Consider the following 144179-nt stretch of genomic DNA (forward strand, 5'->3'; position numbering starts at 1 on the left):
AGGTAGAATGAAAAAACTGATAAAAAGGACAAGATGAAAAGAGCTCCACTAGGGGTGACTAAGGGGGTAGACGTGCTATCAATATCTGATAAAGAGTGACTAGGTAAGAACCTCAAGGTTTGCATAGAAGTTTAGGCATTCCCAGGACTACTGTCAAATGCCTTAGAGACATTAAGTGTAGCAACAAGGCCCACAGAGAAGTTGACCTAACATCAGTGAAATAAGAAAGAAGGCAGCCATTAGTTTTGCCTTATGGAAACTAGTCAGGCAATCCAAAAGAAGAGAACTGGATGTAAAATGCATGAGAAAGCACGAGTTTAGTAATCATTGTCATCATTGCAACCAATAATGTGCAATGGAAAGGGCCTTCGTGAAGTTCTGCCATGCATGTTTTCCACAAGTCTGTTCATCTTTACTACCGTTTCATAGTTCTCATCCAAATAAGTCTTGGTCTTATAACCCCTCTTGTGACTCGAAGAGCCCATCTGACATCATTTGCTATGGAATTGTGTGAAGGACATGAAACCATCTCCACCTTCCGTCCATTATTTCATTTACATTGGAACTTGTGTAATTTCATAGTATAGTTATACACTTTACCCTGCCATCTCCCACCTGACTTTTCTTCTTGAAGCTTTATTCTTAAAGAGAACAAGTCTTTTATAATTTGGTGAAGTTGTAAATATATAGTGAAGGCAGAAGTTAAAACAGAAAAACATGAATTTGGAGGAATTAAAATGGTCACCCTTCTCTGGGATGGACTGAACCAGTGATTCTCCCTTTGAGGAAGGATAAATGCAGTGTATGAAGATTATTTGAAAATGTTGGCAACATATACAAACCAGTTTGTTAGCAATCTCCCCGAGAAATCCTGCAGAATTACACTTCAGTTCAGATGCTTTATCAGTTTTTGAAGATGCAAGATCCAAATATTCCATACATTAAATATTGGAGAGGGAATTCAAACAGTTGAGTCAAGGAAGATCAAGAGACTACAGCATTGAGGAAAGAGTGAGCAGAAAAGTGAAGGCCAAAGAGTGTAGCACTTTCACTAGGATAGCAAGGATGGAAAAAGTAGAAAATGAGGACTCGCAAGCTGTTAAGCTTTTTGGGGGAAAAGGGGGAATTCTTTGAGGAGAGTAGAATGTGGATATTTTATTTATTTAGTAGCATGGATTAGTGATATTACAATCTTTAGCTGTACATCGGCTACATGTAGTGTGGAGATCAATTTCAACCGATGCCAAAAAAATGAGAGCAAGGATAGCCATCAACACCAGGGCATTTCCTCTGATGCTTGGAAGGACTGGCAGAAACTGGAAACATATGGTTCTTGGGGTTGCATGATTAGACACAGAAGCACAAAGCACACACAAACACAGAATCACTCGAAAGCACAAGCAAAGAAGAAAGAACATCGGCTTCGGAGAGATGAGCTAAGCACGTCTTCCTACGAGGGCAGTAAGAAGAAAACTGAGGTGTTATTTCGTAAGAGTTGCCACCTAGGCCTATCAGCCTACCTTGTTGCCACCAATTCCACTTGTATTTTCTTTTTCCCGGTTTCCAGCTGGCACTAGATGAATTACCCGTAAGTTAGACCGCAGGTTTGTTAAACATGAAAAATACAAATTGATTAAAAAATTTGTCATGTTAAGTATAAACTTCAGAAGACTAATTTCTTCGAGATCTAAAAGCATCCCAGATAGCAGCAGGAGAGGATAACAATATCTCATTTGCCCACTTTTAACCTGAGATAAGTGATCAGAAGATGCAAGTGGAGGAGTACAATTAGCTAACCAAATTTGAGGTACAAAACAAAAATGTTGGATGCATGGTCAGGACAACTTGAACATGGTAAGTGTGTAATTTGTTCCTTTGCTTATGGGTGTGAGTTAAGATCCTTCAGTACTGTCCTAAAATGGTTTCCTGTTTGGTACATCAATATTTTTTTTTTTTTGTGCATCCAATATTACAACAATTCATATTTTTTGTATATTATCCAAAAAGTCTACACTTTTCATACTTTTGTAACCTGATAAACCCTAGTCTCTTTCCATTAACTAAGGAATTTGGTCATTAGTTACTTGGTAGTTAGCAAAATCAGAATTACTATACATAAAAAAATTGTTGTTCATTGCATTATTGCAGAGATACATGCGGATTGCAAATACTGAATATTTTGTCCACAGATGTCATCAGTTCTTGGAAGTAAGTGTGCATTGACACGTCAATACATATTTAGTATCTTATTAATATTTAAACAGTTCAGTTAAATTTTTTTCTTCATTCATTAAACTTTTTTTTTTATCCAAATTGGTTTCTTCACTCATTAAACTGGTTTTGTTTTCAAAATTTACCATACCTGTATGAAAATGATTAGACAGGGTACACAATGTTTGCACAATGTTTGTAGTGGTTCTCATTCCATGTGTTTGTTTTTTTATGGTAATGTCTTACACTTATTGTTTTGTGAGTCCCTATGATTTTTTTTATAGCAAACTGCAGAAATTCCGAGTATATGATTTTTAATATTATTGCAGACTACTGTAGTGATTTCCATTTTATGATTTTTAATATTGCAGTGTAGTGATTCCCATTTCATGATTTTTAATGTTACAGACCTTATTATTTTTAACATTTTATTTCCATTTTATTATTTTTAAATGTTAGAGACTATTATTTTGAAATTTGTATTCCTATTTTATTATTTTTAACACTATTGCAGACTGCAGTGATTCCCATTTTATAAATTTTAATATTATTGCAGAAGTGGTGCTCATTACCTGTGCTTGTGGTTTGTGGTAATTTTTACAATTTTATTGTTGTTTGTGTGTACATATGATTTTAAATATTGCAACTAGTGAGTCCTATTTCCTGTACTTTTGTTGCAGTGGCAGTTTTTCATAGTACATTTATTATAGTATACTGTATGCATTATTCCTCAGCATACCTTTATGGTGCTAGATGGGCTGGTGTGCAGCTCCTTATTTTCTCACTAGATATGAACTTGCATTTACAGTGCCTTTGTTATTGGATGCAGTAATGTTCTCTCCAGAATCTTGCCAAGTGTGTGCTGATAGGTCAAGCATTGCACTTCTAAGAGTGCTGTGGGTGCCGCTTTAGATTCATTATGGTCCATTACCCCTGCTGTCAGCACCCCACAGAAACTCTAAATGTAACGGTTTCCCCTCAACCCAGGAACAGTAAGAGTAATAAAACCAAGTTCTCTTCATATGTCTTGACTGCCACTTTTTTTTTTTTTTTTTTTCCTCCTCCTGTTGAGGGTGCACCTTACTGGGAGTTCCATCTTCCAGGAGATCTATGCCACCCATAGGAAGGATTTTCCTACCCTTCAGCTGCTGTGCTCTAGGTTTTTTATTTTATCCTGCTTACTTAAAAGCTTCCCCAGTGCCCAAGTCTTCAGTTCTTGCTTCTCGCATTTAGAGTTTCTGTGGGGTATGTATTTGGCATTTGTGAGCCGTTTAAAGAGGGTTGGTTTGATGTTTCAAGATCAGTTCATTGCTGTAGTTAGTTCATCTGTGGGTGACTAGGCTATAACCGCATCTGCCTCTGTTGGCCCACCAGTGCTGACTTCCCCACCTTCAGGTATGTTTGCAGCTCTACTTTTTCCATCATTATGTCTTCAAGAGTCTTAATATGGTGGCTGTGATGTCGACTAAAGTTTCAGCTTCCTCATCAGCCAAAATCCCTTCCCTTGGGGATTTTGTTGACAGTGATCTGGATGAATTACTACTTTGGCCCATCAAGGCGCTGCGTAGTTATCTAAAACGGACTCGTCACCTCGGGCTTGTGTCAAAGACTTTTTGTGAGCACAGGCCAGAACAAGAAAGAAGTGTCCAAGAATACCATCTCCTTTTGGCTAAGTGAAGTAATTAGGCATGCCTACAGTTCTTCTTCAGCCTCTAATGCCGACACAGTGCATGAAAGAGCGTGTGATGTTAGGGGATTAGGCCCCTCCTTGGCATTCAAAAAGAATTTGTTGTTCAGAGGGTTTGAAGGCTAGTACTTGGCTTCATCAAACCATCACGTCCTTCTATCTAAGGGACGATGTAGTTCATCCAGTGCCCTTAGCAGGACAGTTTGTATTTTACCTAAGATGATGGTATGAAAGTGAGAATGATTGAGATGACTGGTCTTTTTCATTTTCCCTTTCACCTTTCTTCTCTACCAGCCGGCAATGAGAAGATTGATCCGTCATATGCCAGAACTGGTTGGATACAGGTGAGTGAGTAGCCTTACTATTTGAGTATACTGTATTCTACATGAATATAACCTTTCAGTAGCAAGACCTTCCTCACTTTAGCAAGGAGAGAGGAATGATAACAAACAAGTCTGGTGGCTATGGTGGTTTGTTAACTTCCACCTATGCAGTGAACCTTCACATTGTATATTAGCTCAGTAGTCTGACTGGTTGATATCCATTTATGTAATAAGTCAGAAGCTTGAGTCTCCTTCCTTTGCTTTCACTTATCCAGGAAGTGAGACCAGGTGTGCTGAACCTCCAGTCAGTTCAAGACTTTCTTTCCTCCCACCAAAAGTGAGTTTATCCTTACGTTAAGACCCAGGTTTGTTTTGCATATGAACAAGTGTCAGATTTTTTATTTGTTTGTATTTTTCATAGCTAACAAGCCTGCAGTCATAACGTATACTGCCAACCCCTCCTTGTGATTACTGGGCTGGAAGAAACTGAATGTGTCACGGGGTTAGAACAGGTTGGCGGTTGCCTCCTCGTTCATCCCGATGACTAATTCCCGATGCCACTAATTCCTTGCAATTTTAATTGTTTTTTAATGGTTTCCAGCTGGCGCTCTTAGATTTATCCTTACGTTAAGACCGCAAGTTTTGTTCGCTATGAAAAATATAAATTAAAATTTTTTCATTTTTCAAGTGGCATGCCTCTGCTGGCTGCCTAGCATGTCTACCCATCTGCATTTCCCACTATGCCTACTGTTTTCAATGACCTACTCTACTTTGATTGCTTCTGTACCTTTTTGCCCATTGTCAGTGCTGTTTCTTACATGTCTGATCCCTTCCATTCTAGCCATGGATGCTCTAGTGTTGAGGAGTTGCTTCACACAAATAAAGATCATTTTTGCTCCATATCAGGAGTGAGTCAATACCATCTTCAACAAGTCACTGCCTCAAGCGTGTCCTTCCTGTGACTGCCTGCTGTGTGTGCTGCATGTATCTCTTGCTATGTTTTGTTAGGCTGCTACTGCTGCTTCTTCTGCCTGAGATCTTGAGAGCATATAGAGATGTATGAGATCACAAGGTGAGAGGGAGTGTCAACAAGATTAGGGACCTCTTTTATTTCAGTTCTTTAAACATAATTTGGAGATACCTGTAATTTTGAATGCAAGGGCCTGGTAGTGCAGGTCCACTCATTCGGGATTTTATCCGAGATGTTACATAAAGTTCTTTGTTAGGACTGGATATCATGGATGGGCAGGTTTACTTTTAAAACTTCCTCCTCATCTGTTCATTCATGGCATGCAAGACATAGTCTTCTGGGTTAATAGCATCCATGTCTAATATGGATGATAAGTTGATGCTTACCCTACTTGGAACTGACCAGTGCAAGAGCTCTGCTTTCCAGTCTGTGGGTTCTCTACTCTTCTGAGCAGCTCTGTGGGTTACATGAACCTTGGTATCTAAATTTGCAAATTCCCCTGTGATTCTGGATCCTTCACACTCAAAAAGAACATGAGTACAATTGCTATTAAGGATATATTATGATTGATGGAGTTGTGATGAAAAAGATGTCAATTTTTAACGTACTGAAAATTGGTGGTTGGTTCTTATGTGTGAATCCAGGTAGCGCAGGTGTGAAATGTGAAGTTGTTTTTTACTCATTTGAGTTAAAAGGCTGTTGTTGAGTACATAGCCTGATGTTTCAGTTATTAATGTTAATTTTTGGAAGGTTACTTTATTGCACTTGCAATGATTTTTTAGATTTCTAGAAATACTATTAAACTAATGGCATTTTGGGTGTGTGTCCAATCAGCAATGAATCAGCTTAAATAACATAAAAGGTTTGTATTTATGGAATATAAGCACTTTGAATTCCTCATATTTTCAACAGTTATAGTCGAGATAAAACACACACACTACAATGCCAAGATTAGGATGATTGAAAATACTGTTTCTACTTCAATCTATAAATATATTGAAGATTTACATTAACCATCATCTAAACAATTATTTCTAATATAGAATACCCAACAAGTAAGACTGCAATCTTCAACTGCTGATGTTTATATTTTAATAATAAAACTTCTTGTCATGTGGTATAGAGGATAAGAACATCATGTAATTTTTATTTATACTGACTGAATATTCGTTCTCAATACTTACCATGACTTGATGCACTCTCATTGTTGGGCATTTTACAAGGAAATATCAGTACCTGGTATGCAATACTGATCAGAGTACCTATTATAAATATCTCTTCATGAGATCATCTTAATTATGAAATAGCTTAAAACCAAAAATGTTCTGACCAAATAAAATGTTTTAAGTTGGCCAGGCTTAGTACAATATATTACACTTCAGTCTGCATTCAACACATTGATGTACCTAATTTACATACTATTGCAATGTCAACTGCACGTTTTAACAACTTGTACACTCAACACTTCTTAACAACATAGGAAGACCCATTGAGCTTGATTTGTCACATGGAATATTTTGTGCACAATCAGCTTCTTTTATTTTCCTTTTTTTATTAGGAATAACAATCAGTTACAGTACAATGCACTGATCTCTACAGGGTACAACATTAATCATCATGCAATCTATACCTACAGCATGCATTTGCCAAGGTTCTTATGTGCTGTGTCAAGTGCCATGGGTTACAGAAGTGCAAGGCTGTGAAAACATCAAGTATCACATTGCATCTTCGATACAATTGTTAAGTAAGAAAATATCTGTATAATATTCATAAATCTTTTTAATATTTTATTCATAAACATCTGAAAGCTTTGGCACTGTGAAGATAGTGATGTTATGTAGTTTGTGTATATGGTTAGTGGACGGTTTCAAATTAATATGTTGAGCAGATCATGCTTCTGCAATTATTTAAAAGTAAAGAAAGTAGGGATTATACATATTAGAAGAATTATTTCTTTACTAGTACCTTAATTTCATACTTTATAGATTTTATCACTCCCAACAAAAATTAAACATGTACACTTTGTATATCAAAGTGTCCACTATAAATCCAGTTACTGTATACACTTTAAATTGCAAGTTTACTTTTTTAGGAACTGAGTGATTTGAGGGAAAGCAATTGGTTACAAACTTGTACCTGGAAAGTTTTTCTGATTGGTCATAAAACAAAGGTGACAACCAGGTGCCCCAATCTTAGTATGAAATTTGGGAACCTGTGTGTGACAGACTCCTTATGGGAAATACTGACCTGGCCTGACATTCATTCCCTTGCACATTCTTCTCCAATACCACAATCTATAGAAGTTCCTATGCATTTACTGTATAACTCTGACATTCCTATACAAAGGCCAACCCTGTTCCCACTTTTCTTTATTGTTAAGACATCACTGATTTTTACGTTGACAGTTTCAGATGTGATACAGTATTTAAGTTTCTGGTAGCCTCTGTATGGTTGTGATTATTATAGACTGTGCTCATAGTATTTTTGTGGTTGACAGACTTCCACTGTGCATGTCTTTTACCTTGTGCTGAGGCTATCAAGAAATAGTCACTTTGGATTTGTTAATCTGTCATACTACAGTACTCTCACTTACGCCCATTAAAGTTAGTATTTTGTGTTGTGAGTGAGAGTTAGACTGATTCTCTGAGGACTTTACTCAAGAAACCAATAAACAAACAAAGATTACCACTTGGTTTCTCAATCCAATTTCATTATTCTATTTGTATACAACTCATTGTCTGCTTAGATAAGGAAATAACGTGACTGTTTCCCTTTATTCTTTCAAATACTTCCTATACCCTGCTTTTAGCACCTGTGGTCCCTTATGCTTCCCAATGATAATTCTTTGCCTGGCAGTACCTAGTGCTGTGATAACATACTGATTGATGATTTTTAGTGAGAACACAGTTTTAGATTTTTTAGAAATGGGTGATTCAATACAAATTTATGTGACCTAGGAATGATATTAAAAATAGTAGGGTCATAAACTGCACTCATCATGAAAAGCGATTTTCCCTCCCTAAGGGCTTTCATTTTAAAGTTTTAATAAATCCTACATTTATATTTATTTGACATTGACCACTTCTGGATACAGATTAAACAAATAAACGTCCCTACTTCATCCCTGTTTTTAGTCAAAGCTCCAATATTTTTAGATGATGAAAAAAAGATGGAGATGGCTTGGACTTGTCCTTCACAACCACTGGATGTACATGATCATGGGTTGGGCATACAACTACTGGATGAAAAGTACATGATAGTCAGTGGGCACCTAAAGAGCTGGAAGACCAACACCTACATGGATGAAAACACTGAGAAAGAAGGCTGGGGATGAGTAGATATTTGTGGAAGACAGACAGAAAACACAACTGAATTTCCCAAAGGCCTTTTGCATCACTCAGCACTGGAGGAGGGTGATGATGATGATGATACTACTCGATGCCATGGATGGCTTTGAAAGTCCTGCAACAGGAATTTTGTCTGCTAACATAACTCAGGAAGACTACAGAGTGCATCACTCTTTTAAATGCTACACCCATCCCCTATTTTCTGGAACCAATTTGCCCAGTAATGGCTACTCTTTCAATAAGCAATCTTTCAAGGTAATCTTGACCTTGATATTGATATCTAACTGTACTAAAGAGAAGGGGAATCAACCTAAATTGACCCATAAAATAGTACAGGTCAATAAGCTTCATATTTGGTCTTCAAGGATTTCATTGATGCCACTGACAGTCATTCAAAAACACATAGGTAATTCTGTGATTTCCTGCTGATACACTATCCTAGTCTTTCTCTGTCTCATGTACCATATGTTATCGATACTCTGATTTTAATCTTATTTCATATATTTTACAGCAATACTATTCCAGGTATAGCATGGTACATGAAAATTTCCTCACTCATCACATCCATGGTTCAGGGACAATGATTACACCATCTAAAACACATTGTAAGATATATGAATTTACATAATCATACTACAGAACATGTGTCCACCTAATGTAGAATCTTTTATCCTTAGGTTTTATTCTTTTCAGATCCTGTAATTTTTTACTTTACTGACTTTCACAGCCACAAAAACTTGATTCCTATGATGAATATGTCTATTCATAATGCTGTAAAGAATAAGAAAACAGGAGGAGGACTATTCTATCAGTAACTCAGGCTAAGACAAAACTAAACTGTTTTTGTGCATGCACTGGGGACCAAGGGATTTAGTATGAAGAAATGATAACCAACATGTATTGCTACCTTATATAATTGTTACTGATAATCTTGGTATCTATACTGAATCTATTTTACTGTGAGGGTTGAGGTGTGGTCACAGCCAAAAGCATGCACTGCCATATTTTCAAGTCACTTGCTGTACTAACCCAAAATTCACAAGGACCCTGAAAATCTTTTTAAGCTTGCTCACGAGAAGTACTGTATAATGTTTTTGTTCACTTTGAATGCCTGTCCCATATATCTGTTGTATCCACAGTAATTTTTTATTAAATTCATATAATTAAAATTATAATTTTCCTCACATATTTGGTCACCAATAGCTCTAGTTTTAAATAAGCAATAAATAATGTAAGGACAGTTTTAGGGTTTATTATTGATATTTGAGTATTTTAATAATGAAATATGCTAACAGTTTATTTTTGTATTTTAGTAGTCATTAGAGAAAAATCCTAGATTTCTTGGCCAAGCAAGAGTATTTTTTTGTCACTTGTTTATTTACAATGAAGGAGAGTATAAACATTTCATATCTAAGCTGGGAAATTTAAACAATCTCAAAATAGGGCAAATAATCTCCGTTGTTTGAATGACTCTCAGTGGGGAGCCTTGGTCATCAATACTGATAAATTGGTTACTGTTCCTCAGTGACAGATGTACTTTAATACTACTCATCCTTAACCTGAGATATGTGACTGAAGATGTTCCATATTTCATTGTAACAAGAATGATTAAACACAATAACAATTGAAAATTGTGTACATAATAATTAAGAATTGGTTGCTTATTTAATCTATTTACTGCTTATTTATTTATTGGTTGCTTTACTTAATCTATAGTCAATAGTTCCTTTCTCAATACAATCCACAAGAACAATGATTTTGCTATTGAAAATTGCGCTACTTCCACTTCAACCCTCTCAGTAATGTAAGCAAGATAATAAATCAATTGAAAGTTTTCTGAATTCATTTTGCCAGCACCATTAGCTGCTAATAACCAAGCCTAATCTAGCCTACTGGCTGATCAAATCCTTCATTTTTGAGAACTAAAAATTATTTACATATTTTTTATTTCCAGGGAGGACAGCACCCTAAGCCCTTGTGAATTTGGAGGGACAACTGTACAATGTACCTTCAATGGTGCACTCCACATAGTACTAAAAGGCTCTGCATCAACCTTTCAATCCCAGTTTCATTGCTTTCTTCCTTTTACTCTTCATCCTTTCCTTACCTAGCTTTCCAACTCTTTAACTTTATTTTGCTCCAGCTTTCACTTCTCAATTAGAATAATTCTTTAGGGGAGCGCTATAGGAGAAATCTAGAAATATGAAATCAATGGTCTAATTTACAATAACAATAATTTTCATCTCTTCTCTAATGAAACTGCTTTTTGTGTTTACACTTGTTTCATAGATTAATCTAATTCAATATTTTCAAACTTCCAAAACCTGACAGAAATGTGGATTCTGGGAACTGTGGAATCTGGGGAAGGCCTTTGATTAAAACTGTGGAAAAGGACATCTATCAAAGGTCAAATGTAGGACCATTACTCATTGTTCTCAATACAGTACTTTGTGATACGGATAACAATCTGCCATGTAAAAGCCATTATGGGCTTCATCGACTCCCTTTTATCCACACTAATTTTTGCTTTTCTCCATAATGACAAAGTAAATTCCAAATTCCCAATATGGCCATGATACCTTGGTCAGTTAAAAACACATTACTGAAATGTCCTATCTTTTCTGTTTAAGGACTGTAATGTTGAAGAACTTCCCAGTAGCTGGAAACACAGACTATCTTTAGAGTGAGGTGATGTACATATTTTACAGTTTTTCCATTGCTTTTTGAAGGTGGTTTAGAAAGCATTCTGACCGATACTTTGTGCCAAAAGTGCACTTTTCCTAGAACAAAGTTCAATTTATGACCATCAAGCACTAAACCCTAACTTATTTCACAATACAAATACTGTATACAGAATCAAAATGAACTTCTGAAGAAATTTTTTGCCGCGGATCACTTGCATTAAATTCAGTACATTACATCACACATCTTCACAATGTCAAATTCCTCCTGATGACAACATAAGCTGTGTATGTTTTCATACACTTCAGGCACTACAAACAGCACTGATTTACACCACAGGAAAGGCTGTTACATTACAATAATATAACATGTAAGAAACCTCTGTTATAACAAAACTGACGGGTAAAAATGAACTCACAACTGATGCATAAAAGTACTACCGATACTTCATTTTAAATATTATAACATAAAATCTGACAAACACCAAAGTATTATGAAGTATCTTTTTCTTTAACTTACTTTTTAAATATAACCTTTTTGAATCTGGTATCTTTAACTTTAATTCTCACTGTTCACTCTCTAATTTAGTCTCAAATTTTTAATCTCAAATTATTCTAAAAAATGAATCTTCCAGGAACATGTACCTACCCTTCTATATCCAGGCTTTAAATGTTAAGGGAACTTTACAACCAGCATGTGAAGACTAGTCCCAATACTGGTTCATTATATCAGGGGTTTACTTGTAGTTTTGTCATTAGTTGCTATGGCATCTGTTAAGTTTACATAAATTTTGTGATACTGTACAGGTTTTATATTAATACTCAACAGATACAACATCCTTTTTCACATATTACAAACATTTCTATATACTGTAGCATTATGCTTTTTAAAATTCCATATAATAATTTTTTTCAGTGGCAGTTACCATACATTTCATAAATTTTTTTTTTCCAATGGCAGTTACCATACATTTCACATAACAATTATACAACAGAGAACTCTACAAATCTTGCAGAACTGACTTTTATGGGAAGACACTGTCATGCTGAATAAATAATTCATGTTGAATAAATAAATCTTTTTATTCAGTTTAAAATTTTCTTATTTAAGTACTCCATTTAACTTTATACAGTTGAGAGAGAGTACTTAAGATCAAAACACTTGAAAAAAGTAGTACTGCAACCCTTAATCCTTAGATCTAAGAATGTTTTAATCACAGTGAACATTTACTTCAATATTGAAAACTCCTGTGTAATTATAATTTCCACTATCAGGAAACAACTCTGAGTGGCTGCAACATTAGTATAGCTTTGAATATGAGGAGCAATTGTTAAATAGTCTCAGTGCTACTGAATCAATCAGATAACACTCCTTCAAATTCTCTGAATACTCTGAATACTTTGAGTTATTCTACCAGAGAAAAAATGTACTTGATTCTTTCATACTGACCTCATCCTCCAAGCAACACAAAAAAAAAACCATAAAAGATATAAATTATCAGTGTACACTTTAGTTTTAAGCTGGATAGAAATTTTTAAGCAAACAATTAAAAGCAACAAATTTTTAAAAAACTGCCTATGAATGTTACAGAACTACACGTACAGTCACCTATAAAAGGATTACTTGAACAGGTATTTTACACAAGCAAATCATTGAAAATCTACACTAATTATTTATTGCTATGTATAGAGCTCTACAAATATACGAAAATATTAGTAATACTATCCATACAAAAATATTGCTACACTAAGCAAAAATAAATTTTGTTTCCTTAAGCCTGCTAACATAGCTGAAGGTAAAGGGATATGCTACATAACCCGACTACCTATCCATATCCAGAAAACATGCAAAGCAGACTAAAGAAAAATGGATGTACTTGGAGGGAATAAATTTACTTTAATGTTAATACCTAATGAAAACTTACATAGGAATTATACTGGAAGCAAATGGTAAGAAGAAAACTGTTATTTAAGGTAAAGTGCAATTATCTTAACCAGTGGTACATGCTGAACTGCCATGAAAATGCAATAGAGGCATATACAGTACTATATTCCCAGCACATTAACAGCATTTGGGCAAAGGAGGAACACCCAATTCCTACTATTGATTCCCTAAAGAACAGCATGCTGTATTTCCCTCATTCTCTCCTAGAACTACAAGTACTACAAGCCACAAGCTTTTAGTATATGTTGTGTAAACAGAGAGATCTTTGTCATGTACTTAATGACTTCACAACCAAGGATAATATCTTTTATAAGAACAGTCCCTGCTATTTATGAACACTACAAACAATTCACCAGCCTAACCTTTCTAACAGGGCACTTGATGTATTATATAAAATGGAAGTTCTTGTCTTTATGATGACTTCACCTGGTTATTCACTTGTTGTATCCAAGAATTGCTTCACCAACTCCAAAATAGTATACCATCTGTGCTATGCCAAACAGTGGAGCTATGACTATCATCCTGCAAGCGCCACCTTTGAAGAATGCTCGTGGTCCCTCAATCTTTATTATTTTACTGCAAAGACAAAAACATTCATAGTGAAGAAAAGTGTTATTTTAAAAAATTGACCCAAGTTTTAAAACTTTAAAATGCAAAGTACAAATAAAAGTACTAATTATAAAAAACCAAAATAATTAATGATGCAGATGGCAGTATTACCTTGTTTAATGAGGTACAACAATTTAAAATAAAAAGGGGTACAATTGCTAGGTCATGCCCTGAAAGAAATACATTAATATTAAGTATATGAACATAAAATTTCAAGTATATTAAAATCAAAATTTTCCTTGAAGTGTACTGGTGTACAGAAAGTTTATGGTGACCATTTCAGTGTCCAAGACAGAGAAAGACAAATTTTTTAAGGGGAGTTTATTATATATTTACTATACTGGTTTTCTTTGTAGATGTTACATACTGTGTACATGATCCTTTCTCTTTGGAGGATTCAAAATTACACCATCTACCTATGGATAAGCTGTACTCTGCAAATGTATCATTGATAAGAGCCCATGAAAAATCACATTCAAGCTTGTTATATAAACAATTTCACATAATGGTAATATATACAAAACTGATCATAACCTATGACAGCTCCTGCATCATCTTTAATGTCCTCGTGGTATCACAAGGGCACTTTAAACACTATAACAGGAGCTACTGTAAGCTACGATAAGTGTTGTGCATATTGTCCATATGTAAAAATATGTATGGGAAAAAAATTAGAAATGGAAATGTCACTTAATGTATATGTTTCTCCCAAAGTATCACTGATCATGGACTCAGTATATACACTTTTACTGCACTGTGGTCGCTGTTGCCTTTCTAAGAGTCTCGTACTATAGTTACAAGTCATAATTCCATCCAATCTTTTTCCCACTCTCTTTGCAATAACCTAAATTTACATATTTCTGAGTGTTCTGTCTGTCTTTCACCTTTTATAATGCTCTAATATGTGAGATACCATATATTCTTCCAGTTCACTTCCATCCTATCCTGAATAGTGTATCGTGTTAACCAACAAGGAAACTGAAAATATGATGCAAGTCTCAGTTATCATACACCCTCTGAAAATTCTTAAAACTTTCCAAGGATAGCTCTAGCAATGAGAAAGGCTGTTCTGAGATACTGTGTTTCATCAAGGTGTATTATTAGGTTAGGTCAGCATAACTTTACTTTAGGGTTGCAAGTTGTTTACATTTGTCAATGGTCAAAGTGACAGTTGATGGAGAATCATATTAAAGTAAATACCATGATTTTTTTTCCTATAATAAACTTGTTTCTTTGTAACTTATTGTAATATTAAACAACATAAGGTAAAGAGGTGGCAGAACTGTATTTCACAGGCAGTAGAAATCACAGTTAAACCTTTGTAAAATTGCCAACATCATAATGATGTACATGTAATATGTACCACTTTCCAAAAATATGGTTCAGTTTGATGACATTTTCATAAGTTTCAATTGATTAAAAGGCTGATGCTATCAAATAGGAATCCAGCATAAAAAACAGCAACTGCAATACTACCAATACAATAAAAGCCTACTGCTTTAGTACCTGTAATAAAAAAAAATGCTGTCTTGAACCAGATTTTCTTACTGAAGTATTCAGATTGCCCTAGAAATAATATTTTAGATGCTTTCCAGAAAAGAAAGCAAAATTTACTACAAGGAGATGTGTATGCATTAACAAATTACACAAAGTGGATGGAATGAAAGTTACACACAACAAACAATATTCACCTAATAAGATTTTTCACAAATAGTACATACAATACAGTACATGTCTTATTCACAATTCCAACTTTTGATTAAAATCTTCTGAATGGCTTAAAACTGAGATACTGTAACACAAATGCAACTTAGAACTTGGAACAAGGAAATGCCATTCAGTTGTACATATAAATAAGCCAAGTTTGTAACCTTCCAACAATGGTGTCTTTTCTATAAGAAACAAAATGGTGAATGTTGCAACAAATCATACTGTGGATGCAAACCATCACAGGTTTGACGCAGGACTTTCAGGGCTAATAATGTTGCAATAAGCCCCAGACAACAGAAATTGTCATGAGGTATCAGTCAGCCTCCATAGGGCAAGCAATTAGACATTTATCTACCAAATGGCCAATTTCACTCAAGAAATAACAAAGAAACTCTTGTTACATGATTTTTTTATTTAGCATGTGACTTGGACTCCAATAGACCACTTGTGTGAGCTATAAAGTCCTGAGTAACATCAAAATTAGGTACACCTGGAAGAACATTAGCTAGCATTACCTTGATTTTGATTGTAATCTAGAAGCTTTTTTTTTTTTTGTAAAAGGGAGGTTTGCTTTTTTGGATATTAAGAATTGTTCTGGCTTTGCATTTTTTTTTGTTAAGAACAGACTGCAGCCATGAATTGGATCAAATGGGCCTCAAAAAATGTCTCAAAAATCTACACAAAGTGTGTGACACCAACAAACAACTACTGAGCTCATTATTAGTGGGTAAAAAGATACATAGTTCCCTTCCACTCCAGCTATGAAGAACCTTCAAAATCAGGGGACAAGGAGCAGATTCATTGTTCCCCATAATTTCTCTTCCAGACAAAACACCATATATACCTGTGTATTATGATTTTTTTAGGCCTAATTTTAAGCCAAGTTTTTAGGGGGTCTCGTCATACACTTTGGTACAAAAGGTGTGTGGCAGAGCAGGCTAGTCTAGGCCAAATGACAATTTGCATCAAAACTTCAGGCTACTCTTCATACATCAAGTGATTTTTAAAATATGCTTCTAACAAAAAAATATGATAATTAAAATATTTATGCATTAGAAAATCAATAACAACAACAAAATAGTAATGATGAGTAATAAACACTGAAGAAATGGTAGGGTAAATTTAGGGTTTATGAGACTACTAAAAAAAAAACCTGTTAACACTTAATAAAATTTACTGTCAAGGCTGAAAGGGGGTAAATTACGATATGGTAGCAAACGGCTAACACGGTGTACCTCTGTTGGCAATCTTCTGGCTAAGATTAAAATGACCAAGGATGAGAACAAAAATTATTCAGCAATAATGTACCTGTGTTTCACGACAGGCGCCACAAATAAACACAAAACAGGCAATGGTTAGGTCCAGTGGGACAAACAAAAACTTGTTCCATCCCCTGATGGAGATAATCCCAAAAACATGTTGCTGAGCCAAAGTACGAAATGGAACTTTGATGGAAGAGGCGAAGATACCATCTGAGAAAGTCTATAACAGAAAATAAGAAAGAACCAAGTACCTAGCCACTACAAGACTGATTAGAGAAAACCATTACAGTTAGACCAACAATCCAAGAATACATGGAAAATCTAATGCAAAGAGAAAGCCTTAAGTTGACCTTTCTTCAAACCTGTGATGAAAAAGGAATATTTGGTGGGTAAAATCTCCATCGGTACTTAGCTGGAAAGGAAAAAAAAACACTAAATACTTTCAAAATGATAACCAATTGCAAAAACAGTGATATAACAATTGAAAACAAGGAACATCCAGGAAGTACTCAGCCAGTGTAACTGTTGCAAGTAAAAGACTAAATTCAGATTAACCCTTAAAGCCCTGTAGATCAAAACATCAAAAAATTTGTGACAGCCCAGCTCTAGAAGTTTACATACAACTAACTGGAATCTGGAACATGGATTATAAAAACAAAACTTTGCCTAAAAATCAACCATCAATAACTTTGATGACTTGGGTGGATATTATAATCAACCTTCTAGTTCAATGTCCTGATATTTCATTATTTCATGTAAGGTAGATGCAATAGTCAAATACTATCCAAACAACAGCCCAGTAAAACTGCTCTCCTAGTCTTGCCAAATTTGAGGGCATGTACATAAAAGTGTAAATGGAAAGTTTATTCTCAAAAGTGCAACAGTGACAACAAGCACCAAATTCAGGTGGTTACTCAAATATTCTCAGCCTAAGCCCTTTGACTGCTCCATGGCTCTGTAGGTTTTTGGCTCTTATGCATCACAAGTTTCACATTAGTTTCCAAATATCACACATGTATACTTCTGGGTCATAGGAGTGAAGCCATGACAAGTAGTTTCCTGCAGTAGCTCCTGAAAGGAACACCACCAGTCCAACACTGGTCAATTCCACCAAGAGAGTCACTGAAAGAAATTTAAACCACCATGTTCAGGCATTACTGAGTGAAATGGGCCTTCTGACAGGCATCTGCTCTAACTGCTTTTTACCTCAAAGGCTGACTGATTAAGTGCCAGAAACAGTGGCAATATACTGGTGTAGGTGGGTACCAACTGATTCTTGATGCAATGCTTTGGTGCTATCACTGCATGCTCACTAAAAGTTATTAGATATTGCACAAGTGTATCTCTTGATTGTCCCAAGTGCAGCTGCATTTTCATATGAATACCATGTGTACCTAAATGAATACCACAAGGTGCACTTTAGTTTTCTTTAAAAATTTTGCATATTACCATAATTGCTTATTGCATAAAACCTTTCATATAATGAGGAATGAAAAATTAAGTGTATGAGAATAATCTTTTTCTCTCTAATAATTCCAGCAGTCTTGTTCACCTTCACCTCTCTATTTAGGCACTGAAATAACTTGCAATGAAATACAAATAATACTGTACTGTAGATTTTACAATTAATTATGTAAAGGATGTATCACAAATCTGATTGCTCATAAACTTTTCTTCCAGAATATCACTCCCTTTAATCAAGACAAAATAAGCCTAATCCAATAAAATATAGGAAAACTGAAGGGTCACCTAGTCAAATATCTATATGACAATTATTCATCTCCAAATCAAGACCTGATTAGCTATCTCATAATCTATAAAAACTTGACTACTCACCTCCCAATCTATTCAAGAATTGATTACCCATGCAGAAAATATTCTAAGACTTGATTATGAATATCCAAATTTTCTAAGAGCTTATCACTAATATCCAACATCTTTATTTCCTGAACATGAAAATACTACTTTAGGAGTAAAATGAAAAGAAACAAAGGGAGAGAGATAAATCAACTCTTATTAAAAAAAATGCCATAAGAATTATGTTTGAAGGGGATGAAGCTAAGGTAAGGGAATAAATAAGTTTAATATTTTCAGGGATATAAAGAGCAGCGTTATTATTAATGTAAAATTTAAGAGGCCCATTTAATAAAATTTTACACTACCACATAGCTGTCCTATTATTTGAAATTAAATACACATGAAAGTATCAGGTCCTAACTTATTCCACATTTTAGTTCATTTTGAGAACAAGAGCCTAGCTATAACTTTAACACATGTATTATGGGTTCATAACACAAGTTTTTTTTATATACACCCATTATTCATATACTGTATATGCCTATATTCATGTCCTGAATGTTCCCAGGATCACTGGATTTTTGTCTGTCAGACTAACGAAGTAGTTGGTCTTATTGCAGCACCCTCAGATATGTATTAACCAACAACCTCACTCCATGTATTCTTTTTGGGTACAACTAGGATGAGTTCTACATAGGCAAAGGCATTTTTATCAACAGGTTGTAACAAACAAATTACTTTTAAGAATAATCTGACAAAAAACTTATACTATTATCCAATTAAACAAACCTCTGTGTATCTGATGACAATTATGGTTGTCATCCATATTTTTAAAATAAATTTGCCATTAATTGTAAAAAAGCATCACAACAAACAAAATTTGAAAAGACATGTATGAATGCTTGTTGCTGTCATGGAGACTGACATATACTCTAATTTATGGGAAATTAAAAAAAAAGGTTATATAAATCATTATTCTACAAAGCAAACTTACACCATTGAAGTGAATTTTACATTTTTTTTAATGTACTTTGTCAGATCATACATGGCTCAAATATTAATGTAAGGCAATTTTTGCTTTGCCAGATCATACTTGTCTCAAATAGTAATGTATTTCACGTTACTGGAAAGGCAATTTATCCTACTTGTACACTGTGTAAAAAGAAACTGGCCATCTCTATTCTTCGATTTATTTTTAATTTTAAAAATTGTAACAAATTTTTCATTACAGATAACTTTTACTCATGATATTGATGTTTTTTTTGTATTTTTGAACATATGATAAAGTTCAACTGTAGCTTTAAAATGACACAAAATTCACTAACATAGCTTGAAGTATAATGTTACACAGAGCGATCAAAGAAAATGATTGCCTACCATTTTTGATCGGTCAGTGAAAGGTCAGTGTTCTGGTGAAGACAGATTTTGACCCCTTCCCCAAAATCTTCAAAGGGTTAATATGCAGCTGGAATAAAGCAAAATTTAATCGGAACAAAATTCACTATTTACAGTTTGAACAAAGACGGCTAAAATTATGATGGAAATTACTTCCCAATAATGTAAAAAAAAAAAACCTTAAATTGTAAGATTCTCACACTATTCTGGACAACTGGAAGCTGAGTAAACATTAATACCATGAACCAAGGAAGGTATATCACTCAATGAAGCCCTTTCCAAAAGAAGACAAAGATTGGGTACAGTACTTATGACATAAATAAACAGTAACATGAATGAGTCTGAAATAGTTACTGTTTAACATGTTAAGACTTGGTGCCAAATGACGATATTTGTCTCAGAACATAAGCTCTAATTTTATGATGATGCCTTTTTAATTAAAGTACCTTAACAATAAAAAATAATAATAATACTGTAATATTATAATAATAATAATAATAATAATAATACATGATAATGATGATGCTGATATCTGAATAAATATCCCATATTCGCGGGGGATGCGTACCACACCCCCCTGTGAATAGCTAAAATCTGCGAATACTTAAAACCCATCTAAAAACACTTAGAACTGCCTATATTGATAGTTCAAACACAAGAAAAACCCTGTAAAAATGCTTATACCTGTGTATTTTAATAGTTTTATCACAAAAAATGCATTTATTCATGAAAATTATGTGAAAACACAGTAATTAGTGAATATTTCTCAGTGAAAAATACCGCGAATGGGCGACTTTTCAGCGAATAATGGGTAGATATGTTCCACAGAGAAACCCGCGAATGCGTGAGCCCGCAAATCGAGAGAACGCAAATACGGGGGGTTTACTGTATTATCACAGTACTATGGAGTCTGGCTACTTCTAAATACTGGTAGTTTATGGAATCTGTGTACCACATACCTCAACTTTGGAAAAACACAGGGGAGTCCTAATGCCATCAAAGATGGTAATTAGTATCAAAATAAAAAATGAACTTTCCTTAAAACAACTAGACTGTATTATATCAATACAGTAATAACTAACTGATAACTAACACATACAATGCCAGAGAACAATAGAGTAATAGCAAATGAACAAATTTAATTAATGTACAATTCACCTTTATATCATTTATGTGAAGAACTTAAGTACAAAATGCCTTCAATAAATTGTTAATGAAAAGGAACAGAAACTAAATTTTTATCATGTGCTTAAAAAGTGATCTTCAGCAAAACAAATATCTGGAAAACAAAAGTACAGCTGTTCACAGTACATTACGATTACAAGTGAGGTTACTGGCTGATATGTAACTAAGGGTCTAGAGTCGGTGTGCGTATTAAAGACTACCTCTTCTTCTGTCAAACAAGCAAAAGGCTAATGGTCCTGAGAACATACAGAACATGAATATAGGCACATATAATTAATGGGATTGTGATAAATTTAAATAATGGCAAATGCAAAAAACACACACAGTAAATACTAAATTTGGAAGGATAATTAGGAAATGAGAAATATGGCAGATTTCAATGCAAATGTTCTAACACTCCGTGACCCACCTATGTTTTACCTAGTATATAATAACCTTCAATAAAGAAGTTCTATATAACCTAATCTGTTTATCAGTTCTCTGTCAAAACATTCTTGATTTCTCACAAAATCATATTCACAAAGTATAATGAAAATGTACTGAAATGCCAATGTTCTTGTGATGAATAAAAAATTAGCATTAAGCAATTATGACTATGAGTATTTTTATGTAAAACACTAGTTCCCAGCTTGTAGTTGTGATGTGGACTCACTCAAGTTCTTTAAAAGTAAATTGTGATTCAATCCATTAACTTACAAATCACTACTAGATGACAATCCATATGATAGATAATATCCTGCAAAGGAGAGACACTGTGAGACTCGAAAATTTTCCAAACTGCACGTGAAAATGAGGACAGTCTGCATCTCAAGAAAGCTATCAGATCATTTTTTAAAATAAAACTACCAATACCTGAGGTAGAGCACATAAGAATGGATTATTCAGGATTTGAGAATCCACTGAATTTGATTTCTTTTTACTTATATACATCTTTTATGCCACATGCATATTCTACATACACAGCCTCTAATATCTTTCCATGAGTGTAAAATGTTGTTGTCCTTTACCTAATAAACAAATATACAGAAAACTTACCACAGTGAACATCTGATCAAACAATGAACATCTGGAATGCTGGACAGTACATGTGGACTACTAAGCAAGGCAAGTCATTGTAGCATTAAACTTCCTCCAAAAGAACTGGTCCTAGATAGCCAATCATCTAAATACGGTATAAGAGCAAAAATAAACTGATTACCAAAGCCCTCAAAGTACACATGATGGTTACTTTATGATTACCAGATGTAACAGTTAGACAGGTAAGAAGGCCCCAAATTGGAACCTAAACATTTCAGTTGAAATTTGTCATTTTTCAATTTTGTTAAGAGGGTGTACAAGATGTCTCCCATCTGCCATAATCAAGAAAAGTCTTGTATTTACTTGGAGGAGAAGTAACAATGGTAATAGAAATATACTTTGGAATAACTTTGAACACATATACTGTATTACAGTAGATTGTACAGGAAAAAATTATGAGACTAATCAAAAGCAAATACCTCAGTGAAATGCAAAAATGTTAAATGATTATCAAATATATAAACTCCAGAGTCCAAAAAGGTGTGAACTACAAAGTGATGAGTTTTCAGAACAGCTGAAAGAATTCCTGAGCTACCTTCTCAAAGGTAAGTGCTTTCTCCATCATTTGCAGACAGAGGGCTCCTCCATCTTAAAGTTTTTATAATTCACTGGATGTTTATGGCAATCATCATAATCTGCTAACTGAAGCAATTGTCAAACAAAAGGTCTGCATTTGTGCACTTGTGAAGCCTGTCCATACAATAGATAAACCTCTTATTTCACTTATACTTACTTGCTACTTACATTGAAGGTGGTATATTGGCTCTTACAGTATTCTTTCCCTGATTGTATTCAATAAGGTTGGCAATTAATAAGTATAATCTGTATTTCTCTGGTATCAAACAATATCAGTGAACAACTTGGCCGATATACTATCTTGGAAAATAAGTTAATGGGCTGTATTTGAAAGAAAACTTATTCCATTTGTTAATCACACTGAACATATAAAATAGTGATAGAGAGAAAAGTGGCTGAAATTAAACTAGTTAACCACCAGCCTGCTTCAAACTACTGACCCTACTGAGGACATTCCAAGAGCCAGGGAGTGAAATTCCCCATATAAAATGCACTGAAAGCTGACCAATGTCTCCAGCACATAGCATCAATAACTTTAGCAAAAAATACATTCATCTGTTATTTTTCTTACATCCAAACTGAACATTCAGTGGTGAAAGCTAAGAGATAATCCTAGCCTGAGACCAGTATTTTTGCTTAGTAAGAAGTTTGCTGTAAAGAAACCAACTGATAGTCAACTTAATATGCATGCCATCTCAGCTGACTGATCACACAGTGTGGTGACCTTTCTAATAATGTGAGCATTGCACTAAGAAAAAGTCTTTATAGTGACATTCCTGAGCAACCACTTAGTTGAAGTCTTAGTATGGCTTAATAATCTAGCTCATAAACACAACTGCATCTTATTTTGGTGATCTTCCTGCCACTCACGGTACCTTTCTCTTAAAATTGACAAATATCTTTGAGTCTGAGCAACACCTATTTTATTTGCATATCCTAATGACTCTTAATGGGGCTGACCATAACTCAAAGTAACTTCCATCCATCAAGAAAATTAAGGACCAAATACTTTAAGTATGTCATAAAGAAATGAAATTGTCCATTCTCTACAAAAACTACAAAGTCTGGCCCATGGACTGGCAGAGGTTGACTTTAAATGGTCTACAGAGTTTTGCATTTCCCTGTAATGACTGCTAGATAACCTCCACTGATAAAAGATTTATGACTGGAAAATTGTGATAAGAATTCTTACAGTGCAGCTGGCAGATAAGACTCTGCCACGGTGGAAGCTCTTTGAGGAGGTCTGATATTAGTTCCAGATGTGGAGATCATAACTTATTAGCCACAATGGTGTTTCTTTGAGTACTATGAGTTCTCCAGACAATAATACCTTACAGCAGAAGTCTCATGATGATGACTGTGAGAAGGATATGCCTGGGAATTGTCCCATTTGGGAACCAAAATATCTATTTTCTATACACATGAGTCTAACAATGAGAAAAATTATGTGGTGAGCCTTTTTGAGAACCTGTGCAAACAGATGGTGGACACTAAGGACATACACAGCACAGTATGGAGAATGTTGATGGCTCGTTTTGAAATCACTGTGCTTTGTGAAAGAGTCAGAAAAGTGTTGCAGCCACATTTTACTACAGGCTTGCACCTGACAAAATTTTATTTGTATTCCTCCGCTTTCAAAAATATGGGGCCAACAGATTGCATATTCATGAATTATCACTCTTCTATCCGGAAGACAAAAGACAATCTGTCTGGAGGAGTCCAACACATTAAATGTGGGTATGATAAGAGTGACAGAGTTGTGATGAAGCAAATAAAATTTCACTTTTAGCAACTTCACTGGTCTCTCTTCTAAAACTAAAGAAAGACTTCGTTGTGGAAAAGAGTAAGAATTTTCCCACCTTCATAGTTAGCTGCATTAAAATTACAAAAATCACTCACCACTACCTTGTCACTACTGCATGTCTGTGTGCAGTTTTTCTTGAATAGCAACATAAACTGTAACTCTAACATTCATTTCCAGGTACTCTGTACCTTTTAACTGTTAATCTCTACCAAATAGCTATACAATATTCACTGAAATGAAAGTCCAGATCTTCATGCAAATACAAATTACTGTAGTTCTAGAAACAGACAAATATTTAAGAGAAAGACACAAGTAAAATGGAAAGGAAAAATAACACTTACAGGATAGCATCTACAATGCCTTTATATTGAGTTTCATTTGCTCCTTTGGTTATTAACTGTAATCTTGTTTTCACTACATCAAATGGATTAACTGCTAAAGCTGCTAAAGATCCAGATGCACAGCCAGCTAAGAAAGAGCACCAAAAGACTGCTTCTCCTGAAAAAACAAATAAAATTTCTTTTATAACAAAACACAGGGAAAAGCTATTCACAAAACTCACAGACAAATAATGAATGAAAGTGGACTGAATCAGGAAATGATGGATCTGTATGAACAGTACAAGCATGTCTGTTCTTCTTGTTCGAAGAACCTTTGCATTCGTGACCAATGAAATTGGCACGATACGTTATGGGTTTCTTGTACTACAAATATCCATTATGAACACTAATAAAATAGCAACATACCTGATCCATCACTCTTGCGTGGACCAAGAGAGTTTAGATGAGCAAATAATGGGAAATAGACAACTGAGAACGAGACGTCTCGCAACATGGTGGCAGCTGTCCCCTTGTATAAACCAAGAATTCCTTTTTCCCTTAATAGCTGAAGTGTAATTGATGTTGCAGAAATCTTTGGAATACTAGCAGTCTGTCCACCTGCAAATGAGAAGAAATAGATATTCATCTAATGAGCCAAGTTATTTCTTTACATTAGTGTAAAATTAGACTACTTTTCCTGCAAATCTTTATACACAGTAACAAATGACAACCTTCATCTTGCCTTCGTAACAACAAGTATGCATGGAATCAACTTCGTTATTCATTGGATAAATGGTAGCCCTAACTTAGGCATATATTTTGAAAGCACAGTGTTGAAAAGTACTTTACCTGTAGGTCATGCTGACAAATACAACTCTTCAGCAGACAAATGAAATGGTCATTTCTGTTTTCTGCTATAGGGTTTATTTGGCAGTTTACATGACCTACAACTGAATTACTTTACAGTAATATGCTTTTGAAATCTATGCCTTAGTTAAGGATGCCCCTTATCCAATGAATACCAAGTAATTTCATGCAAACTTCTTGTTAGGAAAGCAATATGAAGGTTGTTACTGGTTATTGTATACAGATTTGCCTGGAAAAATTGCTTAATTTGATGTCTTCAACCAATTATTAAACAGAGAAATCCTGTATCAACAAGAAAAAATGATCAATGGTTAATCAATACCATTCTAGGGTTTAAGGAATGTTTCATATACTCTGAAGGGCTTGCATAATACCATATTTACAATCAATGAAGATGCTATAACTTTGAAAATGCACACCAATTTCATCTAGAAAAATAAAATTAAAATAAGGTTGTACCATCACAAGTTGATGGCTTTGGTTTAGCTGGTGTGCTCAGTATACCAGACTATCTCAGTGCATTAAGTATTGTGGCTTTGGCAAGTACAACATATTGGTTATTGTAGTTTTTTAGCCCATTCATTTGAAAAATACCTGGTTCTATGATTTATTCACTTTCATTGACTTTACTATTTAATCAACTTTTCTGAAGTTGACATACCAGCAAACTGAAAATTTGAACATATTAACAAGCAATGTAAAGAGTATATACTACCCAGCTGTGTTTCTTAAGAAGATTTCTTGGCCAACAATGTCAAAGATTTTGAAGCAATTTTTGTAATCCAGAAATACTAACCACATTATGAACAATTATTGTCCTAATTACCCAACTCAAAAACAATAATTCATTATTACAATTATAAAAAAGAAGTACAGTACCTGAATTCCATCTTATACCCAAGGAAGATTTTGGCAAGACAACTAATAATCTCAGAAGTATCCTAAATATCAGCTACAAGAAAAAACTTTCGATTGAATAAAATATAAAAAATTACCTTTTCATAATAAAACAAAATGTTATCAAGACAAGAAAGCTGAAATGGAGTACGAGATATGAGGAATATTAAGTTACTCACACCCTTCATCATACTTTGTAAAAAGATTGACATTTGCTCTACTTACTGGCCATTGCTTGAGCAGCTACTCGACCAGCATCTTGCAGCTGAATCTTTAAAAGTTCCATTGGAGTTGTTACCACAATTTGACAAAGTCCAGCTAAGCCTCCAGCAGCCATTTCTCGGAAAATAGGGAGTTTCCTAGAATTAAATTGAAAAATAAAATGAATAAGCTGACATCACCTTCACCTTCAATGTCATGTGATGCAAGGGGCTACTGCAAAATACCACCATCCATGCCTTTCCTGTGCCTTGATATATCCCAAAACTTGCAACAAAACTTTCAACACAAACCAATGAAACATACAAGCTTGATATATGAAAGATGATTAACTTCAACTCTCAATTTATTACTATTATTATTTTTTTGTCTATCTCAGTCATCCTATTCGACTGGGTGGTATTTATAGTGTGGGGTTCCAGGTTGCATCCTGCCTCCTTAGAAGTCCACCACTTTTCTCACTGTGTGTGCTGTTTCTAATGGCATGCTCTTATTGTTATTAGTATTATTATTATTACTGGGAAGGGAACTTTCTTCTATGTAAGTTTCAATCAAGATAACTGCCACTTCAATACTACCAAGTTTATATGGAGCTTTACAATATTTTAATTATTCCCATTTTTGGGGACAAAGATTGAATATAAGCTCATTATAAAAGCAATAAAGAGACTATCATAGGGTGTTAATATTTCATTCGATCTTGGCAGGATACGATTACAGTCAACATACTGGAAGTTCCCTATATATTGGATCTGAAAGTAGATTTAGGCCAACTTTAAGTACCAATAGTTGGTACTTCATTTGCTTGACCTTGGTTGGTCATCTGCTTGGCACTGATTGGTCAGTGATCTGTCACCACAAACCACTATGGATTACTTGATGGTTGGGTTTGCAAGCATGATGACCTCCTGAGGGGTGGCTAAGTATTTCAAGGGCTCAGCTCTCGGGTGGTGGCCTGCATCTGAGGCGTAGTCATATTCAGATTTGTTACTCTCGGTAGGTGTGGTCAATCATGAAATGGGTTTCCAAATGCTTTCATTAATAGAAATGCCTCTTGAATTGCATTACGGAAGGATTCAAGCCTCAGCTTAAGCTTCTAAGATGCAGAGGTGGTGCTTCACAGGGGCAATACCTCTGATTCTCAAGGCTGATAAAAGGCTTTGCCTGGTTGGAGTAATATGAACTTCCTTAGTGTCTTGACATCTCCTAGGACTTGCAAGCATATTAACTTGGTTGGAGTTGGAAGGTCTGATAAGTTTAGTTATTATTTCATGGGATGCATTCATCTTCCCAATACTTATTACTCAAGTACAGACAACAGAGTATAATAAAGGATGCTGTACCCAGTGGAAGAGGATAGTTTATATCACTGTTTAAACCTTAATCTTTTTTAATGTCCTTAGTGGAATACCCCTTATTAACATGAAACTGGGTTGCCCAGTCAAGTTCCTTACAAGAAACATGCTCTAAAAGAAACAAGGGCGATAGAACTCCAAACATATGCACTGATGATGCTGCAATTACAGCATCCAGGACACAATTCCTTCATTCAACCAGCGCCCAGGTTGGAATTCTTTGTACTATATAGACTTCTTTTTTTAGATTTTTTGTTAGCCAGCAAAACCAGGACAACAAAATACAAGAAATTTTCCTTCAGCATCAAATTTACAGGTGAAACAGAGGGTGTTCAGTACTTAAAATGTTTATCACCCACCCTTATAACCGTACTTAACGTTGATGGTAAAGATATTTTGTAAAAATGCAAATTCCTTGATAACACCCATATAAAAATCATGAAACAAACCTTAAAGTTGAATGAAACTGCTAAACCACTACTACTGTGGGTGTTCATGTGACTCCTGTGAGTGGTAAAGGAGGGTTCTTTAAGAATATCTCATAAGAGGAATTAAGAGGAATGTTCAGGTATCTCTGGTCTAAGTGTTTTGTCATCTCAGTGGACAATGAGGATGAGGCATTTAACCTACACACAAACACCAGTAAATACAAAATGCCTGGGGAATGTGATTACACCTTTGGCTGGTCACTAAGAACTTAGTTGAAGAGTTGAGGCTGTGTTTATTAGAAATGCAACATGTTCTCAGGTTACATCGTACTTGACCTACATCGTTTTGTGGTTGCATCCTGACCATCTCCCATGAATTTATTAAAAAATTCTTGTTCCGTCATTCTCTCTCTCTCTCTCTCTCTCTCTCAGTATACATATCCTTTAATGAAAAAACAGCAAAATATCAATAAAATGTTATTTCACTTACAAAATCCATTTATAATGTATATTGATCTAATCACCGAAAAATATTCAAAATCTGAATTTCATACGTAGGCAATACAAAACCGCCAATAGCAAGTTCTCCAACGACAGAATCTCAGTTCTCTCTCTCTCTCTCTCTCTCTCTATCTACCTTATAAGTATCGGTACTGTATGGTACATATCCTTTACTGAAATATCAATTACCGTACATAAACTTAAAAACACGAAACTAAACAAACCCAGGAGGTTCACTAAAACATCGAGTGTGTGCATGTATATGTAAGTACGTGTTGCCATATTTTCTGCTTTGTCTAATTTACTGTACCGTATTTCATTGCAAGTTTAGTTGACAATAATTATCACACACATTATAACAGTACACAAGAGAATATTTTATCACTGTTGATGTTTCATCTCTAATCACTATAAAAATTTTTTAAATTCGAATTTCAAACATAGGCAGCACAAAACCAACCGTATTAAGTTCAACAACATAGAATCTCAGTTCTCTCTCTCTCTCTCTCTCTCTCTACCATATATCAGTACTGTACTGTACATATCCTTTAATGAAATATCAATTACTGTACATAAACTTTAAAGCACGAAACGAAAAAAACCCAGGAAGTTCACTACAACCGGGTGTGCGCATGCATACATAGGTATGTGTTGCCATATTTTCTGCTGTCTGGTTTACTGTGCCGCACCTCATTACGAGTTTAGTTGACAATGATTATCACACATATCATAATAGTACACAAGAGAATATTTTATCATTTGTGATGTTTCATCTCTAATCACCATAAAAATATTTAAAATCTGAATTTCATATGTAGGCAACACAAAACCAAGTCTTACTCTCCTCCCCAGCTATAATTTAACCGTGCCTGTCAAGTCTCCTCCCCAGCTAGTTACTGTGCTTAGACTTTGATGTAAATGTTCTAACCTCAGTTCTCTCTCTCTCTCTCTCAGTATACATACCCTTTAATGAAAGAACACAGCAAAATATCAATAAAATGTTATTTCACTTACAATCCATTTATACTGTGCTTAGACTTTGATGTAAATACCTCAGTTCTCTCTCTCTCTCAGTATACATATCCTTTAATGAAAAAACACAGCAAAAAATCAATAAAGCATTATTTCACTTACAGCATCCATTTATACTGTGCTTAGACTTTTGTGTAAACATCTCAGTTCTCTCTCTCTCTCTCTCTCTCTCTCTCTCTCTCTCTTTGCAATACCCAGTATGCAAGCCAACCACAGGAGTAAAGGTAAGGAATTGTTTTTTATTTACTGTACAGTACTTTAATTCATCACAGAAGTAAATATAAGGATAATATTTACCCTTGTATGTGCCCAAGAATTGTTTTCTTTTTTATTCATTTTTTATTTCTACTGATTCACTTCATTACGTATGCTTAAGTTCTGACATATGGACAAAATCGGGTTACATCCTGGACGTAGGAATGGATCTTGGACATAAACCGAGGACCTACTGTATGTATATGCTGCAGTATCTGGTTGAGCCTTTTTGCTAAGAAATATGGGGTGGGTGTTTTACTAATACAAAATATAACTCAAAATCCCATGCGATAGGGAGGTACCTCTTACAGCATTTCCACTTTCCATAATATGGCTCTCTGCACCTTATGTCATTCATGGAGCTTTGTGTGCAACACTGGAATTTAGTATTAACAGGGTTTTGTGTGCAGACCACCCTGAAGCACTCTTCTCAACCTCTTGACACAGAAATGTACCTTGGTTACGCTGTTACTTCTTAGCAGCCATGTCCAGCTCCCTTCCTTTATCAGAATGGGCACAACCAAGAGGTTTTTGGCATGTTCCTTGCTGATGATCAAGTGGTATGTGTAAGCATTGGAATATCCAGTAATTCTTTTTATGAAACAGGGATTAGGGGGGTTTCTTGAGACCAACACTTAGCTTGTTTACATGAGGATATTAGGGTTATGTCTAAAGACCTTCAACAAAACTGAGGATCTTTGTATGACTGTTTGTTTGGATTCACACATGCTGTATAAGGATGACTTTCAAGACCTAGGGCTTTGCCCCCCAATTTGAAAAAATTAATGATTTTTCCAGCACTCCGCTCAGTCCCCTTGCCATGAGCTGCCAAAAGCAAAGGTTCTAGGACAGTGGAAATGGATTGTTCAGCCAAATTCCTTTGAATTCTTTATCTTCAAAGAGCACCAGTTGCCTTTTTATCTGAGGAAAGGACAAACTAGTGTTTGGATCCCCGCCAGAGGCAGGCAATGTTTTTGTTCACCCTCCTCTTTATCTAAGCCTTCTTTTGTCTTATGGCCAATGCTAAATCATAAGCTACAGCATCACTTTAAAGTCCACCTGAAATCCAAGAAATATATTAGGTTCTTTTGTGGAGAGATAAGAGTGCCAGTTCCTAGCATTCATCTTCAGATTACCTACAGCCCCACAGGTCTCTCAGACCACATACACACCAGTACTATGACTGGATGGGTTTACACACAAAATCTGCTGCTACAGTTACATACAAAACTGGCCTGTGATGGCTGCTTCAGTGTTGGACCTCTGTCTACACCTCTGGATGCTCGTACAGCTTTATCAAGATCAAAGCCTTCCAATCAACCAGAGTGTGTTCAGTTCCTCCCTAGATATGGCAATTTCTGTATGACCATCTGTTGGTGACAACAGGTGGAAGTGTAAGGGGGAGAATTTTGTTGTACGGGAAAATGGTGCATGTGCTCCATGAGCAGCAATAGTCAGTGAAGCCACAGCAGTGCTACACTTTATGGTGAATTGAACTACTCTTCAACTACCAGCATATTACAGCTAATAAAATACAAAAACGTTTGAATTGTACAATAATCAAGGAACAGATATGAACACTTAAAAATTTACTTGTTCATTTAAGAAATTAGCAAACACTGTAAATATATACACATATATCAGTTACCAACAAAAAGGAATATATATTAGATGTATATGATATGAATTTGAAATGCTTACCCATCTTTAGTTGTGAGTTTATGACGGAAGAAATCGTTCGCCGTAAGTTTAATAGCCTTTTCAGGAGTAATGAGCAAGATATTAACACCAGACCCACGATACATCCCAAAGTAACCTTCGACACGATATGTTTTCTTAAAGCAGTCAAACCTAAAGTAAAAAATAAGAATAATGTAACTATCTACACATTTCTGACATGAAGTACACATGAGCTTACATAACAATTTAAACAGAAATCATCACAACTGATTCATCCTGTTTTCACCAAAAATGAAACTTTCAAGTTTTACATTTAATGTATATCTAAACCTTTTACTTTATCAATGCCTTACTGCCACTCTAGGGAAGGAAACCACTAATTCACAACATAAAAAGGCAAAATAGCCATTCAACACCATAAAGACATCTCCTTTTCATGGGATCTCCCTATACCACCTGTATTCAACTCTTCCACTTCTTTGCTCAATATTCAGGTACAATTGTAGCCATAAAATGATCCCATGTGTAACATCACAAATTTTTTTGCCAAAAGATGATAACTAATTCTAAAGTTCTTCTGTCTCTGAGTCATAACACTGGCCGACAATATTTGTCAAGCTTATACTTGTTTTCTACAAGGTTATATTATAATAATGTAGCTATCACAGTAGTGCTCCTGTTTGCAGCTAAAACAACCTGTTTCCACCTAACAAATATCCATACAACTCCATTTTCACAATAGGTGTAGAAGCACAACTTATAATGAATATATTCCTACACTCTTTGTGCATTTTCAAAGACATTTGGGATCTAAAGAATATGCCACACAGAATCTTAGGAGAAGGTGTCCTTCAGGCAAAAGGAAATTTGGAAAATAATTTTTGGATGGAGAACAAGTATGTTATCTTGACACTCTAAACAATCATTAACAAGGCAGTGACTGAAAACCTGAAGTGTTGTTCAGACATCTAAAAACAATTGACCTTTTTCTTGTAAAAAGAAGTCTGACAGCTTATGAGTATGAGCTTCTTGAGAGAACTTACTCAAGAGTACTGGAGTAAAACAATCCTCAATGTAGAATGATGTAATATGGTTCAGGCCAGTAAACCAGTGCCAGGTAAGGGAATTTATCTTGTACCAAACTGGCCATTGCTGCATTCGGTCGCAGTCACCCTTGATGTTTGTGGCTGAAACTGTCATTAGTTTTTTTCCCTGTTAACGAGGTCCAGTAAGGATGTTACCATTGGCCACTGCATCCTCCTGTGTTTTTCTAAGCACAGACATTAATTCAATTCTTATTCAGGTCTTGGTCTGCAAAAGGACTTCTCCAGGCCATGAGAGAGCCTGATACAAAAACATCCTAGGAGAAGCTAAGGGCTTTATGGCGTGCTGCTGAGTGAAGCAACAAGCAAGAACACAGCTGTCACTGCTGTTTAGACATGGAAATTTGTTAAACTGTAAACTAGACAAGAACACTAATGACAACAAACACTTGTGACATGAAAGTGGTGGTGGTGCATCATTTTACTAGAAACTCCCTGCAAAGAAAGTTTCACTGGGCACGTGGCCATCTTGAAGGCAAACAACTCAACAGGTTATATCCTTGAGTTATGGCTGAGAGTTCCCAAAGTCTGAAGAAAGAATCATCCATGAATCTGTTGCAATCCTTCTGACCGGAGTCGAGAAGTGCAGTCTCCACCAGAAGTTCTGCCTGACATCTATTCAATTATGAGCAAGTATGTCCTTGGTAGTGATAACTACTAAGGATCAACAAAAAATAAAGAGTTCATCACAAATCATTCTGCTCTTTCTCCAACTCAAAGATGTTAAAGAACAATCTGCCCTGAAGGATATCCTCTCTCAAAGAGGAATGTTCCTAGCAATCAAACATCCCAGCATTGACCACAATCAATGGTGTGTTGACTTTGCTGATCAGAACAAGAGCAGTGTTTTTAGCAAGGTAGGGCCTTGGACTAATTTACACTTCAACTTCAAGCTGGGGCATGCCATTCCACTGTAGCAGTGCATTGTCAACAAACTTATTGTCAGTTTAGAAGGGATGCTTGTCTCTCCTGATCCAAAGCTCCTTTCTTTGAAAATATCCAGCCAATACTGGGTGCTGTGTGACTTTTGACCTCACAGAGGATAATTAAATTAAAGATGGTGAAGTATTTAACATTTCTTGAAAGAAACCTCCTACTCTATCCATCAGCAAGCAGGGGGTGGAAGGAGGCCACAGTTTACTGTAAATGTTCTTAAGTTTGGCACTAAAACTTCTCAGAACAAATCTGGTTAAGTACTCTTTTCTCCCACAGTGCAGTCTAGTCACCTCTGATAACTTATGCTATTCCAGTATGCTCATACACCTGCTGGTGCCAAGGTCTGAGCAAAGACTTAAAGGGCAGTTACTAGGCAAAAAAATAAAAACTGAAATACCTTCCACACCCATACAAAGCGAAAGTAATGTATTTCATGATAGTAGCGTCCTTTAACTCCAAGAATACCATGATGTCCTTCCTGCTGGATCACCATACAAACTGCTCAAAACCCATCCTGAAGATGGTTTGATACACTTAATTGTTTGGTAGGCAAAGGTTAATAGTCAGTTGCATTAATCTGTAGAATACAGGAGACAGGAGCACCATCTAATGTCCCACTGATCATCAGCTTCAGCTATCCTGACCTCCCCTAACAGTTGGATGTCTGAAACCCATCAGCACTGCAGCTGTACTACTAAGGCTTTTGGCTGCTATGTGGAGGAGGGGAGGGATTTCTCAAAAAAGGGATGACTTATAACATCCACAACAATGCTCCTACCTACTAACTTGATCTCCAGAATTTCTTGATATAAACTCTCACTTGCAGGGGAACTGGGGAAATAACCCACTCACTTCTTAAAGATTTTCTTACTAGGGAACTTTGCCATATGTTATCTGCCTTTCTGGGGCAGCAAGGCTCACTGCTGCCTCCTCACTGAAGTTGATCTAATGGGGTTAGAAAGGTATGAATGCCTGGAAAGTGTACAAGACATTTTCTGCTGCCTGTTCTCACTATGTGGAGACAATCATTGGCCACTGACTCCTTCTTTCAGGTGTGGACTACTTCCTGGAGCTTGATATGTTACCTACAATGGTGATAACTGTCCTGGCTGATATAGAGGCCAACTTGCCCAGGAGCTCCTTCACCACGTTCTCCAAAAACAAGAATAAATCTTGAAGAACTGATACTTTCAGGTTCTGACTGATTGAGTGAGACAGGAGGGTGGAGAGTTCTATCTGCAACATTCAGTTTTCTCAAAACCATATTAGCCAGAAGTTATATCACCATCCTAATATGTAGGAAGGATGTGTGGCTGAGAAACAACATTCTCTTTGGCTCAAGCAGACCTTTATTGACTTGGCCTTTAATAAACATGAACTGACAGCTCCCAATACCATTTTCTGCCAGCTGGACATGGGTAGGAATTCTTGAAGAAAGTGCTTTGTCCTGTTGATCTTCATCAATGTGAATGTGACTAAAGGTGGAGTGATCGAAGATGGATCTGCTTTGATAGCCTCTTCCAAATAGAAGAGGGGTGATGTGCCTGTGGCAAACAACCCTGGCTACAAGAGCACCTCAAATTCTCAGATCAGACAGCAAAAAATGGTTTTGAGTGGCATTTGGTCTACTGCATCCCTCTACTACTCCATCCTCAGCTTGATATCCACATCAACATCTGACATTTGCACTGGATGGCAGAAGGTAAAAAATATGGCTGGCCAGGTCACTACATTGTGCACTGATTCAAAGTTCTGCAACTGACATCCCTTCTTGGGTTTCTACTATGTCTGGAGAACAAACATGAAGACTTTTAGAAGGAAGCCTCAAATTGCAGCCATGGTAACTCTGGTCCATCTTTTTCCTTGTGCTTCCCAAGCATCATAAGGCCCCTGAACCTATCAGTGCACATCCATTTTGCATCTTCAATGTGCTGGTCAGGACTAGCAGGCTTACAGGCTCAAAAATTGAGTCACTCTTCCTTGGAGCATTCCTGTCACAACTACTACCACCTGGCTTCCTTGAGTCATCTTAGAGGCTGAAGAATGCTGGATATTCCAATCACTACTAGCCCTTACTTCTTTTGGGTGAGTACCCAAGAGTTTGCAGTGTGTCATCCTTCCTAGAGTATTTACAGCTGGCATCCTTCCTGAAGCGGTTATCTAGTTGGTTGCTCTGTCAAGTCTCATACACTGTGTCAAATTCCTGGATCTGCTACTCTCATTCAATTTCTCAGGATGAGGGAACAGCTATTAGTCTCCTTAAACAAGGAGGATGGTCAAGATCACTACACATTTTACAATTACTGTCTTAATCACTATCATGACAGTGGGCACTGTCATAATTTGAAGTTAACAGTCCTGGAATGGCCCAGATGTTCACTATAATGGCTATCACTGTCACAACAATGCTGGGATCTCAGCTGGCATTCCTTTTGCTTGAAGATGCCACCTCTAAAGTAGTAGTCTCTGGAGAAGCACATTCTTCCTTTAGGATTCCACAAAGTGGCAGGCTGAGGATTTGTCTGGATCATGATTAGTGTCAAACCATCAAGCAAAGGCAAACATCAACAGCTGAGTCCTGGGAAGGAAACATCAAGTCTGGGCTACAGTACTGTTGCTGTAATGGATGCAGTCACTGTTGAGGTGCATACAAAAATGTCAATGCTGTTACTGTTGGAGGTAAGGTCATTGTGGGTGGTGGCACAGCAACTGCTGTCAATTTGATCATCTTCCTTAACTCCTGCTTTATCAGGTGTTTCATGAATGAAAAAGTCTCCGCTGTTATCATAGGTCATGGGCACTTTAGTTGGAGGGGTGGCACAGCAAGTGCTGAATGGGCAAGTCAGTGGGAAAGGCAGATGGCAATCAGGCAGGTTGATTAGGAGGCAGAAAAGGAGCTGACAGAGTGAGACGTGCACAGGTTGACTGGGCTGACAACTAGACAAAGCTACTGCAACATCATCTCAAGACTGGCACTCCTTCACACACTACTAGGGTATTAGAAACTCTATTGCTATCCTGGAAACAAAAAATTCAGAGGCAGACAAAGTAGACTCATCTATGGACACAATCATGGACTGTCCTGGCTCATTCATCTTCTTCTTGAAGATACAAGACCATTGATGAGACACCAAGAACAGCATATCTCACCTGTGAGGCTGGGCAAGAACAACTACAATACAAGTGGTGCATGTCCAGTCAAATGCTGCCATAAAAGCATGACTGCCATAACATCGAAGACCTCTACACATTTGCTGAGGCATAGCAACAAAAAATGTACAGTGACAGTACAGACAATATTATATTCAAAAGGCAAAACACTAAAGAACACAAAGTGGTTAGAGGCTACTTCCAAAATCAAAATACACTAGGGTACCATAATGATAAATTGCTTATAACCCTGTAAAAGATAAAGGTAAAGAAACTAGTAAACAATAACTATTTGCAAAATACATAAGAGTAAAGGCAGTAAACAGACATAACTAATATATTAACATAATGAATTACACATAAAAAAATCTAATGTCCTACCTAGCAAGAATGAAAGACTTAATAATAAGGAATTCTCAGAGCAATAAAACATTATAAATAACAACACCATTGCAAAAATATGGTATGACAAAAAAAAAAGGACAGCCAACTTACTCCTTAGTAATGGCAGACACTTAACATTACAATACTGACACCAAAAGTCAAGAAAAATGTAGCACTATGGACTGCCAAAAAGTTAAACCATAACAAGAAGCAAGCAATCTAGAGGTAGACACTGGCAATTGAAAAGTACCTGCTAGGATGCAAAAATGTCACTTTTAACATTTAATGAAAAGAAAGAAATGAAAAAGGCTGAAAAAGAAACAAGAAATAACTAAGGAATAATGCTAAAAATTTAGGAAAGTCATTGATCGGCACCTGAAGTTCCAGATGGTACAAGCCACAGAAGACCACTTTTCTTCTTTTGTCTGTTAAAAAATAAGAATGTTGAGCCTGGGGATATGTGAAGAATGTAAATGTTGGTATATACACAACTGATGGGGTTGTATTGAAGCAAACAACACCAAAGACAATTATTCCACAGCCAACAGATTTTCCCTACCAGGAAGGTCTTACTCAACATCTAATAAGTATTTTCCTTGTTTATACAGTGTTGAGCTTGGCCTTACCACCTCAACTGGAAGAGTCATTTCTAATGTAACAGGTTTGTCGGACAAACTATTAACCTTCTGAGGTTTCAATGACATCACATGACAACACTGTATACTTAACCTGTGAGATGTTGATGTCATTCAAAGAAAATTTTTGGCCAACTTTGCCTTATCATTTCAACATTTAATTTCCACAATTATCAATTTATGAATATGCTACAATAAATGACACCTAACTAGTACTTCATCATGGAAAATAAATTCATGGTATGCAATAAAAGTATTTACTGCCACAGATGAGATTTGGAACCCTTGGAATCTCAGAGGGTTAAGAACATACTTACATGGAATTGTACATGCGCTCTCCATTTGGTCCAATTTGCTGATTCTGAAGTCTGGTTTTCACTAAATCTAACGGAAATACGCAAGTCACACCAACTATTCCTGCAATACCACCATTCATAATTTTTGGCAGCAACCTGAAATAAAATCAAAACAAATCTATGAAATGTGATATATATTCTGAAGGTCACACAATATGCAACACTGAAAATTTCTTTAAATAACATTATCACTAATATATATATATAAACATAACTAAAATCTGAACAATAAATTTCAGGCAATATGAGACCAAAGATAATCTTGTGTATAGAACCCACCTAATTTCTGGGGTGGAGATTCTAGGAAATCCTGGAATACCATGTAATTCCCTACCCTCTGGATTACATGAATACACTGTAGCCTACATAACTGAAATCCCCTACCTATCAGCAATGGTTATTTAACTGTGATGCCAGACAGTGAATCTGAATTTAAATATGTTTTTCAGATAGTGATTCTGAACATATATATCTTTTTAAACACATTATTTTTTTCATACAAACCCATGCATCACATAGGTATACAGTATCCCTATACTGGGGTCTCAAAGAAGAACAAGAAGGCATTCTCACTACAAACATTCATCCTGGAACCCCAAGACATACGTCAACCAATAATCTCACTTTTAGTAGAAACTTTATGTGAGGCATCAAGATTCCAAAGGCCAAGAGGAGTGCACTCATTCCATTTAGAGATTTGTGTGAAAAAGTTACAATCCTAGCAATTATATATGCAAAATTCACAACAAAAAGGAAAGGTTGTTAAGGACATAGGCAGCTTGCAAAACACTTAAAGAATACACAACTGACCTATCATAAATACACTCAAGTGCAGACGACCACAATGTACCATATACCATGAACTACCATTTAGAGACTGCAAAACCTCTGGCAGGGAAACTGCATTAAAGCACAACCATTTATGTTTAAAATTTTTCAACAACTGCAATACAGAATACATACAGAATATAGTGACACTATTTGCTTCACAGTTTTGATATTACAGTACTAGGTAATGTTAGCACCTACATTGGTAACCATAATACAGAAATAATATTAATACCAACCCCTGTGAGCACATATTCACTTTTACCCATGTCTCTTTGTATGCATTCTACCAAAATTTGCATTATATCTCTGAAACATATATCATATCATTTTTAATGAAATCTAAATACATATCATTGGTGTCATCAATAATAAACTTTTGGTAGACATCAATCAAGATTTAAAGGGACTCCCTAAGTGAAAGTCGCATTTTCATTGATACACTTGAATTTCTTTCAAATTCTCGTATTAGTTTCCACAAAGTCTTCCTGACAAAGAGAGAGAGAGACAAACGCAACTAAAGCCATAACCTCCTAGGTACTGGAAAGTATTATAATTGTATACAGCAATTCAATCTATTCACTGAGTTTGAATTTTCAACTCTCAAATTATTGGCCCACAAAAAGGTTTCCAAATACCTAGGTAAAGGCACACTTCAATGGAACGATGAATATGTAGAGAAGAATGAATTAAGTTACATTGACCTAACTTTTGAAATATCAAAATACCTTGATATAATTTACGATCTTAATGTCAATTACTTCTTCCAAAATACAATAGAAATACTGTTGTGTACTCTAATATAACAACAACATAAAGTAAAAGAAGCATAAAAAAAAGGACTGTGTATCAGTACAGGAAGGATATAGTTTGAGGCACAAGTTCAATAAATCATTATGAGGCACCTGATAGAATATTGTGACTTAGCCACTAGAGCTGACACTTTGATGTACTCCATTCATGAATATTGTGGTTAATGATGAATGTACACTCTCTGCCCGCAAAAAGACATATAAATACTAGTCTGACAGTAAAATATTTATCCACAATTTAGCTACTGACACAGATCAAATTTATCCACAATTCAGTTACTGACACAGTTCAACTGGTGCAAGTTAAACCCAAATTGTGTATGTTAAATAGGTACATCAAGCAATATGACTAAACTACTGTATAGTACTAAATTCTTCCTCTACATACGTAAGCAGAGTCTTGATGCAAGGTAAATTTTGTTACTAGGATTAAACAGCACTGAATTTATTAGAGTATTTAACTTTAATCAGTAGTAACCTGAGCTTAAAGTGACCTATTTTATTCATTCCTATTTCTTCCTAAGTACCAACAAATAAGAGAAGTTAACAAATGAGAAAAGGAACACTATATAATGAACAAGATCTGCAAATATGCCTCAGTATCACATCACTAACCCACTGAAAAAAGTTGCTCCTACCATTGTAAAACCAAAATACATTACAGTGAGTTACAATTTCTATAAATAACATGGATGGCTATGCATTAATACTACTCAACAGTACCCTACAGTGGTTAGAAATATAAAATAGGAAAGCATAAAAAATCATCAAATGTACAGTATGCCTGACACAAAGCACTGACACCGAAGTCACTGTATGAAAATTAAGAGTAAAGTAATCTCATTATGAAAACAGAAAACAGAGTATAGGTAAAAACTGTTACTTACTTAAATTTTGGTTGGTCCCCCATTTTTACTGCGTAATGATATGCACAATATACGTGGCAGTCTTATGTTAATTCAGGCTTCTGAAATTGAAATTTCAAGTCATAAAATTTACCAACTTATATGCAATGCACTAAATTTAAATATTTTGTAACAGAATAACTATATGCAACTGCAATAAAAATATATGTATACAGTTCCATCATTTTAAATTAATACAGCATAACATCAAATAATAAGCCATAATTTAAAAGCTTCTTCGAAATACTTTCTCGATAATGGACACTTTATATCAGGCAATTACAGAACACATGAAGAAAACCTGAAAAGGTGTGACAACAAAATGCACAGATTCACAGCCTGACAATGCTGGGATGATTTCCTCATGAAATAATGGCTTGTAAAGGAATTAAATATATTGAGAGCCATAAGACAGCAATAAAATGGGGTGAGGAGCAATCTGTTAGCTAAATGGTGATTCTTGAAGTGCCAATATACTGACCAGAGCGAAGGCCCAGAATAAAAAAGAAAAAGGGTAAACCTGACAAAAAAGTAGTGTCATCCTACCTGACAAAATGGTAGTGTCATTCTACCTATGTCATATTTGCAGTTACCATACCATTGGATACAAAGAACAGTGGATACCGGAAAATAATGATAAAAAAAAAATATACATTTTTAGAAGGACAGTTATACAATGCAATTATACAGTGCATTTCTACTGTAATGGTTGGCAATGAGAGATTCAATAGTGCAAACTCAAGGAAACAAAAAAACAAGGTATAAACCAAGACTAAGTTTGATCTCATTCATGTTAGTGCATAAAACTTCCTCTGACATTCAATTGCAATGATAGTAAACATTTACCATCAAGTAACTGGTTACTACTGTAGTAATAGAAGCAAAAAAATTGAACTGTACTATTTTTATGTCAATTATGTACGTAAACATCACTCAGTGCTGAAGAATTTTATAAGCACCATCATCAAGTACAGATACTCAATGTGATGTACTTAATATAAATTTCTTGGAATCTAACAACCCTTTGTGTAATTATATACTTTTCAAACAATGAATTAAACTTTCAGCATCCTGCCTAAACAAACCACGGACAGACTACACAGTCTTTGCTGTAAATAGAAACACCTCTTTTCTCCTAACAAAGCTCAAGTTCTGTTTGAAAAAGATATCAAAATAACTTGAAATTTTGCCAACCAAAGGTGTCGAATCATCAGGCTGATCTATGCTGAGTTGTGCAACCTCAGGACAACTGCCAATGCAAGGAAATGAAATGCTATAGTTCACTGCCACCCTTCTTCACTACACACCATTTAAGAAATATCAAATCTCTAAAAAACTGTGGCAAACATATATGCAAAGGAAAAATCATACCAAGGCTTATTAAAGCCTACAGTATGTATAATTCATTTTTGGGCTACCAAAGCTATGAAATACATACACACTAAAAATGATCACCTATTTCCGGTGAGGAATAAATTTCACACAAAAAATTTAAAGAAATAATTATGCTAATAATTAACAATTACACAGCATAATGGTCAGCCATCTTTCATTTTCATTCTAGTTTCATATAAGTTCATTCTCTTCTGTGCAAGGCTAGTTCCCTACGACAAGATAATAATAATAATAATAATAATAATAATAATAATAATAATAATAATAATAATAATAATAATTCGTCATTACTTCTGAAATGAATTAAACTTTATATGCCTTTAGTTCCTAAATTTATTTCTAAATTTCAGTTTTGTTGCTTGAATTTGGAAAACCATAGTCCAGTATAAGTGTTTATGAAATACTCTATCACAACAATAAGGTATCTTCAATGTAAAATGATACATGTTCCATTCACGACAATGGAGATAACAATTTAACAAGGACACAAGTTCAACAGTGATTTGATAAACGGTCAACCTCTATCATGAAACTGTACATCTCGAACCAGCCTAAAAATAAAATGAGAGAGAGAGAGAGAGAGAGAGAGAGAGAGAGAGAGAGAGAGAGAGAGAGAGAGAGAGAGAGAGAGAGAGTTCAAATGGTACAAGAGACTAAATGATTGACGACAGATTTCAACGCATAATTACGTCACTGTAGGACTGAATGCGTGATCTCAAAACTGATGGCACTTGTTGTGGGCGTGACAAATTGGCCTCCAAACGAGTTCTGATTGCACAGTTAATACAAAGGACACTGACAAAAGATAAGGCTATTAATGAAGTTCATTTCGAGCTTTCGGGGTCATTCACACACTGCACTGGGATCACTCCCGCGTCACTTTTCCCTTTGCCAAAACAGTCCACCAACCATACATTGGGACCATCAGCTGATCATAAGGCTCACGCACAAACAGTATTTATATATCAGCTGAGAGCACGTCGTCTGCTGTTTCAGCACTTACGTCGAAGAGTGGCCTCTCTTTCCTTTCTCTGAAATTCTACACACCATGCACGAGATAAATTGGCGTTCTTGTGTTCCATAACGGGCTACAACATCACAAACAATCACAGAACATGGGGTAAAACACATACGCATCCCTCGAGAACTTACGACCACCGGCTGAGTTTCGCCTACTGCTGCTGCCTGGCCTGGCTCTTTCAATGATGATGAGTTGACGGCGATGAATGGCTGTCCGACGTACGATTCATTCTTTCCTTGGAGGGCCACGGTTCCTGATGGATTGACGAAGATCACAATACTCCTTCACCTGGTCATTAGCAGGGGGATGTTAATTGAAAATTGGTCTTAAATTGTTTAAATTCTAATTTTACAACAAATGGATCTATGGTGAAAAATGCCTTATTAAAAATGATATTTTCTCGTCCTGAACGTTACCTAGGCCCAAGATTAACTCGTTGCCAGGATGTTGTCACCCTAGTCAATAATCAGAATCCCTAATTACAGTATGTGGTGACTGAAAATTTTGAAGATTTTGTTTTGATGGTTACTGCGTGGTCGAAGTGAAGTCTGGAAACTTACTCTTTATTAGTTTTTGAACGTTTATAATAGTAAGCAATCATATTACCTCGTAATTCTCATGCGTGCATAGCCATAGGTTTTAACGCCAGCATGCAGAAGCCAATCAATCAGTAACTCATTCACCTATTTTAAAACAATAGATTCTGTGCTGAAAGTTAGGTGTCCTATTGACACAGTAAAATAAACTCATAAATTCACCTCTTTCCTCCACGGGCTATCACTGCCCTGAATCCATTATTTGATTGTTATGTAATAGAAGAAAACAAAAAAAAAATTATGTCGAATAATGCTACCGTGAAGCACGAAGGGCAGTAAAAGAGAGAAAGACCCATTATTGCCGAATAACGCTACTGTAAAGTGCGCGAGTACCGTAGATAGTATCGATTAAAGTCACCATGAATTACAATATTTATCGGTAGCTTACGCAATTACATCAAACTGATATTCGACATTAGGCTTACAGTGACCGATGTGTCTATAGGAATGTCGTCCTGGAATCTACCAGAAACAATACTCATATTGTGCTGGCTAATGAACGACCTTCAGATGAGATTCTTTGGTGTTGCTAAGGTCTCCACTGAGAAGGTGAAAAGTAAAACAAATGAATGGTAGCTTTTATAAATACCATACTATATTTCATTTCTACTATTTGTTGCTAGAATACAGTAGATAGTGTATACGTTATTGCTAGGTAAACTAACGACAAGAACTAAAAGATATATATCGATGAAGCACTGATTGCATTTTCAGCAGATTCTTAAAAGTTACTTTTATATTCTATATTTGACTCCCCCATTATTCATTTACACGAGCAAGTTTTATTTCCACGATAGCAGACGTTGTCCAATCGATAGCAAGAGGTGTCTTAGCACGTGTGTCATGCAACTTGTGTAATTTACGTAATCTGACATTTCACTGCAGTGCCCTTCACGGAACCAGTCCATACTACTTACAAACGGCGCATTGGAGAGTCTGAGAGCTAGGTAACCGCATATTTTCCATAATGATACAACGGGTTCGCTGTGACGTTGGTGTTCCAATCAGCAAAGTTCAGCAACCCGAGTCTGGTTAGCTCCTGGATAGGTGCCCACCAAGAAATGCTAGATGCCGTAGGCCATATGTCTAATGAACCTACACTAAGACTAGGAACTTCTTACCGATACGTACACGCTTAGCAACAGAAGGGTAGCTCTTTCTGGAGCCACCCTGACTGAAGGGAAAATGCGCAGTGAGAGAAAGAGAGAGACTGTTTAGTTGTTGTTTTCAGGCTATTTACATTTATACAGCCGAGACGGCAAATTGAGATCAATACTTGATGACCATAACGTCACGAACATGTGCACTGCGGTTATAGTAGAAAAAGTTAGACGAGAGAGAGAGAGAGAGAGAGAGAGAGAGAGAGAGAGAGAGAGAGAGAGAATTATTAAACTCTATAAACTTTATAGATTACCTCTTCATTCATCATAAGATTTTGGGTCCGTTATAAGAATTCTTTACTAAAGATGGACGAAACAAAAGAAACGCAGGAAAGAAAGGACGGCCAAAAGTAAATGGCTGAATAAATAAATCGTTTATAAGAACGAGATCTGGAAAGCCAAACAATCTCCAAGGTCACGTATAGGTCAGGATTATTCTACGTTCGAGTACTGTGTCAACAGATCCTTTGGATTTTCTGGATTGTCTTCTGTTAAGAGAGAGAGAGAGAGAGAGAGAGATTGTCAACTATCGATTTTAACGTTTCATTTTTAAAAAAGACACACACATCCATGTCAACTATGTGTGTGTATATATATATATATATATATATATATATATATATATATATATATATATATATATATATATATATATATGGATGCATATTCTAATATTCCCAAATACCTAATTATGCATTACCCTTCATACGTTGTTCATGCACTTACAACTCTTCTTGGTTCTTAAGACATAAAAAAATTCCTGTCCAAGCTTAGAATTGACAATCCATTGCGTAAAAATAGATTTTAGCTTGATATAATGCACTTTTCACAAATGGGCATACTGTTACGTAGATTAAGGGGAAAAGTATATGCTTCCATTCAAAAGTATGCCTACATACGAAAATAAGTAGGCCTAAAAGTGCATTTATCAAAAAAAAAAAAGATCAGCTGTATTAAAAGAATAATATAACACCAATAAAACTCAACAAAAACTATATTAATTTAAGCATGAACATCAGTCCTAAAACTATAGTTCACTGTAACTGCTATTTGGTCTACCTAGATCACTGTACCGCCCACATTATCTTCCCTTCTTCAAAACCACGTTATCCCGTCTTTTCAATCCTATCCGATCCCCGACTCATTTTATAGTTCTCTGTAGAAGGAAACTATTGTGCCGGCTTTGTCTGTCCGTCCGTACTTTATTCTGCCCGCGCTTTTTACTGTCCGCACTTTTTCTGTCCGCCCTCAGATCTTAAAAACTACTGAGGCTAGAGGGCTGCAAATTGGTATGTTGATCATCCACCCTGCAATCATCAAACATATCAGATTGCAGCCCTCTAGCCTCAGTAGTTTTTATTTTATTTAAGGTTAAAGTTAGCCATAATCATACTTCTGGCACCGCTATAGCTGCCAACAACACAGGTCACCACCGGACCATGGCTGAGTTTCATGGGCCACAGCTAAGAGTTTTAAGGGCCGTGGCTCAGGCCACAACCGGACCGAGGCTGAGTTTCATAGGCCGTAGCTGAAAGTTTCATACAGCATTATACGCTGTTCAGAAAACTCGATTGCGCCGAAGCAACTCCGGCGCATTTTTTACTTGCTTCCCCCGATTACAGCTTACATCAAACGAAACTTCTGTCGACACTACATTAATAACCAAAGAATGCACGATTTTATCAATAAACACTATTACTGCGACGTTAAAATGGCGAGCAGAATGAATGGCTGACCTTGTGTCAATAAGTAACAAGAAACGAAAGTGACTCTACACACGAACGTGCGTGAGTAGTGGTGATCTATGTGAGAAATGTGAGAAAAAAAAAGTTACCAACCGGATGAATCCACTTTTAAGTCGCAACTAATGCCAAAAATAAAGAAACTATTCCAAAAGATTCTTGGAATAAACAGCGCAGGTAATGAGAGCTAAAAGCTCTCAGAGGCAAGCAACGCTGAGTAATAAATTTTGCAAAAAAAGCTGCAAGCACAACAAGCCTTTCACGGTTAAGCAAGAACACATTGCCTAAATCCCTAGCGAATTTACAAGTGCTACTAGGTCTAACTCAATCTTTCTACCTCCTGCTATAATTCTTTATCTCGGACTTCCAGAAGCGTCTAAGAATCCGTGGTACTACACCCTTACCATCCCACCCTACACCTGTCCAGCAACTAACTGCCAATCATCTGCAATTGCTCGATAATTTTCCACGCAATTTGGCAACAGAACGTACACAATATGCGACCATGTGCATCCCCATTTAAACGCTGCTAACCGTATCATGTTACGGGCGGCGTTATTTGCGTGACTTCAGGCTATTAAATTAGACTAGCGAGGGAAATCGTGCCTGCGTTAGGTTCGAGAAATGGTCGCTCTCCGTTACCTCATGATTTGATTGATTTATCGACTCGTTCACCTGTCACGGGGCGAGATACTTCCTTGAGGACTTCAGCTCCCCTTCCTTTGTTTATTTGTTTCTTATTGCTTTTCAGTAGCCCGTGCGCAACAAGTGTTACTTGTTTTGTTTCTAATTCAGGTACAGACTGATAAGGACACTACAGTATGGAATCAATATGAAATTATTATTATTATTATTATTATTATTATTATTATTATTATTGTTGTTGTTGTTGTTGTGCACACATTCACATGGGACCAATCGGATGGCCCATTAATCTGCTAAGCAAACTTCCGCAAACTATAATCCCACATGAGGTAAACAGAAAAGAAAATAGCCAAGAGATTTAATAACGAGGATAAATAATTAAATATCTATACATGTAAATAAATAAACGGTAGATGAATATTAAAAAAAAAGTCACTGCAAAGGACCACGACGATTTAATATTATCACAGAGCCTCTACAAAACATAAACGGCCAAGGTTATGTAAGTAGCCGAGTGCCAGAGCTCATACACGACGTACGATAACTTCAGGAATGGTAAAATTTTCAGGGACATAAGCCTATACCTCAGCGGAATAATCGATATGGATAAACGTCTTCAAGTTTGTCAGTCGACCCGCTAAGCAAGCTTGTAGTTACAGTAACAAGAGAAGAAGACAGGAGAGGAAAAAACGGGATATAACCAAACAAACACGGGATCAACGATACCCACACGCGTTCTTTCGCTCTTTTTTCCCCAGTGCTCGACATTCACGACATGCCTAACATCGTTGAAGTGTCTGTAGCGTAAAACAGAGTGAGGGCCGTTTTAAATTTTGTCCGTCGCGTGAATGGTGCCCAGTAAACACGGCTGCCGGCATTTCTTTGGCGTAATCACTCCGTTAATGTCTCGTCGTTTAATGAAACGCCAGAAATGAGATCGTTCCCTCTTCTTCTCCTTGGCTAAAATGCAGGAATAAGTAGAACTGAAATTACCCTCGGTCTTTTGTCCTAGTCAGTCCTCGACTAATGGGTTTTTTACGATGACTGCTTTAAGGTGACAAATCTGATTTTCTTTGCAGTCACAAAACTATAATCTTCGTTAAACTGATGCTGATTATCTTTAATAGAAATTTTCCAAGGCGAAATTAAGGTAATCAAATTACGGTTGCTGTTATTGTTGTTGTTTAATGAACAGACGAAAATTTAGGTATTAAGTTAGTAAGCAACATTTTACTGAGTAAAATATGTATATTGTTAAAAAGCGCGTTATTAGAGTAAAACACACACCACATAAACAAACGGAACCGGTTTCTTTGTCGCAGATTTATTGGTTAATTGAACTGAATTGAATATAGGATTTAGGCCAAAGGCCAAGCACTGGGAGCTTATGAAGCCATTCAGCGCTGAAACAGAAATTGACAGTAAAAGGTTTGAAAGGCGTAACGGAAGAAAACCTCGCAGCTGCACTATGAATCAATTGTTAGGAAAGGGTGGAAAGTAAGATGGAAGAGAGAGAATATGAAAGAAGGTACAGTAAAAGGAGCGAAAAGGGTTGCAGCTAAGGACGAAGGAACGCTGCAAAGAACCTTAAGTAGTGCCAGCAGATTTATTGGTGGCAATTCCTTTTCCTTTGGACAAAAATACAACAGTAAATACCCGGGTTAATCTATCTAATCCTCATAGCTACAATAAGTCATAAATTATAGTAAATTTCCTTTAGTGATTAAATTGGAATCTGGCAGCTACGGCGGCTGACTAATGCCTTAATAATTCACTTCACTTTTTCTTCCCAGACTGCTGTGACAGACGTACAGACAGACAAAGTGGCGAATTAAAAGGGACATCTAGGTAACGGCGGGTACTGTTTCATATCCCGGGCAGAATAAACATTCCGCCTTACAGCTGGGGTAATCGGAGGACAGATTAAAGCGAGATCGTGTTTGGCGTTTTTTGTTGGCACTCAGTGAGAGCGTCGGTGGCCCGCATCTTGGCACTCTTGAAAGCCATATGGCAAAGCTAGTTAATGCCTTTTAATTGTTAGCTGTGAAGTGGCCAGCGTTAGAGGGATTACGCATCTTTTTATTATTGTTATTCTGCTTAGGAGAAAAATAAATGTTTGAGTGTAGTATATAATTTATCATATAAATATGGTATATTGCCCAAAATAATGAGATATGATATGTTTATGGTATTTTATATATATATATATATATATATATATATATATATACATACATACATACATACATACATATATACATAGATGTATGTATGTATGTGTATGTTCCAGCATAACTGGAATACATTGAGCAATTTCAACCAAACTTGGTATACATGTGACTTACTATTTAGAAAAGAGTACTGTGGGGGTAAGATATCGAGATATCACTAGCACCAAAGGGGGTAGGGTGGGAAGGGCTTCCTTGAAACGGGGCTGATTCTCCCTGTAGACTTAGTAACTAAATAAACTCTATGAATTTATCATACCTCATTTCGGTATACTCATGACTTACTATCTGGAAAAGAATACTGTTGGGGGGGAGACAAGACATCACTGGCACCATAGCTTTTGAGGTCGCTGAGATGAATGGTGACACTCCCGATGCCCTTTAAGTCCAAGTTCAGCCCTGACAGGAATGGGGGATGAGAAGGGGTGAAATATAAGATGTCAAGAATGCTGGGCAACGTAAGTGAAGCAACTATCTTAACGGAAAAGGGAGAGAATGAGAGAGAGTGTGAGCGTAGAGGGGGTCTTAGGGAGGAGAGAGAGAGAGAGAGAGATTTATCAGCTGTCATTCAGAGTTTTTCCGGGCAGTGCCGGTTGGTCAGGTAGAAAAAAAATATATATACAGTATATAATATATATACATATATATATCTATATATACATATATTTTATAATATATACAAAAATATACATATACAACAAGCGCACGCTCGATCACACACAAGTTAGAGAGGGAGCTCTCTCTCTCTTTACTTTCATCACTCGTAAATACGGCTTATGCATACGTAACAGACTATCGAGCATCTATAACCACTTGAAACTGCTTATGAATAAAATGTGACCGAATTGAATTGTTACATTCTCGCTTCTTCCATCCGTCCATGCAATTCACCTGCAGATCAGACCCAGAAGGAAAGAAATACCCCCCTGAATACAAAAGATAAACAACTTAATCTCTTAGTGTGTACCGCATTGATAACGGGTATGACGTAACGGCGTTATCTAGGTTTAGTCAATGTGACCACAGGTGTTGCATAACTGATTTATAGAGTACTAAAAAGTAAAATTGAATTAATGTGATGATAGTGTCCTATCGGCTTTTACTCTTATTGATTTTATATTTTGTAATATCATCCGTGTGAATATCGATCGCTAATATCACTAGACTTTGAAGTTGGTTGTCTGTAGATCTCTGCAGAAGCCGGCAGTTTCCGCTGATCGAAGAGTACGAACGTTTCAAGTGCACATACTTTTACTCATTCATTAGTATGAGTATTTATTGCTATTATTCTTGGCTGCTGTATTTTATATTGTCATCGTGAGTAAATTATACTAAAAACGTGATGTACTGACCAATTTTAAAGCTATGGTGCTGATATAATGTCCAACATTTTTCATATGACTTTCGATATATTCATTCGTATTCACATATTAGAAGAAGAAGAAGAAGAAGAAGAAGAAGAAGAAGAAGAAGAAGAAGAAGAAGAAGAAGAAGGAGAGAGGCAGAGAGAGAGAGAGAGAGATAGAAGGAGAGAGGCAGAGAGAGAGAGATAGAGAGAATCTTCCGCAACTTTCTGCGTCTGTAACCAGAGTACTTAATCCCTCATTCGGCAAATCCCTTTAAATAAAATATATAACTACAGCAAAAAAAAAAAAAAGAACGAAGTCAGGAATGGTTTCACAGACATGGTAAGACTTCTACCGCGGCGGTGACGTTTACCAAGGGCGTAGCCAGGAATTTTCCTCGGAAGGCGGAGTTGCGCAAATAGGACTCATGTGTTCAATGGACATAATGCAAGAGCCTGAAGAAGTGGTAATAAAAATTTTAAATTAATATATAATGAATATAGTAATATACCATGAGAAACAATACACGACGTATGCAATGAAATGATAAATGTAATAATGTATTATGGAGTTTCAGGAAATCCTGTACTTTTTCCAAAGAATTATCCTGTGAAATAGTGGTACACAATCACATACATACAAAATATGTACACACACATATACAAATATAATACACACACACACACACACACACATATATATATATATATATATATATATATATATATATATATATATACATATATATATATATATATATATATATATATATATATATATATATATATATGTTTAAATAATTTTCCTAAACTAACACCATTAAATTTACCCCCTGTCGGTAGGTTCTACAAGAAGGTAGAAATTTACAAGATATATACTAGAGTGACAGTGCAAACGAACATACAGACGTATGGAAAAAATAGTCACACTAATAAAAAAAAAAAAAAGAGGGGGTGGGGGCGTTGGGGAGCAGTAAACTAATTAGCGTTCGTGGTCAGTGGCTTTTTTTTTTTTTAAACAAATTTTTATCTCTGCGGGCGGCATCACAACTCTCATGTCGACCCAGTTAAACTACCTACTTGAAAACTATATTTCTTTTGCAATATATGGATCGATTTTATGCATTCCTTGACTTATGTTCATATTCTTATAATAAAATATTCTTTCTGTTATATGAATGGAAACTATAACATCTAATTTTTGTATTCTGTAGAAATAAACTACCACTGTAGCCGCTATCCAGCTAAGAGTATGTTTATTTTCACTAACGTGAACGAAAATGGCCTTGTTCTGTGTATATCTTATACATTTTTATGCTGTTCTCTCTTTTTATAGATCAGGCCACAAAACCACTCGAAAAGAGATGACAGTATAGTGCAAGAAGATGTGAGTCATGGAATAGCTGAAGCGTGGACGGAAGCAGAATGCAAGATAGAGAAGAAACTTGGAGCGTCTACGGAATCCAAGGTGAGAATATATTTAAGGTTTATTGAGCTTTGTGGAAATGGAGTCTGGATGCTGAATTTAAATGAAAAGAATGACTGATGCAGCTAAGATGAACTGCTTGTGCATTACATGTAGCGTAAGAAAGGACTGGTGCTGGAATATAAAATTTAGGCCACAGGCCAAACGCTCGGATCTATGAGGTCGTTCAGCGCTGAAAATAATGTTGAAACAATTGTTAGGAGAGGGAGGGGAGAGTAAGATGGAAGAACGAGAGCATGAACGGAGGTGCAGTAAAATGAATGAAAGGGGTAGCAGCTAGGGGCCGAACGGACGCTGCAAAGAACCCCAATTGATGCGTACACTGCACCGTGTGAGGTACACTTGACAGCACTCTCCCCCCATGGAGTGTAAGACAGGGTGAGAGATAGACAGAAGAGGAAAAAGGTTATCGTCGATGGTTACATGGATTGAAAGATCAGAGTTTTTAAAGATGGTTTGGTCATACAGAGAGAATGGATGATGATAGGTAGTTGAAAAGAAAGTATAATTCGCAAGCGTCAAGAGGGAGTCGGCGTGACTTAGAAAAGCCCCCATATTTATGTAAGGGGGTTGCAATGTCAACTGTGCCGGTAATCTTGGTGACGAAAAAACCAGATTAAACAGTGAAGGGAACGAGGTGATAAAGTTATCGGATCTCTCTTTGATAGTGGGCAAGGACACGCATAAGCAAATAAGATTATCCCTCGGCATGCTTATTCTGATAGGCATTTTTTTATTCGGGGTGTCATTCCTTAGGAAAGAATGTTGTTGCTCTGTTCTTTTTCTTAATTATGTATATATATATATATATATATATATATATATATATATATATATATATATATATATATATATATATAATAATAATAATAATATATTTATATTTCATTTATATATATAATATTTACAGTCAACATGTTGTAATCAGTCATTTCAAAATGACTGAAATTTCAGCTGATAGCGAAATGCACCAGGGACATGTGATCCCCCAGGAGCTAGTACTAAACACGGCGAATACATTTGACTTCTAGGACTATATAAAACCAGCATAAACAGTGTAGGTGACTCACTGTTTCGAGTACTAGCTCTGAGATCAAATGTCCCAACATTTCAATCTGCCTGAAATTCGTCATTTCATGAAATGATTGATTTCACAATTGACTTGGAGGAACATAAACTAATTCTTTTATCTCTTGTTCTCTTTTACCTTTTGTCAAGTCCTTTTTCAAGGATCATAAAAATCTCCTACTTTTTACATTTTCAGCCTTTGGGCCCTTTCACGTAAGAGGCCCTTCGTAATTGGGTTACGCCATGCAGTGGGCCTAGTGTGGCACACTGTAGGTGTTACTGATATTTCTCTGCAGCCTCTCTTAGTTCCCATACACCCCCGCAAGGTGCTTTGCTTTCTACCTATTTCTTTTCAGTTCTCTTCAGTTCTCATTTAGCATAGGACTCTCCTTTTGTAACTATCTTCAAATTGATTCTATCTTTAGCACAAAACGCACCTGCAAGTTTATTTGTTTCTCAGCCGTTAACTCATTCAAAATTCAGTTCGGACTACAAAAGATCAAATAAAATTTTCACATTTCGGATAAGCTAAATGAATACAAGATTACCAGTTTTCGGGCTCGGCAACAACCGGTAAGACTCCGATAACCGTTTAAACTGCTATTAAGAGTAAAAACAAAAACCTAAGCAAAGCACATTCGTTCCAGGAGCTGAGAATAGCAGTCTATTTTTATCAAACGCCGGAAACTTAGACCGTGCTTAATTTCCTTTCAAGACAGTCTTTGCTCACTTTTACTTTGTTCATTTGTTTTATCTGTTCGTTTGTTGTTAGCTTTCTTAACGCCTGTACTGCTGGTTTTTCTATTATTTGTGCTAATTATATGTCATAGCTTGTTATTTAATGCTTTCGTGTGTTGCTTTAGATTGGTTACATTGTTTGTCCTAGTATGTCGTACTTACCTTTTCTAAGGGTTGAAAATGACTAGCACGCAATCGATTCTTCGCAATAAAATAAACTAGACATATTATGAACTCCGTATACGTAACATTCATCACCTTGAGGGGTACCTCTGCGTCACAGTGATGCCAGCACGCAGTGAATGGCTCAGAGAATGAATAAAGTGAGACTGGATGTTTCTAGAGCTGGGCAACATCCTTCACTGGCTGTACGACCTATTAATCCACTCTGCATTTGTGTCAAGATAGGCAGCTACGTATTTCTTATTAAGAGAGAACATATATCTACAACAAAATTCGCATCCACAGCATCACGTCCATATTGTACAGTATCATCTAATTCTCAAGGCCGACGATTATGTCGTTAGGCCTGATTAAATCAGCAGAGGTCTCAGAACACTAACCCCCAGGACCGCCAAACGTGATATGTCTGGGATATATCTGAGATACCACAAAACACAATTGGAAAGTTCTGGAATCATGCCAATCGTCAAGAATTAAGTAAGCCAATGCATATAGGAAACGACTGGTTCTTACCTCGTTAAGACGCTGACTGGCTGCTAGGAAGCCAATATTTCTTAAGAAAGAAATAAACAAAGATATAATAAGGGGGAGCTTAAAAGTAAACTTTCCTGCAACCATACAGATTTCAAGCCAGGATGAGGAAAGAGGTGGAACGCTGTTTAATTTGCCATCTTACGGTAAACTGCTTGGTCTAGTTGTAATACCGCTATACACGTACTGAGACAACTCTGAGAATTAATGAGAAACCCCACCTAGATATTGATTACCTCAAACTATCATGGTTAATTAAAATTATATAAAATGTTCCTTGACCGTTAATAAAGACACATTTTCGTGACGGGTGGGCTTATGACGACAGATATCAGGAAGTACATTAGTCTTGTTTACACGATTCGTTCCCAGTTTTCCACCAGCAGACCATGACGGAAAGAAAGTGGGTGTATTGACTCCATAGGTGAATATTTCGACATTTTTATCATTTTCACTAGTTTCCATTTGTACGTCAATAAAATATATCTATAAGTTCTGTTTAATTTATTGTTACCCAAAAATCTTTATATGTTGGTCATATGACTGGCTTTTTGAGTCCTACCTGGGCAAAAATGAGTTAATATTCACTTAGCATCTGATTCCGGAGGTATGTGGTAACATATATATATATATATATATATATATATATATATATATATATATATATATATATATATATATATATATATATATAGTGTGTGTATTGCAGGTGTTCTCAGTTCCAGAGGTCTTCTATTCCTCACACCGTTGGACTCTGGAACAGCCTCCCAGAGGATGTCGTGCAATTGGAAGTTCCAATTTGGAACTTCTAGTTCAACCAAGAAGTAATGCACACTACCCTATTACACTTCGATTTGTATTTTAATATTTTACTTACATTTGTATTTATTTATTAATTTATCTGTTTTTCTAATAACTGGGCTCATCTTCTGAATAATAATAATAAAAGAAATTTTCATATATTGACGGGAATGCATATCGCATCCTCCGAGTTTTATATGACCAAATCATATTTCTTTAGCTTGTCGTCACTGTCTCATGCAGTTCCCGCGTCCCCTCACAAGAGCTGCGCGAGTTAATTTATGAAAATAAATGCACATCATGGCTGTGGTGTGATGGGTGTCAGCAAAGAACATGGGCAAGAATTTGTGATGTTCGAATGAGTGAGGGGATGAAGCGCAAAACAGAATTTGAGAGGCATTCGGTGCCCTGCAGAAGTTGGGCACGAGAGATAGGCCTATTATCTGAGAGGGAGCACAACTCTGACTCGGTAATCTCTGTCTCACATCATGCAAAAGATAGTAGAACGTGTATGTTATGTACCTTATATTCTTGTGTCAGTTTAAATCCATTCTTGGCCTAGTTACTTTTAGGGCATAGTTTCTCTCTTATATATTTACAATTTTCGTTCAAAGCAGTTGCTTTAGTGGTATCAGTTAGTTTCTGGCAGGAATCTCCTTAACTGTGTTTTCTCCCGATTCTCGTCCGTCAATGTCTGGTGACAAAGGCTTAGACTTCCTTCTTCCATTCATACGTTTTTGTCACAACAGCTGTTTCACCACTCTGAGACATTTTCAAGTGACTGCTGGCTTATAATCTTTTGTTTTTGACTGAGCTGGCTTTATGCCAGCACGGGCTCTTGCTCATGGAGCAGCCCGTAAACGTACAATCTGGATTTACAATAATTTTGACTCCATGCGGAGGGAAATGTAGACCTAAGAGGTGACTGGTCCAGGGATAAAAAAGATGAACCACTTCTGCGTCGAAAGCTTTAAGTATAACCTATACAGATTGTGATTGTGAATGAATATTCTAATTTCAAAACAAGCAGTTTAGAATCTACCTAAACAGCTGTGGATAAAATTTGCAACTGCGTGTTTGAGAGTTCACAAAAAATGATAATGTATTACAAAGGTTATATTTATAATATTAAGAGAATGCACGCTTGTGTATGAAATACAAATATCTAATTATGTATAATAAATGGTATGAGTGTATACATCATATTCACAAAAACTCTGTGTAATTATACATAGCGCCTTTTGTAGATATCGTCCACTACTTGCCGTTCGTGTTTCGTGTCGGGCGAAGCCTCGGGAACATGCGAGATGGTTACTAATTGTACTTCCCTGCAGGGTCTACACTCTACAGTATAGCTTCCCTGGCTGCTCTTGTATTTCTTGACGGGCGCAGGGTGTCTAGTGCGCACGGGCGCGCTGTCTGGTCTGCGTAAGATCGCGTATTCCTCTTTCTGCTGGAAGGGAGTTCGTGACTCGACTCTAGCTGGATATTAAGAGTAGGTTTTTGGATGGCGATACTAACCACTTCTGCTATTACAAGGCGACCATAGTTGTCCTCTCTGTACATGTACGACCTGGGCGCCTTCGATTAATTCTTGTATAGGGATGGCTTCCTATCGTGGGCGTCTGTATAATGTTGATGAATAGCCCCTTGATTTCTATGATTTCCGTAAGTTATACCAAAAGCTTTCCACCCAAAAGATGGCTCATCCTTTTAATCCCTGGACCAATCCCCGCTTAGATCTACTTTTCCATCCGCATGCAAAGACAAAATTATTGTAAATCCAGCGTAATTCAGTAGTCACTTGAAAATACCACAGAGTGGTGAAACAGCTGTAGTGACAAAAGCAATATATGGAAGAAGAAAGTCTGCGTATTTGTCACAAGAAATTGTCAAAGACAACGAAAAAAAAAAACCTGACTTTATGAAGATTCCTGCAGGAAACTCACTGATGCCACTAAAGCAATTTTTAATGGAAATTATATATATATATATATATATATATATATATATATATACATGTAATATATACATATATATATGTGTGTATACATATATCTGTGTGTGTGTGTGTATAAACATATAATATATTGCCCACACACACCACACACACACACATACATATATATATACATTATATATATATTATATATATATCGGTATAATATATGTTATAATTTGTTCAGCCAAATTTATTCAGATGTTCGCCATCGGAACAAAGAGTTTGCAGTAAGTGCAAGTAAAATAAAGGGCATAAAAGCATTAGAAACTAACTACCTAACCACTCCGAGATAAGAAGGTTTGTAGGTAACCCCTTCTCAATATTTCATCGGAATCCATCGATGACATTTTAAAGCAACCTTGAGGAAAGACAAATAAGCCTAACCGGTAGAATAGACAAGTTCCTCTTGATTATTCATCGGAGTTAACTAGGACCACGGTCTAGGCCACGGTCCAGACGTGGTCTAGTTAAACCTATAGACCGTGACTAGGACTACATTAAAGATTGCCGATCACAGACTATTCGGCTTACACAAGTCGTTTTAGCCAACGATACCAAACCCATTACTGATTAGTGGGTTAATGTATTTTGATGTTGAATGAGAAATTATGATTATGCACGTGGCGGTCGTAAGCTTCATTATTTATCTTTTATCGCACGCGGGAATAAAACCACAATGGGCTTTGTATCTGCAATACTTCACACACACACACACACACACACACACACACACACACATATATATATATATGCATAGTTTATAATATATATATATATATAAAACCATATATATTCCTATATAACATTATCTGTATTTTAAAATTTTTACTAATGTAAACCTAATATTTTTTAAAATCTGTATAAATGTTTTTGAAATCGTGTTTGTTAGACTACACTTAACAAAACACACACTATATATATGTATATACTACTATAATAAATATATATATATGTATATATATATATATATATATATATATATATATATATATATGTATATGTATATATATAACGTCATTGAACGCTGTTAGACTACACTAACAAAACACACACACACTATATGTATATATATATATATATATATATATATATATATATATATATATATATATATATATATATATAAAACATAAACTCTCTTATCAAACATTGAAAAATATGAGTTTCTTTATCCTATAAACCTGTCAGTACCTAGGAGGCAACGTTCTAATAATTAATTATCTAATATGTCTCATCGCAATTTAGTCCATTAATAAGTAGTCTTTCAAGGGGACCAAATCTACGCGTGATAACGGTATCTCCGCTTAGTACTAGAACAGTTACGTAATTATTCATTCTAATTTATCTGATAACATTTTACGTATAAAGTATATATATACCGCATATCGTAACAAGATCCCGTTTTCTGTTCATTTTTCCGTAAAAGAGGGCTTCTATCTCTCAATCTACCCCCCACTGTCGTGTTCCCAACGACTCGTTCAATGTTTGTCACTGGCTAAATTCTAACGACCTAAAAATATACATTTTAAGGTGGTATACAATTCATGAAAGGTTCCGAAAGAAACGCTGACAGTTTCAACAATAAAACGCGAACCGTCATAAACCAATTTTGTAAATGACACATGGTAATTTTGTATAAAAAATTAGGGTTAGGCCTATTTGTTTTAAATTGCAACATATGAAACAAGGTAGAGGGTAATTTGCGAAATACGACTACGACAAGGAAACACTAATGTAGGAATGATGCAGCGCCCGAAGCAAAGAACAGAAACGTAATTGAGTTTTTAATTTACCTGAAATGTAGTTTACCAGTCCACACGATTTACAAAATAAAGCAAATGCAGCCACTTACTCTTTTTTTTTTTTTTTTTTTACTCGGTACTCTCTCTCACTCTCGTCCAACCTGATATTCTATGCGTATTTAAAGATAAGAGGCTGAGCAATTATGAAAACATTAACAGCTGGATTGAAGTAATTTCATAAAATGCTTGATCGTGAATCAGTCATCAAATTGGCATTGCAAAAAAAAATCAATATATCCAGGGATTTATTTCACGTACTTTATTTTCCAGAGATATGAGAGAGAGAGAGAGAGAGAGAGAGAGAGAGAGAGAGAGAGAGAGCACTTACGACCAAGCTCGTACCGGCACGCCACAAAAGCCAATATAACGCATGACCTTAAAATAGAAACCGAAGGTCATGCAAGCATTAAGTTATCACGAACACGTCAGTGAATTACTGCTATTTTTTTTTCATGAATGCGTCAGGCTACGAGAACATTATGGTTAGCAACGTGAGTCGACTACAGCACTGATTTTAACGAAGTACTGTTTCCAATTATATATATATATATATATATATATATATATATATATATATATATATATATATATATATAATTAAAATACCCATTAGATCAAGGGGATATGCACATTTGTACCACAGAAGTAAAAACATATTTTATCAAATGGTCATTTCTACAATTAAAATAACAAAGCGTAAATTAATAACTTACATTTAACAGTTATTCCCAATTCATAATAAATTAATAGGTATACCCACTTTTTTTTTACTAAATTTAGCTCAGCAAGGCTATCTTCATCTAAAACTACCTAACTGCCACATCTCCAAGTAAACAAAATTAGTATATGCATAATTCCAACGCCAAAAACAAATCTAATAAAAGAAAAACAAGAACAATTGTTACTTTCAACGTTAAGCAAATTTTCAGCTAAATACCTTCACTGAAGTCTTTTCAGAAGTCTTGCAGTGCCCCAGTCTGATTAGGGAAGTCATTCCCGTTACTGGCCCCTTCACTGAAAAAAAAAAATGTTATACAGTATCTGCCAACCAAAAGTAACTGGTAATGCGCCAGAGCGCAATGGAAATATACGTTTTAAGCAAGAAGATATCATCAATCAAACTCTAATTGTAACCTGTCAGTCAAAAACTGTTTGCCTTCTAAATTATTCAAGCGAAGCGGGAACTTCTTTCAACATGCGTCCCTTCAGTGTCCTTGGAAGAGAAATGGTACCACCTGCCGTTACTTCTGGCCATTAAATATCCTGATTTTTTACGGCGTTGCTTGCATAGTGTAGTTCGTACATAAACACTTCTTTCCATTTAAGACAAACTCGATTTATATTATTCTAACGAATAATCATCAATTTTCAAGGACTATATCAGGCTAAAAAATGGATTTCTCATTCTTTTAGTCTTTTATCCTCATTTACATTACCGCTATCAATTAAAATAAGCTCATGTAGAAGGAAGGTCATCCTTGGGTTTGGCTAATTTACTTTTTCAATATCTTGATTCAAACGACTAAACAGAAATTATCAGGCTTATGAAAGAAAATAATAATGGCTGGAATTTAAGTCCAAATAGCATTATACAACGTTTTATCATTTCTTATTACTCTATGTCTTAGAGTCAAGTTTGAACAAACGATGGCGTCAAGAGATGCTCTGAATTGCAACGTGAAAAAAAGGCACCGATTTCTGATGCTCGACAGGTTATCTACAATATCAGCTACTGGAGAATGGATGGAGGATGACTAGGTTATACAATGGTTGGAGGAGCATTGAGCTAGATTGTCGGGGAAGGTCTGAAATTTCCTTAAGTGAGCAGAGCAAAACTTCATATGAGCTAAACAAGCAACTTCTCTTTGCTTGGGGATTTTAACATTGGCATCTATAAAGAAAACAGAAATTATGAAGAGGTTAAAACACTGAAACACTTGGTTAGTGTGGAGGACCGTACTGGCAGTTTGAATAAAGGTAAAGAGATGTAGCATTTATGGGTTAAAATATAGAAACTGTGATCCTTGGAGAACTGGAACGGTAGATGTGAAAGTGGCAGGATACGTACCAAATGGTTAGAAGGCACAGGAAGCCATGCAGCAGGGGATATAGACGAAGTCTCCGACCGCTACATTTCCGATCCAACTACTCCTCGTCCGTTCTCATCACGTCCAAACCATCGCATCCTTAGAGATCTGTCTATTTTCTTGCTGCTAAACACCACACGTTATGATCCCACCCTTATCCCCTACATGATTTTCTAACTAGTCATGCATCTTAGCATTCTATAGTCAGCGCCTTTTTAAAAGCTCCCCATCTTTGTCAGTTTCAGCGTCCCTGCAAAACTAAGTAATACAGTCCTTCTATACACATCGTAAGTTCGGGCTCTATTTACAGCTGCTATATTTTTATTTACCAGTAATCACTTACCACTCTGATACTTTTTCCTAGCTGCCCATTCGATACCTGATTCACAGTTTAATGTGGCCACAGTAATATGAATGTTCTTCTTCCTCTAATATCCCCCTTACCCCAACAATAGTACTCCACCTACCTCTCTTCCACGTTTGCATTTCTCATAAATTTCGGGCGTCAACACTCCTACTTCATGAATACATTGCAATCCTGGCCATCTCTTGGGAAACAAGGTTAAGTCCACACAGTTCCCACAACATCCACAAGGGTACTTTCTGGTCACCATAAGCTTTGTTTTAATTTCGTGGATTTTTAATCCTCTCCTATACATCCAAGTCTTCCTTCTTTTCAATCATATCTACAACCTCTTTCTCTACTATTAAGGTTAGGAACTAACGTCCAGGGCTGATCCTGATGGACACCAATGCATCTCTTCGCAAATCAAGTGGAAATTCATTGTATCCACATTGTTGGTCTCAACAGACCAGTTTAAATGAAACGCCCATAATCTAAGACCAGTTTCATGTACAACTTCCATTTACGTGCAGAATATATCTGACAGCTATACTTAGGCTGGAATCTGGTGAATCGAATGACCTCAGCTGCTTCCCAATTAAGACTAGACAACTTTTAAAACATCTAAAATTTCTTAACCTTCAGTTGTTAGACATCAGTGTGAGTTTAGAATCTGCTATATTGCCTAAAATTTTCATTCCTTTTTATAAGGTAAAATCATACTTTCCAAGCTGAAGTAAAGCCTACATACAATTAATCATATGGAGTCTTGGACGTTTAACATTTTAAGCAATGCTCGTTAACCCATTTACCAATGGCGCTGACAGACTTGCAGATTCTTACAGGCTGATGCTGGGAAATAGCTAGTGTAGTAGAATGCCAAGTCATCAAAAATGAGAGACCACTTCACAAAAGGTAACTGTCTTTACAATGTTGTTGATAGCCGCCACAAAACATGTGACACTAAGATTCTTTTTTGTAAAATTCTCCCATCCTAAATAAAATGCCTGAAGAGACTTGATCACTCTTACTTTCATGATTTCATCTGACAACAAGAAGCAATTAATCTAATCATTTTACCATGAATACTCACTTGTATGCTGTATTTGTTCAGTTACGTCACATCACCTTCTCATGCACAAAGAAAACCCCAAAGGTCTGATGTTGCACTGTACTGGTAAAGTTTGCTGAATTTGGTTGGATAAACTAAACAATGGTTCAAGAATCGATTCTTTCGAAAACTAACTGCGATGGAGACAATAGCCTTCAGGTTCCAAGTACCTAACTAACTTGGTCTTAATCTATTAACCCTCTTTTCCATGAACTCACAGGCATCTGTAGCAAGTGGATTCAAAGGCACCCTTCTTGGGTTTCTTACCTGGAATTATAATGACAATTTTCCAGCTCTTGGGTAGAGTAGTATATCAGTCTCCCACATCTCATTTATGATTTACAAAAGAAGGATCATTGCATTTCTTGGGAGATGCTGTAGCATCTACTGTATAATACTGAATCTTCCTAAAGGGCAGTGGCCCAGATGAAAACAGGTTACCTACATTCTGTAAGAGAAAATCCCTAGGTAATCTAATCTGAGACTCGGGAATTCTTTGAAACTTAGATTAATTGTTTTGAATATTATACAGCACTTTCACTATACGGCAAGGGCATGTTTATGAATTTACTTAAGAGCCACTACCTCTATACTGTCAGTAGCATTTTCTAATATCCTTATTGAAAACGTTAAATGATTTGTTGCTCATGGAATTGCATATCTGCGGAGTTTCACCTGTAGTTTTGGTATAGCATCATAGGCACTTTCCAAGGTTGCTTCAATAATAAATTAATGAGCCTCAGTGCAGAGAGATGTGTTCAGTTTATGACAGACTGATACAAAGACTTAAGAACAATAATTATAGAACCTCTAGGAACATGATCACAAATGTGAAAAACTTGCATTATCTAATCACATATTAACAGGATATCTCCCATGGGTTCTTTCCAACACAACCCCTGGGTTATGATTATTGAGTATAGCATTTTATTGTTCCAGTCTAGCACTTGAATCCTTGCTGTTCCTTTACGAAATGTTTGGCTCGTATTTAAAACTTCATTTAGTTTTTGTCAAACTTGCTCTGGAATATGAAGTATGCTGGGGATAATTTTTAACCTCAACTTTAGGAGGAAGATAATATCAAGTTTTTTCATTTGAACAGCAGAGGTATTTTGGGATATCTGGCCTCATGAGATTTACTTAAAAAGCTTGGATTATCATGAGAAAAGGCATTTACATTACTTCTTTCAAATCTCACCTCTACATTTTGATCTTTCATACTTGACCTTTTCAAATCTTTCAGATTTTTCTTCAGCCATCTCCCTATTCTGTATATTTTTCCCCCCTCTCCTGTATTGAGATATTGATTCCATTGCTTTTGACTCCTCTTCCTTCTTGCCACCAGCCTTTAGCCTACCTCTTCACAAGTCTCCTTTTCCTAGTCTGTATTCTGCCAGAGCTTGAAGGGTCTCTTCTCTTCAATTACCTTGAACATCTTCACCACCATGTCTGACTTTCTCAGTGTTACACTGCATGATTCTGATGACTAATGTCTGGATTCTTTCTGCAGTTGTCATAGACTATGTTGCTACATCTGCTGACAAGTTTCTTAGTACTTTTGAAGACACATTTCAGTGCTGTGTTCTTATTCTTTTAACTGCCACTTTCACAATCTTTGTACATCTCATTATTGAATAAGCTAGTAGCAGTTTGTATTGAGCATTCTACATCTCAGTATTGAATAAGCTAATAGCAGTTTGTTATGCATTCTTCGCTTGGTATAAAAATGCAGCATTGTTTATGCCACATGTACTTTCTCATGTTATAAACTTCACTCTGGTCTTCTTTAATTAAATGTTTAGCCACTCTAATCCTAGGCACTGGCAGAACTCCAGTACTGCTCACTCTTGGTTTCTCTACCAGACTGGGTCCCCTACGAAATATAAGTATTGTAACTCAGTAGTCAGGCAAAACCTACTTCATAATCTCTCCCATGCTTTATCTTCCCTTCATATCCTCAAAAACAATGCTGTTAATTACAGTAACTACTTATGTCTCCTCTCACCATTACCCTCTGACTGGCACTTGTCCCAGAATCTGATCACATTTTCCAAAAACTTTGCTTCCCTTCTTCTAGTCTTTCTTATTTGGCGAGTTCATTGAGAACATACATTACTTAATTTCCCAAGGCTTTTAATTATTCCTTCATTATCCCATCCAACGTCTTATCATTTTTTAATAGCATGTCTATTCCATTTGTCTTTTCTTACCAATTCCACGAGAAATTACAGAACTCCATATAACTATTGTTTTAATTTAAAATCATGTCATACTCCACCTCTACACAACAAATGTGTTTCTTCCCGCCAGCATCTCAACTAGTGTTTCCATCATGCTTGTTTTTTCTCAGCTTGTTTTATTTCCATTTTTATCAGGCATTCCTCACATCCCTACTGGAGACCTGGAGCCACTTCATCTTAACATCCTATTTATAATAGGGTATGTCATCTATATTACCTTACTGATAAACTCCCCACAAAACTTTTCCTGGCTGGGGACTGGGTTCTGACAAGTCACTTACTCATTTTGAGCTTTCAACTCCATAGGCTAGGAATTCTGACAAGGACAAACGTATGGTATATTCAGTAATGTCTACTGTGTCAGGAAAGATAACTTATATGGAATATGCCAGACTCTGGTGTACATATGGACATGGGGAAAATCCCACCTGGCCTGTATCTCAACAGGTAGTTGGTGGCATTGCCAGTCTATTTGCAATGAATCTCAGATTTATTTCAACACTAACTTAAGACTCTACCTGATGTCATTAAACTTAAATATCCTTATACACATTTAAGTATGTAAAGAAAGGAACAAATTCCAGATATTGTTTAAGTCATCATGAAACCCTTCTATGGATTCTACTACTCCAGTATCTAATTTCACATGATAATCAGAAGTAAACTGACCTGAGCTTCCAACCTCTCTTTGCAGGGATACCTGTAATATGACAAATCAATATCATGTGTTTAAATTGAAATGTTAAAAATCTTATTCAATTTTGAGTTCATCACTTCACCATGAACAAAAACAAACACTACCAATATAGGCTATTCAACAAGATACAAGATTCTTTTAACACAATCTGAAATCAGGAGTGGAACAGAGAATTGGTTAAATAGAACTTTTGACTGAGGTCATGTAAGAGATTTCATCAAACAAATTATGTGTACATCAAAAAAACACATCATTTATCAAAATGGCCCATATAACTGTTGCTGCTTGTCTTTAGAAGACATATACAACACAGATATAACAACTTTCATGCATATTTAGTATCAAAACACAACTCTGCAATGGCTAATGGATGGCTAAGACAAGGATAAACAAACACAGTTAGGAACTGATCATTGTCAGATAATAATGTCATTTATGTATTTCTTCATCGGTCTGAAATACTTCAGAGAATAAAGAATCTATAAAATAAAGCAAAACTTGTTCATGAAACAAAGCATTCCATAAAATCAGGGAAGGAGAACTGGCAGGTTAAACCTCAGGTTTACTTTCTTCAGATGAATACCAAATGGTACACGGCTCCTTACTGTTATGACTTGAATGAGTAGTTTCACCAGCAGGATACAATTAACTCGCTGATGTTAAATTATTACTCCCTCCTCGATCACTGACAGATCAATGAAACACTGCCACCACACTATTCAGTTAAAATTTCATGGTCTATCTTTTGTTTCATTTATGTTTGGAGATCTTGGTTTTGTTGCACATGAAGATCCATTGTGATTGGTAGTGTCCACTCCTTTCGAGTTTTCACAGACTTCTTTTTTCACTTCATTCTTATTCAATACTACTGCATTTGAACCATGTGAATCTTCAGGTTTTACAGAAGTTTTCTGTTTCTCATCACTACTACCAGGCATACAATCATTCAGACAGCCCTTGTTCTTTACCTTAATGTCAGATCTAGTAGCAGGATTTGTGTGTTGCTTAAGCATCTCTATTTTTGTACACGATTCAGAAACGATAGAAATGTCAGTCTGAGAAGGCAAATGTGATTCAGGAACACACTGATTACTTTCTTATGGTTGCAGGAAATGTCAAAATGCTTATCTACCACCACCTAAAAGTTTTACTTGTATCAGTACTATCACAGACAACATCACTCTCATTTTTAGTGATCAATCTTTGTTCTTTATGAACAAGACTGTTTGATATATGGCCCATGGTTTGTTTATTTTCTTGTTTCTTTGAAACTTTATCATCCTCCATAGAAGGACCATCTGCACTATCTTTGTTTACCTTCTCTGACAAGTTTGTAAACTCATTTGCAGTACTTGCAGCTGTGTCTGTTTCTTTTTGACTTACTTCTTGTGCATCATGCTTATTAACAATACTGACACTATCACATTCCATTTCTGATGAATGACACTGCTGAGGCACACTGACAGGTTTTGTGCTGATATTCCTAGGATAGCTGTCCTCCATATAGTTTGACTTTGTGATATTGCCAGCCTGAAAAACAATTAATGTCCAACAATCATTATATTGCAAAAATATTTGTCACATTAAATCATTTATGAGAAATGAGTGTATACTAAGAAATTTATTATAACTGAATTGTGTCAAATCCTTCAGTAACACTAATCTCTTTACTGGGTTTCATAAACTGATGATATATTCATACCGCACATTACTGTTACCAATATAGTACTCAGAACTCTAAAAACAATTATTTGAAAATTTTTTAATAACACTGAATTTAATCATAATTTGTGTACAGGTATCGTATCTTTATTATACTTTTAAAGCACACATTTTACACCATACAGTACATGAACATTGAATTACGTTCATGCATGTCATAATTAATATTGTAAATTATGGCAGTGTCACGAGACCAAACGCCTAGAGTCTAAAAAGCCTCGCCCAGAGAATTTGCTCTTACAGGTGAAAATCAGAGCAAGCAGTTAAAACAGAAGTCTGCAAAGTAGGAAGAAATTTTCAAGAAAGCAATACAACTGGGGCCAAAGAGATGCTGTTAAGAGATGGTCTAGACTTTCATAGGGCTTATGCAAAGAGTTTGCTTACAAAGATGAAAACATGAAAGACGTCAAGTTACAGTACACCTCTTTCAAAAATAAAGGAAAAAAACCATTATGAACCTGAAATGCTAATTACAAGTCAAACAGAAGAGAGAAAAGGCTTACAGGTTATTCTATATTTCTAGTCTTTAGTAAGATGAAGAAATGCCCAGTTTTGTAAGTTTCATTCAAACTGCCCCCATAGAGCACCTTGCATGGTGCACTCACACAGTCTCAAAGGTCTCATTGCAGATTTCTACTTAGTGGCCTCAGCTGCACTGTACCTCTCTCACTTTTATGTCACCTATGGCCTCTTCCTACCTGACTGCCCAAGTCCCTAAGCTATACCTTGCTCCAAAATTAACCTTATTTAGAGCATACTCTTCAGAGCCTAGAAAAATTATTTACATCTTGTGAGATGATAACAATAATAATAAATAATGCAAACTCATGAATTTGTACAACAAGTGTCAAATGACCTGGCTGTGACAAACAACAAGGAAGGTCTCAGTGCATCAACATACTCAAGGGTGTCCTATAGATGGGGGGGAATAAATAAAACTATCCTACCTTATTAAATCACAAAGTAACTAACATGAAGAACAACTGAAAGCTATGTTAATTCAAAATAATACATGCAAGTGTGGAAAGATAAAGATGATCTCAAGGAAGCCTTAAACATAGTCCTCATGTCAATGTAATTATTTTTGTCGACTTTGCTCTAGTCTAAAACTTATTAACTGCAAGATTAAATCATTATCATATATTACTTTATTCTTCTCCTTCTTAGCTAGATTTCTGTTGACCTTATCTTCTAGTTTTGCTTTGCTTTCTTATGGCTTCTTTACTATTTGGAATAACCAAAGCAAAAACTAATCATGAATATGTGGTGTAATACTTGGTAAGGAAAACCTGAAACCTAGAATTTTGAAACATAATTGGTATATTTCCATGAATAAAGTATACTATGATTACCTTTGTGTAAACAATGATGGGTCTCTGAAACCCACGGGATGTGTGCTGAGGTGTTATCATCTTTTCACTGGTGCTGAAACCAACTTCGTGAAGAAGATAATCGTTGAACTTATCAGGAAACAATCTGATGTTCTTGTAATTCTCAAATATTCGCATCTGAAGGTAAAATAAAAAATATAATGTTATTTACAGACTTAATCTTTCCAACTAATTAAAAAGGCTTCATTAGTGACACATTCACAATGATAAGTATGTTAAAAATGATCTAAAATCCACATTAGCTTCCACAAAAGAAAAACTGATGGTCCCCATAGTATAGTACTGATATGGGAACAACGACATATATTCTTGATACAAAAACTTGAGAGGCTTTTGTTTTAATCTCTGAAAAAATCTAACACAAACACTTAAAAATATAAACTGATAATGAATAAATTATAAGTAAATTACAAAATAATGTCACACAAGGGTTCAAACTGAAACATCAGGCTTGTATCTAAGTCAATCTGGATACTGTACTTCCTAATTTTAATACCCATCTCCAACCCAAACATCATTAACTTTCACATTCACAAATATACTTTGATAAACTTAGTACAGTACATGTACTTCCCAAGCTCTGACATATTGTTTAGGAACAAACAAACTAAGAAATGTATTTTTTGGTACGCCCAAGAAATAACTGGTTTGTTACTAAGGCAGAGCAAATCGCACATGCTATTTCCAGCTTCCTATACACCTCTAATTTACGACGAAATAATAATTACTTCATACTGACAACTTCCAAGTTTCTATCAGCTGGTAAAGAAATCATAGCATTCTATCTGTTATATAAAACAGTGCGGTTTCTATGTGCTTTACGTATATTACAACTGAATTGACTCCCATGGAGAAAAAATCACCATTTGTGTCTCCTATAGTTTCATTTAGTATTTGTTCCTATTATTTTACTTTTCATAATTTTTATTTGACTTATGGTTTTAATCTGCCCTCTTGGAGAATAGTATTTCAACAATTCAGAAGAGAAAGTGGTTCCTGCAAAAGTATTTTACAAAATACTTTCATACTACTGTATAGTGTTTTTAAGATCATTATTGCAAGAGAAAAAAATTCTACAAAAACAAAGACACACCTATTTTAAAGAATATCACCAGCATCACTAACATTTTTACAGATTTTCCCTTCTTGGGTTAAAAGTGAAATGAGCTCTCCACTTGTCCCTGTCCCGTGTTCAATCTGCCTGAATTCCCATCTGGTCTAGGTCTTCATCTATTCTAATTTCCATGATTTCCTAGGCCTTTCTACTGATCTTCAAGCTGCTACTTCTATATCCACTGCTTTTCCTGACCAACTGTTCCTCATCTCTTCTCATCCCATGTCCAAACATCTCATTTCTTTTTCTAGCTTCATGAGGGGTACCACATTTCTCCATCAATTCCCCATTCTTAACATAATCTTCCCACTGTATTCTGTTTATGAATCTTAACATTCTATGGTCATACCTCTTCAGTCCATTTTCCACACCAGTGCCCATGCCTCTGCTGCATGAAGTAGGGCAGGCCTTATGTGACCAATTCAAGTCTTTGCTCTCTTTACTGATAGGACATTTTTAACTACCAGTGGTCTAGCTATCTCACTCTATTTCATTCATGCTGAAGCTACTTCTTTCTTGACTTATGAAAAGTTTCGTCTTACAACCTGACAATCACTAAAACCATTAGGTTATTCAACCCACTCTTTCTAACTGCTCTCTAACACTCTAGTGTCCCAAAGGTAAAAGACATGCTCTACTGCTTAAAATTGCCCCCCATCACAACAGGGTTCTCAATTTCATCTTCCCTTTGTTTTTGTAATGCACTATAGGCATCAACACTCTTACTTTATGTATATTTTCTAGTCCTCTTATGATACCTGTTCCATTCAGCACACAATGACGAGTTCCTCCCCACACCTTTCCCCTAACAACCACATGGCCACTTTCCTGAGTATCCTTGTTGCCATGCTTCCTTTCCAGTCAACATAAGTTTTGCTTTGCTTACATTAAATAAGTAATCATATTTCATTATAGAGCAATCTATGTTTGTGACAAAATAAATAATAAGGTTCCCTTGATTAGTCAGATACTAACCCCAAGACAATGACTCCAATTATTTTAACACAAACAATGACCAGACTCTACAAGAAAGCACTGAAGACCTTCTCTATACAGTATAACATAAGCATAGCATAAATCTGTTTCCTTTTTATTGCTACCAATACTTCAATGACCAAGAATTTTTTCAGATTGAGACAGACAAAATGACAGGTCACCATAAACTCATGACTAGTACAGTCATTTCTAAAACCACAAACAATTTTTTGCAATTTATAAAGACTAAAAAATTGAATATTAAGTCTTCAACACAAAAGACATGTAGATAAACATTACTGCTTCAATTTCAAAGGGCTACTAGTCACTGTGAAAGGGACCAGCTGTTTTAGGAATTAAAATATTAATTTATTTGGATCTGGTTATAATGTTAACACCAAAATATTGTAAACACCATACACTTCAATTTTACCCAAAAACCTATTCTGTATTTCTTTCAAATTTCACAACTTAAAATTTTTTAAAATTCAGAATATACCAATTGCCTATTCCTCCTATACCAACTGATGAACATGAATTAAATTAATGGTACAACTGCCTTAGTGTTCATCTTCAAACAACAAGAAAACTGTAAACATCTACTGCATGTCAGAAAAAAAAAATTTTTCTTTCTGACCACAACCCATAAAAAAGGCCAAATTTTGACCCTTTTCATTTATATTGTATTAAAAAACTTATTACACTAATCAGGCATAATGAAAGTGGTTAAAATATTATTTAAGAGGAAGAGTCTTATGTTCTATAGTATGTTTTGAAATAAAGGCTTCTACTTAAGTTGGAGAATGATCAAGGGCTGATGCATCACGACTGACCAAAGCACAGCTCTTATTCCTTAATTACTAAAGTATAAAGATGTGCCGTCATAGTCCCGTTCGTGAGGATGAATTCTGATGAAATACTGTGTCCAAACAGCTGAATGCCATACATAGTATACGAAAATTGTCATAACTTTGTTTTTCTTAAGAACACACTAGACAAGACTATTTGAAACTGCAAAGTATCTGGGAAGTTCACTGATGTATAACTTACTGTGAGTTTTCTTCTTTTGTTGTATGAAGGCCAAGCCTGGGGTTCCAAAATTAGTCTGCCACCTGGATTGAGATTATAGAAAATACGTCGAAAAAACCTCTTTAGACCAGCATCTCCCCAGTTAAGATGGATCCATTTTGTGATACTGAAGCATATTACAACATCGAATTCTGGTCTAACAGTCTCCAACAATTCATCTGATTCCAAAACATAATTTGCCTGCAAAACATAATAAAAATACGCAGTTAAAAATACATGTGAATCATCCGAATGTAGTATTTGCCAGTCCACTCATTTGAAAGCTCCCTAACATCAAGAAGTTCAAAGATATAAAAAAGTACATGTTCAATAAAAAAAAATCATCTTCACATATATATCAGTGTGGAAATAATGACATCCAAACCTTGTAGCATTCTTTTATCACTAATGTTACTCAAGGACATCACCCTAAAAATGTAACCTGCAACCTACTGTATATCCCTATTAATGTCAAGGAAAAAAATTTAAAAAATAGGGGACCTTTTAAAATAAGGTATCATATAGACATAAGAAACAACAAAGTTCAAGAAACATAATTGCAATATTACAATTAAAAAATACAAATGTACAATAATGTGTTACATAAATACAAATCTCTCATTTTAATTCTATCTTACTGTTGATGGAAGGAGAGCAGAACAGCCAGTCTAAAGACAGGCAAAGTAACACCTGCATCAGAGACTTTCTACACTAGTGTGAAGCTTAATCAATTTTTTGGTTGTTAAATTGGCAAACTGGAAGAGGTACAAATTGAAGAAGCCAATCACAGCTGCCAGATGAAGGAAATTGCCAGTAAACTTGGATGTCTGTACAGTACTTATGAAATATGAAAGCTACTTCAAAGTTTCCAGACGCACATACATGGAACATATTTCACTTAGCCTCAATAGCTACTTACAAGGTGGTGATACTTAGTTCTCCAGCTCTCTTCATCTGACTGGTGATCTACAAAATTGATCATGAGATATAAGTTCTTTAGAACAGTTTTAGTGAAAAAAGAAGAATATTCCACAATAAGTGGCAAGGGACCATCAAAGTTTGTAACAACTGATTACTGTACAAAAAGTGGGATGTAAGTGGGTGATGATATGACTTGATTACATTCTACTGTAGGTCCCACTGACAATTTTCTCATGAAGTGATGAATATCACCCCATAGTTGTAACAAGACCAAATTACAACAAAGCTTAAACGTACAGCATTAACTATTTGAGAAAGCTATTTATTCCTCTTGAACATCATATCTGGTGCACAATAAGCTCAATAATTGACCTGTATGCCCATACAAATATCTTCAACTTGAAAGCATTCTTCAATAGTTCTTGACTTAATAGTCATTAAGTCTCTTATTAATAAATTTTCACAGGCTAAATTTTCTCTGTTATGAAGAGACAGCCTTGAATGGCTCAGCTGATCACAGGTGTCCAAACCGTGGTTGCTTAGTTAGTAATTAAGACTTGAGTTGTCCTTAACCTTCTTTATCGGATATCTATTTTTCCTACAGTCCAAACACCCTTTACCATCTGCATAATTGAGCTCCTTTACACTTCTCTCACTACCATGATAAACAGCAAAAGGCTCATTGCTGAATACCTACATTTTTGTCAAACTTTTCTGAAGCACCTGCCACTGTTTTCAAACTAAATCTAAAGTTGCAGAAGAATAGTACCAATACCTTAATGAGTCTTTCTGGTACCTGTTACCTTCAAAATGCCCAGTTGACTGTCTAAGTAATATGTGACAGATCTTCTCAAGATCTACAAATGCTTAGCATAATCACTATTTTTCCTGTAGTTGCCTCATTATAAAAATTGATTTTGTTGTTGATCTATATGCCCTTATTATAAAAAATGTTTCTGTTGTTGATCTTTACATGTAACCAAACTCACATCCCCTTTCCGTTTATCTCCATTACAGCGAGATAATTGTCCATCTCATCTGGTCTTGCTCTTCCTTCATTAGGTTCTTAAATAATATAGAAAGTTCATGGATGACTGACTCTCCTGCTGCTTTTATTTAGTCCCTTGTTATTCCAAATGGTTCTTGGCCTTTTCCTTTATTCATCTTCCCATGGACCCTTTTAACCTCTTCACCCATTGTCTGTCAGTTTCTTTGATATATAAACATTGCCCCGATCATGTTCCTCTTTTTTATTCAAGTTTTCAAAATTCTGCTTCCATAACATTACTATCTCTGGGCTATTTTTCACCTTCTATCCCTCACTTTTAATTTAGCTAGCAGCAGTTATGTCATCTTAAAAATACTTCATCCAGTCCAACAGCACAATCACTTTCTTTGATGCAGTACATATTGTTCATTACAAATAATCCAATCTGTTTCAGTTTCATTCTAGTACATGACCAACTTCTCTCTGGGGTTTTTCAAGTATACCATAATCCTTGGCTTTGACAGAATTCTACTACTGCTTCTCCCTACAGATTTCTATCTCCTGAGCAATATTTACCCATATCCTCAAAACCAGCTCAGTGTTCCTATATGGCCATTTTATGCAGGCTGCCCAACTTCTGACAATAAATTCACACTTAGAGAGAACCTGTACTAGATATCATTGATTCTAAATATATGCAAGATTCAACCTTGCTAATCCTTTTTCCATCTAGTATTATTAATTTTCATTCATTTGTGCATACTCTGTCCACATTACTGCTGTTTATCTCAGATTTATTTTGAGTTCCATCTCTCTAGATATATGATGCATTTATCAAAATACATTGTGTACATTTGCAGATTCTAAGTTTGTCAAATTTTGGTTACTCCGATCTAAACCTTCCCAACCATCTCTGACCACTCTTATCAACATAAAATCAAAAAAAGCAGCAAACAGTAAAGCTGAAATACCATTCCCTTCTCTTTAATGTGAATTTGCTTGACAAGACCTTATCAACACTAACTTTACATCTCCAGTACTCTGTTCACAGATGATTCAGTTAGCTTTATATATTGTATGGGGATGCCAGAGTGTCACACAGCCTTGTAAGTGAGGGGGAGGGACAGAGATTTTTTATACTAGCCAGGCAGACATTCATATGATTAAATTTGTTTGCTTGTACAATTGTGATAGTTCATGTGCCTATTATATATTTTTTATGTTGTAATGAAATGTTTAAATGCAACACCATATATGTACATATAACAATTATGTTGTAATGTATCTAACAGGCTTAAAATTACAGGCTCATATAAGAACACCAAGAAAGAGAAGAGATAATAAGCTCAGCTTATGCTAACCAAAATACTGGGCAAACCCATTAGAAACATCCAAATTTTGTGAAAGGCAAACCCATAGCATAGGTTCTACAGTTTGAAAGCAATAAACTTCAAAATGACTTGTAGAGAGAAGGAAAATATAAGTGAATGTTATTCTCAATTTTTCCAGAATATGCTCCCCAAAATATGGGTGCATCCTATAAACCCATGCATCTTAGATTTCAGCAAACGTAATGTACCACTGAAAAGGAAATTTGTTGTACTTTCTCACAGTGCAACAAAAAACTGACAAATTTCTTATTTTCATAAAAAAATTTTTCTCAGTGTACAAACATTTCCAATTTCAGCTAACATAAACGCATCACTCGCAATAATTTTGTTCTTAAAACACTTTAACTGTAAGCAATAACAAATCCCTACAATTCAGTAACTGAAATATTAATAACAAGCTAAAATGCTAACAGTCTATACTGACGAGACATATAAAATTAAATATACTTACATGAACAAATTTGATATTGTGAGGAAAACAGCGGGCTTCATCCACTGTTGCAGATGGCTTCAGAGGACCATACAATAATCGCATTGATTTAGGATAATCTGCTTCTTTGGGGTCACCTTGTCTAAGATAATGCTTTATATTTTTCTGAGCAATATTAACAAGTTTTTTGTCAATGTCAATACCAACAACTCTCTTCGGATTAAAGTCACGAGCAATTGTCAATGTAACATGACCAATGTTGCACCCAACATCAAGCACTTGCTTCCCGTCAAACCACTCAGGTTTCAAATAATTCAGACGTAAATCGGGAGACATGTCAGGATTTCGATAACCGTAATATTTATTGTAATTACCATATTGAAACAATTCATTTTTGGGGTTAAATTTCTTTGGCAACTTTAAATTTTGTTGGCTCAAATGCGGCTTCTCTAAATACTGTCTTGAATGGCTTGATGGCCAACTTACGTTTCAACACCAGGGTTGGGATGATTTAAGCTAACAATTTTATTATCAGATTTATTGCGTTGCTTCTTAAATGCAGGTCTCTGAAATCCTCCACTTGTTGAAGGTTTGGTTCCAACTGGAGTTACTGGCCCTCCAGACTCTCTGTAAAATAATACACGAAAAACTGAATAACACCCTTAAAAGAATTCATTTTATTGATTTATGCACAAGTCACATGCTATTTATTTTTTTTTTATTTCTTTTGGTTTAGTTTACCCAAACCATATCTCTACTTTCAATTTTTCATACTAGTTTCCACTGATGTGGGACCCTACGGACAGGAACAACTTTTACTTCCTACAGACAGGCACAACTTTTACTTCCTACAGACAGGCACAACTTTTACTTCCTACAGACAGGCACAACTTTTACTTCCTACGGACAGGCACAACTTTTACTTCCTACGGACAGGCACAACTTTTACTTCCTACAGACAGGCACAACTTTTACTTCCTACGGACAGGCACAACTTTTACTTCCTACGGACAGGCACAACTTTTACTATGTGCCTTGTGTAGCTCAGAGTACATGATATTAAAGGTTCTTTGATGTACCCCTTGAGCTCCAGACACATTAATTTATGCCTATCATTTACTTTTCATTCAACCCCTTCTGTCTCTTCAAACTTAGTAGTCCCATTTCTTTGTTTATCTCGCCACAATTTTCAAGCCTTATTTAAAAAGAAATCCTTCACCCAATCCCAAAGCAGCTCAGAAATATGACTCTGTGACCTAAAGAAATTAGTTTTTAATAGTAATAAAAGAAGCTAATTCTAGAAGATTTAATAATCACAAGGGGTTATTAAATACAGTGCTCACAAATAAAAAATAAAAAGGAGTTATCATGAGAAGAAAGCAGAATTAATGCAATGAGAAGAAAATGGACTTAATACAATGTACAGAGTACACAATAACACACACATGTTTAAATATGGAATGTGTGAAGAGATGTACTGCTTAGCGGCTAAAAAAAAAAAAAAATTTAAAAACTTAAAAGATTTTCAAGATTGAAAGGGTCCAAATGTAAATGATTAGTGGAACTGTGGAAGAGTGGGATGGAAAGAAAAGGACTGAAAATCAACATAAGCACAGCAAAGCAAAGCTTATGGTGACTGGAAAGGAAGCAAACAACCAAATACATGGAGGCAAGTGGTTGTGGTGGGAAAGGTATAGAATGAACTCTGGAGAATGTATTCAATGTAACAGATAGTGTCAAAAGAGGTGTTCAAGATTAAAAAAAAATATAAATGGAGTAGAGATTTTTTATGCCCGAAATGCTTTACTAGAGTAAATGGAAAACAGAGGGAAGCTGAGAATCATACGGTGATAGTTGGCCAAGTTTTACATGAGGTAGCACATTTCTGTTATCTTGGGGACACACTGTAATGTGAAACCGAATTAGAAAGAGCAGTAAGAATGAGTAGCTGCATCATGATGAAATGGAGATAGCTATATGGGAATAGAAATAAAAATATCTCTTTAGTAAATAGTGAAGATTCATGATGGATACTTAAGATACATACAATACAGCAGGAAAATGGGCACTGACAGGAAAATGGAGATAATGAAAAGGTGTGCCACAGAATGTTACGTTTCATGGCCAGAGTACAAAAAGACCCAGGAAATCATGGAGAATGGGGACAGATGAAGACCTCAATATGATGGGAGTTCACAAAGAAGGCACACAGGATAGAAAAGAGTGGAAATTACAGAATCTGTCTCCGTAAGATAATTATGAGAGGGAGATAGAGATGGCTTGGATATGTCCTTATCATAACCTCAGGGAAAATATATGTGATAGTGTAAACTAGGATTCCATGGACACCAACAGATTTGGAAGGCCCAGATCTAAATTGGTGAGTACTATGAGTGGGGCTGGAGATAAGGAGAGCTTTGCAGAAGATGCAGTGGCAGCATTGGCAGTACTGATGAAGACTGATCTGATTTTATGAAATTTAGACTGTCAAGCCAAGCACAATGATGATGATGAGTTTAATGAGGCCAAGTTACATTTTAAAAGTATCAGAGGGTTTTGTTGCTAATTAATCGAAATAGTTATAATGTAAAACTAAAGATGTTGGGCAGCTGGATAAGTAGACATTACATTAACAAATGAAAAGTAGCTGGGGATTATGGATACTCTATATAATATTAGTACTGGCTGCAATGGGGTTTTCAATGCATGCTATACTGTAAGCATGCATTTTTATTATTCAAGGCATCTGATAACCATATATTTAATTTAAACAAAACTTCAGTACTTTAATATATTTCATATGATAACTATATGTTTAACTGAAACAAAGCTACATTTTCAACTATTGTACAGTAGTGCACAATCCCTAACATAACTGTCCACAAGACATTTACAAAAACCAGAAACACTCACCTCAGATCCTCTTCACTTCCACTTGGTGGAGGTAATTCGGTATTTACAGTTAAAGGTTTCAATGTTTCTTGAGAGGTCTTTGCTATTCCTTCTTCTAGAACGGGAGTAATTAGTTGCCGTTCTTCCTGTAAACTCTGACACCTAACAAAGAGTTCTCCATGGGTGGGTTCATACTCATCTCCACTTGGTTCAGATAAACGCCTTTTTCTTTTCTACAAAAGTAAGTTGTAATAATTAGGGTCTTGAAAAACATTTTAAATACTCAGTGTCAAATAATCCAATATAAGAAACAAAGATAATTACACACAAGACAAAGCAAAATCATAGAACAGAATTAAAAGGAGACAGGAAAAATAACAACAGAAGTAAAGTTTTAAGCTTGAGAAGAAATAAGCAATCAAAGTTATAGAAATTTTTTAACACCTTACAGCACAGTATAATGAAATATACTATGCATATAATAAGGCATGGATGATAAAGTGCTTTGAACATGTGAAGACCAGGACCTAGGATAAGGTAGTGGCCAGAAGGCCTTAAATAAGCTCATCTTCACCCTATTCATTATTAAAACAATACTGTCATCCTGTTACAAATAAAAGGAGGGAAAGTGAATGTATTGTAAAATTACAGACAGTGATGAGAAAAGAATGAGCATATGGCAACATTCATTCATGCGCTTTTCCACTGCAGCGTCTGCTTGATTAAAACAAAACAAATAAACATAACATGATACCTTACATAATTACTTTATCATATGCTCCCATTCCAAGTCAAGAATAAATGCATGGACATAATGAGGACAAGGGGTAATAATACAAGAAATGAGCTCTTCTTTTGCCATCTGTTTAAGCAATAAACATTTCTACCCTTTCAGTCAAATCAATATACTGGAACAGACCTAAGAGTTGTTATAGCTTTGAGGGTAAATCATATAAACCGGAAATGGCAATCTTTCTGTCAAAAAATTAAGCCCAAAAATAGTAGTGTATGACTGTCTTTTTCTGAAAAATATCTCCTCCTAACAAGATGGGATTTGAAATTCTTCCAGATTCCCCTTTCTGGTTACTAGGTTTTTGGTGCTTCTGATGTTGGCTTTCAATTAACAAAATTTCTTAACCACTCGCATCTAATTTCAAAAATTCATGGAGCTGACTGTCCTGTTGCTTTTCACTTAGAAAACAGCACTTTTACAAGCAATTCTCTTTATCAAGTAAAAAAAATCAATGGATATAAAATTAAGGAAAACAAAACACATACCCTGCTTCTTCTCCGTCTTCTCATTTGCCTCAGAAGGGCTACACTCAGAGAATCTTCGTTCTCAGAAGAAACATCCAAATTGAGAGGATCATTGATATTTGGTGGGATAATAACTCTAACAGCATCTGATTTCTTGTTTATGGCTCCTGAACCAGCTTCCACAAGGCCAAGTCTGTATGGAATGGAATATAAAATTTAGGCCAAAGACCAAGCGCTGGAAGGGAATTGAGGTAAAGGTTTTAAAAGGTGCAACAGGAGAAAACTCACAGTTCCACCCAGGAAACAGTGGTGGTTAGAGAGGTGAAAGTAAGCTGAAGCAAGAGAAAATGAAGAGGTACAGTAAAAGGAATGATGGGTGCAGTAACCTGAAGTATTCTACAGTGCACCATGAGGTGCACTGATGAGTATCACCCCCTCACAGGGACCAAGTCTGAAAAAATTTAACCAGATGTTTGTATACAATAATGAAGCAAATAAATCAAATAAAATTCAACACAAAGTAAAACTAATTTAAAATTAGTCCCTTTATTCACCCCATGTCATGTTCATTGGTAAAGAATGACTTCAATTTTCCATTAATATTTTATGAAAAAGTAATTAGCAGCACTTGCCAATAAAAGACTTTCAGCAAAGTAAAAACTGTTCACATATTACTCACATAAAAAAATTCTGCAACAATATTTTGTCATTTAAACATTCAACATAAAAAGTGCCAATCCCACACAGATCAGAAGTAATGTGAGTAAATCAGTTGGTTTTATTCACATACTTACTATAAGAGCCCTAGCAATTGGGATAGAGAGCAAATTTTTAAAATAATATATTTTTCCTAACATACAAAACCAGCATAAGATTTAACTTGTGAGTGAGCTGAATGCCATCTAACTTCAGACAAGGTCTCACTTTGCTTTTCGGCCCAGGTACCAGAATGAGGGGTGTTAGGAAAAATACAAATCACTTTAAGAATTTGTTTGTTTCTACATAAGTACAAATCTTCATTCATCACATAGGAGACTTACCCATAGGAGGGTTAGTCTGGGCAAATCTCTGAACAGACTGGTTGGTTCTACCCACCCAGGAATACCTTCCTGGTCTGGAAGAGGTGAATAAGGAATTCCTCACTTCTAGCTTGTTGGACATATGGGATGTAGCAACTGTTAGACTTCTGTGCTCAAAGTAATATATTGCGTCATTACTTTTGAATGAGGCTTGGAGGAACCCAAAAGTGCTGGAGACAATAAAACTTGCTAATAAAACCAATGGTTTTTTTCACTGTCTATCCTTCTCTTGCCTTATCTAGAGAGGGGGGGACAAGCATCCAATCCATATACCAAAATGAAGGACAGGATGTCCCCATTGTGTAGTCATCTGGAAAACTCATCCATCCAGCACCTGATGGCTCGCTACCTGCTTGTCTGTTGTAAGTGAGACAGGTAAAAGAGAAAAGGTAGGAGACCAGTATTCTCTCTTGTTTACTGAACACCTTAAACAAGATGCACCTGTCCCCTAGGGGAGCCAGATGATCCACACAACTTGTTAGGCAGCCACCACAAGCTCCAAGGAAAAATGTGTCCAAGGACTTGGACAACATCCCAAAGGTAGCATAAGTGAAATAATAGATCTGGCATGTGCGTACCTCTTGTATTATCTGCTGAACCAACAGGTTCTTCTGGAATGCAAAGGACGGGGCAATGTCCCTACCTTCGTGATTTCTCATCCGGACTGAACTCTCGTCTACTTTATTAGACGAAGCATAAGCATGTTGCTGTCTCACAAAGATCGAAAGAGATTGCTCTAGAACACCTTTTCCTTGGCCGAGTCGGTACTCATGAAGAAGTGTTGACACTCAGGTGCGAGTTCTCTTGGCGTGGTGCGAGCAACTTTAACTGGACAAAGCAGCGTCTCGTCCCAATCATAACTACAACATCCTTTCAGGAAGGGATCGAAAAGGACTCGAATCCGGCATTAGCCTCACAGTTCTGAGTCTTAGTTACAAATTCAAGGCCAGCTCAAGTGTGCTTGAGTTGGACACTTAACCTGAAGAGTCTCTTCTGGCGTGCCTGCGACAGCTCCATCGAGGTGTGCTTGCCCAATTGTGTACCTGAACTGTCGCCTTAACAGCTGGAAGGGACACCCAGTTCCCCTTACACATGATGTATGCCACTACCGTAGATGTTGTCACTCACCGAGTCAATCAACCCATGGAGCGCCCATCACTCAGTCCCTGAAACTCTGGCATGGTGTCTGTTATTCTGGTCCCACGCACACCTGAAACCAACAATTCTTACAGGTGTGTGGCCCATCCCTTAGTAGATACATCCAAAAAACTGAAGCACCTTGGGAGGGGGAGTGCTCAACAGCACCCCTAAGAAGAGGCTCCTGTTGCCTAACCACCAAGCTAGATCTCTCCTCGCTTCCTCCGACAGAGGAACAGGAGAGAAAGGAGAGTCCCTCACTGGAAACCAACCCTGTGCTACCTCTCTGAACCTGCTGATATGAGAATCCAAAGGGAAGACCCTCGCTGCTGCGGTCTGGTCTACTATGTCCAGACAACACTGCCTGCTTGAGTGTAACAAAAATTCGAGACGCTAGTCTCTGTCCTGGCAACTGCAGCGATGAGCTCGCCAGGACCAGTCAATCACCCAGGTACTTCTGCAAACAAACCTGTGCAAATGAGCTCCAGCCAAGATCAAAATGAACACCAAGTGAGCACTTTTGGAATCATTGAGTTCGAAATAAGCGCCCTGAACTAGAACACCATCCCCCCGAGAGTATAGAGGAGGTACTTATAGGTGGACCGATAGGTAGGTATTGAACATACAGTACACATCCCTCAAACCCACCAAAAAGAATGAAGTCGCCCTCTGATGGAATCAAGAATGGAACGGACCATTTCCTTCTAGGATCTTCCAGGAACACTGCATTCACCTCTTCCCGCAGGCCGAGGTCCTTCTGCGAGCCAGGAACGAAAATTTGGAACTGGATTGGATCAACAGTGAGGGATGATGAAGACTCGAAGGGTAGTCAATACCCTACCTGACGGGCATCCGCTACCCAGGCCTCCACTCCATGCCACTGCCAGTTCCCCAATGGCTTGACAGGCACCACCTCCCATCAAAAGCAAGCTGGGCCTTCTTCTTCCCGTCCCCTCCCTGAAATGGGAGGAGGGCTGAAAGGAGTGCAGCTATGCACCTTACCCTAGCGGGATAGATGCAGCCTTGGTACCTCTACAAGGGGCTAAGGGAGCCTGGGACTTTCTCTGACTGAAGAGGAAGGGCCAGCCTGACCTGAGGGTAGGGCCGCAGTGTCACGCGAAGACCTGAAGGCCTTAGCCACTGCTTGGTGAACAAATTGTTGTTTCAAAGCCTGTCTACAGCAACCTCCCTGTCCCTCTAGCAAAGAGGGAGAAGGATTCAGAACTGTCCTTTTCACAGTGTCAAAGACGACGGAAACCAACAAACTAACAGTTTGCACAGCACGCCCCGCCACCCACACAGGTTTGCTGTCTGGCAGATGAGGTAGATAATAGCCCGACCTCCAACAGTAACGTAGATAATAGCCCGACCTCCAACAGTAACAGTCTCTTGAAGGCTGCATTCTCCTCGGGTGTACAGGAGCCCGAAGAAGGGATCTTGGCCAATAACAGGACCCAAAGATCGATCTACAAGACTGATTGGAATGCTGCCATGACAGTCACTTCCAGTGCCAATGCCTCTACCTGAGAATGGGAAACTCCCTCTGCACTGAGATGCACTAGTGACAGACTGGGAAACTGGATGAATTAGGTCTGGGTCAACCTGCTTCAATGGCAACGAGCTCTCCAAGAGAACATATTTCCTCTGGTGAGCTAGAGGCAGAGGAAGTGCCTTGCATGAACAGCTGGACCAGGGAGAATCCTCTTGCCCGGAACCAAGAGCTTTCACCTGGATCAAAACCTAGACCATGACAGGATTCCCTTTGGGTTCCCAAAGACTCAATGGCACTAGCATGGTGCAAGAAAAGTTAATGTTCCTTCCTCGAGATCATTAAAACAACATATCATTCTAATGATCTCCACAAAAAGCCTCTGCAATTCAGGGTTGTCCGTGTCTTGGGGCACAGGACACAGTCCTCCCGAGTTGATCCCTCTGCGGGAGAGGGACACTCACCAGACCTCTCCGGCTCCCATCTCCCACACCCTTACCCAGCCTGCCAAGGACTGAAGTCCTGGCATGTAAGTGAGGCCATGGGTGATCGTCAAACCACGGTGACCATGTTCACATTGGTCGGGGAGAGGTCCCACCCATGCGAACGTGGGCAAGAGCTGTCCCACGCACTTGCTCCAATCATCTTAGAAGCTGACGCTTCTACTAGAGAAGAAGACTGAGAAGGGGACCTCCTCTTACCTTGCCCGAGTGACTGGGCCAGGTCACTGCTGCGGGACCCCTGGGCCACTCTCTTGAAGAGCAAGAAGCGGGTGAGGGAGCACCTGCATGCTCTCTGCTCACCTTCTCTCGCTGAATCTTCAGTGGTCTTCCACTCACATACTTTATCACGTTTTCTTTGTTTGCTCACACCACCTCTGGTGCTTGGCAATTCTACTTCCTCCTCTGTCATTTCCTCTGAGTCATGATCAAATCTGATAAAACCTGATATTAAAACAATTTTTCTTGGGTAGGATTGACTATATCTACAATATAAAAATATCACATATTAACTACTGTCAATATTAGAACTATCTGATAGTTCAGATCCTTTACTATCATTAGCATTTCCACATGAAAAATTTCTATACTTCTTCATCACAGAGAAAAACCACCTTTTTCCACAGCATTTTGACGGTTACTGCAGGAAACTGTCCCTCTTGCCTGTTCCCTTGTCCTGAAATTATCCAGTAAGCTGGAATTTCATGTGTTGCCATTTGCCACTAGAATATAGACAAAAGCTCCATACAATGACAGGGGAAATGCAATATCTATTATGGGTTCCCTAACTAGAGCCAAAAGAACTATGAATGACGACGTAAGTCTCATGTCATGAATGAGACCTTTTCATGAATGAGATCAGTCCTGCACAGTGAAAGGGTAATAAGTCCCAAACATAAAAAAAAGGGCACTTTTCTTCATTTCCTTTACACACTCTAAAAGGAGGTCAATAGCATCCGCTACATCTATATTATCAGTGTAAAACTTCAATTATTTGTAAAGCTGAAGCTAAGATAAAAAATTAAAATTGAGGATATGGCCTTAGCATAGGCCTGATAGCATCAGCAGATTTAAAGCTAAACAATGACAGAACCAGCATCAAAAATTTTAGGCATCTATAATATAACAAAAATTAACACAATGGTTAAAATAGACTATCTACTTCTGTACTTACTGAGACACCTCTTCTCTGTCCTCCAATGAACCCAGATTCAAAGGATCCGTAATATTACCACCAAGCAAAAACTTTGAAGGTAAAACTCTATATCTCTTGCGCCTCTTATTTCCATGGCGGGCTTCACCAGGCGCTGAAAAACTTGCAGATCTTAAACGTTTAGGTCGAGACTCTGGATCCCTATTAGGGGAAAAAGGGAAACAGAAAAATTACTTATCAATGTCATAGGACAAGTTTCTAAAATATAGTATAGATCAAAACAAATTTCTAAAAATAAAATTGCGATAACAGATTTAGAAAGTATCTTGATAAATTTCTACCAAACTTTTTATTAACAGAAGCTGGCCTATTCTGAATTGGTAAATCCGCACCAAATTATCATACTGCGGTCTAACTCATTACACTTGTAAGCAAAACACTCATGAGTATGGTATCTTTTGTAAAAAAAAAAAAAAAAAAAAAAAAAATGATTCATTTATCTCAAGCTTATATTTACATGCTCCTTTCTGAATTAAAGGTAATGGAGTAAAGATGAGGATTATTATTGTTTTATGGCAAACTGTCACTACTAGTGTTTTGTAATCAGTAAACTCACAGTAGCACAGAAGTAACACCTAATCAGTGATAACAGTAATTATATTCCAGAACCTACTGCACAAAGCAAAAAACACCAAAAATAACAATCATATGCAGACCCTATATGTAACATGATTTGTGTGTACATAAACCTTTGTGTACTGTACATACATCTATACATATACTGTAAAGCATATGAAGAATACTGTATTCTGCATTGCCATACTATAACATAAAACATGTTTTCTTCTCTCTCTCTTCTTTCTAATGAGAAGAATATTTACATTTCAGCCTAATCCTAATGATGATGTATACTGTAGTGATGAAGTAAAATGACTCTTTATAATCTTGAGGCAAATGAACAATGAAAATAAATACTATGCTGTAATACTTTTTACAACAAAATGTATGGTATCAATGGGGCCTCTAAGAAATTAGTCATATTATTTGTTAGTTATCTTAAGACAACTGCATGTTTTGAAAAAATTCTCAGTATTTCATTGCTACTGCAATAATCCATGATAATGGTACATTGATTAATGGTGCAATGGAGTAACCATGTAGGAATTTTGATGATTTTGATGATCATGGTTACATAATGTCAGGAACAGAACTTGATGGCTGGGGATTGCTGAGAGTGGAAACTAGTTATCTACCTTTAACATCATAATGACAGGGAGTTCTTGCTTTTGCCTTTTTAATTCATCAGATATAAGGTGGAGAGGTACATGCTTTTGTTATCATACATGTAACTTTATTAAGTTCCACCATGGAATTATAAGGTATTACCCTACCATTTACACTCCCAGATCAAACACTTAGCCCAAATTTTCAAACACCCACTTTGCAAGTTCATCTTCAGTATCATCTTAATCCCCATCTCCCTCTGCAGATAACCTAAAAAGGCATTCCAATGCCTCATTCTCAAAACTTCACAGTCTGTCACTAAGATCTTCCACATTTTCTGCTATAATGTTGCTGAATCCCATGCCTCCAACTTTTCTTGTGGCCAAGATTACCTTTTATCTCTTTCCTGATCGCTGGGGAGGCTTTAAAATCATGTTCAGCTTCCTTCCCCAAATTCTTCCAGCATGCATTCACCATTTCTAGCTATAATTCATCTATTATTCCTTTGATTAAAGTTGCTACAGCAGCAGAGATGAATGATTCCATCAGTTCATGACTTGGAGATAAAGGGTCAGCATCAATTGCAGCTTGAATCATCTTGAATACCTGCAGTAAGAGGCCTCGACACAGTGATAACTTGGTCAAGCCACGGAAGCAGTAAGGTTCAGCTGTGTGGTGAAATTGCCTGAATAAACCTTCAATGGTAACCCTTCCTTCTCCATGTACTTTCTACTCTAAGGGTAGAGCTTTGGTGGAGCTACTCAGTTAATAATACTAGCATGATAAATGCTTGGAGTTTGTGTTGCCTGAAAAAAGGAAGATGGCTCTTTTTGTTTTTGAGAATGAAAGCATTTTTGCCCATAAAACAATACCAAAATTTATCATCCTGTCCTCTGCATTACCACTTAGCACTGTACAACTGCTAACCTTTCCTCCCAAACTTGATACTCTGTTGCCTGTTTTGCACTTTTGTGGATACAGTACAGGTCTATTCAGCATTTTTTTTTCCAAAGCAGTTATATTTTGTCACAATTAAAATCTTGCTTATAAGGAAGCCTCATTCAACAATTTTCTTCAATCCTGCTTAAAATGTGGCAGAAATTCCTGTGTCAGCAGATGCAGCCTTTCCAACAGTTTCTATATTTTTCAGATTACATCTATTTAAGAACCTATAAGCAACTCTCCCTTGCTTGCTGTGAATATATTGGGTGTCCCTTTCTGTTTGGTGTACTTTTTTTTACAGTCCTGATAAAGGTTTTAGGCCTTTTGCCCAGCTGAGCTACTACCAATGGGCATCCTTTCCTGATTCATATATTTCACACACATGGTTAATGCTTTTTCCACCCTCAATTATTACTTATGTACATTTGACTTCACTTCTGCAGCCTATGTTGCAACAGCAAAAACAGAAGGAGGTTTCTTATAATTTAGCACTTCACATATTGATGATTCACTCTTGCCAAATAGCCTGGCAATATTTGCGTACAATTTTTTAATATTTATATCAAGTCAAGAATGTGAGTTTGATGATACATAAAATGGTATACAATTTTAAATGAATCAGTGTGGTACAAAGCAAAATGAATGGACATTCAGCATGCACAGTACATCAGTTTAAAAAAAATCTTGAACAGCCACTCATGGCATGAAAACACTTACCTTACAAAAGCAGCAGCATGTTTTCTCTCATCAGTAATGAGACATTTGCTCACATTTCCAAAATGAACTCTTCTTTCTTCCTGCGAGTCAGCCAATGGTAAAGTAGTGGGTCGTTCCACACCTAGCTCTGATGACATGCTTAGAAGTCCCCTGAATCAAAAATAATTGTCATCAATTTTCAAAAATTTGCCCATTTCAGAAAATAAAAAGTTACACTTAGATGAGTATAGATAACCTGAAAATTTTTTTACAAGAATTACGAAGCTATAAGACAATGATTTTTTTCTATTCTTTTAAACAAATAAAAATATCACTAGGATTTTCCACACCACTCTAAGTGTAATAATTATTCACACTTTATTTGTAATTACATCTAACAAAAAAACTTAATTATAAAAATATGAATAAACAAAACAGGAAATGTTAAAATCAAACAGATGAAAATGAAAAAAATTGCAAATTCAAATCAATTTGCATCTGTATAGAATACAAACCCTTAAGTCTTTTATAAGGATACACCTCGGGCTAATTCCTTATTGAAGATGGTCAGATTATTACAAATATCTTTTAAACACAAAAATGAAAGAGGGGAGACTGGGAAGGTGGGGAGGGATGAGGGGCTGGGGGTGGGGAGACAAGCTATAGAAGCAAAGGTTATGAGTAAAATGAGGAATGGCAAAGTACCAAGGTGTAAATTGATATGCTGAAGGTACTTGATCTGAAGGGGAGGAGAAGTATGTCTAACGACTGGGAAGAACATCTGATGGTATGTTTTTAATTATATGGAGATATTTAAAGTGCGGTCATTATAGAAGAATCAGGCCAACAGAACATCTGTTGATGGCTTAGAAAGAATACTTAATGAAAGATTACAAGCAACTGCGAAGATTGGTGAATAGCAGTATGGTGGAAAATAGGCTGGAAGAAAATCCAGACCCTAAACACAAGATTAATTCTTGCAAAAGAATTGGTCTTTTAAGATGTCCACATAGTTTCTGTGCAGGAGTTTGCCCAAGTTTAAGTAATATTCTAAAGACAAGAAACCTTCTTAGAGAACACTTTGCCTTGCAGTTCTATGTATTTTATAAGTCTGGCTATTCTACATTTCTTCCAACTGAAACAAATCTAGAAACCATTTGGAGGTATGAAAGACTTGCACTGTAGCTTGTACACAACTGTCCCATGAAAATTTTCAACTTTTTGTTTGTATGTTTTTCTTTCCATTATTGTTTTCCATTAATTCTGTATTCTTTGTCAGTTCTTTGAAAACCACACGGGGAAACCAACACCTTATTTAAGCTCTCCATTTTCAAATTTGATATCCAAGGTTATAGCTTGTAATATGTTGTAAACAGACCAGCAGCAAGGATGAACACAAGCAGGAGAAGTGCAAAAAATCCATGGATTTAAATCATATTTACTGCAAATTATCAGATACTGTCAGTGACAGAGAACCTTGGTAAGATCCATTCAGAAGTTGAGAAGATGGAGTTTATTTGTTAATTTTGCCCTGTATAAACGCTATGCAGTTCACTGAAGAATAAATGTGTAGAACAAATGGCTTGAAGCCAATTGTTAGGAGTGTGTACAGCCTGTAGTATATAGACTGACTGAAGGATTCAGTGATTAAATGTTCACCTGTTATGATGAGGTCTTTTGAACAACCGTACTCATGTGAAACCATTTAGATGCACATTACGCATTTTCAGATTCTGTTACCCGAGGACTGTGTACAAGTACTTTATTTTCTGTCGCTCCTCGGTCTGTATGTCTGAGGTGGTTGAGATGTGCTTAAAATGTGTGTACTGTAGTGCTGCAATGATTTCCCATTAAGATTACAAGAGCATGATTAGTCTTGACGCAGCAGAAAATTTCTGACATATTATAAAGAAAAGTACAGTGAATAGAGATTACAATCGTTATCAGTTACCTATTCTTTCTTTTTTTTTTTTAAACAATGACAGATGGTATTTGTTCATTTTGTAAAGGTTTCGTTGTTGTAGGCAACAGTATTTACTTTATTACCTTTTAGACTTTTAAAGTGTAATGTTCTCGATTAAGTTTAGTGTTGTAGTTGTATTAGGTGCATGTGTGCGGATGTTAGTGATGCATTAAGAGAGTAGTTTTACAAAGTACTTGTAAATATAAAGGAAAAATGTGCAGTATTTATTTTTTCTTACTCCAAGGGACCCCCGGTAATTAAAATACAGTTACCACAACAGTCCCATGAATTAATATGCTTACCAAAAATAAGCAGATGCTATCGCCTAACCTAATATTAAAATACTTCAGTATATCTTATTTGTTAGTACTTGTCTTTTGGACCTGGTTTTAAAGGCAATGCTTCAAGTACATGAGGTCTAATTAGAGTAAGATTACAATCAAGTGAAAGCAGCCTCATTACCATTTTGCTTCATCAATATCTCAAGAATTTTTCAGTTGACTGCAATACCCATCAGTTTTCAAGAACGCAATTCATTAACGTACATCACAGAAGAATACTTCGCTAAACACATTTGGTTCTCTTTAGCAACTAAAAGACACATACAGGTACTGCATTTGGATTATTTAGTTATTAAAATCCTATTCTAAATCAAAATTGCTGGAGGCCAGATTACTTGTAATGCCAGGAGTAAGCCATGGTATCAAAAAGGTTAAAAACCATTATTCTACCCTATACTAACCGACGCAGAGGCTAAGGCTTATATAGATCCCACAAATTTCACACAAAAGATATAAAATATGTACTACACAACAAAATAATACTGATTGTGAGAATATGTAAAACTGCCTACAATTCCCTCACTTCCTGCATTTGCATTAAGCAAAAACATGAAATACCTTCCAAGAAGTAATTCTGTCAGCTTCTATGTACAGCATCTTCATGAATTCCAACAAGAAAGATTAGCAAACAACCACCATCTGAAGGAAATTCACACAGAAAAATGTTCAGTTTCCAAGTGCAGCACAGACAATCACGCCAAGCAAAGTTGGGTTTCACAGCTCTAACATGAAACAAGGTTATTTTATCATATAATGCCACATTGGACATACATATCTCAGGAGGCAAAGACAAAGCATGGGCACAAAACACCAAAGACGACAATCACGTTTCTGCTGAGGCAGGAATGGGGTGAATTATAGTCTCTGCTCAGTCACCTAAATCATTTTACAGTGTTACACCAGTGATAATCTCCTCTCATTTACGATCAAATAAAAAGGCAAGAAGACTATTATCTTTAAAGCCTGGTCTATTACAGGTTCCGCGGTACCTTGGTTATTCCAACTTAATTAGTTCTAGGAAGCTGGCTGAATGCTAATTTATTTGAGTACTGAACTAGTTTTCCCATAAGGAATAGTGTAAAGTTAATTAATCCATTCCTGACCCGGCCCCCAAGCACTCTGACTAAATTTAACTTTAAGTCTCCAACCTTAGCATGCAGAAATACAAACCCCCAAACCCAAATAGATTAATTAAATGCAAATCTATTCTCATCTGTACTTGGAGTTGATGGTTTAAGTGAAAGGTGGCGAGGAAAGTGAAGTGGAGGAGAGATGTAGCATTGAGAAGAAGGAATCCCATTCCATGAAAATGTCTTCTCCTTTCTGTCTTCCTCTACTTTCTTTTGGAGACTACATGAGTTTTTGTCTCAATAAAAACCTGTCCTATAATCTGTTGTTTTTGCCTGCATTTTAAAATGTTTCTAAAATGAGGAAATGTTGTCATTCAACTGGTTCATACCACAGTTTGCTACAGCCTTGTCAAGGTGACGTTTTTCAATGAAACTTTGCATTTACCCCCATCTTGCACACATTTCTTCTCTAAGTACAACTGAGACATCCTCCTTTCCATTCTCCTCCTCCTCAAAGACACTTCCTCAGCTGCTCCCTTATGAAGGTCCTGCAGTTCTGAGGGAGCTCAGCTTTGTGCTCCTCCACTAACTTCACATCACCATCACTACTGACCTTGAAGCCTATGGACTTGCCCAGTGACACAATATCCTCCACAGCAGGCTTAGCATCAAAGCCCGCAAAGTCCGTTTCTGCTACAGCATATTTCCTCCAGAAAGAGTTCTAAGCCCCGTAAAAGATTTCAACCAATGCTCTGTGAATGAGGCTTTTGTAATGAAGGATGGTTAAGTAGTTCTTCCAGAATTCTCGTGAGGTCAACTCTGATATTCATATCAGAGGTCACTTCAAAGCAATTCTGGAATAGTGTTTTGGTGTAGTTTCTTGAAATTTAAGATGACCTGCTGTTCCATGGGATAGATGAGAGGCATCCTGTTACAGTGCAAGAACTTCAATGTATGAAGTTGAGCACCTGAAGCAACTTGGCTTCCAAGCCTGGAGGATGAATTGGAGCACTGTCCAGCACACGAAGAGCCTCACGAGGCAATTTTTTCTCCGAGGTATTTTTTGACACTACAGCCAACCACTTCGTCAACCCACTCAATTAAAAACTGCCTGGTTACCCCAGCTTTACTATTACCCCTCTACATCACACTTACTTCACTTTTCTTGACATTATTTCCTTAAAAACCCTTGGGTTCTCTGAAAGGCAGACAAGCCAGGGTTTCAGTTTCAAATTTCAACTGGCATTCCCACACAACAAAAGAGAAAGTCCTTCACTGGCATGTGTCCTGCAATGATTTTCCCTCATAAGTGATGTAGGTCCTGTTTATTTTTTTTTAATAACAAGCCTCTCATCACAAATATTTGTTAGGACAAAACTCTCAGCCTAACAGGCTAAGCCTATACAGCCTTTAAACTTTCTATCATGTTTCTCAACAATATCACTGTCAGAACTGCCAACCTCCCCATGCCTCACCATACTATTCAGGTCACTTTTCTTAAATTTCTTAAACCACCCATGACTGACTTTGAACACTTTACTACCTGTATCAGCAATTGTTCCTCAGGTGTTTTTCAAGAGATCATCATGCAACTATTTTGCTTTTTCACAAATGACTGTCTCCGAGACACTATCACTAGTTAACTGTTTTTATCTGTCGAAATTAACATCTCAACCTCTCCAACTGTCTGTGATCTTTCTTTCAAAACCACTCCCAAAGCAACATAAGCTCCTTTGATGACCTCTTTATGTTGTAGTATTGTAGAGATTGTAGCGAGATCTGTGACAAACACACCACTTTGAGAATTCTTATTCTCTATTGTTTTTTCCAAGTTGCTTAGGTCTCATAACTTATTTATACAAGGAACATAAACTATCACAAAATAAGAAACACAGAAACACCAGAAAGTTTAGAGGAGTTGTGCACTGAATGACAGCTACAGGTAAACTGACCACTTTCCCTTGTTTCAGGTAATGCACAAACTTGTCATGTCTCATATCATACACATTCTAAGTGGTTGTATTTGCTTCGCCAAACACCCAGAGATTAACAACATAGGGCTCCATGTTGAACCTTCTTGGACACCAAAATTTCTTAAAATTCTTCTTATACACATGCCACCGTCTTCATCCTAATGCTAGTGTTATAAGAGAGTAACAATGATTCTAATGACTTTTTCTAGTACCTCTGTCTTCATGATCCCAATACAATTGTCTTGGTACTTTGTTATATGCCTTTTCAAGATCCACAAATATGTAGTACAATCTCTTCTCTGTGTGTGAGTGTGTGTGTGAGGCATTTCCTGGATTTGCCTTGCTATTGGGGATTGCTTCTGTTATTAATATCTCTGGCATGTATCCAGTCATAGCTGTTGATAGGAAAAATTTTTCTGAGCCTTTCCTCCACCAACTTTTCCAATATTTTCAGAACACGTTCAAGTAATCTTATTCTTCTGTTATTTCCCCACTGGAATGTTTCACCTTTTCTTTTTGGGTCTTTCCCAGCTCTTCAGGCCTCGTCTCTTCCTTTATCAAGTTTTCTTATACTTTACTTGCTCAGTTCTCATCTTTTATATGTAATGTGCCTTTTTACATCTTCTGTCACTATGTACAGCCTGAACGTTTCCTCTTTTCTGCCTACTGTCTAACTTATAACGGCCAATGCACTGGGCATCCTACATATCTACAATCAATGAGCCAAGGCCCCATCTACACATGATCACCATACAACACATCACAGCACTTCCTAAAACCAAGGCAACTCGAACCTTGTTTCTGCTGTTGCTACATTCACAAAAGTAAAACATTTAAGATGGTGACAAAAAATCAAATACAAAAAATTTTCCGCAAAATGTAAGCTAATACTGTATTAGTGAAAACAAAAGAGAAGTTGGTTTAGCTGCAGGCAAGGCATCTACAGTTGAAGATAATGATCAGTACAATGTGACAGATGAATAGCACGTTGAACCACAATAGTGTATACCATAACATAGAACCCAAATGTTTCATACATGCCTTTTTTTTCTTTTAGAACAAAAATGTTTATAAGAAGAGGGGCCACAATTCAAACACATTTTGATATCCTGAAGGTGACTCACGGTTTGTTACTACAGTATTCACCATTTGGTAAGTCATCCTCTGCTGGCTGTGCAACTATCACCACAACCATTCTTGCACCTTCTTCAGTCCAATACAACACTGGTTTCAGGTTATTCAGAGATGGTTTAAGAATACTGTATACAGCAGGTAAAAAAAAAATTAACTTTGAATGTATCATTATAATTATTCTGTCCTCGTCTCCTTCTTTGTATGAACTTATCCCATATTCCTATGGGGTTGGCCACTCGAGTCTTCCTTCTCAGGAGAATTCTATCCTGGGCATCTGCATGTTCTACACCCTACAATTTAATTTCTCTTTCTATATCACACCACCTAATTCTCTGCTTACCTGCGCTTTGTCTATCCTCCATGGCCATGTCATAATGCTTTCTTAACTAGAGACTCCTCACCCCTGAGAACCACATAACATACCACATCCTACTTTCCTTGGTGTTATCTGTTATTTACAAGCACCCACCCTTTTTCTTATTTGTTCACTTCAAATTCTTTCCAGCAATGACACTGAAGATCCATCTCAACATTCTCATCTCTTCAGCGCATTCCCAAAATTTGTTCCCCATATCCGCCAAATCAAAGTCCTTCAAAGAAGGCATTGTGCTTACCCCATATAAAAATGGGTATAAAAGCACGTTAAAACGAAGAAGAAGAAGATCTTTTCTAGGTCTACAAAACACTAATATAGCTTCCTGTTACCTTCCATAAATTATTCCTACACCTGTTGCAATATAAAGGGCATCTACTGTGCTTTTCCCAGGCATAAACCCAAACTGCAATTCAAGGGTGTCAACACTTGCGCAGTTTGTTTTTCATCACACTTTTCAATACTTTAAGCATGTGTTCCACAAGCTATATTCTTCTATATTTTCCACATTCCATAACATCACTCTCCTGTCTATAGATTACACCAATTCACTATCCTCCCAGTCAGAAGGCATGCCTTCTTCCTCCCAGCACATCTCCAGCAGTTCTCACAACCATTCTGAACCTTCCTCATCCAAAGCTCTAATCATTTCTGTTACTGCAGCTGTTGGTCCATCTACTTTGTTCTTCTTCATATTCTGGATTGCATTCTTCACTTCTGTTCTGCTAAAATGGGGAAAGCCGGCTCCAACACTCCCTGTTCATTTGCTACATTCAAAAGTTCTTCAAAGCACTTTCCATCTTCTCATTACATACTCATCCTCTATCAGTCAGTATGTTGCCATTGCTGTCCTTCATTTACCTAAATCCTTTCCATATCTCTTCTTGCCCTTTCTCTGGCCTTGGACATTCTATAAATCATTGTTCTCTTTCAGGGGTACCTGTTTGTCACAGAGTTGTTTGCTAGCTTCATTTCTTAGCTGGGCCACAAGCTTCTTCACTTTTTTATTGGTATTTCTACATCCCTCTCACACTCTTGCATCATACGAATTTTCAAGCGAAGCTCTATTCCAGATCTACCCAAAGTTTTTTTTTCACAGGTTAGATTATGGCACAAGTATGTTTAGTGAAAATAGTGCCGTGAGTTAATGTCTAAAAATATCTTTTACAACAAAAAACCTATGAAAGGGCCAAGCCACCATTTTTCATGGAATGGAATGGAATATAATTGGGCCAAGGCCAAATACTGGGACCTATAAAGGTGTGTTTCCTCTCTAGTGATGGTGAAAATGAACAATGTAACCATGGATTCCAAGCACACTTGTATTTCCTAAATGGCACTGATAACTGAATATATATTTTTGTACCCAAAAATCCATGATTTCCCTGTGGTTAGCCCTAACTTTGAAGAAGAAGAAGAAGAAAAAAAAAAACAATGTAAGCAATGTGCATCACTTTTTGGTGATAAACTAATTTTTCATACTATTTCCACATACAACAGGGTGAGAGTAACTTCAATCTATCTTAAACCTAGGTTGAGTCTAGTAAACAAGGTCATGACATGTAGGAGTAAGTAGCCTACTAAGCACACTTCAAGGCAGAATTCAGTACAGTCCAGGGACAACTGCAGCAGACTGGTTTGATCCCCAGTGCATATTTGATCTCATCAGTAGCTTTCAGATGCTTCTCAAAACTCTGTGGTAGTACACTGTAGAACACTGTACTGTGTAAATGCTCAGTGTTCTGTGTAAATGCTCAGTAAGTTGCCAGCATGACCCTCCTCAGATAGAGATGAACATCATTAAGGAACTAGACAATTGTGTCAAAATCCTCTACGTAAATTCTTTCCTTTAACGGACCTTTACACACATTATATCCTTCACCAGACATGACATAGGCTACTTCAATTGGGGGTCTCATTACAATATACTGAAATAGCTTAAACCAACTTTGAAAACTTAATAATACTGATGACTGGCCATTGTTGGTCGAAATATAAAAGAAAATCCCCTGGTGGCTGTGTGAGTATATATTCGGCAGTATATAGCATCAAAGAAAAGTTTTCTTAGTGCCATTAACAAATCAGACCATGAAAGCTGCTACTCCTGTGCCTTTTTACAACTACAGACACCACCCTGGACGGCCATTTGTATGCTGAATTGTTTGTAAGTTGGTTAATGTATTCTTCATGCCTATTTAAGTACAGTATGATGTAAAATCATACAGCACTGTACATTTTTTCATCCTAAAATACAATACTGTACATACAGTACTGTATTTACAGAATTGGCACGCACAACAAAATGTGAACTTTCAGGTGGCAATGGGGAGGGTCTGAACACCATTTTAATTTGCGATCTCATTTGTTTGTATCTCTGAACGTTCTTAAGTAGGGTGGTGTCTGTATCTGTAAAAGTAATGAGCAGAGAGGCTGTCGAATACTGGTTGGGCCAGCCTAAACTGTATTATAAACTATGGGGGCCAGTGGAGATAAGACGGAGAGGCTCTGCTACATATTGCTGAAGACCCTAATACATCCTCACCTAACCTTCTCTAGAACATTGTGCCCTGACCTAGCAGGGGGGAGGGGGGGCACTGGCTGCTTGTTCTACAAAGCTTCTCTATATTGTCAACCATTTCTCAAATAGCGTATAATGTACCCCTCACATCTGCAATAACTTAACACTTAAGGGTACAAACAGCTTATACAGTATTGTACCCCTCAAGTCTGCAATAACTTAACACTTGACGTTAAGTTTACACTTATGCCCAAAGGCTTGTGGGAGAAGGGCACCTCACACCCAATCACATGTAACATTACTACCGGCATTAACCCACAAGGTGCTGCACATCGCTATAATCGACACTTTATATGTTGCGCTAGGACGACGACATTATTGACACACTATTTTCAAATATCGCAGTAAATTTAGTCCCTCCTCCTAGCTCTGTTTGAGTGACGTCAAAAGCCTCATCAGCCATTCAGCTCACTCTTGAACATAAAAGATGACAGATTTCTCTTAATCACAGGTGTAAAAAGAGCAAAGTTGTAAACCTTCCGTCAGCCTGGGGGGCGGGGCCAGGGAGGCTTTTGTATCCTGAAGTTGAACAATGGTCAAAGATTTTTATAAATCTTTATTTTGTAAATTTTGGAGATAATGCCTTTGATGATGATGCTTATTCATTTTCACCAAATAGTGATATCGAGAAAGATAATTAGGATGACAGTGACGATAATAATATTGGTTTTAAAGTTAATCTGCATATGGCAGTTAACATATGCACATATACACCCACTTAACCAATTAATAACTATTGTATATTTTTTTTTATTTTTATAGGTGTTTCTCTTATACCTAAGGAGTAATACTGTTATGAAAAAACTTTGAAATTGCCTCAGAAAATACTGCATGAAGCACTCCAAACCAAAAAGTGGTTTTTGAAATAATGTTTTCTTTCAAAAAAATATGATTTTTAAATATCAGTTTTTAAAAGTATCTTATATTTTATTTTTGATTATTAATCTGCGACACAAGGCGATTACAACCATGTATAACATTAAGTGATAAGTTAAAAAACTGAGCAAGAAAATATTGGTTCCATTGTTGCAAATGCATAATGTTGCCGCCATCCTTAAGTGGCATCCCCTAGTATCTCTTGGGTTAAGTCAGGGTGAATCCCTTAATAGCCACTGTTGTACCTTTTGGGTAATGTCAAGGTAGAGAGGGAAATGAGGGAGCACATTAGGTTTGTGCTGCCAATTAGGTTCAACATGCTTCTTTTTAACTAAGCACTCCCCTGCCCACATTTCTTCATTATTTTTAGAGGACACATAAAGCACTGGCTACACTCTCCTCACTGCTTCTCTTGCACTTTGAACATATTTTGCCAATGCTCTTGGACATAGACTGTTCTCTGGATTTTGTTTCCACCCAACCACAACACCCTCCTTTCCACTGGGGTCTGATTCCACAGCATATGGGTACTGGGAACTCAAAATTTTAATGTTTAACTAAAAAATAACTTAAAAAACACTGAAGATACAGTAACTTACCTAGCCTATGATTTTTTTTTTGACAAGAAACTAGGACCCATACGCATTTTATACTTGAAAATACAATTTCCCTATGTTTTAATATGTATTTTAAACATCTGTTTTGTTCGCAAATGAGCACGTTTTGAGATAATGGACCACACCTTTATATCTTAAAATTTGGGGGACCACAGTGGGTAAGCAGGGTTTTTGGGTGGGGAAACACAAATAGTGTAAAATACAAGGTCCTTAATTTGACCGATAGTGCTCGTTCAGATTAGGGTAGGTTCACAGATTTTTTCCACACTAATATCATGCACCAGGGTAAGGACCTGCTACCCTAGTTTAGGTTAGGTTAGGTGTGGTTGGGTAGGTCAGGTGCTGACAAAACAAATATGAGAAGCATTCAAACCACACATTAAAACATAGGAAACTGATATTTTCAAGTCTAAAACATGATAATGGTTTAAAGTGAAATTTTACTGAGATTATCATAGGGTTCCGTCATCTTGGCTCCTTAGTGAACAAGATGAGTTAGAAACCCAAGACCTACTCAAAAGAAAATAAGATACACTGAAAATAGTGAATAAAGTGTGGCAAAACTTCATTGGGGTATTTTGGTCCATCACACTAGGCCTATCGGAGGTGGTAACAATGATGAGTCTTAGGCCTAACCAGGATTTTCAGACTAACTTTAGATTAACAAAATTTAATTGTAGCAAATAGTTCCAGTTGCATAAGTAGGTTATTAATAAAAATCAGCCTACAGACACAACAAGTTCAACCTAAAAGCCTAAACACTGCCAGCCTATCAAAGTGGGACCAGCATACGCTTAGGCCTATTACTCTCCCCGTCTAACCTGATAGCCGACTGGAGACCGGTTACCTAGGCCCATTTAAACCCGCCATATCGTTATATGCCATTAAAAAATTACGACAACCTTATTGACAGGGAGCAGAACCTTTTACGATGTGTCCCAGCATGTTACGAATTACTAAAATACGCGACTCGACTGACGGCTCCAAGTTGCAACTTGTACAGCCACAGCTGCTCCTCGAGCGATAAGGCGTTGCCCCTTATTAAATGTCACCTGCTGAGTATGTTTACATCCCGTAGGGTGATCTGCGAAGCATGTCACCCGACAAATCGGAAAGTTGTCCATTAATTAATCGACGGTTTATTTACATCAGTGTCATTTCGAAGTTAGCGCTCCGGAGGCCCACATCACATTGAGGCGCATGCGCACAGGTCCGGCAGTCTCCCCGTTGGCCCTTAATAAATACATCACCTGCCGCCCCTTTGCACACCCTGTAGGGTGACCTGCACAGCATGTCACCTCACAAATCGGACAGCCGTCTTACATTTAATCGAAGGTTTATTTACATATCTGTCATTTTGAAGTTAGCGCTCCCCTGGCCCACATCACATGGGAGCGCATGCGCACGATGGTTTATTTACATCAGTGTCATTTGAAGTTACCGCTCCCGAGGCCCACATCACACGGAGGCGCATGCGCACAAGTCACACAGTCTCAGTCTCATCCCTCCGCTTCCCGACTGAAGCAAAACATCCAATTTCCAACTCTCGTTTCGAACGTAAGTCGTAAGCAGCCGGCCTTCGTTACAATGCAGATCAACGAAGACTGCCTTCACTCACTTACCTGTAGGTAGACAGCGATGAATGGTCGATGACTAATGGGCGAATTTGGTCATTTTGTCTAGGGGCCGCGGAGTCTCGATGTTGCTCGTGACAAGAGAACGTTCCATCTGCGTAACACAACATAGACAGCGGGAGGTGGGAAGGGGCTCGAGGGCTCCTTGGGGGTCATTGGGGGTTCCCTCTCTCATCGGGGAGGGAGTGGGGCCGAAAACTGTAAAGGATGGACAAACATACAACACAGAAAACGGATCTACTCATCAAAGGTCATAGGGTCCAATTATTTATAAATTTTGATTAGGAAAAAATCTTGAAAATGACACCCAGAAAGTACAGGCAACTTCATAAGGTTTCTTATGCATGCCAACTTAACGAGTAATCTAAGTTCATTGACAAATCCTACACTGCATCCTCCTGGGCGAAAGAGAAGAAGAGTTCGACAAATTTGGTTGTTTTTCGGCGCTGCTTTTCTTCTCCGTTACTGACTTTAACCATACACAGGTTGCAACCGTTCTAGAACGATCCGATATCAAACTAAACGCTTAAAGGGAGTGACAGGTCTACGCCATCTACCAAAGGGGAAACTAAATTAAAGTTAAATTTTAGGACCCCCATAAAGATGTGTTTACTAGATTCGGCAGGGCGACGAAAAAAATAAAATAAGCTTTCGAATGATAGCGAATAGATAAGACGGTTGCTATAGTAATTCTTGATATAACTTGCAACGAGCATCATCAGATGTACGCAAACGCAAGCGTAAACACACAAACAATGAAAGACGATAGGTTAATAAAAAGTTTCGAGGAGCAGAAAGAGCGGAAGACATTGAAACAGAGAGATGTGAGAGGTCCTTCATGACCGGGAAGATTGAAAGTATGGAATATAGAGGTGAGCGGATGGAGTGTGTGTACGTGCGCGTAGTGAGGTTCGACGCGCTGCTAATGAGCCTGCCTTTTTAGGTGTATGAAGTTGTAATTGCTGTGGAAGTTTTCTCCACAACATTATCATCCCAAATTCAGCAGTTGAATTACATATGTGGCACCAATCACTACCCTTTCCATGGATATATATATATATATATATATATATATATATATATATATATATATATATATATATATATATATATATATATGTATATATGTGTGTGTGTGATAACAATGGATATATACTCTTAGAATCTACTGGTCACGTTTTGCCAGATAAGAATGTAGTTTTTATTAATAACAGCGCCGCCTTAACTTCTCGATTTCTTCACATTTTGGAAACGCTTGTCACCACTAAACGTAGATCCAGACGAAGCAATAAATGAAGATATTTTGATACCCGGCTAGGTTTCGATCTCGGATCTGGGGTATCAGAACGAGGTAACGATAATTACACAACTTTCACTGCCATATTTAAACATAGACTGCTGGATCATGGATGAATCCCCTGTGCAATAAAATTTCTACAACATTATCAGCTTCATCCACCTACATAGAAGACTTACTCTCATACATAAAACACCATACACACACCCTGCGCCATTTACCTTGATCTTGTAGGCACTTCCTGGATATTAAGGTCCCTACTTTCCAATACCTCTTTCACACCGTCTATCCAGTCCTTTCTTTTCGCCAATCTCTCGTCATCCTTTTATGCTTGCGAAATAGTCTCACTTTTTCCACTTCTTCCATCTTTTTATTCTTCCTTCTAGACGAATAATACATCTAGCCAAAGGCGAAGTTCAAGCAGTTATCTGCGTAAATGCTATTTTCCTTCTGTCGCCAGACTTCTCTTGTAAAGTCCATTCTGTACTATAGCCCTTAGTCCTATCTAGTTCATTCCTGTAGAATTCTTGAGTTAGCGTTCAATGAAAGTGGCTTACTAGATGCAGTAAGGTATCCTCTATTTACTTAAGGAAATATTCCTATGGTCATCTTCAGATGTGAATCTCCTGACAGGTTCCCCTCCCGGCTATTGGTCCTAGTTCCCCTAGGCTCCCTGGCCCAGCACATGCGTGCATGCGACCGTGGCCTGTCCCTTAATCGGGTAACCTACATCGTGAACTCTGACCCTCAAGTGGTTCTGATGTTTTCTGAATCAACTGATTTCGAATTCCTGCTTTCAGTAAAAGTTTTCGTTTTAAGTTGTCTTAAAAAGTTATCCATGCCCTTTTTGTAATGTTTCTCTAAACTTTTAAAATAGAAAAATATACAAGATCGTAATTTTATTAATGACTGAGATGCCACTTGAACTTAATCTCGTTTGATTTCTGTTTGAATACAATTTATTTCATTTTTTTTTTTTTTTTTTTGGTGAGGAATATCATAAGCATTAAGTTTCTCTGAGGAGTTAGCTAAGCCTTTATTTTTGTCATGTTACCTCTCTTACTTCCTTAATTACGTAATAAAGTTGGAATTTTAACGGATATCTGAGACGCAAATCGCTATTAAAAGTTTACTAGTAACTTTTTGTCTTTTGTACATATTGAGCTCCGTCAGTGTCTGCTGGCATGTTGTTGGCTTAGTTGCTAGATTCCTGAAGGTTCTGAAGGAGTTTCTTGGTCTATAGAGGGAGCGAAGACGAAATTACTCTAGCCAAGATCCATTTGTCTGGTATTTCCCCTAAAATTTCGCTAGCTTTTTATTCGGAGTTCGGTATGTGAGCCATTTTCACCACAATGCCAACCTTTTCACCACTTCTTCAAAATATCTCCACATTTTTCACCCTTTCAATTCCCCTTGCACTGCACACGGGGGATAGTGCTCCACATTTTTTAACCCTTTCAGTTCCCCTTACACTTCATATACCCCGTAGGTGTGTAGTGCCGTCAGTGCACCTCACCCGTGGTGCACTGCAGGCGTTACTTAAAGGTCTTTGCAGCGTTCCTTCGGCCCCCAGCTGCAACCATTTTCATTCCTTTCTCTGTACCTCTTTTCACAGTCTTTCTTCCATCTTACTTTCCACCCTCTTCTAAAAAAGTGTTTCATAGTGCAACTGCGAGGTTTTCCTCCTGTTACACCCCTGTAACCTTTTACTCTCAATTTTCTTTTCAGCGCTGAATGACCTCCTAGGTTCCAGTACTTGACATTCGGCCTAAATTGTATATTCTACACTGCACATATTTTGCAGACATTTCGACTCAACAGCTTTGACCTTTCGTCTTCCATTTGCATTCGACATCCACATTTCATTTCTGTAAAGGAGGGTTGGCTCAGATAATTTAAGTCTCTTCTCAATCTTTTTTACAACCTGCTACTTTCCTTACTTCGCCTGTTTTGCAACTCTCCTATTTTCTCATCTCACAATTATCTATTATCTATACTCTCAAATAATTGTTCGAATAAACCACTTCCATTTCTATGGTATCCATATTAAAATTCCGCTCTCCATCTTGGTCTCATTTACATGTATGATCTTACTTGTGCTCACATTCACTGAACTCTCTCTTTTGCACTTTAAAATAACTTTACTAGTTTCTGGAGTTTCCTTTTACTATTCCTGGCTAGTTCTTTATCATCTTTAAACAGCTGCCATTCCTCACCCCATGCATGGATTTTTTTTTTATCTCATAACCTTACACCTACATCTGCTGTTCTCAGTTCCTCGTTGGGAGAGTCGGTAGAGTTGTGGGCTAGCACTTGCTAGGCCCGAGTGCGAATCTCCGGCCGGCTAATGAAGAATTAAAGGAATTTATTTCTGGTGATAGAAATTCATTTCTCGCTATAATGTGGTTCGGATTCCACAATAAACTGTAGGTCCCGCTGCTAAAATAAGTCTAATCCTTCAGGCCAGTCCTAGGAGAGCTGTTAATCAGCTCAGTGGTCCGGTTAAATTAAGTTATACTTAATTTTTCCCTTCTCTGATTTCTAAGAAGTCTCACTCCATCCATTAAGATATTTAACAGCCATGGAGATATAAAACTCAAATGTCTCAGGTCCACTTTTACAACAAACGAGTCACTCCTGCCTACATATTCTAACAGACACTTCACTTTCACTGTAAAACCCTTTAATTGCTCTAAGTAACTTATCTTCCATATCATACATTATCAATAGCCTCCACATTGATTACAGAGTTTATCATAATATATTTCTACGTCCATGTATACCACATACCAGTTTTTCCTTTACTTTTAACTTTTGTGTAACTGTTTTCAAATTGTTTTATAACACACTTTTGATCCAAAACCTTCTGACTTGTCTAAATCTGCACAGTTTTTTCCACCCTGTAAATCTTTCTTTCTCCATCATAATCAATCATAATACTTCCAGTCACGTTCCCTGGTGTACTAAGTATTGTTTTGTAATTCTTTCAGTCACCTCTGTCACTTTGACAGCTATCCTGCTATCAATGCTTCTCTTCAGGCTACTCACTCCATCGACCCAGAGCTGCAATTCACTCCAGAAAGCATCTCTCATTTGCAACTTTTACCCGAAGAAACTTTTGTTTATTATTTTTCACTTTATATTTAACCATCTTCCTTATGGTTACTGCCCTCCTTCCCTATATTTTTATTACTTGCCTTCTTTTTCTCGCAGTCTTGATTACCGATGATACCATCTACTGTCGTGTCACTGTACCTCAGACAATTTACTGTTTTCCTTTATTAAACCTTTTATTTAACCATCTCCCAACTTATGAATTTATTCTTTCTCCCTGCCATCCTATACCAATAAACACTGCCTGCTGTCTCTGACTCCATCCTATAATTTCACATATTACTCATATATCCCTTCCATCTCCGTGTCTGTAATTCCAGTCAACCGTTGCTCTGTTTTCTCCTTGACTGCTCCTCTCACTTCCTTGTGTCCGATTCACTAATTCCAATGACATTTGCAGTCACATTTTTACCGAAACCTCTCAGACTTATATTTATTTTGAGTTTTTCTTCAACTAAATGATGATCAGATACACTTCCAGCCTCTCTCCCTCTTTTGTCAGGTATGCATATGAAGATTGGTATATAGAAACTATGTACATCTAGCATATAAACCAATTTCCAAACATATAATTTTCTACTGAAATTCCATACACGCACACAAACACAAGGTCACTGACAACTAGGAAAGAAAGGTACATGGTAGGAGGGTCAACATGCAATTGATTTACATACACTCACACGTAGGCTATATCTCACGGCCTAGCGCCTCAGGCTCTATAATTATGGAGAGGCTTATGTACTGCACTAAGAAATTCTCACTCCCTCTGGAGTAAACATTTTCACAGCCTAATAGATGTCTTACATACGTGGAATGAATATCAAGTTGTTAATGTTTCACCTACAGCGTTTTAACTCACATCTCGTAATTATCGGTTAAAACTTCAACATTAGCGGGGCAACGTTGGACACACGTCGTCTTGTAAGTTGTCAATGTAAAGTTGTTGAACGTTTGACCGGCACTTCGTAGCATCCTTCGTGATCTCAACAATACATTCTTACGTATCATTTCATAATTTTCCATTCATTACTCAGACAAAAATAAATATCTATAACTCACCTTTTTTTCAGGCTACTTTTTTCTCCCATTATATGAAGACGCTTCTCAGTACGCAAGCAGTTTACAAGCTTATCTGGGTACAAAGTGTTTTGTCCTACTAAACCTTCCTGATAACCGTTTGGAAGTTTGGAACAAACTTAGAAACAGTTATATTCAGCCTTTTGTCTCCTGTAATACTCTCAAAGACGAATCACATTCCAGCTATCTATGCGAGCATAGATTCTTCACGTGACTCCCATCAGGCTTTTACAAGTCAGCCACACTAAATGGAGTGTTAACTCCCTATCTACTTTCTGTTGTTCTTCCTGATCCAGGCTCGACTCCTGCCTGGCGTGAAGGAACAGTTTCATAATTTCATTTCCAGAATCACAGATTCAAGGTTTTCAGTGCACAAATTAACAATACAATATTAGCAGATCGAGAAGTCAGTGCTGTTCATTGCGTGGTTGCTGTTCCTACATGTTTGTACAAGTGAGTCCAGCTGCGTTCTGTTTGAAGAAGGCGACTCATGAGCCGTTGTGAGGTAAAAATAGCACGACGTACAAGGCATCATACTTATGCCTCCTTTGACGGTATGTTTTGTATCAAGTACAGACACTAACAGCGTCCGTACGGTTATAATGGCGAAATGATTATCATGTGTCTATACGAGAAAATTTAGAGTATTTCAAACTCCCTTGATTAAGTCTAACAATGAAATGGACGTTTTGACGATTATGAGGCTCAGTTCATCTGAAGTGCATTTCAAAATAAACAAATAAATATAATAAGAAGATAATTATCCGTGTATTTTATCTAATAAATACAGAAGGGAAAACATTTTAAAACTTTCTTAACGGAATGATCTGCATTCATTACAGACCTGATGATGCATATACCAAGACATACCATAATAAGCAGCAACAGAGGTTCAACTTGCTCATGCGCTTGTCCAAAGAAAATTTTCCAGCATACAATATGTAATAGAAATCATGCCATGAAACGCAGCAAACGTATGCTCCCTTGTTCGTTATGCCTTTTTAATTTTTACTCCACACCTTTCCCAGATTATTATTATTATTATTATTATTATTATTATTATTATTATTATTATTATTATTATTATATTTTTCTTTATACGTTTTACTGTTTTGTTTTTACTTGTAACTCGGTCTATCTTAGTCTTCAGGGGGGGTCCCGCAAGCAAAAAACGTTTTCATATCTTGCCTTTTATACAGATAACACCAATCATGTAAAGTCAACGCACTGCAGTTTACAAGTTTGTCAATCGGTCTATGTAATTTCCTGATGACTGTCCTGTTTAATGGTTAATTCCCGAGAATTCCGTTCCAGCGTCTTTTATCATTATTCCTCTCTGCTTGTATCTTTTGTTTTTCAAATATCATGGCGTGTTCAGAGACAGATAATGCACAAAGGATGGTGTTTTATATATATGTATATATATATATATATATATATATATATATATATATATATATATAAATTATATATATAATATATATATATATATATATATATATAAATATATATATATATATATAATATATATATATATATATATATATATATATATATATATATATATATATATATATATATATATATATATATATATATATATATATATATATGCCTCAAGGACTTCTGCTTTTCACGAACACAATATTATAAAAGATTTAAAACAGATTCAACACTGATTTATTTTTGGTTTATGTTTTCCGCAATTTCCTTCCGTCGGCGATGTTTTGTGAAATCCGTAGGGAGGGAGTGCCGTCTGCGCACCTCGTGCTGTGCACTGTAGGCATTACTTAAGGTTCCTGGCAGCGTGCTTTCTGCCTCTAGCTGCAACTCCTTTCGTTTCTTTTACTGTACCTCCTTTCATATTCTCTCCCATGTTACTTTCCACCCTCTCCTAACAATTGATTCATAGTGCAACTGCGAGAGTTTCCTCCTGTTACACCTTTCAGGCCTTTTACTGTCAATTTCCGTTTCAGCGCTGAATGACCTCACAGGCCCCTGTGCTTGGCCTTTGTTCCTAGTTGGGAGGCGGGTGGGTTCCGTTCTCAGCTAGCACTCTGTTGGCCGCGAGTTCGAATCTCCGACCGGGCAATGAAAAATAAGAGCAATTTATTTCTGGTGACAGAAATTCATTTCTCCTATAATAATTCGGATTCCACAATAAGCTGTAGGTCCCGTTGCTAGCTAACCAATTGGTTCTTAGCCACGTAAAATAAGTCTAATCCTTCGGGCCAGCCCTAGGAGAGCTGTTAATCAGCTCAGTGGTCTGGTTAAACTAAGGTATACCTAACTTTGGCCTAAATTCTATAGTCAATTCAATTCGATATTTTGTGATAAAGTTGCATTTACCCTCCTTTCTGCGTGTGTGTAGGATATCTCAAGAACAAGTTGACGGAATTATTAGGCGACCCTCTTGACAGAGCGAAATCGACTCAGATTTGATAGATTTTTGGTTTGGCAACCATTATTGCCATTATAAAAGAAAGGGACTATTATATCCAAATAAATATTTGTTATATTCTTTTTCTGTTGTCCAATTACGAACTTTGAAGGTCATATCTGGATAATTAATTTCCAATTATCGCCACTGGGTAATTACTGAATATTAATTCTAGCTTTCCCTTCTTGTTTTCAGTATACAAAATTCCATTTCAGTATATTGCAAAGTCTGTTATGATCAAATATTGTTGTGTGCATAGCATTCACAGTTACGATTGTTCAGTCCCGAGGGGTTCAATTTTTTTTTTTTTTATATATCCCAAAAAGTGTTAATCGTACGCATTGAGAATTATCCATTTGATGTATGTAGAAGTTTATAATATATATATATATATATATATATATATATATATATATATATATATATATATATATATATATATATATATATAGTTTCATGAAAAGTTGGTTTTGTTTATATTCTAAATCCTAATATCTGTTTTTTGAGCCTCATACAGTTTAATTAATGTTTTTAGATACTGTTCACAATACACAATATATTTACTAACACACGCAAAATATTGAGAAACGCTTTGAATACATCCAATTAGAGTGTTAGCAAAACGTTTGCCCAGCTACTTTTATCTATTTAGGAAGAGTAGATAGCTTTATGTTCACGTCATACAGTTTTAACGCACTCCCAACCCTATCAGCAAGTTCTCCAAACAAAGTAATAGACATTCTGAAATAAATGATGAACTTCGCTTCACCAGCTTTCAGTTTGCATACGAAGTGCAAAATGCATCTTGTAGTTATCTGCTGTTGTATATTTAATGTACCCATATTCTACGATTATTTTCCCTTCATGGCCTTGTTCATACAGAACACAAGCACCACCTTATTTGACATTCTTCATCACGAGAGGAAATATTAGAACGTTGTGGGAAGAGACAAAAACGCAGCGTCCAGCAGAGGGCGCTGCCTCCACGGTAGAAGCTGGCCTTATGAACGGGGCCTCACGTGTTTATGATCAGAAATAACGGTGACTGGTGGACTTACATCTTATAAATCTTTCAGAGTACTGTACAAGAAGTAACTGAGGAAGCAGTGGTAAAGTTTAAACACCAATAGGAATCTCTTCGCATCATCGAGTGTTGCTCTTGATTTGAATTTTTTTCTCTTCCTTCGGGTGTCAACAAGGCTACGAAAATCTTCAACCTCAAGGTATTTTGATCCGTTAAGTTTTACAAACTCGGAAAGTTATTTATTTAGTTCAAAACTACAAACTCACAATTCAGAATTTATAAATTGTCTAATGGGTTAAAGTTCCTTTAAATTTGAAATACCTTTCGACACTGCTGGCACCTGAAGGAAATTCCTTAGAAATAACTTACTCCCAAGGGGGATTATAACTGATGCAATTATCAGTTATAATTCTCATGGAGTTATAAAGATATTCAACGCACAATGGTTTCATTACTGAATGATATATATATATATATATATATATATATATATATATATATATATATATATATATATATGAATATATGATAGGCACTTTAGTCATTTCACACTTGGAGAACACTGGAAAAATTGGGTTCTATAGAAAACTATTCATCATGTTTTTGAAAGGTTTTCTTTAGACGTATTACACGTTTAAATTAACAGTAATATCACAGCAACATCAGTCTGCATAAAACAACGTTAACACAACAACATCGCCCAGCGCAGAACAACATTAGCAGAACAAATGATCGTAAAAAAAATCTCCCGTCAGGCGTGGTCTTGGTATTCAAAGTTCCCCACATTGTTTGATTTGATGGTTCCTCTCGCCTTGCCTATCTTTAAATCGCAGTGCCCCTTATGTTTCCTTTTTTCTATTTTGTATTTCTTTCTCTGTTATTAGGTTTTTCAGAATATCTGTGTACCTCTCGAAGAAATATTTCCATAGTTTTTCCTTTTTTCATAAACGCATTTCAAATTCTTTTAACATCATTCTGAAAACCAGTGGCCCGGTACCAGAGTTATTGAATAGAGATCTTCCGGCATTTCTTGACCACCCTTTTCTTGAGAATTCCTTTGTATCTCTTATTAGATTCATCCTTTTCTTGAGAATTCCTTTGTATCTCTTATTATAGTCATCCTTTTCTTGAGAATTCCTTTGTATCTCTTATTAGATTCATCCTTTTCTTGAAATTCTTTCCTCATCTCTTATTAGACTCATCCTTTTCTTGAAATTCCTTTTGTAACTCTTATTAGATTAATCCTTTTCTTGAGAATTCCTTTGTATCTCTTATTAGACTCATCCTCTTCTTGAGAATTCCTGTGTATCTCTTATTAGAGTCATCCTTTTCTTGAGAATTCCTTTGTATCTCTTATTAGATTCATCCTTTTCTTGAGAATTCCTTTGTAACTCTTATTAGATTCATCTTTTCTTGAGAATTCTTTCGCATCTCTTATTAGACTCATCCTTTTCTTGAGAATTCCTTTGTAACTCTTATTAGATTAATCCTTTTCTTGAGAATTCCTTTGTATCTCTTATTAGACTCATCCTTTTCTTGAGAATTCCTTTGTATCTCTTATTAGATTCATCCTTTTCTTGAGAATTCCTTTGTAACCCTTATTAGATTCATCCTTTTCTTGATAATTTTTTCGCATCTCTTATTAGACTCATCCTTTTCTTGAGAATTCCTTTGTATCTCTTATTAGACTCATCCTTTACTTGAGAATTCCTTTGTATATCTTATAAGACACTTGTATCAACATCACTTCTATTATCCAGTTTTACACTTCTTTTGTTGTATCGCTTACTTTTTATGGCCTTTTGTTTCATGGTCTCACAATGGCCACTTTTTTTTATTTCTGTCAACACCACTTATCATTCCAGTTCTGACGGTGCCTACCTTTAATAGAGATTTCTATTGCCATGAAGTCCTCTTTTATGGGCTTACTTTGGCCTTATTCGACTTTATTTTTGTTAGAAAATTCACTCTTATAATTTCCATTCAGTGTACCAGTCTGCACCGCTTTGCCATTCACCGAACTCAGCCACTCTTCGCTGTCAGTTCCTTTATAATCAGTAAAACGTCCGTCCTGTGCATACTTTCACCCAGACCCCAGCCTCCCACTCGCTGTTGGTGGTATGCCTCTCGAGTTATCTTTTCTCCTTATCGTCTTTTTATCTTCGGGGTCTGTTAGTCGTTATCTGTCTCTATGGCTCCAACGTTCTCTGACGTTTCTTTAAACAGGTGGAAGGAGGGTGGATCTTTATCGATTGTAAATGGATAGATTTTTCAGACGCTTCCACATTTTTCATGTTTCCTTTCTGATGGCGGAACTGACTTAAGCTTGCTTCACCATTTTCTCGCTCTCTCTCTCATATATATATATATATATATATATATATATATATATATATATATATATATATATATATATATATTTATTTATTGTTTATTTGTTATACACACATTAAATTTAATGAGACTAGGAATGATATCATCAATCTGACAATATCGTAGGAAATCTAGACCTAGGCTTACTGTCTCTTTCTTCTGGGACAGTTTTTTCAACATGCAACATTCATGAAGAAGGGCTGGGCCGTAACGAGTCCTTACAAATTGTAGGAAGTTGTTGTAACCTCTGATCCGCAGTACAACAACTTGTAAGGACACGTTATGGCTCGGTCCATCTTCATAAATGCCTAAGTTAGAATTATTGTTCCAGAAAGAAAGAACAACCAGATCTGAATTTCGTAACTATATATATATATATATATATATATATATATATATATATATATATATATATAGAGAAAGAGATAGAGAGAGAGAGAGAGAGAGAGAGAGAGAGAGAGAGAGATAGTTATTTAATCTTACTGTTTTGTTTTACCGAATTTTTAACAACCTAGGCTCAAGACATAGAAGTGGGTGAAAACTATGATTTCTCTGTTAGGTAGATGTCAAAGCTGGCTGACTGTAGGTCCAGGCAGTATGGTTCTGCAAACCCCCCTCACCTCCTTGCAAACATAAGCAACCTCTGTATAAACATACATCAAACAACAGTGTACAACAGCTTAGGACGGGTTAACCTTTTAATGACCTAACCTAAGCTTTGGCACAGTTACCCAGGACTCAACTGAAACTTTATTCCATTATAGGAAATCTAATACCCCCTCCTCTGTCTTTGTTGCGTACTATTTTAGTTTTCTGTAAAAGAGAACTATTGCGCCGGCTTTGTCTGTCCGTCCGTACTTTTTTCTGTCCCGCCCTCCAGATCTCTTAAAATCAATGAGGCTGGGGGGCTGCAAGGTGGTATGTTGACTATCCACCCTCCAACCATCAAATATACCAAATTGCGGCCCCTCTAGCATCATAGTGTTTATTTTATTTAAGGTTATAGTTAGCCGTAATTGTGCTTCTGACAACGGTATAGGACAGGCCACCACCGAGCCGTGGTTAAAGAGTCATGGGCAGCGTCTCATACAGCATTATACCGAGACCACCGAGGGATAGATCTATTTTCGGTGGCCTTGATTATACGCAGTACAGAAAACTCGACTGCGCCGAAGAAACTTCGGCGCTTTTGTTACTGTTTTATTCTAGAACGTGGATATTAATCTCCTGAAGAAAACAGATTTTATAACTACAAAGCCACTGAGTTTCAGATACTTCGGGAATGATTCCGATGCATTATAACAAAAATAAATATCTTACCAGTTTTAGAGCCTTCACTGAATGATTTATCAACGCTTTTCTTTTTATTCTCAGCTTTCAGTCTTTTAAAATATAATTTCCCTATTATTTTCTTGATTTTATTAACTTCTCTGACTTGTGACTAAATTCCTCTCGTTTCTTTGATTTTAAATGTACTCATGAATCATGCCAATAATTTTATTTATATTTTGGTATTGTTCATTAGAAATGACTCAGAAATAGTATAGTGTAAATTCTGTTATAAAGCAATTAACAGGGAATACAAGTGTGCAGTGCTATTCTCTGAAAGTGTATGACAATGAAAGGCAACTCAGAAGGGAGCCTAACATTCGATACTTAATAACAAGCGCAGTAAAAACAAAGGGAGATGACTTTAAAGAGAGAGTGAATGAATGGAAAAATGATGGAATTCACAAGAATTCATCAAGATCAAAATTAAGAAATAGAAAAGTTTCCTGGATTTAATTACTCCGCGTGGAGCAACAGTTCTGTTCATTCCTTAAGGAAACCATTGTGAGATAAATTCCATTTTTCATAATATCCGAATCAAGTGAGAAATGTAGAACTAGTATGACGAATAAGAAATCGTTTGCTCTAAATTAAAATTTAAACAATGAATATTTAAAAACTATAGATAGTGACATGTGTCTCTTGCACGCTATAAAGTACTGACAGAATTTTGATGGCTTAAAATTCCTGGCACTTTTATGGCCACTCAATGCAAGGGTGAAACATTTTCACAGTCATTGGTAGAGCTTCGGACTTTCTGATGTCACAGTTCTCAATACAGCCTCTGGAATGGAATAGAGAATTTAGGCCAAAGGCCAACCGCTGGGACCCCTGAGGTCATTCAGCTCTGAAACGGAAACTGGGAATAGAAAGGTTTGAAAGGTGTAAAGGGAGGAAAAACCTCGCAGTTGCACTATGAAACAAATGTTAAGAGAGGTTGGATAGCAAGATGGAAGAAAGAGAATATGAATGGAGGTACAGTAAAAGGAATGGAAGGGGTTGCAGCAGGGACCGAAGGAACGCTGCAGTGAACCTTAAGTAATACCTACAGTGCGCCGCGTGAGGCGCACTGACAGCACTAACCCCCTACGGAGGACTTACTGTAGTTCACAGTTTTAAACAGTTTCCAACGTGCATTTATTTGATGTACGAACTGGCAACAGCAACCTGTCACACTGGGGATAATCATTTTCAGATTTTCTATTTTCACTTTCTCTGGGTACTCACGCATAACGAGTATATTGCACCAATCCTCACACAAACACACACACACACACCTGGTGAAATATGGAGAATAATGATAAATAATTAGATAAATGAATAAGATAAATAACAATATGCATGACTCTGCGAGGAAAGCAATAGAACATTAGACTGTTCATATTGCGTGTAAACAGACTTTAATTCTTCCAGCAAAATTATCTTAACGTGATTGACACAGACTTGATGAGCAAGCAAATATCTGAAGGTTTTATAATCGTCATGACTTTCCAAAAGCCTTGAATGATTTCCTGTATAAGTAATAAATGATCTATACAGGATTAGAATGTCATCAAATAAAAGTTGATTAGCAAGGTAGGTTGACTATGAGACAATAGACCTACTGAAAATAATCGATTCAGAGTTTATGCAATTACAGGTTTTGTTTTTTCTTAGCATTCCGGCTTGTAATTTTATGTTCTTTAATACTACAGTAGATATCCTGGTTTCCAGAGTTATGAGTCTAATTAGTCTAACTACCAGTTAAAGCACTACGTAAGGTTAGGAGACTATTTTCTCAATGTCTCCTCCGAGATCTTAAATGAGTGAAAGTTCACGGATTTGTTTCTGTTAGTCCTAAATCGTGAGAGATTAGGACAGAATTCATAATGAAGAATGTTAGCAGCTCGAGTTCATCTTAGCAACGACCAGAGCCGTGGACAACGAATCTAAGGGCTTCATTATTGTTTCTTGGGCAACCAGCTTGTCAAAAGTACATTTGATTTCTTAACGATAGGTTGCCATGGTAATAACGCTTGACCCCAGGCCAAGAGAGACATGGTTTGCCCAATTGGGTGGAGTCGCCTCCCACCTGGGGTAACTAGGCGATGACGTATCTTAGAGGTATCTGCTCATTACGGCAATTCACAAGCTGACGTAATAAGGAGGTAGACAAAGCTCCGCCTACATGGGGGATTTTGGGGGGAAGTGAGTAGACCTTCTCTTTCTCTTGGTCTTGGCTAGACCTAGCTTGACAGAGACCGAATTACTCGTACGTACCAAGGAACTGATGAGTGTTGGGGTCAAGTGAATTTTGGGCCTCAGTGTGACCAGTTGCTTCTCGCACCAGACCTTGACGATTCCACTTTGTGAACAGTGCATATTCTCTGTCTAGTAGTCGTGTTGCTTGTAGCCTCTCCAGGGGACTTGTCCCTCTGCAGGCGCCTCTCAAGCAAACGACTGGGACTCGGTAATCTCAAGCCGTACTTGGGTAAGATTGACGTAACTTGTAATGTGACAGACGTTTGCAACATTTCACGCAGTCACACTCAATTTATCCAACTCCTTTCTCACTCTCCAGTGTAGTTACTACTGCCAATCTTCTGTTAAATAAATGAACTAATGAATAAATGAATAACCTTTACATTATTACTGCTTGAATCACGTGACTTTTAAAACTAAAGTGGACCTGTGAGTTTTGAATAGTTAACACTATAAAAAGGTATCCATTTCACATGCTTATGTATATATGTATAAATATTAACAATTTTGCGTGAAGACGCATACACACACATATATATGTGCGTGTGCGTTTTAATGAAGAGAAATATTAGAGAATGATCACAAACTACAGATGCTAGACCATAAGCAAAGGAGAGCAATGGTTAGTAAAACCGTAGAGAGGTTAGAGAACTCGCAGGCACCCAACGAAAGACTTTGAAAGCGATCGCAAGAGGAAGTCCAGGTCAGGATGCCGGTAGATAGGATGTTGTAGGGACGAGAGAAGGGATGAAGTGTCGCCCTAACTCTCTCTCTCTCTCTCTCTCTGTTGGCTTCCCAAGGGTCTTATTGTGTCCCATTTTCGTCCACAGGTGGTCACGAGAGGTTTTAATACGCCCCTTGCGTCTGCTTTCATTGCTGGTCATTCATTAGGGTGCCAACGAAACCCTGTAGTACTAAGAAGACCATTTACTATGAAACTGTTAAAAAACTTGGAGGTGTGATGAGGAAGATGGGTTCAGAGAGAGGCAAGAAGTAGAGAAAGACAACAGGAGCTCTGCAGAAGTTGTGGACAACGAGAAATGTGTGAATGAGAGCTGAAATGCCTAATGTAAGGATAGATTTCTGAGGAGTGGAATGTAGCTCGTATCATGGTTCGTATATGAGCGCGGAAGTGGAAGATGGTGAAATGGAATATGTGGATAGACATTTTTATAAGGAGATAGAAACGAAGAAGTTATGAGAAATAATACCAATAATAAAAATCTAATAAATTATTATCATAAGCGAAACAGAGGCCTAATATATTTCTAGTTTTAAGAGTTAAAAAAAAGATAAGAATACTGTCATAATATTTATATATAACCGATGTTCATAATCAAGAAACAGATGGGAACCAGATTTTTTTTATTTTTTTGGCTGTACAAGGCAACACACTCGCGTTTTATTCTATTTATATACTCACCAGTAACGACCAACAGCAGCTAAGGATATGTCTCACATTGAAACAGTCAACTATAGTCTGCAGTTGTTATCAATTTTGTCATTTCTGTTGTTGATGATAATGTCTTCAGACATTTTTAGGGTGGTCGGGGAGGGTTTATTGAGTTAACATTCATACATATGATAAACATGACAATAATTTGGAAACTATGCAAAAAAAAAAAAAAGAAAGAAAATACTGTTGAAACGTTTAAGAACAATTTTATTATTATGGTTCATGAGACTATGTTCTTGGGAGCCTAAACTCACAAATAGGAAAAATGTTTCTTTGACACAAGCAGCTGGATGAGCCACGTACTCTCGTATGCTTTGTTTTCCTTAAATATAAAAACGATGAACACTTATTGACAGCTTAGTAAATTCCAGACTCTCTTTCTCTCTCTCAGTAACGTGGCTTTTCAACCTCACTAAGTTCTCCGTTAGATCTTTCTTTGGCTGCGTGCAATCAAGACGTACCGATCAATCAGTAACGACAACAGTCATGTTTGCGTTTAACTGTTCACAATGGCCTTCAGCTTCCCTAGCCCAGCCTGACAAGCCCTCACAATATTTTCAAGCGCTGCATTTTATAGTAATGAACACTGTCGTAACCAAATTTTTTCCACTTCGTACTAAGCCCCTCAGTGCTAAAGCAATTAGGCCTTTTCCTCTACAGCGATCAGGCGTCACCAACTGACCACATCTAACTGCAGTGGCTCTGAAACTGCGTTCCTCATAGAGACAGAATATTGGAACAACTGTAAACAGGACCAGCATCCGTGCATACGCAGGAGAGGGAGGGTAAATCACAGGCCTACCTGCTCTCTTGTGGCCTTCCGGATGTAAACAAATATTCCCTCTCATGCTACACTCCTGATGCCTGTTGCATGTCTGTGCGCGTTGATTTCATGTGGAGGATGCTAGTCCCGTGCTTGTGACTCACTGCCATACCCGAATGCTAATTTTGTGAGGAAACATAGCACTTGTTTAAAGTAACACTTGTTTGGCCAATCATATCTAGATTCATACCACTCCGATAAGTAATTTTGGAGAAAGCTTGTCGCAGCAAATTTTGTTAGGAATTTACTATTTAGATAGCTAAATTTGTGGGGCTATTTGTCATTTCAATAGGTTATTTTCATGGTAATGTGTGTCTTTAACAATTAGTTTTGTTGGGGAATACTTGTCATTTCTAATTCGGTGGAGATACATGTCATTTCAATAGCTAATTCTGTGGGGAAGCTTATATTTCAATATTTAATTTTGTTGGAATATTAAATATTGTCACTTCAGTGGCTAATATTTTGGAACATAATTTTTTGATGAGATTCTTGGCTTCGATGGTTTATTTTTTGGAGAAACTTGGTACTGCATAGGCTACTTTTTGTGGTAACTTGTCTCTTCAACTACCAGTTTTAAACAAAAATGATCACATCATCTGTTGATTTCATAAGACAACTTGCCTTTTCATGAGCTGATTTTGGAGCAAAACAGTATCATCTGTTTTCTCTCGAATATCGACGTTTCCCTTCGATCATTCTCGTCGGCAGGAAGCGCGCTGAACATCGTTCGAATTTCAAAACCATTTCCGCTCTGGTCGTTTTCTTTTTTTTTTATTTCGATTCAAATAACAAGACAGTTTTCTACAAGACAGTAATACGACATAATACCCGAACACTTCTCATAACATTGTTACCATTACCATTGTTGTCGGAAAAGCTAAAGGGAGTTAATAATATCAGAACTACTTATTTTTAGATAAGGTATATCTGCCTACCTTCCTGTTTACAACGCTTGCAAGTATAGAAAGCTTTATTCTTCATATGTCTATAGCTAGCCATCTCTCGGACCAGATGTGTGTATGTTCGTGAAGGAACATACACGCATATCTATACTGCAAAGATTTATCTGTTTATATATATAATGTGTCTGCATATGTGAGCATGTGTGTGTGCGCGCGCATGTTTGTGTGTGTGTGTGTGTTCACCCATAGGGAGTCATTTCCAGGTGGTGTAACCCTTTGTTTCGAAGCAAATCTTCCTGGTTGAATTTGCCAGCCCCTTCCCCTTCTTCCCTCTATGTGCGACCCACCATAGTCGTCTAACTTCCAGGTAAATAATTCACACGCACACACAGATATATACTGTGTATGAATACACACACACACATATCTATATATGTGTGTGCGTTTGTGTGCATGTGTGACTTTTTTTATATTAACAGATATTAAGCCATAAATATCGATTCATATGCGAGCCACCACGCACTGATGGAATTATGTATGTAGAGCACTTATTAGTTATTGCGTGTAATTTGTTCCCGAGGTATAGCGAATTGAATATAAACGACGTTTGTGGTTTAATGTATATGTATATATATATATATATATATATATATATATATATATATATATATATATATATATATATATATTATATTTATATACATATGTATGCATAAATACATATATATACATATATATATATATATATATATATATATATATATATATATATATATATATATATATATATATATATATATCCCCTTTCTCTATATTTACCCTCATACAGAGGGGCTTCTACTGCTACTTGGGATGGTTCTTTGATTTACCATCATTTCCATTATTTGCCCTCGTTTTCACTCCCACTATCTTTTTTACTTCTTTATGCATCCGTTAAGGTACCTATGCATAATCCTCTCTTCCATACAGCTACACTTCAAACAACCTTTTTTTCTTTTTCTTAAAGATCTCATTTTCTTATCACGACACTTGATGCTTTAACTACCCCTCCCCCCCCTTCCCTCTTACACAAACAAACAATATTTTAAGATCCAAACCTTGAATTTTCCGAACTCCATATATTCCATCAAGCATCTTCTCTTTTATCGCTACTTTTCTTTCTTTCTTATCAAATTTACCTGCCTCGATTACATTTACAGCCGCTGTTTCATCGCGGTCTCCTACCAAGATTTCTGTAGATTTTAACAATTCACTCAACTAAATAAATGCTGAGATATATTTCAAGCTGCCTTCGCCTTTTATTTTATATATTCATCGACTTGTCCTTCCGTCCACTCTCTAGTAACACATGGTTTAACAAACTCTTTCGTCACCATTTTCCCTCACTTAAGTATACATATGTACATTGATATTCTTTGAAAACTACATTTTTCCATAATTCAAGCTAATTCCAGAACATATGTCCACAGTTCTTCTTTCGTTCTCATTTACTTCCGAACTCTATACTTACCAAATGAGTCATCTTCGTGTATTCAAAAGGACCTGAAAAGTTTACAATAGTTTACCATGAATATTTTCTCTTAACAGGGGAGAAAACATCTTTCGAAGAAAATTATTTTACGGCGATGACCAATTATTTCAAGGGTAACTATTGAATAGTATTCCTCAAAGTACTTTAACAAATTTAAATTCTGATGTACCTTGAAATAGAAGAAAATGAAAACCATGAAAATACATTTACAAATATATGTTAAATAAATACTTTATAAATCTGTTTTAAATACTTTAATTTTCGTATACTGTCTTAACTATATTAAATCATCGGCACATTTGGAATCAAGACTGTCAGATAATTCACTTCGGATATGGGCTAGGTACGGACCATCCCATTAAGATTTGTGTGAAAAGCAGTTTTGAATATCTGAGTATCAGAGGTATAAATTCTGTGTAACAGAAGCATGTACAGAGCCTCGTGTAGCTGACAGGTGTATTGAACAAACTTTTCCAACTGAGCTCAACGCCACTTTTTAGAGGGATGGTAAAAAGAGGATAGACACAGATGTGGCTTCTAATCAACGGCAGATTCAAAGTATACTCTGCAGTTGCACTGTATGTCAATATATGTAAACTATTAAGATATAATTCCTTTACTTTTGATTTCAGTATAGGCTTAAAATTTTTGCTTAACCTTCAAATACATTATCAGTGATATTCTGTCATTCTGTCGGTCCGTTAGACCATTTACAGTGGTTGTGAACTTACCAAGCGTGGTTATTAGTTCAGGGTTCAGCTAGCGTTAGTTTAAAATATCAGTAAAAACTATGACAACTGAAACTTGCAAAAGACGTTATAGTCCGACCTTAGTGGCAATGGGTCACAATGAGGCACATGAACCACCGAGTGAGTGACTAAACCCAAAAGAATGTTCGTTACATTTAATTATGACAGTTATGAAAATAAATATTCATGAGAGCCCATTAAACACCTAAGAGTACATTCTGACCGTCTTACCTTAATTGAGATTAAGTATATTTACACATAAATTGAGCTTTGCAACCTGTTCAAAATAATCCGGAAGTTGATGGTTCCCTGACTGAGAAACAATACTTCTCGTTTGGCCGTAAAGTCACAATAGCTCCACGACAAGCCCTCAGATATTTGTAGCTCTTATGTTGTTCCGTTTTTTAGTCTCCGTCATGGCCAAAACTTTAACAATTATTTCCATAAAAGTTTTTTTTTATTTTTCTTGTCAGTAAGCTTAAAAATCTTTCGTATTTGTTTGGGCACGACGATATTCTTTTTTTTTTTTTTACTTTGTTTAATGTTTACATTTCGGCCTCAACAGTTAAGTGTCACGTCAATGTCAACCGAGGTCCGTTTGAAAACATGATTAGGCATATTGACTGCACAAGCACAGGTCTTTTTTTATAGATAGCATAAGACCTATAAACGCATAATTCGATGATAATCAATCACCAACGTGACTACTAGTGAATCAAATAGGTGAAGGTCCTCCCGAATCCCAGTCCAGTCCAGCATTTGCAGTTGGTGAGTACAGTAAGTTGTTTTGCCCTCCGCCGGAATAGTTCATATGTAAAGACTTTTGGTCTCGTTGACGTTTGTAAATTGCATATTTGTAATACATAGACTTTGCGATATTATTTTTACCAGTTTTTGGCTCCAAATCCGCTGTGGTTTAAGTCATAATAGCTGCAAGATAAATAGCTCTGAAGAAACTCGTGTAGGGTGTAGCCTACTCATCTGGTTGGGAAAATGTCGAGTTATTTTAACTTATTTTTTAGAAATTATATAACATTTTCTTGGGAAGAAATGCGACAAAGGCAGTACTAGGCCAAACCTATATAACAGCCAAAAAAGGAAAACGCTTTGTAATATTTAGTTCATATGGTTTTTCTTGGGCTAATCAGTTATAGGCCTGACAGTGAACAGATGAGTCAGCTGTTTGCAGAACTCCGATAAAACTGAGATGAACGAAGGGTTTTGAACTCGAAAGGATCAAACGAATTATTACATTATTTTTATTAAACATCTTTGACTCAGCAGCAAAGAGTTAGGAATGGTTACATTTTATATAAAGCTCGGGCTAAAACCATTGTATTTTAAAATTTTGCAATTGGTGCCAAGCGTATTAGTTGCTAAGTAATATGAATTTCACCTCCACGACAAAAATGAAAAAAAAATCAATTTTAAATTACGCTTCGCCGAAGGTACGAGTTGAACAGACAGTTTACTGGGATCAATATTTAGAAAAATCATTGTAGAATTCGTGTAATATTAACAACAAAGAAAATGGAAACTTAAATATAGGCAAGGTGGGCGGCCTTGAAAGTTTTGGCTAGTACTAACGTAGCTGTAGTGAGGGAAATTGGGAGAACCACTTTTACATTTATTGACATGTAAATCCCATTCCAAGTCTTTCGTAACTTTCTCTATCATAATTTAACAGAAGGAATGATTATCGCTCCTTTAAATATCCATCCTACCATGTTGATGCCGGGGCCTGGGAGCATGCCTTGAGTGAAAAGTTAATACATAAACAACGGTTGGGCGACCTTTGCACGATTGTTACTTTTGTTTCGTACATGCCAGGAGTAAGACACCTTTTGGCATAAGGCCAGCTAATCTGTAATAGCGTTTGCAAAACCAGATACCTTAACTAAGACTATGGCAGGTGGGTAGAATAACAGAGACTTTTTGTAATATACACTTTATTAGTCTTGCTTGTTTTGATGTCTATTAAGGTCGATGTGGGCAAAACGTACGGCATTCTCGTTAGAAGTTCCATTAAAGGGGTGAAATGATTGTTCTATCATGTTATTCCACTCACTTTGTTCGCCTAAATTCAATTGCAAGTTTGTAAGTACTGTATTTCTTTGTGAGATGAGGTTACTAGCCTCATGGCCATTAGCTAGACTTCAAAAGTGAGCACCATTCAAACCGCATTCTGTGCACAGGTCTGGTGTGCTACACGGGAACTATTATATTGCAGCCTAGGCTTAATTACAAGATGAGGTAACCCAAACTCGGACATTATGAAAGTTTGGACGCGCGCATGATTATCATTGTCGAAAAATCGAGATTAAAATCGCCACTGATAACGAGTGCGAAGTGTGGGTCAAGTAGTTGTCACAAATAATATGCAAATAATTCAACAAAATCATTATTTTTGATAAGTGAAAAATTTGCTTGGCGATAAACGATTGCCAGGAGAGTGTTTTGTTAGTAATCGATTAATTTTACGCTTAAGAATAAATGAAAATCAGTACAACGACCTTGCAGTTACCTATAACCTGGAGCACTTTAATCACATAATAAGATTAGATACGTCAGGACCTTTCTCCTCTTCACACGTAGAGTATTTTTCGACCAATTGACCTCTCATTTTTGTAGTCAAATGGTGGTTGTCTGGCGGTTGCCAACAGCCGCCCTTCCCCCACTGTTTCTCTCTTTGTTCCTTTGCAATTTCTTTCTCGTGCTCATTTGTCTGACACAAATTTCTCATGACACGACAAGGAAATTTTTGTGAAATGTCAGGACTGAGAGGTAGGATTGCTGCGATCTTTGTCGGCGAATATTACCGCCATGTGCGTTGCTACAGCGTTTTGGCTTTTCAAATCACCTTCACTATTTCGTGTTTCCCTTTTCACGTCTACTTTTGTACACTTATGTACACTGCTGTCATTGTGTGACAACTGCGTAGACCCAAGATCATTTTATGTATGTAATACATATAACCGCAAGATATAGACATTGTATACACGCATACACTCGTCTGACCAGGGGGGAGTTCAGGCTACCATTCCCAGGTGATGTGATAGGCGCGTTCTGTCATCCTAAACGCCCTGTATAGGAGTCAGTAGTAAGAGAGAGAGAGAGACTCGCCCCGGGATGGATGACGGAAGTCAAATAATTTGCTACTGCTCGTTGCTTGCGCACAGCTTATGCCACCTTATGTTCCTTTCCATGAAATCTAGAGTTTAGGTAACTTACCAAATTCAGTGACACCTAAAAAATAAGGCTAGTCCCATGAGACTCATTTAATCTGTAGATTTTTATATAAATCTACAGATATATAAATCTGTAGATTCTCTCTCTCTCTCTCTCTCTCTCTCTCTCTCTCTCTCTCTCTCTCTCTCTCTCTCTCTCTCTCTCTCTCTCTCTCTCTCTGACTAGAATATTAAGGCAGACAATCAATTCCATTTACTAGACCCATACCGCTGAGCTTTGTCGACCAGGCAGGAAGATTTTATCCAGATTTCTCGGAACTTTCTCTGTGTTTGCTACATTGCCAAATGTCCTGATTTTCTCGCATGAAGATGAGGCTTACTTAAGGAATCAATTTTCTAATCGAGTGCCAGTTTCCGCTCCAAATCTGCAATCCTCTTAAGGTTACATGATTCGGTGACTACTTCCCTCTCCCCAACAAAGAGTTGGAATCCTCATCTTGCTTATGTTTTTCTGAGTCTCGTAACCTCTTTAAGTTTTTATTTTGTAATTTGTTTTCTTCGGTGCGGGCTAAAAATGGCATTAAGATTACCCGTCTTATCATCTGTACTCGTAAGAAATAAATAAATTTCACTTAATTTTGTTTTTCACTTTTAATGAGTTTAAAGGTTATGATCATTTTCTGCTCGGCTAGACAGAACTTTTTTTTTTTTTTTTTTACTTCGCATCATTCGCTTGATTACGACTTTTTCTAAGTATTTTTTCAAGTTATAATATAAAAATAATTCAAATATGCTCCGTTCCCTGATGACAGGAGAGTCTGAAAGGACGTCCAGGCGTACAGTCATTTTAGCCTAATTAGTTCGCCAACACTGACTGGCCATTTTACTTTTAAAGATAGTCTAACGGGAAAAAAAAGCAAGTGTCTCCCTGAATCTTTTGTGTTACTAACATGAACCTTTACTCTGATTTCCACCTCTTATGGAAACCCCGTCTTCCCTAGACCTTGGCCTAAACTACATTTTGAATATATCACGTTAGTGAGTAGTGACCAAAGAATTACTTTAATGTCGCGCCAATATCATTGACTTATTTTTTACTTTTAGGAAGACTCGCAACTTAGACTGTTTAAAAAATGAAAACGATGACTTTGCGCAAAGGAGAAATGATTATTTGATGTGCCTGATGTATTTAATGCGCCTATTTCGATTGTAGTCCGAAAGAAATACGAACAGTAGACGGCAGTAAAAGTCATTTAGAGTGTCTCCTACCCAAAGTGCTTTACTTCCTTACATTATCTCTACCCTTTTGTCTCTTTCCACTTAATTGTTCAACTTCTTGAGCTGTATCTTGCTCCGATTTTCACTGTTTTGTTGAAATTCCATTGGGCGAGTTTTTCTAGAACAGTGACTGGCGGTCTCGATGAATCGCTTTACAGTGATTTTCAAAGGAATATGAGAAACGGCATCACTATCTCCGGCACATTCGATAATCGTATTGCCTCATTTGTTTTGACAGTACCCGTGAGAACTGACAATATTATTTGCTGCCCTTCAGTTTATCTTAAATTAAGTCTGATAAAGATGAAGCGATTCACCATCTCGTGGTTGCATAATTCGAGTGACTTTGTTGATGATAAATACTCTTCACTGCGTTCATTTTTCCGTTATTGTCTTTCATATGGCACAGTCAGGTTTAAATTAATATCTGAAACAAAGTCAAACAGCATCATGATCCGGCAGGTGTACTAATCAAGTACCAGGTGCCCAGAACCATTTTCGAAACTGCATTGTATTGTGGGTAAATATTAAAACGTCACATTACAACCCTGGACCTTAGAAATGACTCCTGCAGGCAGAAATACTTAGAAATTTCTCTCAGTTTAGAAGACCAACGTCACAAGAGCCATTACACAGAAACAAGCTTAATGTTACGAATGTTTTGAAGGATTTTTAAAGATTTTGGGCTAAGTCATGAGATAACATTTCTTACAAGCAGACACCCCACCCCCTTCCCTGCCCCCATCATATATGTGACAAACTATAGAGTGTTAAATAACCTCAGATTGTTTTTCTGGAGCATCTTGATATTCCCTGACGTGAGTGATAACGATCTACGTTTCATTTCAGGCTTTTAGTCTTATGTAACCGTGTTCAGCGGAATAGTATCACTTACATCCTGTTCATAACTAAGGCTTACAGAGTGATGGGGCAGTTCATTACAGTTTGAACGCTTATGAATGACTGATAACTAAAACCTAAAGGAAGTTCTCCATTGGTTTACATTTCGTTTCTCTACAGTACATGTTAACACACATCTATAAATAAGCAGGTATCAGTTTTATGCAACTAGGCAGGGTACGTGGTAAACGATCGTGACGGATACAGTCTTATGGAACAGTTGTGACAATAACTTGATAACAGGCCTTGTTATCTCGATGAATATTCTCTTTGTATACAGAACAAAAGATCCATAAAAAGACACGTGTTACATAAACTTTATAAGCCTGGTGTAAATCAGCCAGGTTGGGTAGGATTGGTGAAACACAAACAGGAGAGGCACTCTTTTGATTTTAATATGTCTGTTTCCCGTAGGGGGGTAGCGCCGTTAGTGCACCTCATGCGGTGCACTGTGGGCATTATTTAAGGTTCTTTGCGGCGTGCCTTCGGCCCCTAGCTGCAACTCCTTTCGTTCCTTTTACTGTACCTCCTTTCATATTCTCTTTCGTCCATCTTACTTTCCAGCCTCTTCTAACAATTGATTCATAGTGCAACTGCGAGGTTTTCCTCATGTTACACCTTTCAAACCTTATACTGTCAATTTCCGTTTCAGCGCCGAGTGACTTCATAGGTCCCAGTGCTTGGCCTTTGGCCTAAATTCTATATTCAATTCAATTCAGTTCATTTGAAAGGCGGACTACTTGTTGGTCAGCAAATAAATTATAAACAAAGAGTATAACTCCCAGCTTGGAGTCACCGTTTCTGACATGCGAAGCCCAGTTGTTACAAAGGGGGTTAGCTGAGATGTGATTAGAAACAAACGTTATTCGCAAGATAACGTACAGAGGAATTTGGCTATTAATTATTAGTATTAGTCATATTCTTTCTATTCCTGTTCTTCTCCGAAATGGACATTGCAATAGGATCATGGGAAGATATGAAAACTGAAGTGTAATAAAAAGTAACTCCGCTTCGGTCTATCAAAGATCTCCTCATGGGATGGTTTTGATTTTGTCAGCGTATGACGAGTTTTAATATTCGTAGGTCCGGCCTTCCATCTGTTCAATAGATTAATTAATGCGAATATTTTAAGGGTGAAAAATGGCATCCTGTCAAAAGCCAAGTTGCCTTTTACTTAATATTAAATATTCATGTGGAGTAAATGCGTATTGGGTTTTCAAAATTTTTGATTAATTTGGAAATATTTATTTCTAATTATTATTATTATTATTATTATTATTATTATTATTATTATTATTATTATTGAAAAGGAGAATACATTTTGGTATATATTTACACTTACGCCATTGCCGATTTCTTCATTATTATTATTATTACTATTATTTTTATTACTATTATTCGTCCCAAGATCCAGATTGTTATTTACTGGTCGGGACCTTAGTATCATTATCATTAATTTTTGTCCTATCCAGTGTTCTCGAAGGTAACCTCCTTTAGTCTCGATCTGTGTGTAAGAAACCTCGAGAACACTAAAAATCCTAGACATCCTTTTTGGTTTTCTGTAAAAGAAAACTATTGTGCCGGCTTTGTCTGTCCTTCCGCACTTTATTCTGTCCTCCCTCAGATCTTAAACACTACTGAGGCTAGAGCGCTGCAAATTTTATGTTGACCATCCACCCTCCAATCATCAAGCATACCAAACTGTAGCTCTCTAGCCTCGGTGGTTTTTATTTGATCTAAGGTTAGAGTTAGCCATAACCGTGCTTCTGGCAACGATGTAGGATAGGACAACACCGGGCCGTGGTTAAAGTTTCATGGGCCGCGGCGCATGCAGCATTATGCCGAGACCACCGAAAGATAGATCTGTTTTCGATGGCCTTGATTATACGGTGTAACGGCTGTACAGAAAGCTCGATTGCGCAGAAGAAACTTCGCCGAATTTTTTACTTGTTATACATCGTGCAGTGTGGGGGCGCTTGCCTAATAAAACCTCGTGGACTGGTTCTCTTATCCTTAACATTGCGTGAGTACGTAGCTCGGATAAAAGAGGGCGATGTCTGGAGATTTAACGTCCGTGTTCAGAAAGGAAAAAATGAAGTTGAATTTGATTCTGCGAGGATAGACAATGGGTCTCAGTAAGGCAAGCGAGACCCGAGAAACCACCAGAAAATTAATGATACTGGTAGTTACTCTTAGGAGCAATGAACCAACAAGGAACGCAAACAAGCAAGAACAGACTGCACATGAGACTATCAACACCCGCAGCAGCCTGACCTTGGGAGCTTTTGTGTTCATTCACGAGTCTTCCTGCTTGCTCCTCCGCTGATGCTTTGCCAATGCGCTTGCGGGCATGCATCCTATCGTACGTGCTTGATGTAAACTACTGGGGGTAAAACAAGAGTTTCAATCAAACTTGTGATACGTTCGATGACTGTGTATGTACTAGTGTACTGGAGTGTGCTTGTGTTGCGATGTGGTGTAGCTGCTGTCAACGAGAGAGAGAGAGAGAGTTAGCAATCAGGAAGAGTTGTGAGGATCTGAAATGTTGTATTAAGATTTACCAAATGTAAGAGAGGTTGGGATGCCGGTGAGAGAGAGAGAGAGAGAGAGAGAGAGAGAGAGAGGGTTAGAGAGTAAGTTACTGTGCTCTCTAGTGTATTCCCAAATGTCTGCATCACTTCCTTATTGAAAACTTCTTCTCGCCAAGCCTTAGACTAAAGAGAATAGGTTCCTTTCCTGTTAATATTAAATTTTGGTAGTTCATGCATTAGGAGCAATCTTTAAAAGCCATTTTTATCGTTCAGAAAGGGGTTCTCTCCTGAATTTAAAACTAGGTGGTTTTGCCAGTTACTTAACTCCAAATATGTGGTGGAGGTTGCAGCGATGATGTAATTGCTTTAACTCAGGCAATATACCAAGAGCTAAGTTGTAATGATGTACCACGCGGTAAAGTGTACAGATATCTAGATATGCCTTAAATGAAATGAACGATGCTACTATACCAAAAATAATGTTGATTAGATGTAAAAAGGAAGAAATAGTTTGCTGTAGAAATTGAGGTATAATTAGCAGCTTACTTGACACATTCATATATATATATATATATATATATATATATATATATATATATATATATATATATATCTCTCTATATATACTCTACTCAATACATACATACATACATACATACATACATACATACATACATACATGTATATATAAAATGTGTGTGACATATGTACGTGTATATATACAAATTAATAGCAGGTGGCTCCAGAGAAAGTTACCAACACAACGATCATTTGCACGATGATTCTTCAACCCTCATTTCAGTACAGTGCTTCGCTAAGCCAAAAGCCAGGGAAGTGATAAGCAACACTCTATTATGATAATATGTTCAGAAGAAAGCGAAAAACCAGGAAGGGTCAAAGAGTTGAGTTGAAAGACGCACAAACTGATGAGTCAGAGTGTCGTAAGAGTCAGTTGCTGAAACATATATGAAACCCCTGTGCAGAAAACTTCATCAGTATTAGTCATTTTTTACATCTACGAAGAAGACTCACCATCAGTATGTTAAATCCCTAATAGACACGCTGCATCATTACATTTGTCTTGCACGCGATCTCACATTTCCAGTACCTCTTTCACGACATCTAACTCTTTTACACATTTTCCCACAAACCTGTCATCTTCCATTCTTTCCACATGACCAAACCATCTCTGAACTTTGATCCATCCTTTCACTTCCACAAACTTTTTCCCCATTATATGTATATATCATCCACCCTCTTTAACAATTGCTTCATGTTGCAACTGCGAGGTATTCCTCCTGTTACACCTTTCAAACCTTCTTACTGTCTATTTCCCTCCCAGCGCTGAATGACCTCATAGGTCCCAATGCTTGGCCTTTGGCCTAAACTCTATGTTTTATTCTATTCTGTTCTATATGTATATCCACATTTCTCACCTTTTCAGTTGTTCTTCTGCCTCATATACTGTACTACCCCGTAGGGGGTTAGTGCCGTCATCGCACCTCATGTGGTGCACTGTTGGCATTACTTAAGGTTCTTTGCAGCGTTCCTTCGGCAACTAGCTGCAACCTCTTTCGTTCCTTTTACTGTACTTCCTTGCATATTCTCTTTCTTCCATCTTACTCTTCACTTTCTCCTAACAATTGATTCATTGTGCAACTGCGAGGTTTTCCTCCTATTATACCTTTGAAACCTTTTACTGCCAATTTCCATTTCAGCGCTGAATGACCTCATAGGTCCCAGGGCTTGGCCTTCAGTCTGAATTCTATATTAAATTTTATTCAGTATACTGTGCTGTACTCTGCAGATATTTCATATCAACAGCCTCCACATTTTTTTCTCATTAGGCTAATCAACGTCCACTCATCACTTTCATAAAGGAAGGAGAATTAGCTCATGAATCCCTTTATACATTCTCGCCTTAGCTTCCAAGGACACCCAAAGTTTCCTTGCAGTCTTTTGCGCGCACCCTGCTGCCTTCCTTGTTTGGTACACGTACAGAAACGTCAAGCCTCTAAACGTCTGCTACAATTTTTTTGGCCAACGGCGTGGGTGTGTCCTAAAACCTCATTAAATAGGATATCTGGCCCACAGTGCATCCTGGATATTGTCTACAATAATAGGGTGATAATCGGATGTTTACCAACGGGTCTACGCTACATTTACAAATTGGGTTCCACCTTCAACCTCCGACCCTAACAGGAAGTGAAACAACAACAAAAAAGTATATATTAGTTTAACCAGACCACTGAGCTGATTAACAGCTCTCCTAGGGCTGGCCCGAAGGATTAGACTTATTTTACGTGGCTAGGAACCAATTGGTTAACTAGCAACGGGACCTACAGCTTATTGTGGGATCCGAACCACATTTTAGCGAGAAATGAATTTCTGTCACCAGAAATAAATTCCTCTAATTCTTCATTAGCCGGCCGGAGACTCGAACTCGGGCCTAGCGAGTGCTAGGCGACAACTCTACCGACTCGCCCAACGAGGAACTAAATGAAACAACAGGAATTACAAGGATACATCCCAACTAACTTAACATAGGGTGCTGGATCGTACTGGGGGTTGGAAGGTGGAGTTGGTTGGTTGGAATTGGAATATAAAATTTGGGCCAAAGGCCAAGTTCTGGGACCTACGAGGTCATTCAGAGCTGAAAGGGATATTGAGAGTAAAGTAGGTTTGAAAGGTGTAACAGGAGGAAAACCTCGCAGTTGCATTATAAAACAATTGTAAGGAGAGGATGGAAAGTAAGATGGAAAAATGAAAATATGAACGGAGGTAAAATAAAATGAATGAAAGCGGTTGCAGGTAGGGGTCGAAGGACATATAAAAGAACCTTGAGTAATGCTTCAGTCACACCGCGGCCACTGACTGGCGCTACCCTCCTAAGGGCGGGAGGGGTGGGGCGTTCGGTGGTGGGCGTTCCTTGCTCCTTTGAAACCCTCTTTATCTACCTTAACTGTGCATTTTGAAGGTAGAAACTTTGGAAATATAATTAAAACGTATGTAGAAATTTTGATAATCCTGATACAGACAGACTCTCCGGTTTTGGTTAACTGAAAAGTTATTCTTAATGCCACACACTCCGTTAGGCCTACATTTACCTTCATGCAGTTACTTCTCTCACTCTGGAAGTTTCTGCACATCTGGTTAGTTGCTCAGTCACACTTTCACTGCCACACTGCAGCCTCTCAATGGTAATCCCATAAGGCCGCTGGGTTCTCGCCATTCTTCAGTCTCTTATTTGCTTTCAGCAAGCGCGAGAATTTTCATTTGGTTTCCCACAGATGTATTCATCGTAAGCTTATGTGTGCTTTGATAAAGAAATGCACTGATGTCATTGCTGTCAGTACCGTTGATAATTTAATGTTAGTTGTATCGTTGGTCTTGCCGCTAACATTGTCATCATCACCATCAACATTATAATTAACACTATTATTACTTTTGGTTCCATTGTCGTTAGTGAGATGCGTTTTAAAGAATACGACCCCGTTTTGGGGGGTGGCGCCATCAATGCACCTCACTCGGTGCATTGTGGGCATTACTTAAGGTTCTTTGCAGCGTCCCTTCGGCCCCTAGCTGCAACCCCTTCCATTCCTTTTTACTGCACTGCCGTTCATATTACCTTTCTTCCATCTAACTTTCCAGCCTCTCCTAACAACAGTTTCGTAGTGCAACTTAGAGGTTTTACTCGTGTTACGCCTTTCAAACCTTTTCATTGTCAATTTCCGTTTCAGGGCTGAATGACCTCATAGGTCCCAGCGTTTGGCCTAAATTATATATTCCAGTTCCAATTCCAGTTAAAGAATAAGAAATATTTAATATTTCCAAAAGTCTATTCGTAGTTCGTTGGGGCTTCTTATATCTATCGGAGTGACGATAACACTCGCTTCGGTATTTTTGTTCTGCGCAAGTGCTGTGTGAAATGCGCAGCGGTTGTCGTCTGTACAGAAGCTGTTCATTGGCGTTAATTATGGCTTATCCCGTTCGTCTCTTGAGTTGTAAGTCTTTAATGTTGTTGTTTTTGTTGTTTTAACCAAGCATTCAACGTTTTTTTGTTACCTTACCCTTTGCGTCATAGGGCGTTGGAGATGATGATGATGATGACGATGATATTAAGTCTTCTCGCTTCCCCCATTATCCCTGTATTCCTTGAAATTGGTTTATTTTCGTGTGTTTCTTTTGTCTTGTAGCCTGTGGTATCTTTGTGTTAAATTACAAAAGAAGATTTCGGTGATATTTACAATTTTTTTCATCTTTTTTTTTACGAAGCCAAATCAGAGCAGGGCGAAAGTCTGTTCTCTCTGTTTCTATACATATTTCTTGTTTTTTATGCAAACGTCAAGAAATAAGGAACGCAGACGCCCTAGAAGCAAGCATGTATGGCAATTTCCCCTTTGCTTGCAATTATGTACACAGTCGCACTGACAAAAAAACTCGAGCATAGATACGTGTGAAGCACATTCAGCTGGCATTTAAATTGTTCATTCTGTCGACAAAATTTTCTCTCGATAAGAACACGCGCAGCTTGTGAAAAGAACATACAGTTATAATTTCATCCTTTACCTGTAACCATCATTCTCGCTTCATATTTTACTGATTGTATAATTTCGCTAGTTTTTTTTCAACACTGTGGAAACCCTCCAGTAGGCTGGCCCCGTCGGTGGGTAGTGCCGCCAGTGCACCCCATGCGGTGCACTGTAGGCATTACTGAAGGTTCTTTGCTGCAACCCGTCACTCCTATTGCTGCACCTCCGTTCATAATCTCTGTCTTCCACCTTACTTTCCACCGTCTCCTAACAATTGTTTTATAGTGCAACTGCGAAGTTTTCCTCCTGTTACACCTTTCAAACCTTTTTACTGCTAATTTCCGTTTCAGCGCTGAATGACCTCACAGGTCCCAGCGCTTTGCCTTTGGCCTAAATTCTACATTCTATTCTATTCTACCGGTTCTCAGCAAGTCTTTCGTCAGGTAATTACTTCAAACGCCTATTGAAATGGGTACATGTTCTAATAATCTGTCAAAAAAAGCGCTCAAAGCAAAAAACATAAAGTTCGGGCCCACCGAACGTCACAGTCTATCTCTGGTGACGGTTATTGCATTCTGGAAGACTCTGCGATGATTCAGCGAAATGGCAACTGCGCTGTTCTTTTTGACCCTGGCTGCCACCGCTACAGTTTTTAGCTACCGAGTAGCTATTATCGCTGCTTCGGGCAACAGAAGCGGACTGAGGTTTTTAATTGGAGCGCTCCCATCTGCCTGTCTGTACCCTGGAACGGAACTCTCGTTTTTGAACAAGACTGGTAATGACATGCTACAAGACTTGTATATAAATGTAATGATATATATATATATATATATATATATATATATATATATATATATATATATATATATATATGTATATATATATATTATATATATATGTATATACATATATATTAGTATGCACATTCCCAAGGTTAACTTATAAGTATATATATATATATATATATATATATATATATATATATATATATATATATATATATATGTGTGTGTGTGTGTGTGTGTGTGTGTGTGTGTGTGTATAAATAAATAAATACACATATATTATGTGTTTCAGATCCCAGTGACTGATTCAGACGGGACCTTGTCGTTGCTCTGTTTAAACAGATTCTCATATATTTCTTCCGTATTTATTTATGTAATAGCTTCTGTCGACAGATAGGTTATCTAACAGTGTTGCTGCAAGAAAACACAATCTCCCGTCTATCTCACGAGTTGGGGGGTGGGGGATGGGCGCCGCACGCACATACACACACACACACACACACACACACGTGTTTATATAAATAAAGACAAAATCCAAGAAGGAAAGAGAAACAACTCCGTTGTTTCTCTTTCCTTCGTGGATTTTGTCTTATTTATATATACATCACGTTCCATATTTTCGTGATTCAGTTATACATATATATATACACACACACCACACACACACACACACACACACACACACACACATATATATATATATATATATATATATATATATATATATATATATATATATATATATATATAGTCAATGAGAGTTTGTTGAATATGTATTATTCTTAGGTATTTGTGTACAAGCCATTCTTATATCAAACATTTCTGATCTATTACGTGTACTGTTCTGAAACATTACGTTTGAATTAATAAAGGAAAAAGAAGAATATGGTTATCTCATATCATGACCTACCTCACAAAACCAGCGTAGACAAGAGAGAACTTACATAACGAGTTGAGCGACAATTATGTTTCTTGCCCTGCGTCTCCATCAGAGAGGTCTCCACCCTATAGAATAGTCGCAGCGAGCATAATTTGCTTCGTAATCCAAGATAGTGTGACCATCATTAAAATGCTACGAGAGCAAACAGCAGTCACGAGTATAATTTGTTGAAAAGAATGAGGATGGCTTTAAGATCGTGAAGTATATCACATTCCAGACGAATGGTCATTACCCTCACAAACTTACATAAACACACAACGTAATGGCGCATCGTACCGTACGAAGGTCAGCCAATACCAATGAGAGATATAGAGGCGCTTTCAGCATAATGCAAGACCCGCACCTTAACGCCAGTATTCAGCCAGCCTCATAGCCGTGACGCAAGACAGCCAAGAGAGAATACGAGTACAGTCGATAGACTCGAGCGTTGTAGACCGAAGTTGTTCAATCAGTTCGTGTTGAGCCGTCAGTGAGCGAAGACTGAGTAGCACTTACTCTGACTTAATAGTAGCTCGTGGACAGTGTTTCCATAGTTACTTCGTCTCTCACCACCATGGCCCCTGGACCTACCGGATGTCTGAGCAGAGATGCCCCTGATATTGAGGTAAAGTTTATAGCTGATAGTAACATTTATGTATAGGCTATAGGACTTTTCCATTACGTGTTGACCAACTCATAACAACTGCGAACCACCGTGATTCTTTTTGTGAACGACGATAGGAAGATAAGAGTGTTATGCGTGATTTTATCGGACATAAATAGTTGGTTTTAGGATAATTCCAAAAGGTGTTCACTGTTTTGTTTAGCTATACTACAATCGATGCGCACCTTGCTGTAATGGCAAGTAGAATAAGCCTAAGGAGAGATGTCGTCAATGAGTTATTACAGTATGAATTGCATATGATTTCGATTCAGGATATGTAATGCGTATCGTAGGCCATAATAACCTACGCTAGCACAGTTTCAAGTAATGTTATTGTAGAATCTTAAGGTGCAATGCTTGGTTCAAGTCTTTTGCGAATTACGATAGCTGTTAATTTCATGAGCGAAATCTGTGTTTAGTATTCTCTATTTTTTCAAGTAATGAGTGGAATCTTTCAAGTTTAATTATTAAGTTTTGGTAGATATACCTTTGCCTTTTCACGCAATATCTGAATCATTGAGTGAATGTATTAGAAAAAGAAAATAAGGAAGGTTGGAAAGAAAAACTGGGCGCCTCTTAGCCCCAGGATTTGGTTAGTAAGTGTTTATATCTCAGGCGCTTTGGAAGATCAGCAATTTATCTCGTGTGACATATTTGCTCATTAGTCAGAACCTGACGTAATATCGTTTCGAATGTTAAAATTCCACACCTGTATCTTTCAGTTTTTGATGATTGATTCCCATGGTCGACCAGGTGGGGAAAGAAATAACGCTTTGTATACTGCAACTAATACTGTATGCTAATTAAAGTAGACGGCCTTACGAAGAACGAAGATGCCGTTTATTATTAATATAATTTGTCGACCACACAATATAGAAATGTAATACTAGCACATCGCAGTAGGTAGATACGATACATACCGGGTTATTACCATGGAGCCAACCCATTGTGCAGTCACGGACAATTCCTTGTGTAACATTCTCTCTCTCTCTCTCTCTCTCTCTCTCTCTCTCTCTCTCTCTCTCTCTCTCTCTCTCTCTCTCTCAATTTTTTTTAGTCCTTGCCTTACCCTCATTTTTAAATGTATGTTGATGTTATTTAAAGTCGTTGCCATTCGTGTACGATTGTTTTTATGTGGTAATTTATTCGCGTAACCCATACAGGTTCTAACTCACGTAGCCTATAACGGTTCTCGGGATGATGTGTGTTGCCTGTGAATTTAGAATCCAGCCAGAAAGAAACATAATTGTTTAAAGTTGCCTCGGATACGAAGGAACTTCCGTGCCAAATTAGTGTAATTGCAAGTACTCGATTTGAGTAAACATTCGTGTGGAACAAGTCGAAAACACCATTTACCTGCAAAGCATTATTCCACGTGAAGGAGACCCAGTTGTGAAATAACAGCGAAGAGAGAGAGAGAGAGAGAGAGAAGAGAGAGAGAGAGAGAGAGAGCTTGGTCTTCCCTGATGCATTGTCTGCAGAGTCCCTTATCAAATGCTTCGCTGCCCAGGTCTAGGCTCCTTCGTAGCTCTTTCCATTTGACTAAATTTCATTCAAGGTCACTTAATCATGAGAGGTTTAGTTTCTGATGTAGGCGTAATAAGCTGGGGGCTCAAATGTACCTTAGACATTATCTATAAAAAATTGGGAAAAGGAGTAACACAAAGTGATCGACCATAAGTGATGTCATGACGTAGATAAATAAGTCGTAAAAAAAAATTCGGTATTTCACCATCTTCATTCTCTTGTGGGTGGGTAATAAAGGCTCATTGAAGTCAAATGCTGGTGTTCGTTTTGGTTGTATGTTATTTAGTATTGCTTTAATGCTGATTTGAAGGCTTTGCCAAATGGTAATCGAGCAGAAATAGACTCAGAAATAATTCATTACTTATTATTGAAAAATTAAGCAAGTTTGTAAAGAGATTTCAGTTGTAGCACCGTGAAAATAGTTTGGGGATAAAACGCCCAATATGTCTCCAAACTCGAATCGGTGGCTTTAAATACCCCAGCTGAAACCGGTCTTGTAAAGGCCCGACCACAGCATCTAGATATGTAACCAGCTTAGCCTCTCTCTCTCTCTCTCTCTCTCTCTCTCTCTCTCTCTCTCTCTCTCTCAAATTAGCTTAGATACCATTTTTTCTCGGGTAGTTTTACTGTAATACGTACAACACGTCTTGTTATTCGCCGAAGAAAGCATAATGTGGCAAGCTACATAAATAAGCAACACGGTCTGGGTCTAATCAGACATATAAAATGGATAAAAACGGACGATAATAGCTCCAGTACAAAGGGCGTCCCCAATGGTAGCATTGTCCCGCCACTCTTGTTATTTAAGAGCTCAAGGTTACCACGCACGCAGTGAGTTGAGGAGATATGGGAGTACCGTATCATTGCACTATCGAAGGAAAAACATTGTGACTGGCTTTAACGATAGTTGTTCGTTATGTGCTGATCATGTTTGGTTGATAAGTTTAGGAAGTAGAGTGGAAATTGGAATGATAAAGTGAATTTTAGGCGAATTGCATCTTATGTAGACGTGACGGGGAACCATGATCCTTATTATCAAAATTACTCTCTCTCTCTCTCTCTCTCTCTCTCTCTCTGTCAAAGGAATGGAAAACACTGATATTTGTAATAGCAGTATTGTTATTCTTTTTTTAAACTTTCGACGTGACTGAATCGAAAAATAAGTTGATATATTGCAGGCACCTGGAGCGTCTTATATTACCAATTATAATGCTCTTGATGGCGCAGAATCTTTGTACGACCTCAGTGTTAATTTTTTGTGTGTGCGTTTTACATTAAACGAAGAAAATTATAGAACTTGCTCTTTTTTTCAGCTTATGAGACTACCGACTGTATCTTGTCAAATAAAACGGCAATGCCTCTTTCGTAGTAATATCATTGGGAAAAAATATTTTCTTCATTGATAAGACATTATTATTATTTTTATTCGGAAGATGAAACCTATTCATGTAGAACAAGCCCACAGGGGCCATTGACTTAAAATTCAAACTTCCCAAAAAAAAAAAAAAATATGGTGTTCATTGAGAAGAAGTAAGAGGTGGTAAAACGAAATAGCCTACAGACATGTAGCCAGCGCTAGATGATTATTATAAATATGTATGGAACAGATATGGTTTAGCTTCATGTCGAGAGAAGGCTAAAGTCAGTTTCCTTTGAGAACGTCCCTTCAGCACACAGTAGGCCTACAAGTTTTCATATGGTCACATAGTTTGAAATTTCTTTTACTTTGATTTGCCCCAGCCTTCACCCATTATTTAAGAACTAATATATCAAGCCACTTCTGTGCCAGTCTAGAGCTGTGACTCGCCTAACTGGTTAGACTACATTATAATTAGAACATGGTACTAGTCTGAAATTCGCTTCTACGCTTCAGGAGGTGGCACATTTGAGGAGGCTTCTTCCTGAAGTTGCTGGCAGGTTCAAGTCTAGTCCTATGAGAGTCGCCTTGACAACTTTTTGCTGGTTCGTCCGGGATATATCTTTTGGAATTTTGTTGTTTACCGAGATGCGATTTGCATCAGACATCCAAGCTAGCCGTATGCTAACTCGGGCTCTTGCTCGGAAGAGAAACAGATAAGGAAGCCTCAATAATGACAGGATTCTGTTGCGAAAGCAAAGATGTTAACCATATTTTTATTAATTAAAAAAATATATTGCTTCTCTTTTTTACACTTTTTAACGTGGTAAACTCGTAAATGTTTCATTTTTAGACCATTTTCGCTGAATCCCCTTTATGGTTGCAAAATGATGTTCAGCTAGTGTACATGAAATTTATGTCAGTAGCTCTCCCGAACACGGTACTGTAATGCGTTAAACTTAATCAGTTTGGGTATGGGCACAAGATATAAGCAAAAAAATTAAGCCTTTGCATGACAGGAATTCATGACTTAAAATGTAGTACTAGGCTGGGTCAAATAATTTGTGCTAATTTTTCAGTCTGTTTCTGTCGCACAAGTGTTTGAAGGCTTTATAAAACTTTATTAGTGATCTCTTATCGTACTTTAACTTCTCATAGTACTATCACATAGTACTATTCACATTCATTAGACAAGAGTTAAGAACGATAGCGATGGTGGTAACATTAACGATAGTGATGGCGAAAACTATGAAATATAGCAGAGTGGAAAAAGCTGAATTAGCTCAAAGTGATAGTGTTTGTAATGATAACGACAAGCGGAGATATCGAGTTTATTTATTTTTTATCTCAGCACTCTGGAAAAAAAAGTAATTTTATCTCTTATCACGTTATCAACCATCATTTTTCACTTTTACTTCTCTTTGGATCAGTGATGGAAGAATCATACGAGTCACAGTGGAGATAATATCGATAAAACGCTAGACCTCACTAGAGAGAGAGAGATAGAGAGATAGATTAGGACGGTCCAGATCTCGAATAACATCACAAACCGAGCTTGTGGTTACCGCCCCTACTGAAGATTTTGAAACCCGCCTCTCTCTAGGACTGACATCCAGACTTTCCTGATAATTACCGGCTACGCCTTATGGTTTTTCTTTTTTATATTCTTGGAAGGGCTTGGCATAAGGGTCTACCAGCCAAGCTCTTTACCAATGAATTTTCTCCAAGCAATTTGTTATTATTTTCGAGTTTCTTATACATTATGGCTTTTGTGTACGTGTTTTGTCCCGTTCTCCGTTATTAGCAGTTTCTGGGAGGCTCTGTGCTACCCCACATTATGTTTTCTGGTTTCGTCAGTGATTCTCATCATATTTCTTGGCCAGCAAACTCAAATGTAGACGAGTTTACATTTTTCAAGGTTTTTTTTTTTTCATTTTAGTAGTTTTCTTGTGCCGCTCGTTTGCAGTCTTGTTTCAAACGGTCTGTGCAGTTCTGGAAAGTAATCTAACGACTCCGTTTAAAGGGTAGGAAGGTTGTAGGGTACTTACTTGGAAACTGGCACAAGCCAGTGAAAAGAAGTGTGAGAAGTGCTCACATGACTCAGTCCCTCTTCTGAAAAACTCCCGCAGCCCCGCACAGAAGTTAACATGTCGTTTTATAAATGTTTGCTATGATGTATTGAGAATTTACGTGCCCATTCTGTTTTCTATATTTTTGTCTTTGATAAAGTTATATCGAGGCATTTGCTTTCATCAATCCAAGCATTGACCCAACTTGATTTTATCGAAGCATTTTTTATTTTTAACTTTATTTTCCTCCTGTCGTGTAATAATAGTTTTGATTGGGATATATATAGTCTTCAGAAAACATTTTTCTTATTTGGCATCGCACTTCTGTATTTGTATTCTCAGTCACAAAGTGTGATATTGATAGCAGTAATGGTGAATACAGAATTCACTAACTAGTAAATTTACCATCAGTCCATATACTTATATACTAAAATTCACTCTTTACTGTGCGTTCAATGTTTAAAGTAACGATATAAAATTGAAGTCATATCTGAGTATCGTGGCAGGTTTAAATCTCAGTGGTGAAGTAAAGATTACTGTACATCAAGGCCACAGATCTATTTTTAAAACTACTTCGAGCACAGAGAGTGTGAGATTATGAATGTTCTAGTACTCGTATGAGTGTATTCATATCAGTCCTCTCCGTGGGGGGTTAGTGCCGTCAGTGCACCTCATGCGGAGCACTGTAGGCATTAGCTACTTAAGGTTCTTTGCAGCGCCCCTTCGGCCGCTAGCTGCAACCCCTTTCATTCCTTTTACTGTACTTCCATTCATAGTCTCTTTCTTCCATCTTTCTTTTCATCCTCTCGTAACGATTGTTTCATAGTGCAACTGCGAGATTTTCCTCCAGTTACACCTTTCAGTCCTTTCTACTGTCAGTTTCCCTTTCAGCGCTGAATGACCTCATAGGTCCCAACGCTTGGCTTTGGGCCAAAATTCTATTTTCCATTCCATATCAGTCCTGCCATATGGGGTTCGGTCAGATTAATCTTTTGATCTGATGTGGGACGTCTTTGAAAAGCAGAGAATCGCATTTTCATAACTCAGTGGCTGATGTCCTAGATTTTAAGGACCGGAGCGCAGCGCAATTTAGAGTTGAGCTCCCACCAGCTTAAGAGCAGTTGCGTAATAAGATGTTGATGTCTTTTAAATTTCAAGTGCAGAAGCATAATTTAGAGGTCGGATTCCTAAATTTCAAGTGCAGCTGTATAATTCAATTCTTGATGTCCCAGGTATTATGCTCGGTTATATAATTCAGAGGTTGTTATCTAAGTTTGAAGTGCAGTTGCAAAATTCAGTGGTTGGTTTTCGAAAATATTCGCTCGCGTCCTGACGTTTCGTTCTAAGGAATATTGAAGAAGTTTTTTCCAACTGTCCCACAGGGGCAGATTGCAGTCTGAACGAACAAGCCCTCTTGAAGTATATATATCAACAGAAATTTATGCCGTTTTTGCCGGTGCTTTGGGTCCCTCAGTGAAACACCTCCGTAGGGGGCTAGTGCTCTAGGCATGACTTAAAGGTCTTTGCAGCGTCCCTTCGGCCCTCAGCAGCAACCCCTTTCATTCCTTTTACTGTACCTCCGTTCATATTTTCTTTCTTCCATCATACTTTCCACCCTCTCCTAACAATTGATTCATAGTGCAACTGCGAGGTTCTCCTCCTATTACACCTTTCAGACCTTTTTACTGTCAATTTCCGTTTTAGTGCTGAATGACTTTTTAGGTCCCAGCGCTTGGCCTCTGGCCTAAATTCTATATTCTATTCTATTCTGTTTTCACTGAAACACTGTCGATAGAATCTTCAGCCATAGGTACATTTATTGCTGCTTGATAGATTATGGAAGTTAATCATTGTACTTAATTACTTGGAATCTACAAGACCATTTTCGTGGCTACTCATGTCGATGTTTATTCATTCTTACGATAAAAAGGTACACATTCGTACTATTTATTCACATAATTCCTTAAAAATTACCGAAATGTTACCTGATTTGATCAGTTCTTACGGAAAGTGCAGAGGCTTCTTATTGAAAATCATTTAGCTGAACATGTCAGACCAGATTCCAAAATAGCATTCAGTGACCTTCAGCTCTTCTTAATTGTTCTTCTTGTTCTTCTTACTTGTTCTTCTACTCAGGCTGAACGACGGTTCAGTTCTATTTGAGTCGGTATAATAATGTTATGCTCCGTCAGATATCGTCAGTAAAATGTTGTATAGTGCAGTTGATTGCATTTACAAGTATTGCGCGTTTTTTCTTGACTGGTTGACCTGACGGCAGGTTACAGTATCTGAATACCGATCAGCCAATCAGTCACTTGACTGAAGTCGTATTAAAGGATTTCGCAACGGTTTAAGTCATGTGTATAAAAATGTATACATATATACATATATATATATATATATATATATATATATATATATATATATATATATATATATATATATATATATATAATATATATATATATTATATGTATCTATGTGGATATATATATATATATATATATATATATATATATATATATATATATATATATATATATATAAGTATATATATTTGACACGTATGTATGTGTACTAATATATATATATATATATATATATATATATATATATATATATATATATATATATATATATATATGTATGTATATATATATATGTATATATATATATATA

The 144179-nt window shown here is 36.9% G+C and overlaps 2 protein-coding genes across 7 annotated transcripts; both read right to left on the reverse strand.

Moving 5' to 3' along the window:
* Positions 1 to 6163: 6163 nt before the first annotated feature.
* On the reverse strand, positions 6164 to 45430 carry LOC136835536 (mitochondrial glutamate carrier 1-like). Of its 6 annotated transcripts, XM_067099174.1 has the most exons (9): positions 45172 to 45430; positions 43790 to 43946; positions 41225 to 41304; positions 38659 to 38793; positions 32155 to 32304; positions 26889 to 27022; positions 25326 to 25517; positions 24921 to 25077; positions 6164 to 13740 (listed from the first exon to the last, which is right to left on the reverse strand). In XM_067099174.1, exons 3-9 carry the CDS (start codon positions 41245 to 41247, stop codon positions 13599 to 13601), a joined length of 933 nt encoding a protein of 310 aa, XP_066955275.1. In that variant the 5' UTR covers positions 41248 to 41304; positions 43790 to 43946; positions 45172 to 45430; the 3' UTR covers positions 6164 to 13598. The 6 variants fall into 6 exon arrangements, with proteins under 6 accessions (XP_066955275.1, XP_066955276.1, XP_066955277.1 ...); XM_067099175.1 differs by lacking the exon at positions 45172 to 45430 and having other exon boundaries at positions 11740 to 13740; positions 43771 to 43817; XM_067099176.1 differs by lacking the exon at positions 45172 to 45430 and having other exon boundaries at positions 11740 to 13740; positions 43641 to 43805.
* Positions 45431 to 66862: 21432 nt separating this feature from the next.
* Positions 66863 to 101536, reverse strand: LOC136835537 (7SK snRNA methylphosphate capping enzyme-like). Its single transcript, XM_067099181.1, is given in 10 exon segments — positions 66863 to 67993; positions 69538 to 69693; positions 72716 to 72934; positions 76485 to 76946; positions 76949 to 77090; positions 79377 to 79588; positions 80634 to 80805; positions 85992 to 86171; positions 88854 to 89003; positions 101380 to 101536. Coding segments are annotated over 10 exon segments (2217 nt in total). The 5' UTR covers positions 101502 to 101536; the 3' UTR covers positions 66863 to 67591.
* Between the last annotated feature and the right edge of the window lie 42643 nt (positions 101537 to 144179).

The sequence above is a fragment of the Macrobrachium rosenbergii genome, chromosome 55 (assembly GCF_040412425.1).
Source record: "Macrobrachium rosenbergii isolate ZJJX-2024 chromosome 55, ASM4041242v1, whole genome shotgun sequence".
Lineage (NCBI taxonomy): Eukaryota > Metazoa > Arthropoda > Malacostraca > Decapoda > Palaemonidae > Macrobrachium > Macrobrachium rosenbergii.

Coding starts and splice junctions, on each gene's coding strand:
- LOC136835536 (XM_067099174.1), bottom strand. CDS start 41,247: ATGGGGGACCAACCAAAATTTAA. Junction 25,518..26,888: donor AGCTGCTCAAGCAATGGCCA/GTAAGTAGAGCA, acceptor TCTCATTTGCAG/GTGGACAGACTGCTAGTATT. Junction 25,078..25,325: donor ACGCAAGAGTGATGGATCAG/GTATGTTGCTAT, acceptor TTGTTTTTTCAG/GAGAAGCAGTCTTTTGGTGC.